General features: G+C 43.0%; 2 protein-coding genes across 8 annotated transcripts in view; one reads left to right on the forward strand and one right to left on the reverse strand.

Moving 5' to 3' along the window:
- Positions 1–1,536: 1,536 nt before the first annotated feature.
- Positions 1,537–77,837, reverse strand: Cd99l2 (CD99 molecule like 2). 3 transcript variants are annotated; one of them, XM_051178232.1, is made up of 10 exons: positions 77,641–77,836; positions 27,645–27,719; positions 18,640–18,711; positions 18,058–18,144; positions 15,130–15,195; positions 7,964–8,002; positions 7,001–7,120; positions 4,330–4,347; positions 3,044–3,109; positions 1,538–1,757 (listed from the first exon to the last, which is right to left on the reverse strand). In XM_051178232.1, the coding sequence occupies exons 1-10, from the start codon at positions 77,705–77,707 to the stop codon at positions 1,693–1,695; spliced, it is 675 nt and encodes a 224-aa protein (XP_051034189.1). In that variant the 5' UTR covers positions 77,708–77,836; the 3' UTR covers positions 1,538–1,692. The 3 variants fall into 3 exon arrangements, with proteins under 3 accessions (XP_051034192.1, XP_051034189.1, XP_051034190.1); XM_051178233.1 differs by lacking the exon at positions 4,330–4,347 and having other exon boundaries at positions 1,542–1,757; positions 77,641–77,825; XM_051178235.1 differs by lacking the exons at positions 3,044–3,109; positions 4,330–4,347 and having other exon boundaries at positions 1,537–1,757; positions 77,641–77,837.
- Positions 77,838–141,177: 63,340 nt separating this feature from the next.
- Positions 141,178–144,179, forward strand: part of Hmgb3 (high mobility group box 3) — a 4,665-nt gene continuing 1,663 nt past the window's right edge. Inside the window, exons 1-3 of one of the 5 annotated variants that reach the window (XM_051178238.1) lie at positions 141,178–141,296; positions 143,401–143,555; positions 143,735–143,874. In XM_051178238.1, coding sequence (XP_051034195.1) covers positions 143,406–143,555; positions 143,735–143,874 — 290 coding nt within the window. In that variant the 5' untranslated portion in view covers positions 141,178–141,296; positions 143,401–143,405. Of the gene's footprint in view, positions 141,297–141,439; positions 141,499–141,611; positions 141,823–142,335; positions 142,434–143,400; positions 143,556–143,734; positions 143,875–144,179 lie in introns of those variants that run through there. The other 4 variants (XM_051178241.1, XM_051178240.1, XM_051178236.1 and 1 more) reach the window with 4 other exon arrangements.

Genomic DNA, 144,179 nt, shown 5'->3' on the forward strand with positions numbered 1-144,179 from the left:
CTGCTGAAGAATAAAGGGGGCTTCCTGAGGCCATGGTTTTTCCATCTTGGTGCCATTTTCCCAGTGCTCCAGCTTCCATATCAGATCCACAGACCTAGTTTGCCTGCGATCAAAGGCCAATCAAGAGGGGCATCTCACAGCCCACAGGTACACACGGGGAATGGGTGTTCAGGCTACCTGGACACATGACACCACCACCAGCCCTCCACCATGAATAGTCTTTAAACAACAAACACACTCAAGGCATGCATTAGACAGCACAAGATTTCAGTGGTTTCTTAATGTAGGCGTTGCCTCATCCCAGCTCAGCGGATGTGAAGGAGCCAATTCCCAGCCTGTGGAATATATGGGACCATCATGTCGTCCAGAGGAGCTGTGAGTTTTGTAAGTAGGATCTTGCCCTCCCAGTGACGCACTCTGCTTTCGGAAGTGTTTTTGGACATGGCATACTATTAGTTCCCGTTACATTAGCTTCATTTTCAACTGCAGGGTTCACTGCCCAGCACACTGGAGCAAAGGGGCAAAAGACAAAGGGACAGTCCAGGAAGTAGCCAGCTCTGGGCATCTCTGCACCAGTGGAAGCCCTAGTGCTTGGTTTCCTGTATTAAGCACTGTGAACATGGCCAGAGCTCTCTTCATCGTAGCAGGCAGGGAGGGCAGCTACACAACTCCATGGGCGGCAGCGGCACTCCACTCAGCTAAGCCAAGCTTCCCTTGCCCTGGCTCTCCCCTCCCCACCTGCTTCTCCTGAAGCAGCCATCCTGCTTCTGGCTTCCATGTTCCTTTTCAGGGTGTGTAGTTCTTGCTACTCAAATAAGATTATGTACAGGGTAGAAAAGTCGTTTCCAGTGCAGAAGTTACCAGGTCAGCCAGTGACCCTTGTGGAATCTGAAGGGAATCAAGCCTACAAGTCACAGCTCCCACGTTCTCCAAATTTCTGAACTCAGGGCGAGACTACTATGAGACAGGTGTTTGCACTGAAATAACTGAAGAGCTCTCACCTGGACAAGCTCTCTGGAAGCTGAGCAATAGGAAACCAGAATCTGGAAAGAACAATACAAACTTTTTAAATGCATAGGTGGTGTGTGCGTGTGTGCCTGTGGTGTGTGTGTGCGTGGGTGCATGGGTGCATGCGTGCGTGCGTGCGTGTGTGTGTGTGTGTTGCAGCTTGGTGCTTGCTGATTACTTCTTGCAAAGGTCCCAAATGAACCAGATGCTAGCTGAGCATCCTTCCCACAGCTCTTAGTGGTCAGTGCCAGAGCATCCCCTCTAGCATACAGGTTTGTGTTTCATAGTACCTAGGGATTGCATAAGCACAAATACTTCCTCTGGCACCATGCCCACTATCCTCTTGTTTACCCACACCTTGGTCTCCCTCCTTTTTCTCATGCTAATGCTGGAACAGGTTGTCTTTATGACCTAGAAACTTCCAATGTTGGTGATCTTCTCAAGGTGGGTCTCAAGTCTCAGCACCAAGCTCTTCAGAGGACCCTGTGGCAGAGCAGTCACCATACTCTGCAGAATAGGGCACAGAAACTACACTCATAAACCCCTAAGGCTTGTCCAGAAAACTCGGTACAATAAGAAGCCGGTGGCATGGGAAGAAACTTGAAGAAAGGGTCAGCAAATGAAATCTGGAGCTGGGTCACAAACAGTGGCACCCTTCCTGTGCACCTGCCACTGAACAGGGCCTCAGATCCGGGGTGGCTCAGATGGTGGTGGCTCTGCAGACTGTGTTTCTTGTATTGAGTATGTCACTAGGGAGAGAAGACATGTGTTAAGATGGGTTCAACCTCTGCTCTACGAAAGTTCTGTTAGAAATTTAGTTCCATGTTGTGTGGGCAATTCAGCAAATCCCAGGCCTGCTCACTGTGCCCCGGATGAAAAGTTCAGCGTGGGTCAAAGGGAATAAAAGCCAATTCCTATCAGGCTGCACAAGAGTTCTGCCTCCATTTTCTCAGCTAGAAAATGAGCATGTTTCTGTGAAAACTTATGGATTACTGGATCTAAAGCATTCATCATAGCATTCTATCCTTGGGTGTTCACTCGGTGCTGATTATAGTATTAAAATTGTGATAGGATGCTCCTATAGAATCCACAACTCTGCATCTGCATCCGGGACTATTTCCACACATCTAGTTCTGCAGTACCAGACAACTTCTATAAGTAGTGACCTGGGGAGCTCATTCTCCATTATAACACATGTATGGCCACATCCTTCCTCAGCACACCTGCTGTCCTGCAGCTCTGGTCTCTTCTCCTTGTCTGTGTCACCACAGGTTCAGCCAAAGAACAGCAGGCGGACCTCACTGCCTCATGAAACCCTACCTCCCCATCAGCATTCTTGGGCCATAGGGATGTCTGTCTCCCTCGCCTTTGGCCTTACCCTATGTAGCCTCTAATTTCTGCTAGCTACTGAACCCCCAAAGTGCTCAATGACTCCAGAGAGGGTAATAGAACACTAGCTTTTAACTATGTGTCTCCTTGTCTTTAGCCATTTCTTTTTTCTAACTGAAAAGTCGAGAGACAGATGTGGACCCATGCCTATAATCCCAGCACTCAGAAGTAAGAAGCACAAGATCAGGAATACAAGGCTACTCCCAGGTATAAAGCAAGTTTGAATCCAATCTTGGCTACTTGAGATCCTGTCACAAACATATAAAAGTTAAAAATAAATAGGCTATAGGTTAGGTTAGAAGCAAAACCTTCCAGAGCTCAGGATGAGCATGCCCAGGATGTATGTGTGTCTTCTGGCAAAGAGGTAAATTATCCCAGGCTCACATTCAGATGATTCAATAGTTGGGGCTGAGCAACAAAAATACCTAGAGATCATCACCATGGCACCAGTGTCCCCATTCTCAAGAAACAGGGAGTCCAGTGGACCAGTCAGGATGCAGGCAGACCTGGGCCCCTGAAGCTTTTGTGATGAGCACACATTTCAGAAACAGATTCTTCTGGGCCTTCCTAATCGAGTTCTATTCAGTGCTGGAGCCACTGAATTTGGAAAGCCTTCGGAATGGGACAGTGGTGGAGAAGTCCTCACCTTGGGGTTCCTCACACACAACAGCTTCCAGGTTCTCCCCCTTCACGTAGTCTGCATTGAGACCTTCTGCAAAGAGCAAGAGCAAAGAAAAGGTGGCACAAGGAAACAAAGGAACCCTCACGACTGAGAATTCCTGACCGACCGAGCCCTTTATGACAGTAAACCCTGTCAGAATCAGCCCCTGGCCCTGGATCACCAGCACATCATCTTCTAGATAAAGACTGGCCATCAAGGAACACATTGCCCAGGACTTCTCATCATCATCCTTGCAAACAGCATCATGCATTAAAGGCCCAACCTCCCCTTCCATAAAGGGCCACTGCCACTATGTCAAGACAACTGCTCTATCCAGCAAAGAGCGTATCAGATGACAGGGCTCTGGACCATCCACAGGACTACATTAGGCCAGAGTCCAGGGAGGTGGAGAGGAAGCAAAGAGCTAAGGGAATGACTGGTGGATGCAGGCTAAGGGAGGAAGGGCAGATATGAATGTTCATGGCTCATTTTGGAAATGCCAGCGTATGACCTTCCCAGCAGGACCTGCATGTACAAGGAAGCCAACTAGCTTCTCCTGACTTCTGTCCCCACCCATGCTTGGAGGGCTCAGTGTTTACAAACAGTTGCTCCAGTCTAGTATGTAGTGTGGGTCTCTCCATCCCCACATTACCCTCAAGGGCAATGAAGCAGCTCAATAAAGGGTCAGAGTCTTCTGTGTCTTCCCTCTCAATAACTGAGGGCCTGCAGGGAAAATGGGTTTTGAGTCTAACTAACCAACTCAATGGACACAAGTCATTTTCCTGGCTTTTACCTGACTTAACTGTTGGGCTCAAAGTGAAATCCAGATGGGCCTATGAAAATGTAGGTAGTGTTCTCCAGCAGAGGTGGTTAAATACCATGCAAAGCCAGGCAGGTGATGGTCCCAGTGCCAATGGGTAGGAGCTGGAAGACATGCCCTGGGGTTCCAGACCACTGCCCATGTTCTCAGTTGGCAAGCAGAAGACAGCGTTTTACTTCTAGTAGCTTCTAGGATATGTTCACCCATGGGTATCTGAATGACCCCTCCCCACCCCATGAACATCCCTGACTCCAGCTATCTTGGGCCTAGGAATAGATGATGCGGCAGGTAATGTCCTCACAACATATCCAGAAAAGCTACAAATGGTATGGTCACAGGCAAGTTGGTGAATGCCAGGGAGAGAGGTGAGGTAGAGAGCAGGGAGAAGGGGGTAATGAGGTTTCCAGGGTCAAAGCACAGGAAACATGAGAAAGTCAAAGCACATTGTTACCTTGCCCTTCTGCTGCATCTGAAGGCAAGACATGAAGCTTAGAATCCTGGAGTAAGAACTCAGCTTCAGGCAATAAACCCTCTGGTATTTACGTGACATTCACTGACACTTGGTACTGAGAGTGGGCAGGGAATCTGGGTGTTCCCAAAATTGTAACCCCTTTGTAGCAACAAAGGTTGGAGGCCAAAGAGGCGAGGGCAAGTCCTCCTAGAAGCCACCTACCCCTCCCTGGGGCTTTCCAGCTGCACTTGCAGATCCCCGATCATGGGAGGCCATGGTGGGCTTTAATCAGCAGCCCAGCAGGACAGTGGAGAAGAGAAGCAAACACCCCTGATTCTTACAAAGTTAGCTACACACGCGCGCGTCCTCACAACCCTTCCTCATCGTGCACCATCATGGTTGCAAGTGGCAGTCATATTGCCTCACAGACATGGAAAATACAGGCTAATTCAGGCTCGAACACGGTCAGCAGGGGGCGCTGTGGCAACACAATGAAGCACAGCTGATGCAGCCACAGACTGGCCAGAGATGGCTCCTTGGGAAAGGACACCCCAGGCCTGAACAATAAGAATAGAGGAGCAATGCAGAGAGGAAACAGCAAAGGCTGTGCCCTGGACAAGGCAGAGCATATAGAAAGGGAAAATGGCTCCCACATTGGGGCAGGAAGAGGGGCTTTGGGGCTTATAACCTCTTCATTGCTAAAGCCTGCACTGGCTTCCTTAACCACATAAGAGGAGAAATGATTAGAAAATGATGGCACAAATGGACTTGATATACTACTTCCAACAAATGGATCTGATGTTGTGCTGCCAACAAAATTAGACTTTCTGCACTTATGAAGTCAGAACCAGGGCTCTAGCTGTCCCCAGACCCCTCCCTGCCCATCACTGTCTAAGAGCATCACTGAACAGGAGAATGGCTGGAAAATCATTTTAAAAAAAGTATTTCCTAAATGACATTAATGACTTTGGCGAGACATACAGAGTAGCACATTTCTTTTAGTTAATTCCCAACTTGCCATAGCTCAGATTCAAATTGTTATCTTTTTATCTTCTTCACAAGACTATCTTAAGAATGCTTATCCGGACTACTGCTTTCCCCCTCTGGCCAGCAAGAAACTGAGTTGTTCTTCGCACATCTCCTTAGACCGAGGCCATTATGTCCTCCCTGAGAAGTGTACACAGACATGGCAGCCTCACACTCCTTCTCATTGCCTCCGATCTGCTGGAGGACAGGCTGGGAGGAGAGCTGCCAGGCCTCTGGGACAGATGCTTCCTGATGCTCCCTCTGTCTCCAAAGGCACCAAGAATGAGGCCGGAGGAGATGAGGACAATGGCCATCTTCCCATTTCCTTGTTCCAGGCACAGTCCAGGATGGTGACGCAAACAGCTGCCTCCACATGCTACGTACAACCTGGGCCCCTTGCCTGACATGTCTAAAAGTTCTCCCTCAAAATCATCTACCAGATCCAGGGTCATCCTTGGCCTCGTGTAAGCCATCCTTTTAGCCAACTAGAAATTCCCTTTGCTTTATAGGTGAGGGGAAAAATCTAGTCTTCACCCCCAATATTTCCTTGTTCCTAACGACCCTACCACCAAGTTTGTGGAACCATGTGCATATGGTATCTTTGATGAAAAATGTTCTACAAAGGCAAAAGAAAAGGGAGACACTGTGGTAAGATGATGAAACACTCAAAGCATCCCAGGAGCAAGGTTAGTTTCCTGGTAATCTCTGGTCCAGGTGCCACCAAGAACAGAGGCCCATAGAGACACATAGAGACCAAAGAAGTTGGCTCTGAGATTCCCAGAAAAAGCAAAGAATCTGAGGAAGGTGAAGAAAGGGGGAAAGTATGGCCGAGTCATGTACCCTCCCTTGAACTAAAATTTGCCATCCCTGAACTACAGACATTTTATTTGACATATTGATGTTGTGGTACTAAAACCAACAAATCTGGTCCTTTTGTTCTCCTTCAATAGCATCCTCAGAGGCTCTGTGCCATGGAGACCCTCTATGACTATTTGATTGACCCACAGGTGCTGCTCTTGTGGCTACAGCCTACAACAAAAGGCATCTGTCCCCTAAAATCCCAGCACATAGGATTAAACAATCACACAGATTTCTCTTTCACTACTACTCCTTCAAACAACTTATGAGTTCATACATTTTAACTAATCTGACTTGAGGAGTAGCAGAGGGCATCCAGGTAGTGACATATCAAGAAAGTAAGAGCAGAAAGGGGTACTCCCAGTATCATAAGAGGACTGAACTGTCCATAGCCATGTTGAAGAGATTCTTGGAAGCCATGGTATTATGGTTAGAAGTAGAGGGGGCTGTGACATTGGGCCTCTGAAGGCTCAGCATTCCCTTGGGTGAGATCTGAGGTCATAAGGACCTCTTGGGGTTCCTCCCATTCTTTGGAAAATAAAACATCACAGTGTTCACAAAGCATTGAAATATGACCTGTTCTAGCTGAGATGCCGGGAAAGTCAAGATCACATCTTCTGGTCCATGTGTTATATTCTTCCAGACCAGGATAACCTTTAATTTGGACTGAATTTGTCTCTAAGGATGTACAAAGTATACCTGCTAGGAAGCCTACTGCTATTGAACAGGCGGGGGGAAATGATGTGAACTTGCCTGGGCTCCTTTCCCTGCTTGGATATATACTTACGCTGAATGCTGAAGCAAAACTTCTTTTGCTGGTAGGAGATGTAGCTGGATACAGCTCCAATCAGGGCCATGGCCAGGGCACTGGCCACACCTGCTATGGTCCCAGTTTCTGTTGACATGCCTGGACATGGAAAAAATAGACAGAACTGAGTAGAAAAGACCTGAAACTCCAAGTGCCAACAGTTCATTCAGGACTCTGCTGCTCTGATAGCCGTAAGTTATGCTGGCTCAGATGTCCAAGTCCTTATAGAAGAGCTATGGCACAGATACCCAAGGCATGACAATGACAAGGTACCCCATGGATTTACCAAGTGTTTTTGGTCTTCTCATCTTGAGAAACATGCTAGGCAGCTTGCAGTGTATGACACCAAGCCAGTGATCTGAGCCTCAAGTTAGCAGGGTTCCCATTGGGTCGCCTATCCCAGGACCTGTGTCTTCATGTTACTTCCACTGAATGGCTGTTCTCTGCTATTTTCCTTGTGATTCTGTGGTAACTGTGGTGATTTAGATGTGAACTTTCCCTCCACAAGCCCCTGACTTAAAGATTGTGCTTTACGCAGTAGTGAGGAGCAGTAGAACCTTTGAGAAGTAATTGGATCACGAGGCTCCACCTTCAACAAGAGATGGAGTTGTGGTGGAATGGATTTCAGGGCTATCAGTTTTTAGGAAGTCATTAGGTTAGGTAAGCAGCCTTCTCCATCATGTGTATCTGCCATGATAGTTCACTTCCCCACAGGCCTAAAGACAACAGGGTCAAGTGACCCGCACTGGAATCTCTAAAGCCATGGGCAATATACATTCTATCTTCTTTTAAATATCTTTGGTATTTTTCATGGTGATGGAAATCTGACTAACAGAAACATTCAGGGAAGGACAGGGAAGAGCAAGCAACTCTAAGATCAGAGTGGGCCAGTACTATTTTTCCTTGTGGTTCCAACAGAGACCTTGGGCCATAGATACCCACCAGATCCAGGGTCATTGTTGCTGCCATAACCACCATCACCTGGGGAAAGGATAAAAATACTTAGTGTCTGCTATGATGCCTAAGACTCCCAGACCAGTAGGCTCAGGCCTCAAGAAATTAATGCTAATAGAGGTTGAGGATTGGGTAAGGACATTAGCCCTGCTTATAAAGGTAATAGAATAGAGATCCTTGTGACAAAATTATTTATCTGATTATGGCAATACTATATGACAAAACTGTAAGGTTAACATGTGTGTGCTTGTGTGCATGCACGCACGCACGCGCGCGTGCGTGCGCACACGCACACACACACACACACACTTCCTGAGTGAGAGACTCCCCTCCCCCATTCTTGAAGGACAACTCCATACAGAACATCAAGTACCATCCAGAATGTCAACTGGCCCTGGATTCATCCTAGGGACTAATGCTCACTGACAGAAGATGATGTTCTCGTGACTTATTGGGAATTGGTGAGGGTACTATTTTAGGAGAGTCTCCTCTAGGGTGTTGGAAGCAACAAGTACTGACATTTTCTTCACCAATCAAAGAGTCTAGATTTGTAAGTATTAAAATATTTCACTGTAGTGAAGGGAGGTTATGGGGATGAGCAGGTAGGATGTGAGAACTCTGTACTTTCCACTCAGTTTTGCTATGAGCCTAAAATTACTCTAAAAATGGCCTAGTTTTGAAGAGTCTTGGGAGAGAAAAAAAAAGTTTGTTATGTTACTATGTGGAACTAAGTCTTCCAGTTAAAAACACTTTATAACGGCCTCTGGTTGCCTGTTTGCTAAGAGGTGGGGTTTAAGAGAACTGGCTGCTCTTGCAGAGCACCTGGGTTCAATTTTCAGCACCCACAGGTGGCTCACAACCATGGGTAACTCCAGTTCCAGGGGATCTGGCACTCTTTGTTTGGCCTCCGTAGGCACCAGGCATGTAAGTGGTACATAGACATACATGCAGACAAAACACCCAAACACATAAATAACTAAATAATTAAATAAAATATACAAACAACAACAGCATTTTTGCTTTGTTTTGCTTTTCAGGCAGGGTATATAGCCCAGGCCAACATGAAACTCCAGAATCTTCCTGCCTTACCCTCTGGCCCAGTGGCTCTCAACCTTTCTAAAGCTGTGACACTTTAATACAGTTTCTCATGTTCTGGTGACCCCAGCCACAAAATTATTTTATTGCCATTGCATAACTATAATTTTACTATTATGAACCATAATGTAAATATCTGATATGCAGGATATATGATATGTGACCCCCCCAAAAGGTTGTGACCCAAAGGCTGAGAACCACTGCTCTAGAGTGATTTGCAGGTATGCATCACCACACCACACCCAGCTCAGCACCAACATTTATGTCACATTATTGCTACTGGAGAAAGCATTCCAGGAATAGGGCCGATCAACATGCACTGACATTCCAGCAGTAAATGCTTAGAGTCCAATGTTGCCTGTCACCAACTCCCTCTGTTGTTCTAAAAGTGGTCATTGTCCAGGGTAAAAGTTAAGCATCCACACGGGCAACCCTTTGCGGAGGTGTTCAAGTCACTAGCTTCCTGAAGTTCAGACTTAGCAATTCAACATTTTCTTCCTTTCTTCTCAAGACAGAGCATGGAGAGGCAGCCTAGCCAAATCAGTGAACTGCATTCTCAGCGAGACCCTGTCTCAGAAACTAGGGTGGAAAGTCATTGATAATGACACTTGACATTGACATCTAGCTTCCACATATGTGCACAATACACAGAGAGAGGGGGAGGGGGAGGAGGAGAGGGAAAGACACAGAGAGAGAGAGAGAGAGAGAGACGTTACTCAGTTTAAATCCTTCTGTCCATCCAGTCACATGAACCGGAACCAAAACGAACCACCTGGGCTCTCTCACTGCAATTACTCAGGCCAAAGTCATCTCTCATTGCTTCTGAGATCCACTCATTTTCTCTGAGCAAAGTCCGAAGAAAGCTGCTCTACAAAATGCATGTGCAAAAGAAAATAGCAGACCAAGTGACAAATTCAACTGGCATTAAACAACTCAATACAGTACATGAAAGTGAATTTCCAATAAAAAAAAAAAAAACAACAGACAACAACTGTAAAACCACAAGGCATTTCAGGACAGCATTTATAGTATCTTAAGAGCAAGGGGTATCTTTTAAACATGATCATGAAGTCAGCAATGCAAAGTAGAAAAGATTCTGTCAAAAGTAAGAACTTCAGTAGTAAAAGCAAAAGCAAGGTTGAGCAACAAGAGCAGACCAGACAGACAAAGAGGGACAGAGACACTCCTGTGCCTCAAAGAGCCTTATAAAGGGGTGCAGTGAACTGTGGGGGCACACACTTGAATTCCTGCATAAAGGAGACTAAAACAGTAGGCATATGTCTTCAAGGTCAGCCTGGGCTCTATGAGGAGACAGTCTCAAAAACAAAACAAAAAGGCGAGATGGGGAGAAAAGGGAGAGACCTAGGAAGTGAAAATTGGCTGTAGTGGCATATGCCTGTTATCCCCACACTTATTACACTGAAGTAGTAGAATTAAGAGGCAGAGGCCCTGTCTCAAACAAACAAAGTATAACGATAACTCCCAAAATATTGGCAAAAGTGTATCTGCGAAGGGACCAACTTACTTAGCAGAAAAGTGGAAAGCAAGCTCGGCGTGTCATAGCCATCCCCATGCTTTAGGGGGAAGTAATGAAGAGAAGGGGAGTTTAACAAGCATGTGCAGAAACTAGAGCCCTTACACACTGGTGGGAAGGATGAGGACCCCAGAATTCATATTTGCCAGAAGCTTGATGTCAATGGAATTTGAAGGTGAGGCCTTTGGGAGAAAATTATGATTAAATGAAGTCATGAGGGTGGAGCTCTCAGTTTGACCTCTGGGGCTTTATCAAGAGAGGAAGAGAGACACAAGCCAGCGCGCTTGCTCTCTCTTACAAGTGATCCTCCCACCACATCTGGACCCAGAACAGAGGCCCTAGCAGATGCTAAGCATATTCCAGTGCCCAGACATCCTTGAGACAGTTGAAAATTGTGCCCATGGAAAATTTCTATGTTCATATGAACACACTTCTTTAGTATGACCTTTGGCCCAGTGGTCCACAACTGTCAAATAACTAAATACAATGTTAGGTCATATACGAAAAGGGGCTCCATAATATAAAAGAATTATTACAAAACAATGAGGAAAAATGGGTCAAGGACATTAACAGGAGATCACAACATATATTGAGTTCCTCATATCACACAGATTCAAGAAAATGAAAATATGACTAGGACAAATGCTTTGTTCTTTGAATTCACAAAGATTACAAAATCATAATGATTGGTGGATTGAGGTTACTATTGAAGAAAATGGATACCTGTTTACTTCCTAGCAGGGCAAAGGGAGGTTGGTGCCACCTTAATGGGAAATCATTTGGTAATGCCATTTAAAGTCACATTTTTTAAAATGTATGCATCTTATGACCCAGAAATTTTAGTGCTAGGAATTTGTCTGACAGAAACAACTATGGCTCAATAGTGTTGAAACACTGAGTATAGTTGAAAATCTAGAGGTACAACTATACAAAATTGGTTACAGGATAAACAAAGTGTGGTGTAACATAGATTAAGTAGTCACTGATGATGTTTCAAAATCTACATAATAGAGAAACATATCCTGAGTATACTGAATAGACACTGGTTTTAAAAAGATAGCAAATGCTGGGTTTAGGGAAACATACCTGTAATCCCAGCACATAATCAAGCCTCCTAGGAGGCTAGGACAAGAGGAAAGCCCTGAGTTCAAGGACAGCCCCAAATTACCTTCTATGGTGTACATTATACTGTAATTTGCTTTCAAGATACACACCCCCTCACACAAATAACTACACAGGATATCTAGCTCTAGGGACCCGGGCTGTAAGTATAGTGACTGCCATTGCTACAGAGACTGCCACTGCAATGGTAGTAAGTGCTGCTATAGCATGTCCCATAGAGATAGGGACAACAACCACGTAACTATAGCAACCACCATCACTTGGATGGATCCTGTAGAATAAGAGGCACTACCTCAGTAAGGAAGTTGTGTGCAGTTGTTTTACTAAATATTGTCCCCATGGAAACCTGTGGTGAAAGTTGATTGCCACTGTGGCAGTATAACGCTTTTGTCCTGGGACTGGGTTAATTGCCACAAGATTGGGTTGTTACAAAGAGAGCCTGCCCTTATGTTTTGTCTCATGGGTATGCCTTCATTTACCCTTTTGCTTTTCTGCCATGTTAGGGTGCAACATGAAGCCTTCAATGATGTAGCCACGAATCTCAGGCTTCCAGCTTCCAGAACTGTGAGGCAAATAAACTTCTTTCCTTTATTACTTACTGTGCCTTGGACATTCTATTACAGTGAAAGAGAATGGATTAACACGTTGTGAATAAGCTCTATTGTCAACAGAGGTGTCAGACTCCCAGCATCTCAAATACAAAGACAACAATGCACATATAGACGTCAGCCTTGAGTCCTACAGAGCCACTTACTAAGAGAAACAGGGACACAAGGCATGTGCTTGCCCTTCTCTGACGGCAGCCCAGCTCGTGGCTCAAAGTGAATGCCTGACGCATCTGGTCGTCAAGGACACACAGACTCACAGAACAGTAGAGTGATTATGCCTACAACTGTTAGGGAGGTATTCAAGTGCTTAAGGACATTATGAGTGTCCCAGTCTTCCAACAAGACACAGCTAGGGCTTTTAGATTTTTCAAAAATGTACTTTTATTGTCTCAAAAAGAAGTAGCCAGAGAAGTATAATTTTTTAAAGCTGTGCACATGGTGGTGCCTCCCTTGAACCTAGTATCTAGAAGGATAAGGCAGGAAGCTCATGACGTCCACACAAGCTGGGGCTAGAAAATAAGACCCTGCCAAGAAAAAGGGAAAAAAAGGAAAAAGAGGGAAAAGACATTGCTGCAAATGACTTACAGTTACCAAATCAAGTCAGGTGGAGAAACCATGCTTAAACATACTGAGTGCAGACACTCTCCCACTCCTCACAGCACAACTGAGACTCTTCTGTACATAACCTGGTACTGTTCTGTCCCCATCTGATATGGGACATTAGAACTCCCAAAGTTATATATTAAGGATAGCTCAGCAAAAATCCCGCTGTTCACACTGCACACTGTAGGGACTGGGAGCGTCTGTCACATCTCTACCCCACAGAAGGAAGTACCTGCCATGTATTTACATGCTAAAGCCAGAAAGATGGTGGAAACAAGTCCAAGGAAACCTCTCTGGAACTTCTACCCGTGAGAGCAAAAGAAGGAGGCTGATTGCAAACAAGGCTGCGTCCAGGAAGGGCAGGAAAGGAACAAGAGTTTCAGAAAGGGTTACAAGCAACTCGATTCAAGAGATGCCGGCGGACCTAGTAACTAACGCATTTTGAGCCAGACACAGTCTGCCAAAACGTTGTCTTGAGGAAACAACGCACAACACATAATGTATTACTTCAGAAACCCATTCTAGAACAACAAGTAAAGCTATGTCTTGAAGACTCAAGTCTGAGAAGTGCACTGACTGAGTTCTAATTTATGGAGATGCGGTGCTTCCCTTAAACCCCTCATCATGAGCTTGTTTTAGGGGAAGGGACGGTGTCAGTGATTCTCTCCCCTGTCCCAGTTTCATCCTTTGATCTTCTTTCCTGACACCTGTGATGACAGAGGGGATAACCGAAGCTAACAATTGATTATTCTTCACAAGACAAGCTCCAATATGAGCCTAATTAAAGACTTCCCTAACACTTAGTGCTTGCTAAGACAAGTACTTTTAATGAAGGAAAGCCCCTGGCATGTCACTCAGACTTTCAACCCTGTGTATGCTTACATACTCGACTACCACTGTCACCTCCCTTCTGCAAATAGCAATTGTCACCCAGGAGTAATTGGCTCATTTGCTGGGTTTGCCCTTTAAATACTCCATGTTCTCCTGACACCTGGAAGTTTCATTTAGAGGCTTTTAGGACTTTTTCCTAGAGACGACACCATCCGGAAAGGTGTTTCTGGGGACAAATTGACTATGGTACATTTTAAGCAAAGAAAGAGAATACTGTTCCCATATGAAAGGCACAGTGCTTGCAAGAAAGAAGCAATGCTATTACTTCAGCCAGGGCTTGGGGGGGCCTTGAAGAGTTATACCCACATAATTTCATAACTTGCAGCCTTCGGACCCTGCTACAATTTTTCATCACAACAGGGAATAATAAGGAAAGAGTTCCAAACACCACACCTTATCATTCTAACATCTTATCACAAGTGATTGTGCTTAAGAGGTCACAGCTGTAGTGTTTTACACCTACAGGTCCCAACATAAACACACCCACAAGCCTGCTCATACCTCACACCCCATGCTTAAGATTCAATCTGGCACACGCTACAGTGAAAGGTTTCAATTATTAACAGCTTGGGGGACTAAACACATGTGACTTTGGGAAGGACGTGACTATTCAGGGGCAGCATGAAGAAAATAATAATGTTTTCCCAGTTGTGGTGATGGCTACTGAAATCACATGTATGATAAAATTTCACACACACACACACCACACCAATGCATATTAAGATGAGATTTGACAAAATCCCCAGAAGGTCAGTGGGTGGCTTTATTGTCAGCTTCCTATTTTAGATAACCTATGGATGTGCAGTAGAGAATCCTTGGGAGAAGCTGGAAAAAGAGTATACAGGATCCTTCCTGAACCATTTTAAAACTTCTACTGGTCCAACATTATTTTTAATACAAAGATATTATTAAAAGATCTGATTGCGTCTTTAAAATATTTGTCATGTTCTGTCTGAACCCTCCACTGCATGGAAGACTGGCTCTGTAAATAGGGCGGGCTGTCGTCTTCTTGATACCGTGATGCCTTCTGTGACTGTCCTCCCATAGGTTCTTGTCACTGCCTCACAAACAGGCTTCTCTGCTAATGTGGGGACATCAGCTCAAGCAGGGCAAAAGGGCAGTTTCTCTGCGTCGGCTTATAAATGGGCCCCCACTCCCAAGAGTGACAAGCCACCCCAAGTACTAAGTGCAAATGTCTAAGGCTTGTTTTCCAGAGGCTGAGCAATAATGGTGGGCTTTACCTGGAGACTGAATGGTCAACATTTGAATGACAATTAGGTCAGACAAAGAAACATCCCTACCTTTATTCTTATCAGGTTTGTATTCCCCACCTCCTAGTATGTCCTCAAGATCCTTGTCTGAAAAACCTAGGAAAAATACATTTCAGTGTCAAAACTATTTCAGCAGCAAGAAATTTGTACTAACAAATGTTGTCAATGACACTTGCATGTTCTTCATGGTACCGAGAGTGTGGCTCAGTGATACAGCACATATAAGGCCCTGAGAACCATGCCTAGTGCCACAACTCAGGAGAAATGGGGGAGAAGGAGGAGGAAGGGAAGGAAGCTGAGAGAGAAGAAAGAGAATGGAGATGATAAGCAAAAGTCCAAGAGGCCCCTCAAATTGCCAGCATATGTGTTCTGTGTATTTGGGTGACACACAAAAAATGAATATAATCCTAGTGATAAAGTTGCATTTTTTGTCAAAGATGTTGAGATTTTCGTCAAAGTCATTAAGAGCCTGACTTAACAAAGTGATCTCTTTCAAAACTTCTTCTGGGCTTCCCTGAGCTCAGATACAGGAGGCTGAAGTCTGTCCTCTTTCTCCTGATTGTCTTAAAAAGGACTTTCTCTATAGCTGAAGGGAAATCTACTCTATCAACAAACCACATGGCCTTATCTTGAATAGAACTGTATCTCAGATAAGACCTCCATCCCAGTATCTGGAGTGCAGCTATCTGAGACTCTGAATAGAAAACTCAGCTTTTTAACTGAACAAAGAATATCTTAACTCATTTTGTTTTAGATTATTGGACTTTATTCCAATAAAACTTTATGTATAAAATAGTCATTGGGCTGGAATCAAACTATGGGCAGTAGTTCATGTTGCTCTCCAGACAACATAGGTTTATTCAGAGTGGTACAGCTGTAGATTTCATGTTGCTCTCCAAATTTTCAGGACCTATTTACAAAAGCATCACTTTTATCAAATTTTCCTGTATTGTGGGTACATTATTTATACATTCTTCAATTATACATTCTTCAAGTGATTAAAAAATTTAAATTGTCTTGGTATAATGCATCCCATGGTATGTTCTTTTTTTTATTTTATTTTACATGTCGATCCCAGTTCCCTCTCTCTCCCTCCCTCCCTCTTACCCACTCTGCCCTCTCACATGCATCCTGACCACCCTCCCCTCCCATTCCCCCACCCCATCTTAACTCATTTCTTTAATAAAAAAAAAGGTTCCCTAACTTTCTCGTGATTTGTGACACAGCCATAGATAACTAATAGAAGAAGCAGAATTCTTATTAATTATACTTAAACTGTTAAGTACATGTCTTCCTGAAGGTCCTATGTGCTGAAATGAAAAGTGTGCTTAGCTCCTTTCTGCTATATTCCAAAGTAGTAGAAGTAACTACGGAAAGTCACTTGCATGATTGTTTCAGTTAGAGTTGCTTTTATCTGCTTTGTGTCATAAGAGGCCACTCTTTTGAAGCATTTCTTAAATCTGAATGAAATAAGACCATCAGTTCAGGATAGCCACTGATGGCACTTGTCAATAAGATTTCAAATGAAGCCTGTATCAGTTACTGTGAGTGTAACAGCATCCCACAACATGAAGACTTTTTTTCCCAATGACATTGGTGATATCAGTAGCAGATCTGGCTTTAGGTTTTTCATAATAAAGTGTAACATTACACTGAAGTTTGAGAAACTTCAAGACAACACGGTTTTCCAAACAATTTACGTGCAATGTCACAAAACAACAAATGCACAAAAGTTCAATCAATGGGTCCTGTGGCTCAAATGTGAAGTGACCCTATAGACCCAGCTCTTGGAAATATGTCACTGGGAACTGACCTTGGAGCTTCATCAGCCCACTTCCTGTCTCTTTCTCTGCTCTTGCTGAATGTGGACACAATGTGACCAGCTGAGTTTTGTAGAGACCCTATCACTTCTGAAACCATAAGCCAGCCCAATGGATGAATGAATCCTTCCTTGCTTTGCTTGTCAGGTACTTGGTCAGGGCAACTAGAAAAGTAACTAAAGGGTGACTGAGTAAGGAAAAGTTATTAAACACTTCTGTTTATTCATTTATATATTTGTTCTAAAACTCTTAATTTTAATTGTAGTGTGTGTGTGTGTGTGTGTGTGTGTGTGTGTGTGTGTGTGTAGGCATGCATGTGCCATAGTCACATGTGCAGGTCAGAAGACAGCTTTCAAGCTGTATATCTCAATATGAGAATCCAGGTATCTTCTAGCAAGATGAGCAGTCTAGAAATTTCTGAGAAATTTAAAATAATGGCAGTCTTCTCACTAAATTGTTTTTACCTTGCCACACATAGTAATTTCTCATAAACTCTACACATATTATGTTAATATGTTTATCTTTAGTATTAATCATTTTGGACTGGTAATACTGTTTTTTAATCATAAATACACTGATGGTAAACACTGAGGGATATGAACCACATAGACAAAAGTTATTGAGATTTCCAGTAATTTGCGGAATCCCAAGATGAATAAATTTCAGCATGACTATTGTAGGGTCCTGCTGCAGCTTTAAGTGGCCTACATCTACAGTATTCTAAATGGCTCTGAATGATATTACAGGTGTTTTCTTGGAATTCAATTCAATTGTACTGGGGAGGTGTGGCCCAATGGGCATGCTCTTTTCTGGGGATATGTGACTCGATAAGAACTGGGGGGAAGGTCACTTGATCAATTGGACTGAGGAGGGCTTGCTGAGGCCAGGTTTGGTGACCTTACCCAGACTTTCCGGATCACAATTGGGAACTAGAGGAGTGGCAGCTCAGCACTGGTGTTTATTTATTATTCAATTACATATTTGTTCTGTGTTGTGAGTGTGCTTTATTGATTGGCACCTGCTAACAAATCGGACTTGATCACATTGATCCCAGAGTCCCTCCCTCATTACAGGTAACAAGACAGACCCTACCAATAACTGAAGCAATGCTCCATGATTTCAAGCAGCTAGGACTTACCTCCTCCTTCTCCTGTGTTTGGTTTTTTGCGGCCATCTAGATCATTTTGATCATCCAAGGCATCAGCCAAGTTAAAATCACCTGTTTCTGGGGACCATGAAAACAAAAGAAATAATCACCAATTGTTCTGGCTAGTTTAGAGTCATCTTAGAGGGAAAGCGCCATGTGAGAAAATGTCTCCATAAGATCAAGGTGTAGGCATGGCTATAGGGCAGTTTCTTAATTAGTGATGGGGGGAGTAGTCCACTGTGAGTGGTGCCATCCCCGGGATGATGGTCCTGTGTTCCATAAGAAAGCAGGTTGATTAAGGCATGGTAAGCAAGCCAGTAAGTAGCAGCTCTCCATGTCCTCTGCATTAGCTTCTGCCTCCAGGTTCCTGCCCTGTTTGAGTTCCTATCCTGATTTCATTTAATGATGAACAGCAATGCTGAAGTGTAAGTTGAATAAACCCTTTCCTCCCCAACTTGCTTTTGGTCATGGTATTTCATCACAGCAATAGTGATCCTAACTAATATACTCACTTAAACAAGTAGCTGAAGTAGAAATCCTTCCTTACTTCTCTCCTCAGAGAGGTTATCTTACCCATAGGATTTGATGGTGCTCTAGTTGTTCCTGGCCTTCTAGTTGTGGTAGTGGTGGCATGACTCCATCTCTCTGAAAATGGGAGGGAAGACAGCAAGAGTCATATGTTTAATATAGAAAGTCACACCATGAATAGAGCATTTGAAGTCCCCATATGACCTCATAGTCACTTGGAAAAGATGCCAAAGAGATAAATAGAAAAGATTTAAGTGAGGGATATTCTTTATAGGATGGGAATTGAGAAGAATGCACCATTTGGTGAGTAGAGCTAGAACATGAGCCCAGAACTCCTGACCACATGGACTAGGGAGTTCTAGAGCTTAAGCAGGATTCCAAAGACCTTCAAACCATGGTTTCCTCCATTATTAGTCCAGCAACTGAACTGCAGGTATGCCTGGAGATGAACGGACTGCCATTTTCTATGATGTATAGACAATTGCCTCATAAACTGAAACTGGTTCACACACACACAAATACACACACACACACAAATACACACACACACACACACACTTTGTAAATGGCCTTTGACTGTAAGCAGGTTATTTTAGAAACATGGGTTCCTTTTACATTTATTACTTGGCACTCATGAGTTTTTCAACATTTTCTTCTATTAAACTTTAGAATTTGCCATAATTCTTCCTAAACTGAAGACATTCCAAGGGGAAAGTAATAACAATGCTGTAGCAAATCACACAAGAGAAAATGTCATGAACATAGTTGCAAAGAAGTGAAGTTGACCATCATGTTATACCATTTGCAAAAATCAACTAAAAGTGGCTCAAAGATCTAAAGATACGGACTAATTTTTAAAATATTTTGGAAAATATTTGTGATGTTGATTTGGAGATATTTCCTGTATATGGAAGTATAACTATCAAAAGAAATAACGGAAATGAGCTCAAGAGATGACTGAATGATTAATAACACTAGCTACTTAGATCCAGGTTCAGTTTCCAGAACTCACATGGCTGCTCACAAGTGAAGATGAAATTTCTTGTCCTGCCTGGTCCCACAGCCATTTTTTTCCCAAGTAAATACATAAAGACTTACATTAAGTATAAAATGTATGGCCAATGGCTCAGGCTCCCTACTGGCAAGCTCTCTCTTAATTATTAACCTATGTCTATTAAATTATGTATTGCCACAAGGCTGTGGCTTACCCATAATCTGGCAAGTTACTCCTTCAGCAACTACATGGCTTAAATAAACACAGAGACATATTAAGTGTTAAACTATTTGGCCAATGGCTTATGGTTTTTATTGGCTTTTTCTCTCTTAACACAATTGTATGTAACTTTAGTCCCATTGAATATGACACCTTCTTCTGTCCTCTTTAGGCACAAGGTGAACAGAAGGAAAAAAACCAAACAAATAAAAAAGAGGAGGTAGGAGAGAGCAGGGACATCAAAACAAAGTATAGTGATACATAATGCATTATATGTGAGATATATATAATATATACAGTAAATGACAGGCAAGACAGACAGCTTAGGGTTTCAATTTCCAAGGAATAGGAACAAGTGGCGGGTTGTTCAGATCAATGAAAATATGAGACTTCAGCTAGATAAGACCTGAAAATAAATCAATGTACCAGTTAAAGAAGAAAAACCACATAAGTATACCACTGACATGAAAAGATCTACAACATTTTATTTAAAAGGCCTTTTTCACCAATTTTGGAATAAAGGAGAACTCCCTCAGTTTCAGGACTGTTCTATAGAAAACAGTTAAAGAATAAATTGTATTCCTGTAAGATCAGGAGTGAACCAACCTTCCCATCACACAGTACTGCACGATCTACAACTAAAAGAAGAGAAAATATGCAGATTTTAAAGGAATCAATCTGTCCATATTTTCAAATGACTATGTGATCATCGTCACAGAAAACCAAAACCACAGAGAATGTAAACATGGGGAACTAGTGAACAAATTCATTAACATCTTGAAGAAGAAATCAATAGCATCAACATGCAATAGTGATGTATATATGAAATCCAAAACGTACCATTAAAAAGTAAATGAAAACAAAATATTGAAATATATACCTTTAAAACAATGTGGAAAGCAATTATATTCAGATAAAGTAAACTTAGAAGCAGAAAATTATAAAATAAAGGCAATCTAAATAAACAGAGATAGAGACATACTTAGATACATAGTGAGTTCACAGATGGAGAGCTCAACAGAGTAAAGATGTCAGCTCCCACACTGGTGTGTGTGTGTGTGTGTGTGTGTGTGTGTGTGTGTGTGTGTGTGTGTGTGTGTTCAAAGCAAGCTTATAAAAGTGCCACTGATTGTTTCTAGAATTAGACAAATTTGATGTAAAATTTTGATGTAAAGGCAGAAACCTTGAAAAGAATTTAAGTGGGATGAATGACTCTACCTAATATTAAGGCTCATTTTATAGTTGCAGTTGTCAAGATGTGGTGGATGGATAGATATACAGGGCAACAGAGTAGAATGGAGAGCTTAAAAAATCTCGATCTGCTCAACTGATTTTTATACATATGCAAAGCAACTCAAGGGAGGAAAGAACCTTTTCAGCAAAAGGTGCTGGAATAATTAGACTTCCAAATAAAAGGCAACGTGTTTCATTTTCTAGAAAACTAACTGCAAATGGATGGGTTATGTTTGCTTAAATATAAAATCAAAAAACTTCAGAAGGAAGTATTTCACAATTGAATGCTTGGTAAAGAGTTCACACACTTCACAACAGAACCATGACCGGTAAGAGAAAAAATGTTTACAAAGTTGGATAGGCCTGGCAAAGTGGCACATGCCCAGCACGCAAGGAGCTGAGGTAGGAGGACCTTGCATTGGAGACCAGCCAGGACTACTTACCAAGACAGTAAAACTTAGTTTCAAAAGAGGAGGGGGGGAAAGGAGAAGGAAGATGTGGAGAGAGCAGGAAAGACAAAGAATTATAGAAAAGAAAAAACAGCAAGAAGTTTTCATGGCGATGAAGTTCCCTGGGCTGGAGATGCAGCTCAGAGGTAAGTATACATAGAATAAAAGGAAACAAAAAAGTGGGGAGAGCAAGAAAAGGAAAGCTGAAGTTGGCTTTAAAAAAATAAAAAATTTGAAATCTTTATTTCTGCTATAATCATTCAAAATTATAAATGGGAGAAGAGACGTTACAACTAATACTAAATAAATACAATGGAAAATATATTCCAACAAATTAACTAGAATTCTAGAAGCATACAAATTATTGAGACTTGATTACGAAAAATGTAAACAGATGAATAATCATTTAAAAACTGAATAATCAAAGACCTTCCAACAAAGAAAAATACATGGAACAGATGGCTATAAAAATGAACTCTTGGAAGAATTCAAAGAAAAATTGAAGCTAATGCTTCTGAAATTCTTGCATATTTGAAGAGGAGGGAATAATACCAAATACACTTCATGAGATCAGCATGACCCTCATGACAAAGCCAGATAAGAATGCCACAAACACGCAAACCTTCATGAACAGAGGCAAAAACCATCAGGGAAACATTAGTAGAATTAATAGAATTGAATTAACAGAATTCAACAGCACACTTAAAAGATTACACACTGCCGGGCAGTGGAGGTGCATGCCTTTAATCTCAGAACTTAGGAGGCAGAGGCAGTCTGATCTCTATGAGTTTGAGACCAGCCTCGTGTACAGAGGTATTTCCAGGACAGCCTCCAAAGCCACAGAGAAACCCTGTCTTGAAAAACCAACCAACCAACCAACCAACCAACCAACCAACCAAACAAACAAAAAAGATCACACACCATGATCAAAGATCAAAACTGGATTTATGCCTGGGATACAAGGATTGTTCAACAGAAGTTAAATCAATAAACATTGAAAGTATGAAGCATAAAAATCATGTAATCTGTGGTGATATAATATTTATGACTTTTGAAAGCATGCCTGAGGATTTAGAAAAGCAAAGTCAGCCTCAAGCTATAGAAACCAGGCACACACATTTAATCCCAGCAGCCAGAATGTAGGAGGTGTTGGTACACACCTGTAATCCTAGGTAGGACTCAGGATTAAAAGAGAGCTGGAGCTCTGTGAGTCCAAGGCCACTCAGATCTACACAAGAGTGAATCAGTCTGAAAGAGAATTACAGCTCACACCTTTAATCCTGGTACTAAAGGGGTATAAAAGACAAGAGCAAGTAGTCAGTAAGAGGCATTCGTTCTCAGCCACACTGAGGAGAGGCAGCAGTTTGAGACTTGGTGAAGAGCTCATGAGTGGATCAGCCCTTTCAGCCAGAGCTAGAGGTGAGATCTACTGACTTGGCTCCTTTGCTTCTCTGATCTTCATCTTGAAGTTTGAGCCCCACTATCAGTCTCTGGGTCATTTAGTTTTCATGTTACAGTAATCACCTCAATTGGTATAGAAAGATAATTTGACGAAATTAAAGAGCTTTTCTGGTTACTCTTAGTTGTTAACGTTCGCTCTAGAATCACCTGAGAGACAGGCCTCTGCCCATAAGCTATGGGATTGTCTTGACTAGGTTAATTGTGTTGAAGAGAACCAGCCTTTGGATGGCACTGTTTTAGAATGAGACCCTGAACTGCACAAATAGTACACAGTGAGCAGAGCACAAGCGGTCTTCCCTCTCTGCTTCTTGGCTGTGAATACGATGTGGGCCACCTCACACTCCTGCTGCTTTGTCTTCCCCACCACAACTGCTATATTCTCTCAAACTGAGTGAAAGAGAGAGAAAGACAGAGGCAGAGAGAGAGAACATAAAAGAGGGAGCCAATATTGGTTTGAAGATAAAGTTGAACACAAAGAAAGGTTGAGAGAACTACAAGACTGCTCCCAACTAACAATCTCAGCTTCCGTGGAAAGGCTATCATAAATGCCCTTCCCAGAGAGTGAGATCAACAACTAACTTCTCCATGGAGCCCTCAACTAATGCCTGTTGAAAACAGGAGCAAACACCCATACATAAACACTGAGTCGAACTAGAACCCAGAAGCAGATGGAGAGGACAAGACCATGCGGCAGAAGCACATAGAGACAGCTTACCTGAACAAGGAGGAGCTAAGGGCCCCAGACTGATAGCTGGGAAGCCAGCAGGGGACTGACTCGGACCCCCCTGAATATGAGTCTCAGCTAGAAGGACTGAGCAGTCTAAGAGACCTCAGACTGTATCCCTGGTGCTCAAAAGAACTTTGCGAACATATCCCCCATGGAGGGATAACTGCCTTAATCTAGAGACAGGAGAGAAGCCCTAGTCCCTACTTCACAGGACCTGTCACATCTACATGACCCCAACCGGATGGCATTCCCCTACATATGGAATTGTGGTGGGGGAATGGGAGGGGAGGGTGTTTAGAGTGCATGTGAGAGGGCAGAGAGGGTAAAAGGGAGGGAAGGAGGGAGGAAGGAATGGGGGGAGGGAGGGAGAGGGAACTGGGATCGACATGTAAAATAATAAATTAAATTTAAAAAAAATGCTTTGACTCCAAAATTTAAGTTCAAGGACAAGTTACTGGGGAAAATGAAAAGATGTGGATTCCTTCCAGACTAATGTGGTTTGATCACGCCAGACCGCCTGAAACAGAGTACAAGCTGATCCTACATTCAAAACAGCTGGACAAAACAGCCCTACAGACTACAGCTAGGATATCTGAATCTTCTTCGAATCCCCCAAGACAGCGCCCCTTACCAGCAGGAAGTAGTTTGGAAAGAACGACGCCCAAATTCCCAAATATTGTGTATAAATGTTTGTTTTCATTTAATTGGACTTTGTTATATAAAATTAAATAAAAAAAATAAACCTAAAAAAAAAAAAGTAGAAGACACCAAAAGTTAAGACATACTACATACTTTGACATGAATGAAACAAAACCAGCACTAGCTAAAACTAATAAGATACTGTCACAGTCATGCCTAGGAGGAAATTCATTGCCACAAATGTTTTAATTACAAAGAAGAAAGATCTACAATCAATACACCTTATTAACCTTTCGCCTGGGAAATGGAGGGAATACACTGAATACAGAGTTAGCAGAAGGAAGAGCATGAAAAGCAGACATAAAGGGAGTAAAGATCAGAAACACAGCAGATCTGAAACAAAGATGGCCTTTTCAAAGATCTACAAAGTGGACTGGTAAGATTTTTTTCTTAAAAAAGAGATATCAATGGTTATACAAACCATACTTTAGGGCAAGCTCGTTGCTCAGCAGTAGTATGTTTTGTTCTGTTCTGTTTTTGTCTCATATTGCTTTGTTTGGCCATTTTTTATGGCTTCCGATTTGATTTTTTTGGGGGGTTTATTTCCGTGTGTGTGTGTGTGTGTGTGTGTGTGTGTGTGTGTGTGTGTGTGTTGTACTTTTTCTATTTTGGGGGAAGGGGTTGTTTTGTTTTCTACTGGTTTGCTTGTTTCTTTTAATTTGTCAGTTTTCTAAAGAAAGCAAGATGGAAGTTAAATGGATGGGGATTGGGGAGGATTTGGAAGTAGATAGGTCAGAGGAAACTGTGATGAAAATATATTGTATGGGAATTTTTTTTTAATTTTCAATAAAAAGACATGGTTTGTTATTAAAATGAGAAATGGGATTGTATAGAGGCCATAGTGGTTAAGAGCATGTACCACTCTTGAAGAAAAACTGAGTTGGGTTCCCAGCACCTACATGAAGCAGCTCATAACCACCTGTAACTCCATAGGTGATCCTATGCCCTCTTCTGTCCTCTACGTTCATGTACACACACACACACACACACACACACACACACACACACACACACACTTTAAAATAAAAACAAACTCTCTTTAAAAAATTACAAGTAAAAGAAATGATATTACTACTGACCTAACAGAAATATCAATGATTTTAAGGGAATGAATTTAGTCAAAGTATAAACTATATTGTTTGAAAATGGACAGATTCCAGAAAAGACACAAATTACTAAAACTGATTCAGGAAGAAACAAAAATATGAATAGATATAAAACAAAAACAAAAAAATCAGACAAAACCTCCAAGGGCCTGAGGGAATTCCCTATGTAAGCATGGAGAAATGAATTTGGGTCACCATAATCCCCATAAAACCTGGACATACTGGTATGTAAGTATAAACTTGGTGCTGAGTAAGAAAATATAGGAAGACCCCTGAAGTTTTAACAGTATAACCCAATCAGCAATCTTAAAGTTCAGAGAAAACTATGTCTCAGAAATAGAAGGTGGAAAGTAAATAAAAAGACACCTGGCATTGTCCTCTGACCTTCACACATATGCATGTGAACTCACACCCATGTGTGCATTCACACTCATTTGCACCACCATATACATGAACACACGCACACGCACACACACACACACACACACACACACACACACACACACACACACACCAATTAAAATTAAAACAACTTCCCATGAAGAAAAATCAAGGATCATATATCTTCATTGGTGGATTCTATAAAACACTTAAAGAATAAAGACTAATCCTTCAAAAAGTCACCCACTACCACATCTGAGAGAGTATTGGCCATTGACGGCTGTTTTGAGAGGGAGGTGCATTTTCCTTTGGAAGTGCGGCTGTTGGTAGGGTGCCCAGTGGATGGCCCCATACCCATGTGCATATAGGTAGCACTAATTAGATAAACTTGGGAGTTGGGAAGAAATGTGTTATTATTTAGGAGAGGGTATAATCAAGGTACAACCTTTGTATGTATATAATTTTCAAATAGTAATTTTAAAATATTTAGTAGAAGTGTGGGAAGCCATCCAGAAAATAAAAGAAGATAATACTTTCAAATCCATTCATAGAGACCATTATTATTCAGTATTACTTTGATGCCAAACCTGACAAAGGCACCATAAGAAAATGGAGATTTATGTCTATTATGGACATGTGTGCAAGATCCTCAACAAAACACAAGAACACAAAATATAACTCAAAAGCTCTGATGGATTTATAATCTCAACCCTGGAGATGCTGAGGCAGTAGATCTCTATGATTCTGAGGCCACACTGGGTTATATAACAAGTGCCAGGTCAACCAGAGCTACACAGCAAGACTCTGTGTCAAAATACACTAAACAAACAAAATTGAGTCATATTTCAATTGATTTTTTTTTCAAAATTTCTAAAGCAATTCAATAGAAAGATAGCCTTGTGCACAAATGAGCAATTTGGAGCAATTTGACATTCACAGAAAATAAAAAGCATTTTAAGGAAAAAAGATAGGAAAATTCTAGCTCTCAAACCTGGCAGCAAAAGCATAATCAATCAAACTTAAAACTGTTTGCTCCAGAGAAGACTTTGTTAATGGAACAAAAACCACATACCTAAGATTTAATGTCTACAATATATAAAGACTTCTTAAAAGTCAACAGTAAGAAAGTACAAAGTATGACAATTTGAAGTTTTGGGAAAGTGTCTCACTATGTGTCTCATCTGTCCTGGCACTCACTGTGTAAACCACAGTGGTCTTGAACCCACAAAGATCCACCTGCCTCTGCTTCGATTAAAGGTGTGTGCCATCATAGCCAACATGCACACTTCTTTAACTTTCAATCAATTAACGAAGTCTTTTCAGTTTTTAAACTCTTACATAATGAATATCAATAGATAGAGTCTACAAAAAATCTCTTGAGATCCTCAATAATTAGGGAAGCATTGAGACAAAAATGCTTAAATGTTTTTGTCTGAAAGTTTTGTGTTATGCTAATAAAACAGACACAGGGCTGGAGAGGTGATTCCATGGTTAAGAGCACTGACTTCACATTCAGGGGCCTGGATTTGATTCCAAGCAGCCACATGACAGCTCACAACCATCTGTAACTGCAGTTCCAGAAGATCCAATGACTTCTTCTGGCGTCTGCAGGCACTTCATTCATGTAGTGCTCAGACGTGCATATAGGTAAAAATACCTATATACATGAAAAATAAATGCCCAAAAATAAAATGGACCAATAAAATAAACATGAACATTTATGGAGAGAGACACCAGAGAGCTACAGAGACAGCCTGTAGTTTCAGAAAGTTAGGACTTACCTCTTCCTCCTGCACCTGGTTTCTGACGGCCATCATCTCCATCGCCTAATTCACCAGTGAAGTCAAAATTACTTCCTTCAGAGGGCCCCAAAACACAAAGGAAAAAACAAATGTATTAACAAATGGGTACAAGATAAAAAAAAACAAAAACAAAAACAAAAACAACAACAACAACAAAAAAAAACAAGCCAGACATAATTTACTGTTGAGACAGACTCTTCCTGTGTCCTGGAACTCACTATGTAGGCCAGACTGTCCTAGAAGTCATAGAAACCTACCTTCCTCTGCCTCCTGAGTGCTAGAATTAAAGGTAATGGTTTGCACCAGCAGTCCCAGCTCAAAAACAAATTGAAACAATACCCATGTTTCATTTCATCATTTAAAATAATGAACTAAACTGGAAAATGCAACAAACATCCCACTTAAATACACTGGACAAATAAGCATGTGAATCACAGGTTAAAGCTACAATACAATTCCACCACACCTCAACCAAAATGGTTAAAATAACAAATAGTGAAAATACCAAATGTGGCTAATATGTAGAGACACTGGTCCCTCACAGAATGTTAGAGGGAATAGAGACTAATATAACCTTCCTTGAAGAATCAACTCCCTCTTTAAAATCAAAAATATGTATGCAAATTCCACCTGACCTGGTCTAGCCAGATAACACATATCATGTGTTAATACACAAAGTATATCCCAACAGTGATTGCAGAAGACTAGAATCATAACAAATATCTTTGATGACTACAATAGCATGACACTAAAACTGAATAGTAAGAAAAAGCTAGGGGAACACACACACACATGCAGAAATTATACAACACTCTTCTCAAAAAGTCAAAGAAAAAAAAATCAAGAGGGAAACCGAACAGTATCTTGAGACAAAAGAAAACAGAAGTACAATACACTCAAACTAAAAGTAATCGTAACAGGAAAGACTCCACCAAAATGGGCAAAGTTCTCACATGGTCTCATGTTACTCCTCAGAAAATTAGAAAGTAAGAGAAAGGAAAAGCCAAACATAGCAAAGGGTTTTTTTGTTTGTTTGTTTGTTAAATGAGTACAGAATGGAAATAAACAAACAGAAGGCTGGGAAAGATGTTTCAGCAGATGAAGTGCCTGCTGTGTACAGGATAGACAGGACTGTTGACCTGGGAAACTCTATCTCCAAATCCACCCAAAAATATATGTATGTACTCTTGGAGGCCAGGAGTGTCAGATCCCCTGGAGATAGGTTACAGATGGTTGTTAGCTGCCCACCATAGATGCTGGGAACCAAACTCTTAACGACTGAGCCACCTCTCAAGTCTGAATCTAGATTTTAAACAAATACCTGAGGAACAGAAAAAAAAAATCACAAATCACAGAACCTGGGACAGAGTTCAGAGAAAGCCCTGTGAGGCCTGTATGGAAAGTGAGAAAGCCAGACATTCACAACATAAAGGCACCATACCCCTGACTTCAAACTACAGTTTGAGATACTTAATCTGTATGCAACAAAGCTGTCAGAATTAAAAGCAGAATAATGGTGGCAAAAAAAATGGACAACCCATAAATATACCGAAATGCAACCCTTGAAGACAGTTGCTTTTGAGAATGTACAAAGGGTTAAGGATAGTGTTTTCAGAAGCTGCTGGTGGGAAAACACAAAATAATAAAATTAGACCTTTATTCCAGTACAGTTACCAAGTAAAGATTAACTTTAAATCTATTAAATGCAATACCCAAACCTGTACACCTATTAAAAGAAATAGTGGGCATTGATCCAATTGATAGTTTCCTGAACAGCATTAAGTAGAAAATCAAAATGCAAGGGTTGGTGTAGCTTAAAGGTCAAGTACTCGATTAGCATGCATGAAGCCCTGAGTTCAATATCTGGCACCACACAAACGAATACAAACAAAGGTAGAATAATAGGCTTGCATCAAAATAAAACACTTCAGCATAGCTAAGGAAACAATCAGTGCAAAAGGGAAAACCCTAATCTCACAATAGCTAGTTTCCAAAATGTACAAAATGTACATACTGACTCAGAAGTCAGTATGAAGAGTTAAAAATTGATAAGAGACATTGCCCCAAAGAAATTATATTTATGGTCAATAGACAGGAAAAAAAGATAATGTACAACAACTCTAATCATTGGGAAAATGCAAACTAAAAGGACAATGAAGCTAGCTATGGTAGTGTACACTTTAATCCTTGCACTCAGGAGGTAGAAGCATGAAGATCCCCATCCAGAGGCTGTCTGTGCTACATACTAAGACTATCAACAAAAGGGAAAGAAAGGAGATGGAAGAGAAGGATGAAGAAATGGGGAGGGAGGGAAAAATCATAAAAACAACTCATAGAGTTTTTCCACCTTATGCCTAATAAATAGCTGCTATCAGAAAGATGAATGACAATAGGTATTGGAGAGGATATAGACAAAAGGGAATCTGTGCATACTGTTGGAAGGAATATAAATTAATATAGCCATTATGAAAAATATAATGGAAGCTCTTAACAAAATGAACATAGAATTATCATATAATCTGGTTATACTGTGCTTGGGAACTGAAAATGGTATGTCAGAAGGATCTGCATTCTCATGCACATTGCAGCATTTTTCACGGCCAAGATATGGAAACAACCTAAAGGTTTATCAGTGGGTTAAATGAATAAAGAAAATATGGATTATTAGACTAGGATATAACTTGGTGGTCGCATGATTACTTAGCATGTGCAAAGCCCTACCGCAATCCCTAGCATCGAAAAGAAAAAGAAGAAGAAAGTTCTATGTATAATATGTCATTTTTGAAAATAAAATAAAAAGGAAATTTCAACACACTCAACAACACAGATGGACAAGTGCCTCCTAATCTTACTTCTATGGAATCTAGAAATGCAGAGCTTCGAGGGTTTATAGCCTTGCCTCACTACCAGTTCACTCTCTTCGCTTTCTATTTTTGCTTGTTGCTCCAAAGAGAGTCCACAAGCTTCCCTGGTGGTTTGAAATCTACGTGAGCCTTTATTTTATTCAGTTTTGTAAATAGGAGACCAAGAAAGTACAAACACCTGGCCTGAACCTTGACCATCAATCAGTAACAGGACTGGTAGAGCATGCCTGTAATCCCAGCACAAGGAGGATTCCCCAGTCTCACTGACAATGAGCTAACCATTCTCACACTATCCCGGATCCCATGAAGTATTTTGTCAGTTCATGGTACTTTGCTCTTCATCCAGGCCCTTGGGAGGTAAACTGTCCACTCTAACTATATTCAACTGAAAAGACTTGAGGGCAAAAGGTTATTGCTAAGAGAAGCTTTCCTCTGAAATGGACCCATACATCTGGCCCAGTGTCCTATTGAGTATGATAGTTACTGAGTATCATAAGTTCTATCTAGGCCTGTTTGGGCTACATAGTGAGTTAGAGGCCAACCTGGACTAAATGCTCAGACCACTTTTTTTGAGACAGGTTCTCACTATACAGTTGTGCCTGGCCTTTTACTAATTATTGATGGAAGATGTCATTTGGTAAATATGTTTCTCTTATTGGTTAATGAATAAATCCTTGTTGGCCAATGGGAAAACAAAATAGGCAGGACTAGGAGACAAGGAGGATTCTGGGAGACATAGTAGAGGAGAGTAAAGATGTAGGGACTTGAGAGAAGAGATCCGGACCCTCTCTCTACTAAGACAGGACCACATGGAAATACTTAGATTGATAGAATTTGGTTAAATTTAAGACAGAGCTAGCCAATAAGAAACGTTAGTAACAGGCCAACAGCTTTATGATGGGAGATGTCATTCTGTAAATATGTTTCTCATACTGGTTAATGAATAAAGCACTGTTGGCCAATAGGAAAGGAAGATAGGGGGGACTAGGAGACAAGGAGGAAAGAGGAAGGAGTAAGGAGGAGTCAACATGGAGAGACTGGGGAGAGCACAATGCCAGCCCCTCTCCGGTAAGACAAGACCACGTGGAAATACTTAGATTAACAGAAATGGGTTAATACTTAAGACAGAGCTAGACAATAAGAAACTAGTAACAGGCCAACAGCATTATATCAATACTGAGTCTCAGTGTGTTAATTGGGACTGGTGCCACTGTGGGACCGGCAGCAGGGGAAAAACTACTTGTAACAGCTTTGTATCTAATACAGCATCTCTGTGTGTTATTGGGGGCTGATGCAGCTCTGAGACCAGGCTGGTGGGAAAAAATGCTCATAACAAATTATGTACAATTATGTGTACTTATACAGAATTTCCTGCCTTTGCCTCACAAGTGCTGGGCCTAAAAGGTGTGTGCCACCATGCCTGGTGTGGTGAAACCATTTTAAAAGCAACCAAGCCATCAGAAACAAAACAGTACTTTACTTCTAATAGTCCTCTCACACTCACATATTCTCAAATAAAAATAAGAAAGAAAAAAAAAAAAAAACCAGGCAAATCCCAATCCGGAGCTATTATACAAAACATTCAGTTGGGTCCCATTTTCAACTGTTAAGATCATGGAGATCAGGGGAAAGTCTGAGAAATTGTTCCTGCCTGTGGAGCCTATGGGGATGATACTGCATATAAAATGTATGAGCTATGCAGCACAATGGGCAGCTTATTGGGCTCCTACACAGAAACTAAGGAAAGCAGATAACATATGAATACTGGTTACTAATAGAGTATTAACACAGGTTCTTTCCTTGAAGCAAAGCTAATGTAAATGGTACTGACATAAAGGAATTCTCTGCTGCTTTATAATTTTTTTTTCAAATCTAATTGTTCCAAAAGTAAATTTTATTTAAAAAAATCATTTTCCTACACCAAAAAAATTGAATAATTATCAAATAAAGACATATAGGATATATAACCTCAAAATTGTTAAAGACCAAAAAAAAAAAAAACTGAAAAACAACATAAACAATGAAAGTCAATCAAACCCATAAGAAACATCACAGGGGAAAGGGCAGGGAACATGTTAAGAAAATTATGAACTTTGGTTTAGCTATGTATACAATCAGTGAAAAGCATTCATAAAGAAGACAAAATCCCCAAAAGCAAGTGCTGTCAGAGATTTATGTCATGAGGTTAGGGAAATGATGACACTATATCTAATAAGTACTCTTTGAATGGATTCTAGCCTGCAAAGGCCATTATTGGAACAATCAAAGACAGTGAATGAGGTCTGGGGACCAGATGGGAATGCTGGTTCTAATCCAACTGCTTGATCTTAATGGAAATACTGCTGTTGTCAGAAAGAGGGTGTCCTTGTTTATTACAGATGCATGTTGATGTATGAAGGGATCATAGGTACAATATCTGAAACTAATCTAGAAACAAGTCAGGAAAAATATTTGGAGGAACTACATGTATGCGAGTAAAACACACAGAATTTGTAACAGAACTGAGAAATGGAGGTTGGGTGATAAACGTTAACTTGTACCCCAGACATTATTTGGGCACCTATTGAAACTTGAATAGGGTTCTGATTATTAGGCATTAGTATTGTGACCAAGGTTAGTCTGCATTTCTGACTTAGATGCTCTGGCTTGCAGGAAATATACCCCAGTGTGCTGAATTGGAGAAGCTAATGCATCAGGTAACCAATGAACACTGAAGAGATTTGAGTTGGAGGACCAAACTCTCTTCATATTGTACTTGCAAATGTTCTGAAAAATCTGTAGTTACTTCAACGTCTAAACATTTTATACATGCATTTTCCAAGTTAATAATGTCACTGCTGAGTGTGTGTTAAAGAAAAACACTTGTAACATGGACATAAAGAAGGCTGTACAAAGACACACATTTCCACCCTGCTTACAACAGAAAACACGAATGGAGGCAAAATAGCAGTCAGCAGAGAGGGACAGCTGTGGGAATTCAGCTCTTGCATACAATGCATTACTGCACTGCTGCGTTAGAAAAGAATGGGGAATCCCTGTCTACTAACATGAGATAGATTCTGAGGTACAGCAAAAGGCAGAGAAATGTTCTTCCATTTGTGTGCATATCTAAACCCACAACCATAAAAATGTTTTAGAAGTTCACACAGGGAAGCTGCTGATACAGATAATGTCTATTGAAAACAGGAGTCAAGAAGAAGGAACTATTTCCTATCAAGGTTACTACCTCCTTGATTTTGTTTTAATTTTCATTACGTCTGTGTAGTTTCCTTGTGCTAATTCAAGGTTCTGTGTCAGTAGCTCCCAAAGCATAAGCTAATCATTCCATTGGATTTTCTTTTGACACTCTTCCCCTACTTTCCCACATAAGAACAACAAAAGCACACATTACACAATAGCATATTGAGCCAATAATATGTAGAAGTGGCCATTCCCGTGTTAGCTCCTGACATATCTGGCCATATGTCATTAGGTAAAGGGTTATGAACAATATGACACAACTTTGTAGTATTTATTAATTAATTCTCTATTGACTTTGAACTCAATAGACCCAACTCATCTATGGAAAAACACTCACTCTCAAGCTCTGATATGGTAAACTCTCCGGAAAGAAGATGGGGCCCCACATCATCGTTTCCACTTGACTCAACCTGATGCATCTGAACTACAAACATCACCCTAAAACCGGTTTGAGACTGTTTTGCTCGAGACAACTCATGACTAGCTAGCTGTAATGGTGCACCTTTTTATTACACCCTGACCAGAGTTTCAAATAGAACTACAGTCAAGAATTTTCTGCCACACAGTGACTAGCTACATATGTCACAGCCAGTTCTGTTGAGAAATTTGGTTGCTAAAAATTTTCTTCCTACAGGATCCATTGGAGCAATCATCGTCCCATTTCAGCAGGAAGTAATCTTAAAATAATGACGCCCCCTTTCCCTACCCTTGAAATTTTGGGATAATAGTCATCGTCTTTGGGTTGGTTTTAGTTATTTGGGATTGGGTGATGCTTACACTCGGGTTTATCTTTTAGACAGGAATAGGGAATGGTTGGGAAATGTATGGTTTATATGGGATATAGGTAGATTAGCCTATTTTCTTGAGAATTTGAGTAAGAATGAGATAGTATTTTACAGCTTACATTGTTATGTATTCTTATGTGGTAAGCTATGTAAAATTAAGTTTATATTTTGTTATATTGTGTTAAATCTTTCCACTTACAATGTTTTATGCACATTATTTTTTACCATATTCTATGTATGTATACTTTTCTTGTATTCAAGACATTTTGTATATTGATACAATTTGGGATATTTATCTTGCTGCCCTTTATAGTTCTACCTCTTGTCTTGACACTTATACTCTACCTCTATTTTAGGGATTTACATGTATGTATATGTAAATAGTTATATTGTTTAAGTTTTGTTCCTGCTTTACTCAGGGAAATTTTAATCAGTCTTTTTAGCTAAGTTCTTGAGTATTACAGATTATCTTCACTCATATTTCCTGTATCTATGAGATTAGTCAGATATAGATGCTTAATCTTCAATCACTTCATAGACATGCAGAACATGGCATTTAAATGTTTTAATATTAGTACTCCATTGACATGAGACACTGTTGCTCCTGACAGCACCGTGCACTTTCCCGAAAATATGTTGGACACTGTTGTTGCTCCTGCTGAAGTTCAATCTCGCCTCAGCTAATGGCCTGTTGGGCAAAGAATTGCCCCCACCTTGACCACTGATTTGGACATGCAGTCCTATGTGCTTACAGGAGACAAATATAGAAGACTGCTTGACCTTGCCAAGTCAGGGTAAGACAGCCATTCTACCTCCCTGCTGTTGTTGTGGTCTGTCAAGTTCTCTTGGCCTTAGCCAAATCTGGGTGTACCAACATTGCTGTGAGACCTAGGGTGACTGTTCAGGTGGCTTGCTGTTTCTGTCCTTGCTGCACCTTTTGGAAGTGGTCCATCTGCATTTTCTGTCTACTTTAGTATTGTTAATTTCCTTCTCAGGTCTTGATGAGGTTGAAGATTAAACTATCACAACTATTATTCTCTCTTCCTAGTTAGATATATTAGGTACTAGACTTACGTTTTCCAGCTTAGGACAACTCTATTGTAAACTCCATTATGCCCTCACCCTAGGACTAGATATGTAGGTCATTTTGTTCTCGATTTTCCTTTTCTTAGAGCACACTTGTTATTCACTGTTTTGCATATAGTTTTGTATTAAGCCTAAATCTTTTCTTTAGACTAAAAGGGGAATTATAGTGAGATAGTCCGTCTGTGGCACTGACCATGCCCATTGGGGGGTGGAGCCATGGGCGGAGTGACCTGTGGAAGGAGGTCGGAGGGGAGCCAGGAAAGACTTTCTTGCTGGAGTGACTCGGACAGGAGAGGATCGGGTTGAATTTCCTGGTGTTCATCTGTCTAGGTTGTAAGTTATTTCTCCCTGAATAAACATCTATTCTGCCTATTTGTTTATCCTGATCCTTATTTAACCACGATACAAAGAGGCACAGATGTCCTCACAATAGGCCACACATTGCAAAGGTTGTCACACAGATGCTGCTTTTCCACACTTTGAACTCTGAGATGCTGTCAGGTATCCTATAGGCTCTTCCTTTGGCACAAACCCACCTTAGGAGTGGCTGATTCATGTCAAACCCAGTTTACAACTCCCAAGCCCTGGAATCTGAGGAGCCAGTGTCCCAGCATTCAGAAAAAAAAGTTACCTCATCCACTGCAGAAGGCCACTATGAATTTTAATGGGAAAATCACGCCATGAGCTTCTGACACCTGTCTACAGCTGTCTTCTTTGATAGAGGAGAAATTTTGCAAATGTTCCCTGTGAACCTGTCCTTGAGAGGATCTACTGAACAAAATGCTGGTTCTATTCAAATACACGTAGATAGCCAGGTTCAGTCCTCTAGAAGTTTCCGTTGGGGATAGAACACAAACTTGACCTGTATCACAACCTGACTTACAGGAGTGGTGTGGGAAGTCAAGGCTGCAACTTAATGAAGCCTGTAAAACAAGGCAAAGTAGGACCTTGTTAGGCAGTGATGTCATGAGCTGGCTGTATACCAGCACCTGCCAAAGACGTGGTGGAAATATATGATCCTAGAGAGACTTCTGATGGGCCCTTAAGAAGCCTTTCATATGGGTTTTATTAATTATCATTCCTGCTTCAGTTTTTATGCTTACTTCACTTTGTTCATCCTGAGCACCCTCTTCCAGGTAAGAACTTATGAACATCTTCTACAGGCATGCCCTGTCCAACATGGAAGCCACTCACTATATACAATAAGTGAAAACCCAACAAAACAAATGTTTAAGTAAGTGCTTTCTACAATTCCAGTCTGCCCCCTCCCCAATTACCGACACCTAGTGCTGGCTATGATTTGGTGACAGTACATTTGAGGTTTAGACCCAAGGCAAATTCACCACCACAGAAGGATGTGTCTCCTGTCTGCTGGTTGGTTAAGAATGTCAGCAGAGATGAGTTTCTCTCAAGTAGCCTTGCTGTCTAAGGATGACTTCTATTCTGCCTCACTGTTCTGTATGTGTAAGCAATTTCTGGTTTTCTGAAATAGAGCCAGTATAAATCATAACTGAATAAATATCTGAACTGCTTCTGTTTTTAACATTTTGAAATCATGACCATTTTCAAATAAAAAAGAACACCAGAGACAGCTTACTCTGATAAAGCATAGATGTGACATCTCAACTTTTTCATTTGTCTGCCTTAGTGGAGGTTCCATAAAATCTACTCTATACTTAAATGTGCCACTCATGTGCCAGTCATCTGGGATAGTATCTGCATCTACACAACTCCAAGGGTGCCAAGCTATGTATCAAAAGAAACATCCAACTAAAATAAAAAGAATAAACTTGGCCCCAATACATGTGGCCAACTTGATTAACCCTGAAATGAACTATATAAAATGGATGCTGACCATCAGACAATAAAGGCTTCACCTGTACTGCTACTAGTAAAGGCTTGTGTCCCCAGCTCCATGGGCAAAGGGTCACTAGGGCCATGACTAACAAAATTAAAGGCTGTAGGTCATTAAACAAATTCAGATTTCCATGGGAAGATTCCTGAAAACTGCTCATGGGAAATCCATATGACAAACCTACTAGTACATATGATCAAATTCCCAAATGTCTCTGGTGAAAATAATTCACCGCCTTTAGTGCAAACAAGTATCCTATCCAGACCCCATGCTACAGAAGGCCAGAAGAAACCAAGAATGCCAGTATCCAATCTACCTGAAATGTCTGCAGCATTTTAACTCATGTTACTCAATCCAGATCTGAACACATTGTCTTGATAAATGTTGTGTTTCTCCACCTCAAAGCATGCTGAGCAATTAATATCCTCTGGGTTAGTTAGACACTGCAGCATCGCAAACAAATGTGAAAGTAGCTTGTCTCTTATTCTGATTACTAAATGCATTTTGCCATCAACACCTGAGCTCCAAGTAGTTTCATGAATAAATTTAAACCACTCTCAGTGAGGACAATAATGACAGGAAGCCAGTGGTTCACTAGAAGTCAGGAGTCAGCACCTGACAGTCCAACCCAACCACAGTGGCCACTGAGGATTGGCGCTACCAGCTGATTTCAAGTATGCACAGAGCATGTTCCAGTTACTGCTAGGGAAGGGTAAACATGGCATCCTTCAATCGCAGGCACCACATCTGAAAGTCTTTTTGTATATTGCCAGGAAGCATCCAAGTGTCCTATGTAGCAGGCGGTTTGATTTCCAATGTCAGAGAATGATTTGCACAAATTGTAATTGTCACTTCACTGGTGAGTGTGTAATTAAAAGGAGAGTCTCATTCTTCCTTTCTACACAGAAAACAAAATGTCTACGATGGATGTTCAGCGGGGAGATCACAAATGTGCAGTGAATGCCCACAAAGAGAATCTCTTTCACTGTAAGTCAGAGCTCAAAAGACAAGTGGAGTGGGTGCCTGGGGCTGGAGGCGACAGCACTAGACTGCTAATGGACATGAGGCTTCATTTTAGGGCAGCAGAACTATTCTGGCACCAGACTATGACTGTGCAGCATAGTCTATTGAAAACACTGAAGTCTAGATATTGAAATGGTGGATTTTATGGTTTGTAATTTACATCTCAACAAATACTAGAGGGGTAGCTGTCTCCAGGCACTCTGAGCCTCAGAGACCACATTCCCTTTCTTACAAGTGAAAGCCCACTGGCCACAATGGTTCGTAATTAGGCAGCATGGGGACTGGAGAGAAGGCTGCTCAGCAGCCTGTATGTCAAACAATGGAGTCCTACCAGATTGAGTGTCCCTTCGCAGAAGGTGGAATACAATGATGGAAATAAAACCACAAGCTCAAGCAGCCCCTGCCGTGACATGCCAGGACACTTGAGGTGTTGTCACATCCTATGGTGTGAGGCATGCTGCTCTTGGGGCTGCAGTACCAACTCCCCAGTGCTTTGCTGAAGGTGAAATCACTGCTGAGAGCTGGACACAAGACTGTCCTGAGGCAACAACTGAACTTGGTGGTTCTGACGGTCTGCTTTGGAGCATCTCCAGATGCAGATCCAGCTCTCCTACTCACCACCATGGACAGCTAGCTGTGTGGTCATGAAGACCTGAGTTCAGCATCCATAAAAAGCCAAGAATGGCAGCATGTACCTGTAATCCCAGAGCTGGAGAGTGGAAGAAAGGAAGATCCATGGGGCTTGCTCACTAGCCAGTCTAGCCAACCAGCAAACTCCCTTCAGTGAGAGACTCTGTGTCAAATAAGGAAGACAACTATTGAGAAACACATCACCACCAATCTGACATATACACTCACACATATACTCGCACATACATACACATATATATGAGCACACATACACACCCACAAAATACTAACAAAGATTTAAGGGCTCAAGGCCTCAGTTTTCTCATCTGTAAAATGGATATGACAGCAGATAGCCTACTCCAGTGGGCTGGCATGAGGATTAACCTGTCATTGTACATAAATAATTTATTAAACAACCTGACATACAGGAATCTCAGATATTAACTACCTTTCTTATAATATCTGGTATTATTCAAGTAAACTAAATAAAAATAGAAGGTCCACAGACATAAAGGAGTAAACTTACAAGCAAGCTGTGCTCAAATGTTCAAAAGCTTAGTACATTAAGAGACAACAAAGTCATGTTCTCATCTAAACTCATTCTTGCCTGATGAACATTTAGATTCTGCTGTTCTGATATAAGCCTGGGAAATCAATGCACAAGAATGGCAGGGTTTCACACAAGGCCATCTTCAAGCTCTCCTAAACCATAGACTTTAATAACAATGTGTGTGGCATTTCTTTCTCCCGCACCTGACATAAACAGTAGTGGCTTTTTTTCTAATTTCTTAGAGGTAGTGGGAAGTTGTGTCTGGTCTATGATTTTTACATGAAGACTTCTAAATCAGAGTCTGGCAGAGAAAACAGAAACCTCAGAGATCACTAAGTCCAGGTTGCAGCTGGGAATATGTCTCAGTCATCAGCAATAACCAGGGGATGGGGACATTTCCGGGACTCAGTGTACAACCTGTCTAATGTACTTGGGTTAATTTCAGGCCAGCTAGAGATCCTGGCTCAAAGCAGCAGTGTGGATGGTTCCTGAGAAATGAAAGTCAAGGTTGACCATCGGCCTTCACATACGTTGGCTGTAGTGAGATAGTTACTTTGTCCCCTTCTGTGGCACTGACCACGCCCATTGGGGGGTGGAGCCAGGGGCGGAAGTGACCTGTGGAAGGAGGTCTGAGGAAGAGCAGGGGAAAGCTCTCTTGCTGGCTGGTGGGTAGCGGAGAGGAGAGCATCCGGTGGAACTTGCTGATGTTCATCTGTCTAGGTTGTAAGTTATTTCTCCCTGAATTAGCATCTATTCGGCCTATTTGTATATCCTAATCCTTATTTAACCACAATAACTGGCATTTCACATACATGTGCGTTGGGTCCCTGCACATACAAACATTGCCCCACATACTAAATAAATGAATAGTTGTTTTACTTCATTGTGCCTCAAGCTAGTAGCAGGAAACTCTCACTTTAAGACAGCCCATTAAGCAGTAAAAATGTGCTTACAAGAAGCCTGGGTTACATTACAGCCCCCATGAGCCAGCCTGGACAGAACCCAATGCAGCCCACACAGACAGGGAGCCTAATGGAACCCACACAGCCTCAGAGGCAAGATAAAGCAAAGCAATCCCTCCACGAGGTCCAGTGTTATCCACAGTCATCCCTTCTGAGTGCATAAGCAGGTCTGCACTAGAATCCCAGTCTGCATTTGCCACAAGCCATCAAGATTTCCATCTTTCCACCTGGTCAAACACTGCAGAGGGAGAAAGGCAATGGCAGTGGCACAGTTTGTCCCTGGCCCATACCTTTCTCCAGGATCCTAATCCTATACATTCTATTCCTACCGAAAGGGATTCTGTCTTCATTACTCTTATAGTAAGTTTTGAAACAAGGAACTTAGAATCCACTAACTTCTCTCTTGCTTGGCAAGTCTGCATCCCTATTTTGGGTCCCTTGAGTTTCCATGTGAATTTTAAGAGCATCCCGCACATTTCTACAAAAGAAGACTGCTGAGATTTTAATAGGATTGAGTGGAATCTGCAGATCGGTCTGGGAAGTATTCCATCTATTTTTAACATCTTCCACTTTGAAACTAGAAAGTCCTCTTTTGACTTCACTTCTCCATCTCAGTCCTGCTGTATTTCGTCCCTTGTATTCATGACCAAACTTATTAAATGGATGCCTAGACTCTGCTCTCTCATTTTCGAGTCACTCCCCAATGTCTCACAGCCAGATGCCAGACCTGAGTTCCACATCAGCTTTATTGATTGGCACAGTTGCCCACACTACCTATTATCCAAGTCCATGTCCTTCAAACTACCTAGAATCTCTCTCTCATGTTCTAAGTCAAGCCATCACCAAGAACTGTAAACTCCTTTCTATGGCATGACTAAGGGCCACCTGCTTCTCTGAATCTAGCTCAGGCAGGAAGTATCTTTCCCTTGAGCCACACTACACGTTACTTCCTAGGACTTTGCTGTAGAAAGTAGGCTCCCAGACATTCTCCAGACCACAGGTAGGTAGACACCCTTCTTCCTCTCTAAAAACGTTCTGGAGCATTGCCTTTCCCACTTAGAAGCTTGAAGACATTTTCATTACATTGACTATAAATTCCACAAACTTAAACATGGTCTTCAAAGCCATGTGATCTGATGTGGCCCTATCTTATAGCCCTCTCAGTGTTTCGTGTGCATTTGAAGACTATTTTCAACTTGTGTGTGCTAGCTGTAGAAATTTTAGAAAATATAAGAAAAAAATTAGAAATAAATTGACAGCAAGAAGGTAAGTCAGTGGTAGAGCTGCTTATTAGCAGCCATGAGAGCCATGTTTCAAAATCTAGCTATTAATTAATTAATAAGCAAAAGATTATAATATGAATGAACCTCTAAATACATACTAAATGAATTAAGCCTGCCAAAAAATAAAAATACTACATGATAGCACTTACTCAAGGTCTCTGGGGTAATGATGTTTGTAAAGACAGAAAACAGAATAGGAGTTACTTGCCAGGGACTAAGGGTAAAAATACAGGAAGTTGCTTAATAGGAAAAAGGTTTTGATTCTACATGTTAAAAGTGATCTAGAGACTGATTGCATAAATGTGGATATAAGAATTAAGGAAGGCTGGAGAAATTACATGGTTAGGAGCACTTGTTGCTCTTTCAGTGGACCTGAACTCAGGTCCCAGCACTCATGGCAAGCAGTTCACAACTGTCTCTAGTCCAGAGAGGGACCTGATATCATCTGACACCCACATGGCCATGACATACACACACATACACACATATATTCATACAATAAAACTAACATCTAAAAACAAAACAACTGGGGAGATGGCTAAGTGGATAAAGTACTCACACAAGCACAAAGACCTCCGTTTACACCTTCAGAATTCATGCAAAGCCATACATGCTAATGTGACTCTGTAAATCACAATGGTCCTCAGTGGGATGGGAGGCAGAGGGAAAAAAATCCCTGTTAGCTCAAGGGCTAGCCTGGTATATAGAAAGGTGAACAAAAGAAAATCCTTCGACAAGGTCGAATGCAACACTTGAGTTTGTCCTCTGATTTCCACACACGAGCCATTTCATGTATGCACTCATGCAAACAGATATACTTGTGCGCACGCACACACACACACACACACACACACACACACACACACACACACACACACACACAAACCCACAGGCAGCTGCATCACCCAAAAGCCCTCACAAGAACACAAGAATTATCTTCCTGAGCCTTGTGTGTTTTGCGAGCTTAAGCTTGCTATGTCTTATAAGTTTCAAGACCTTCCTGAGCCTTGTAAGTTTTATGACATTCCTGAGTTTTTAAACTTTTGTTGGCCACTGAGAGGGAATGTTTGTTTCAATTAGAAAAGAGTGGCTAAGCACCGCTAACTTTAGGACAAGAGCAAAGATTAATTCTCGCAAAAACATAGTGTTTTTGGACAGGTGACACTTCATTTGGAGCTAACTGCTGAGTAGAAAATGGAGTTCATGTAGGAAAAGGAAAGGAGTATATGCTCACCTGAATCAAACTTCCGCTGCCATCCAAGCATTATCTTGTGGTGGCCAGAGTGTAGGCTGTATGGGAAAGGACTGGGTACCACAATAGGAATCCCATTTACTTAGCTACACCCTATTGAGGACCAAGTTCTTCCAGAAATTATTGTTTCTGGTTGCAAAGTAGTAGACACCCAAGCCAGTCTCTCACATTGTCAAGATATTTTGATGTTTAATTTGTCCAACAGACAGTAATTATTATGACCCCATGAAAAACCACCTTTTAGCGCTGGATAGATTCACAGAGCTCACCATATATATCAATGCCATCAGAGTGCAAAATCCTGGTATGGATACATTTAAAACCACTAACCACACACTTAAAGATACGCCACTAACCATACACTTAAAAATGGCCAAAGAGCCAGGTGTGGTGAGTCTCAGCACTTTGGATGCCAAGGCATGAGAATTAGCATGAACTTGAGGCCAATCAGAGGTACACAGTAAGTTGCAGGGCAGCCTGGACTACAGGGTGAGTTCTTAACGCAAGGTAAAAATCATAAAGGAAGACAAAGAAGAAAAAATGAAACGATTAAGGACAGTAAGGTTGACCAGCTACGGTGGTTCCTGCACTGCTGACATCAGGCTGTGCCTATGCTAAGTTACTCCACAGCAGCTTTTCAGGTTGTGTGCTCTATCCTGAGACTCCATTATGAGGAGGGCAGTTAACTGTGCACAGGGGTGGAAAGGTCATGGGCACTATCTGTCCAGTACCACCCACACAGTATAGACTAATAAATGACTGGGAGTCAAATGGGGTGTCACCCAATAAATTTATCAGGGTTCATTGCAACTATAGGGATAAACTGACATAGCAAAATCATATCAGAGAAACCAGGCCTGAGGACCAAGTGTAAAGTACAACTCTCTCACCTGCACCCATAAAAGGGCAGACACCTAGTAATCTGATGAGGACAGTCCCCCTGACCACAAGGAACCTGCAGGCAGAGAATTCCTGACTGTGTCAGAGGCTTCTGCTCAGTTCGGTTGATAGAGCCTTCTTGACTTGCTGCTTGCCGATCACCCTCGGGTTTCCCAATCTGGATCTGCAGTGGATCTGATGCTCATTCATCCTGTGCAGCTGAACTTCTGATCCAGAACCCACAGCCTTGGCCAGCAGCCAGCAGCCCCAGTGCCTCTCCAAAGAAGCCCCAGCTAGTTCATTATCTCACCCCAAAGAGATTACTTTGCATTTTTGTCAGTTTCCCAGCTCTAGTTGCTCCTGCCTCTGAAACTCTGCCTCTTTAACCCTTCACAATCTCTCTCTCTCTCTCTCTCTCTCTCTCTCTCTATCTATCTATCTATCTATCTCTCTGTGTGTGTGTGTGTGTGTAGAAAGCGAGATCTTTACTGTATAATGCGTGATTTGAAAATTAATATTAGAAGTTATGATTGAAATAAAAGAACCCACATTTGCCCAGCCAGGCCTATGAAGGAAAGGAGGAGAATCTGGCAAACTCTATGTTGTGTGAATTTATTGTTGGTCAGTAAATTCTGACATTGTGGAAATACACAAACGCTTTCCTCTTTGTTTCTGGGGTAGCACACTCACAATTTATCCACAATCCCAGCACTCAGGAGGCTGAAACAAGAGAATTAGTACAAGTTGAATGCCAAATTAAGCTACACAGTAAACACCAGACCAGTGTCACCTCCTGAGTGAGACTCTATCTCAAAGAAAGAAAAGAAAAGAAAGCGAAGGGGATTAAGGGCAGGATGGTCAGATACAGTTAAGTACACCTGTTATCTTTAACACTCAAGAGAATGAAGTAAGGGGATTTGAGTTCTAATCTAACCTGGACTACATAGCTCATATTCCTACACACACACGCGCACACACACGCACACACGCACACGCACAGTTGAGAGTTGAGGATTTAGAAACTCTGTGTTTGTGTGTGTTCACTCCAGAACTGTTCAAACCTATCAAATCTGTCCTTATGCTCTGTGTTCATTCGTCTCTCAGTTACTGTGTTAAGGACCACTACCTGCTATCACTAAAACAGATATCCCCACCATAACCCCCAGTTCTCCCATTCCCTTCTCAATTCAACTTCAGCTTTTCTCCATAAACTTATTCATAGTTATCAAGCTGCCGGAGAGTGGCTTGCTCAAATCCCCTTGCCAAGACATTCAGTAACAGACTGGGGCATCTGTTGCACCCACTCAAATTCAATACTAGTGTACACACTGAGGAGTGAAGAACTTACAGTGCTGAGTGCTGGTGTGGAACTCTGCAAACAGTGACTAAAGCAGTCTGAGGACTAGGATTAATGACAGAACGAGCCAGTCCTTGGTCATAAATACATGCTTCACCTTAACCTCCTGAGAATCGTGTGTCATCCAGCCAACTGTAAGCCTGGATCTTCTCACAATACAAATCCTTAGGAGGAAGACACCATGGTTTGTGCTTCTGCAGAATACAGGAGATTTCTGTCTTGGGCTACATGGCAATTTCAAGTAATACTACCAGGTCCAGGTATGCTTGACTTTGTCAACTTAACCTCTAACTCATCCAGTTCTGTAAGGGAAACAAATAAAATAAAAACATAGCTCTTTACTCAGTCTTTCCCCTTGTTACCACTCTGTACTTGGTTCTGAACACACAACACACACCCTTGGATTGTATGGGGAAGCTAAGGATATACATGTTTTGAGGCCACAAGGCAAGAACTATGCCACTAAAAAATTGGGGAGGAAGGGAAAGAGCCCAAAGAAAGTTTCAATGGGCTGAAGATGTTGCTCAGTTGGCAAAGAGGTTATCTGGCCTGAACAAAGACCTGGGTTTGAACCATAACACAGCACACACCTGTGTTAGTTCTTAGGATGTTAGTGCATATCTATAATCTCAGCCTCTTCAGAGGTAGAGACAGCCTTTAGGAGTTGGCGAGGTCATCCTTAGCTATATAGTGAGATTAAAGCTAACCCTGATGTTCAAAAGACTGTCTGAAAAAGGGAAAAAAATCTGTCTGTTTTGTCTTAAAGTAGACTTGTAGAATCAAACTTGTCAACTTCCTATACCTCTTTTCAGCTCAGCTGTGTCCCTTGAGACAGGAACCAAGCCAGGCTCAAGTAACAGGCACCTCATCATTAAAGCTGGCTCAGCAACTAAGCATAGTATGCTTATCTCCAAGCACACAGGACTCTCTTCATTAACAAACTGAAGAAATCCACACAGACACAAATGCACTGGCTCAGACATTACTCGCACTGTGATCTCAGGATTCTAGAGGCCACAAGTCTGAAGTGAGCTAAAAATCTGGGTACCAGCAAGTCACATACAGTCTTTCTGGCGGATCCTCTGAAGAAAGGTCTGTTTTATCGCCTCTTCCAGGTTTTAAAGGCTACCTGCATCCCTTGGCTTATGGTATTTTATCCTCAACGTTCATCACTCTGCCCTCTGCTCCTATCATTGCATGCTTTTGCAGACCGATCATCCCCTAGTGATATCACTAGCAACCTGGATAATTCAGGGAATCTTCTCATTTCAAGACCTATAAATTAAGTTTGTTTGAAAGACCCCCTTCACCAGGTTGCAGAAATTTGTATTCGACCATGTTTGCTGGGAAGGAGAAACATTATTTTGCTAACTGCAACAATCAATAAGCACCAGGTAGTTTCCCATTTCAACCATTTAACTATTCACTTGTGCTTGGATGAAAGCACTCCTCCTCACATCATTTTCTCTAATTAAAAGCCTCCTTTGTGTGGTGAGGAAGGTGTCAGTAAGGTGAACTTTTACTCTAAGGGGCCAACTCTGCACACTGAGTCAAGGAAGAATATTTGACAAAATTGACACTTTTGAAAGAATCCCTCTGTTGTGTGGAGATTTGTTGGTTGGAAGCCAGTTGGGGAGCTATGGCTGTTAGCCAAATCTGTGGGGACTATATCTAATTATGTGGTTACAGGATTCTAGCTTGCCCAAGACTTGTAGAATTCATTTAATCACTAGTCCTCAGAGGGCTCTTACCCCATTCAGGGCTCCCGTGAGTCCCTCTACCTAAAAATTCTTCTCACTTCTTCCCATCAAAAGTCTTGCCTGTAGTACCTCAGACTCACTCTTTAAAGACATTTATTAAAAGAATGAAACCCTGGATTGAGAGATGGCTTAGTGATTAAGAGTACCTGCTGCACCTCTAGAGAACCCAGAGTTCAATTCCCAGCACCCACATGGTGACTCAGTTCCAGGGAATCTGCAAGCCTCTTCTGACCTCCATGAGCACAAGGTATGCACATAAAAACACTCATATACATAAGTAAAATAAAATTCTAAAGCATAACATTCGGTGGGTTCTGCTGTATCACATAGTGTGTAAGCATCACAGATATCACCTTCCACTGACCCAAAAGGAAATCCTGAACTCACTAAGCATTTAAGACATTACTTCTCTCACCCAGCCCTGGACAACTATCTATTTTCTTTCTGTGGATTTGCTTGCTCCAGGTATCTTAATAAATGGAATCATACATCCTGTATTTTTGTGACTATTTTATTCAATATCATGTCTTCAAAGTTTCATCCTTTTGTGGCTGAATAATTCATTGATAGATAAAGCACACTTTGTCCACTCCACAAGGGCCTGTCATTTTGTATGATTCTTTTTTGTTTGAATGTTTGTTGTTTGTTTTTGTTTGCAGTGCTGGGCCTAGAATCCAGGACTCCTTGCATTCTAAGCAAGTATTCTCTCACTGAGCTGCATCCCAGCTCTGTTTCTACTTTTTGACATTATAAATAATGATGTCATGTATGCCCATGTACAAATTTTTATGGACATTTCAATTATCCTAGTTATACACCAGAGATGACTTTTTAGATTATTTTCTCATGCAATATATCTTGATTATATTTTCCCTTCCTTCTAACCCTCTCAAGTCATCCACCCTCCCCTTTCCTTCATATCCCCTCTATTTCTGTCTCTCACTAGAAAAGAATAGGCTTCTAAGAGATAACAATCAGACATGACAAAATAAAATATAATAATATGAAGCAAAAACTATCATATTGAAGTTTGACATAACAACCCAACAAGAGGAAAAGAGACTTGATAGCAGGCACAACAGTCAGAGACCCACTCATTCTCATAGTCAGGGGTCCGATAAAATACTAAAGACCCACTCATTCTCATAGTCAGGGGTCCGATAAAATACTAAAGACCCACTCATTCTCATAGTCAGGGGTCCGATAAAATACTAAAGACCCACTCATTCTCATAGTCAGGGGTCCGATAAAATACTAAAGACCCACTCATTCTCATAGTCAGGGGTCCAATAAAATACTAAAGACCCACTCATTCTCATAGTCAGGGGTCCGATAAAATACTAAAGACCCACTCATTCTCATAGTCAGGGTCCGATAAAATACTAAAGACCCACTCATTCTCATAGTCAGGGGTCTGATAAAATACTAAACTGCTGTAATGTACATGCAGAGGACCAGGGTAGATCCATGTAAGCCCTGAGGAGACGGAGGACACCAGAACAATCAACTGAGCAAGGCACATATGAGCTCAAAGAGAAAGAAACATAGAGAGTGATGGGAGATGTCATTCTGTAGAGATATCTGCATAGGCACAATTAACTAAAAGCAACATTTAAATGATGAGGGCGAAAACTAAAACTTTCACCTCTCTCAACTCTTTAGGGGGACTTTGTGTTAGAGTAGTGCCTCTGTCCCCACACTTCCTTACTAGTCACCTCAGTTTCCACAGCTGCAGTGTAGGAATGATGAAACAATGCCTTCCACACACAGATCTACAAAGAGTTAATTAAGAAAGCCTAGGTAACACATAAACCACCTCAGCACCAGGGAGATGGCTCACTCACCAGGAAAGCAAAGGGACCTAAATTAGATACCCAGCACTCATGTGAAAAACAAAGTCAAGCATGGTAGCACATTTTTATAACTCCAGCACTAGAAAGGTAGAGCAAGAAGGGATGCCCAGGGCTCACTAACAGGCTCCCTACCCTAATTATTGGTCCCTGGGTCCCGGTAAGAGATTCTGTTTCAAAAAGAAATAGAGGATGACTCTTGAGGAATGGAATCCAATGCTGATGTCTGGCCTCTATGTACATATGCACAGAGAGGAACTTGAACACACATAAACATGTGGACCCACAAAATAAGTTGTCATATCCCCTCTCTGTCCCTGAGATCATCAAGGGCCTTGAGAGGTTAAAGACAGACAGCTCTCAGTGCACAGCTCTGCAAGGGTGCATTCAATTGGAAAGGGCTTCCTCCAAGTATCTCAGATGTTTGGACCTTCGCACTCTGTGATTTCTTTAATAATATGTAATAAGGACAATGAAATGACTTCAGGCCTTTTAGTTATTAATATATAGTTTTAAATTTTAATTTTTTTTCTTGCATGTGGCACCGGGCACAGGGCCTTGCTTACACATGTCAGCCAATTGCTCTATCACTTACTTATACCCTAGGCCCTGAATGAGCCTATTACTTTATTTTGGAGATTATAATTACATTTCACTCCCCTTTCCTCCTTCTAAACACTTCCATACACCCCTCCAAGCAACACTGTCAGCCACCCTTAATTGGAACAGCTCAGTGTACCATACTAAACCTGTACAAACCTACCAAGTCATGTGGGCACTGCCTACCTTGCAATTACTGCTAGTTCCAAGCTTGCCAATGCACCTGCAGAGTCTATGAACCCAAAGCCGAATAGACAAGGTGCACTTCTTCTTCAGTGCCCTATGTACTTCTTCCAGTATTAGCAATTAGAACTCTAGTAGTCTTCCTTCCTTAGTGACACAGGGGAAATCTAGGTCCCCTTTGGGGCCTCCAGTCATACTAATAAAATAATGCATTGTAAAATAATTTAAGAATGGACTCAAAGGAAAGCACAAGGACAATTTTATTAGAGTTCAAAAGAAAAATCATAGGGTTGGCAAGCTGCAAATCCTAGCAGCTCCCCAGAGAAAGAGAATGGGAAAAGCCATGAACTTTAAGCTGGCATGGAGGTCAGGTATGTGGGCACCAAGCAGCCACATATGGGAGAAAGGGTAGGAAAGCCCAAAATGCTAAGAGCACACGTATGAGAGCACACATAGAAAAGATACAGAAAGAAGTGAAAGAAAATCGAGGCTTTTTTGAGTAATTCAGAAAAGCAAGCAGACTTATGACCTTTATATGGCTATGGTGCATAAGCTTCTGAAATAAGATCAGGGATCCTTGAAGGTAAAAGTATGGTGTCTCATAAAAAAAAAAAAAAGTCTGCCTCTCTTTAGTAAAGCATAAGGTGAGCCAATCCTCCTAGGGGTGGTCCCTTAGCCAAAGTGACTGAACCAGCCTCCACTCAGGCCTGAGATTCTATCCTCTTGATCTACACTAACAATACCAGGAACCTATGGAGGTAGCCAGCTCTCCCTAGCCCTAAGCCCAAAGCAGTGCCCAAGAGATACCAACTTGAATGCTCACCCAACTTAGAGAAGAAGCAGTCCATTGGTAAGTTCCCCCATGACACACCGCTCTGGAAATAAAGCAAAATTACTTTGCCTGTTCTATCATTCCACTCCCCTTGTCACATTTTGGTTCACATTATTGCTCCTCATAACAAGAAACAATGCTCTCTGGCAATCCCCAGTGTGTAAGTTCCATGCTGACTCAGGGACAGCTAATTTGAAAGAGAAAACCTTCCCTCAGCAAAGGCAAAGAGGGACAGTCCATACTTAGGTAACAGGATGAACTGTGCTCATCCTCTCATTCCTATGCTGAGGTCTAGTTCCTCAGAAGGGGACTCTATTTGAGCAATATATTTTTAATATATTTTTCTATTTGTTTTTTGTTTGTCTGTTTATTTATTTATTTGGTTGTGGTTATGCCCACAATATGCATGCAGGTATCGTTGGAGATCAGAAGAGGACATCAGATTCCCTGGAAGTGGAGTAATAGGCATTTGTGAGCCATCATGTGGATGCTGGGAACTGAATCCAGGTCTCAGCCTAGACAGAGGGGTGTGGGGGTAGGTGCCTTGGTCCTGCCTCCAAAAGATGACGGGACAGACAGTATACTTCCTAGGGGAGGCCTTACTCTCCCCAAGGAGCAGATGGGAGGGGCAAGTGAAAACAGCAGGAGGAGAGGAGGGAAGGCAAACTGGGATTGGAATGTAATAAATTGTTTTTTAAGTGAAGAAGCTTTGGGGTTGATGTTTGGAACCTTGACTGCAGTGATAGTTACACAGGTGAAATGCGTCAGACTACATTGACAGACTATCCATTTTAGAACTTAAGTAGTTTAGTGTATGCTCATTAACTATAACTTAGAGGAAGAAAAATTACTTAAACCCTTGCCATAAAAGTCTGTGTCACTTCAGGTGACCTGTCACTTTACCCAAATATTTTAGGATTTTGGTGGTGGTGGTGGTGGTGATTTTTCTAGACAGGGTTTCTCTGTGTAGCTTTGGAACCTGTCTTGAAACTCACTATGTAGACCAGACTGGCCTTGAACTCACAAAGATACACCTGCCTCTGCCTACTGAATGCTGGAATTAAAGGCATGCACCACCACTGCCTGACTATATTTTAGGATTTTCATTTCTGTTTTTTCATAAGAGCTTAAGAAATATTTATCAAAATGTATGTGGTAGTTGAGTGATATATCTTCTAGGCATCTATTGTGTTTATATGTAAAATAAAAACTATGTTTTAAATAAAGGCAATGTGACATCAAGGTACAATGGCAATGATATAACAGCCAATACCCCTGTGGTGGGTGGTATCATTTAGGGATGTTCTCATTTCGAGTGCTACTTTATGCAGCAGAAATCACTATAAAATATGGTCTTAGAGCAAGGGTTATTATCCTACATTACTTGGGTGGGTTCGAGACAAAGGCTGGGGTCACTATAAAGAAAGAAGTCTGCTGGCTGCTAGACTGCATGTCATCAGTGGCTAAGTGGAGGGAACCATGAACTATGACATAACGACGACAGACACACACACACACACACACACACACACACACACACACACACACACACACACTGGAAAAGGCAAAGAAATTGATACACCACTAGATCCTTCAAATGACCACAATCTTGCTGAACCTGAACTTCAATATAGTGAGGTTCTTTCAGCCACCCAATACCCCAAATTTAAAGGGATCAATTTGTCCTGCTTTAGGCATCTAAGCTTGTGGTAATCAGTTATAGCAGAAACAGGAGACTATTTGCCCCTTTTTACTACATATATAACAATCCAGACACCATCCCAGGCCAGAAGAATAGTAAGAACATTGCATTATTTGTTCCAGTGAAGTTTCCAAAGCAGGTGACATCTGTTTCAAATAAACCAAGTGCTCACCCTTGTTCTTCAGAGGTCTGCAGTATTCATTTGGAAATCTTTCCAGATCCTATTCTGCTAACTCTTTAATGTCACACTTTCAACAAGCAATTATTCAGCTTTTTAAAATTGAGTCCTACTTACAATTATGTATATTCTAATTGGGCAATATGACTGGCAAAGGCCTTAATTATGGTCCATAATTCACACCTAGTGTATTATTAGGCCTTTGCTACACATTGGCATTTGTGAACATTGTACCGTGGCCCTGTCATTTGCACAGCTTCTTCCAATTATTGTGCTTGCAGATGACTTGTGAGAGGTAAGGTGACAAATGATGGCATTCCACCCACCCAAGGGAAACATCTTTTCATACTAACCAAAAGCCCTGAGCAGGAGCTTCCAACAGCTCACATCTATTCACTATTAGCTGATCTTACATCTTAGTGAGATACATTTAGTGATCAAGAGCAGCAAGTCTGGAAGGAGAACACAATGGGCTCCTGGCCTGCTTTTCCACATGACTCTCTCAGCACTGGGTCATGATTAGGCAGCTGTGTTCTTTGGTGGGTTACTGGAAGATGTGGAGATAGTTTTCTATTTACTCGAGTGAAATTTTCACCCCGTAAAACCCATGTTCAACTAGAAACTAAGTAGGCGACCATAATTTGAAAAAGGGTCTTTAGGTATTAAACTCAAGTTAAAATGCAATCACTCTGGATTGGAGTGATACATACCTACTAACCCTAGCATTCAAGACAGTAAAACATAATGATCAGAAGTTCAAGGCCAGCCTAGAATATAGAAAACCCTGTCTCAAAAAATGTGGGTCCTAATTCAGTGTGTTCTTATACCAAGAGAGAAATGTGGAATTCAGAAGGGGACTCCAGGTGAAGAGGTGGCTACACACTAAGAGGTGGTAAACAACTGATGACCACTACCAGAAGCTAGGAAAAGGCAAGGAGAGATTCCATCCAGTAGCCAAGAGAGCAAGGGACTCTGCTTACAGCTTGAACTCTGGAGAATTCAACTTTCCAGAATTGTGCAAAAATTGTTTCTTTCCAAATTTTAAGTTGTCCAGTTTGCTATACAAGCATCTCCTACTTACAGAAAAGGAATAGCTGGGAACAAGATTCAATGCGTAAAGTATATGCTGTGAAAGCCTGACAACCTGACTTCTGTCCCTTGAACCCACATAAAGTAGAAGAAGATAACCAACTTCATGGTTTTCCTCTAACTTCCACACATGTGCCATGTTACATAATACACCCACATCCATGCGCGTGCACGCGCGCACACACACACACACACACACACACACACACACACACTGATCAAAAGGAAATGCCTGAAACTAAAGCCAACATTAATTGGGCTGGATAAGTGGATAAAGGCATCTGCTGCCAAAACTGACTGTATGAGTTTAATCCCTGGGGCTCACAGGATGGAGAGAGTCACTTCCTGAAAGTTGTCCTCTGACTTCCACACAGGTGTTGTGGTATGCATGCATATGTACATAAATTCAAATGCAAAAAAAAAACTTGTTGAAGGGAATTGACAAGTTCTGTTATTACCATGCCTAATACTCTTTTTGCAGTGCTCTAAATACATGTGTTTTCTTTCTAGTCTGAAAAAATATAGAAAAATAAGTTAAATTAGGTGATGGCTCTGAGAAATGTGTTGTCAGGCAATTTTGTCACTGTGACAACATCCCAAGGCATACTTACAGAAATCTAGATGGTTCTACCTACCCTATGCCTAACTCTGCATTACATACTGTGTGGTGGCTTAAATGAAAATGCCACCCATAGGCTCATATGCTTGTATGCTTGGTCTGCAGTTGGCAGAGCTCTTTGCAAAGGGTTAGGAGGTGTGCGCTTGTTAGAGGAGGTTGTCACTGGGAGCAGGCTTTGAGGGTTCCCTCTCTGCCTCTTACTTATAGATCAAAATGTAAGCTTTCACCTGTTCCTGCCCCCATGGACTCTAATCCTCTGGAACCATAGTCCCAATTAAGTGCTTTTTAAAAATTTGCCTTGATCATGATGTCTTATGACAGAAGTAGAAAAATCCTAATATATATTGTTATTTATGCAGTCTATTATTGGTCAAAATGCTGCTATATGGCCAGTTATTAATATAGTATTTTAACTACACTTTGTTACAATAGCACTAGAAAAGTATTATAACACACATTACCTGTAGTGTTCACACATAATCATAAGAAAGAAATAGCCAGAGTTAATCTGGAAAGAGTTCCTGAAAGCTGTGTTTATTAGAAAGTTTTCTACAAGCAGGAAGAATAGAGATTGGCAAGGACAAGGAACAAATGGCATCTATATTTGGTCAGAATACTGAATGTCTCTTAAGGTAGGAGATAATTAAGGCATATCACTTTACATCTAACCTGTGAACAGAAATCACACAGATGAATAAGGAAACAACACAGAAACTCACAGGTGGGACATGAACCCAGTCCCACTCCCCGGTCACCAAATGAAAATATTCCTGTGTGAATAATCATCTTCCATCATCTTAAGGAAAACAATATTACTGAATCCATGGTCATTTGGCTTTATCACCTTGGCTTGTGGTTGGACAATCATGGCAGAAAGGCTGGTAGAGGAAAGCTACTCACCTTATGGTAGCCAGGAAGCAAAGAGAGAGAGGGATTCAAGGATCAGACATAGATGTATTCTTCAAGGGAATGACCCTAGCACATACTTCATTGATAGAGTGCCTGTCTAATATGCACAAAGTCCTGGTTCCCAGCCTCAGCATTCAATAGAAAAAAAGGAGTGGAGGAAGGAGGGAGGGGGTACATTTGGAATACATCCCAAGATAAATTCAGGAAATCTGGAATTTCCAAATAACTATCTTTCCAGCTTAATTTTCTCCCTCAATGACCTGCTCCTACCCACACTACAGTACGAATGAACACTTATGAACAGATTGTAAGCACACAAGCATAGGTCAAACTGTGCTTTGAGGACAAAGCCATTATAATGGGGGTCTGAATATGTTTGCTTTCTGAAAACAAAGATAAATCACCTCCAACTACTCCTCACTTCCAACCAGGCCTCACCTCTCAGAGTAGCTACCATTTGCCAGCAATACCATTAGGTGAGGCCAACACACGAGCCCAAGGGGACACCTCAGATCAAAATCCTAACACTCACTGAACTCCAGTCATGGGTGGGGAATTGCAGATAGTTGGGTAGGGTGTTAAGAAAATAAACCAAGAGAAATATGAATAAAGCAGGGATTTTAATAGCAATCTATCAATATGGCTTTTTTTTGACAAGGTATATATTAATATGAAATGTCAACAATAGGCATAGTGAGGGGATTATAGAACTCTGTACCATACCCATGTTTCTATGAATGTGAAATGTTTCATCTTTAGCAATGAGTGAGACTCTCCAGGACATGAGACTGAGGTCCCTTGGTCAGGTGGATGCTCCCTGTGAAACACCTCTCCTTGTAGTGTGCTATGTGAAAGTTTCCAGCCTAAGCCACTTCCTGTCTTCCACCAACCACTCCCAACCTGTCAAAGACAACCAGACACGGTGTCACACCTATAGCCACCACTTGGCACCTCTGCCTAAGCATTATGGAGTTCCTCCCTCTCTATTCATTTCCCTTTTGTTCTTACCCCACAGCTGTCTGTAATTTTAATGTCCTCCTTACTTGAGTGTCTCATCTTCTTCAGCAGGTTTCTTCGGGATCTTTCCAGCATACTCTGCTGCTATAAGAGAGTGCCTAGAACACCTTATAGTTCACGGTGAGGCTGTCAGGAGAGGGTGTGTGCTCCCAGCACCATGACCAACCAAGGCAGGCTGGCGGCTCTCTTTCTCTCTCTGCCTTCACGCTCAAGAGAGAGGAGAATGGGCTCCGTCTTTGGAGTGTTTGCTTTAAAATGACTCCCTTTCAAACAAATGGACTCTTCAAACCCCTTTCAAGCACATTTGGACCTGTGGCCTTTGGAGGAAGGGGAGGGAAGGAGGAAAAGGACCGCTGACTGAGAAGGTTGTTCTCATCCCCACTGCTGCTCAGGCGCTCCATTTCCTACGTATTAATCAAAACCACTCTTGATTATAGCAAAAACAACCTTTGCTATCACTTTAATGCAATTAACAAGAATATATGGTAATTCTGAGCAATCTTGCTCTTGAGATTAAAGAACAGCCTGCCAGGAAACATACGAATAGAGCTTTAAGATCAAAATTTGCATAATTAGGTTTCTTCCCTGTGCTGCCCACCCCACCCCCAGCTTTTCTGGCTATGATAAGTTCTACTGAAATAGATGTTTAAACTCAAGTAAGCAAGCCTCTAGCCTGGGCTTCCCCCTGAGCTGCAACATCCTTTTTCAATAACATCTTCATGGCTTTACAACTCATGCCTGCCAGACTAACAGCCAATGATGGCTGACTGCATTACAGAGTTCAGATGTCTTGAGCCCTACTCTCGGATGCAGGAGCAAAAAAACCAGCAAGACCTTCTACCTTGTGAAACTGCTTCCTGCCACTTTGGTACCATACAAATCTGCGTGTCCTGCTTTATGGAAGTATCACATCTGCTGTTGAAAAGATAGCCTTAGGAACACAACCAGAGTCACTGCCTCCCCACATGCCCACTCTACCACAACCAGTCCAGTCCTTTCAGGGCAGACAAAGCACTAGCTAGTCATTTCCTGAGGATGTAAGAAGCAAAGCAGTGCACTCAATACAGGGGCCACTCTCCTGGGAAGAAAGAATGATGCACAAGGTGATTATGTCACCTGCACCCACGCGGCTGAGCACTGGAGGACCCAGCCAAACAATTCTCATCATCTGCCTCCATCCTGTGGCTCAAATAGATGTTTGTTTGTTTGTTTTGCATTCATCCTCACCCTCAAAGAGATCTTTAATATTTCACATCCTGTAAAATGTCAACAGGCCCTCTTCCCCTTCAATGAGCTGTTATTGGGTGTGTGGTAAGGCTATCGCCGAAAGGTTAACAGTCTTTGATCAGAGACTTGGAGGAAAGAGGAACCATCATTTTTGCTATCTGCTTCTTTGGAAAGAAAAACAAAGAGGAAGAAGTCAGAGAACTTCAAGCTGGACCACACACATCTGTATACTTCAAACATTGTATCCTTGGCATTCATATATGTATCTTCAGTCTCTCCAACTCCCAGGGAAACAGCAGAAAGGAGCACATGGGTGCTTCTGCCATTTTAGGTCCCTAGCAGCAGTGCATGGCAAACCCATCCTTCCGTATTTTATCCAACATTTAGTGGTTCACAGCTCCTCTGTTGGTTTCTCTTATTCTCATTTCAGCCACTTCTGTTTCTCTGGAAGTTCATCTTAACCTTAAGAAGAATGCTGTGAGTCTAAAATGATAGACACACTTAAAAAGCCCCAGAAGTTTCTTAACACATTAAACATGTGTGTTCAATAAGTCAGGAATGCCCCTCCTTGATTCCTCGGGTATGTTTCAGTTGTGATACTAATAAAAAGAGAACAATCTTCAGGAGAAACACATGGGCTGTAGACTAACAATGGGAAATTCCCCAACAGCAACAAAGGAGTTGTAATGGCCAATCATATTTCACTTGTGACATATAAAATAGAGACAACCCAAACATCCATCTTCAGCACATGAAAGGCAGAAGCAGTAGTATCCATCCGTGATATAAATCTAGTCTGCTGAAAGAAAGGCAAAAAGAAACAAGGAAGAAGAGAAGAGAAAGGAAGACCGAGGGGGAGGAGGGAGGGAGGAAGAGAATAGGGTGGAAAGGGACACAAGAACAGAAGAAAGGAGATGAGGAGAGGATAGGAGAGGGGTGGAGAGGAAAGGAGAAGAGAGGAGAGGAGAGGGAGGGAGGGAGGGAGGAAGAGTGAACTGGACTGGAGTAGACTGGAGTGGAGTGGAGAAAAGAAGAGGCGATCTAGCTACTAAGGAGCTAGTAGCCTCAACAGACATGGCATCTAGAAGAGATGCTCTTCACTTGCTACCCACAGCCCCAGTTTATAGCTGTATTCCTTATATCACACCCACTCTCATCTTCCCATCCTTCAATCCGCCTCCCAGATGATTCTCCATTGGGAAATGACACTTAAAATTACCAGACACTGCAAAACCAGCAACCTGCTTTCATTCATATAACAACTGTTATCTATCAACATAACTATGTGCAGCTTTGATCTCAGTCCTGAAAAGCATCCTCAACAAGGTGACTACAACAGCTTTTTTCCTATGGAGCAGAATGCTATACAATGGGATCTCACTGAGCTGTGAAAGGGAATGAAGTATTTACTGATCCATGCTCCAGCTGGAATGTATCTAGGTAATATGATGCAAATGTGTGTGTGTGTGTGTGTGTGTGTGTGTGTGTATGGATTTATGTGATACTAGAGGTTAAAGAGGAGGCTTTCTGCAAGTACCTCAAACATGCTAAAAAGCAAGAGCTGACACATGAGGCTGTCCTCCAGGCTCCAATATGCATGCTCGCCCTCTCTCTCTCTCTCTCTCTCTCTCTCTCTCTCTCTCTCTCTCTCTGCTGAATTTAGCCTGGTGTGCTGGTACGTGCCTATAATTCCAGCATTCAAGAGGTAGAAGCAAAGGTTCAAGATGAGCGTGGTCTACATAGAGAATTCCAGACCAGTCTTAGCTATAACTATCTCAAAAAAAGAAAGAGGGGAGGGGAGTATAAAGGAAGAGAGAGAGGGAGGGAAAAAGAAAAAAAAAGTTCAAAACCAAAACAAGGTGAATATATACATGATCGTTTTCATTTTGGGCACAATCTCATGTACCCCAGGCTTACCCTTCTGCTACCATCCCCTGGTTTAAGCTCCACGGCAGGCTTTTATGTTATGCTAGGGGGAGAACAGGGGTCTTTTTGGAGGTACTGTACCAAAAAAAAATCTATATCCCAGTCCCATCTCTCCATTTTTAAGAGCCATTTTTAATTTATATTCCCATAGCTTTGACAAATACATAACAGAAGCAACTTTAGGTAGAAAGGCCTTCGAATGACTCATGCTCTTAGGGAATACAGTAGATCATTGTTCGGGAAGCGTAATAGAGTGGCTGGACCCAGAAACAGCAAGAGCTTGTCTCATACCTTGGTGGATCAGGAAGCACAGTTCAGACTAGAACCAGAAATGGTTATCACCTCCAGGCCGGCCTCTAGTAATCCATTTCTGCTAACTAGGTTACATGGCCTAAGAGGCCACAATATCCTGCAATGGCACCACCTGTCTGAAACTAAATGTTCTAACACAAAAACCTATAAGGAACATTAACAAGCAAAGCACAACACCATATTAAACAGAAGAAAACTTCGGTACTGCAAAGATGACTTGGTGATTAAGAGTACTGGCTACTCTTGCCGAGGACCTGGGTTTGGCTCCCCAAATCCACATAGCAGTTCATAAGCATCAGTAAATCTTTCCAGGGGACTTGACTCCCTCTTCTGGTTTCTAAGAGCACCAAGCACACATGTGCTGCACAGACATGTATGCAGGCAAAACACTCATCCACATAAATATAAAATATTTAATTACATTTCAAGGTCCTACACTCACAAGGAAAACAAAATAAAAATAAAGACTAGAAAGTCAGGGAACTGTCTGAATCAGTGTTGGCCTGAATAATATATGTTGAGAAGAGGGAAGGAAAATAGCCAAATGTTCAGGGTGTGAGATGGAAGAGGGGAAGGTCATATGTCTTATGAACCATAAATATACCTGGCTTGCAAACAAAGCCTGAGCCTGAGACCCAAACATGAAATTAAGTAGCCTTCCATCTGCTACCACATAAGCGAACTGCCCCTGATGCTATGATTCCAATTTCAGAAAACCCTATTCTATTTAAAACAGTCTAAATGGGGTTGGGGAGATGGCTTGGTCAGTAAAGTTCCTACTGCACAAGCATAAAGGCCTGAGTTCAGATCAGCAGCACCCACATAAAAGCTGGGTGTGGTGACACACATATGCAAATCTAGCACTGGATGAGGATATATGAAGACAGGTGGTCCCTGGAACTCATTAGTCACTCCACCCCTGTTAATTGGTAAACTCTCAGTTCAGTGATACAGTGTCAAAAACAAAGGTGGCTGGGACTAGAGAGGACTCAGAAGTTAAGAGCACTCACTGTTCTTGCAGAAGATCCAAGTTCAGTTCCCACAACCCCATATTAGGTGGCTTACAATCACCAGTAAGTGAATTTCCAGGAGATCTGGGGCAGTCTTCTGGTCTGTGCAGGCATTGCTATCATGGGATACACTTGCACAGAGGGCAACTGAAGGTATATGATGCTGCCCTCTAGCCATGACATGCATACAAACCACACACACACACACACACACACACACACACACACACACACACACACAATCTAAGGAGCTTTTGGTTAACAGAAAACCTGTGGGTAATGCCCTTCGTGGAATTCTTGAGCCAGAATATCAGCAAGGGATGAATTAAACACCAGAACCTAATGGCTTAATGGTAACCAAGTACTAAGGGAGAAAAGATTAGAAAGTGCGAGTTTGGAAGAGGCACTGGAACAAAGGAGGCCGTCCTCTGACTTGCATGCAAACGAACAGAAGAGAGTTTGAGAGCACAGGAAAACTCCTGAGTCAGGCAAGAGTTCTGCAGGAGCCCACACACAGCCTCCAGGGAGCCTATGGAGACAGAGTATGTGGCAGGGAATGGTCAGAGAAAGACAAGAAGGCAGAGGAGGAAGGCCACATTGGGGAGGGGTAGGAGGATATGTATGAGGGTTACAGGATGACATCATCATGATAAGGGTGAGTCTTGGCATTTTTGGACTAGATGGTAACACCATACACTAAGCCAGGGATATAGTAGAGGCCAGCTTGAGGAAGAATGCACATGGAAAGATAGAAACTTTATCCTCTTGGCCACTTTAGTGAATTTGAGACCACTGAACAAGATTCTCTGTGTACTGTGTCTTGATAATAAATACTTTCTCTTGTCTGACTCTTATCCTGTGTCACTTATCAACACTTAGTGACCTTCATGGATGTGATGACCTTGTCAAAGTGAGTCCCCCTAGCACTATGGTTTCATGTTCTCATGCTCCTCCAAATCTTTGTCATCACATTCACACAGGCTTCTGAGCTCCGCACAGGGGGCTTCCTGTCATCTCTCTTGATCCAGTTGATGTCCTGAGAACTGTTTAAGTACCACAGAGTTCATGGCCAACTCTTTCCTCCCTTTCCCTTGGGTGCCTCCTTTCTGGACACATTATTTTTGAACTGCCTCTTGCTTTCTATATCAAGTAAACGCCTCCAGGAATCCTGAATGTCATGTTCTCAAACTTTACCTAGTTAAGTATAGACTCACAGAATTATGAGTAAAATGTACTTTATATAAGAAGCAACATAAAGAGGTTTCTTATGCTTTTCTCAGTTTCCTCCAAAATACAGTATATTATCACAATAACAATACTGAAATCTACACTGGATTTGGACTTCCCTGTTTTACTTGCATTCAATTTGAGAGTGTTTTTTTTTTCACTTCCATACAGTTTTGTCCCATGTCTAGAGTGATGTGATTACCCCCACAGTCCAGATGAAGAACAGTTCCATCACCATAATGATCCCTTCTCAACACCTTTGACAACACATCTACTTGTCTCCACCTCTCCTATGCCTCCATCCCACACCCATCTTAAACCCCAAATAATCACTAATTTGTTCTTTGCCTTCATAGTGATGGAATTCAAAGAGTCATATACATAGAATCATGCTGTTAGTAGTGTTCACCACTGCCTGCTTCCATTCACTACAACACAATAAACCAAGCATACTGGCATTTGCCTGTAACTCTAGTGCTTAAGAAGTTGGGGCAGAAGGATTGCTGCAAGGTTGGGAGTCAGGCTACATAGCAAAACAGACTATGAGTCTGGAGATGTAACTCAGTCAAGTGTTCTCTCTCCTCTTTCCCTCCTCTCTCTCTCCTATCCTCCCTCCTCTCTCTCTCTCTCTCTCTCTCTCTCTCTCTCTCTCTCTCTCTCTCTGTGTGTGTGTGTGTGTGTGTGTGTGTGTGTGTGTGTGTGTGTGTGTGTGTAGGCCAGAAACTGTCCATGTTACGCATGCACACACAAAACAGAAGATTGTTAAGCGCATTGCTGCTAATTTCAGATGTACAAGGAAACATTAGCTTTCTCATGTTAACACTATGATATCGTGGTTAAATAAGGATCAGGATAAACAAATAGGCCAAATAGATGTTTATGCCGGCATTCTGCTTTCTCCAGACTCTCCATATTGACTCCTCCTTACTACTTACTCTTTCCTCCTTGTCTCCTAGTCCCTCCTATCTTCCTTTCCTATTGGCCAACAGTGCTTTATTATTACCCAGTATGAGAAACATATATACATAATGGCATCTCCCATCACTATAAAATGCTTGGCAGTGTGAAGAATGAAGATGAATAAGATTATGAAAACAAACAGAAAGATAAAAGAACTACATAGACCAAGTTTGGATGAGAAATATCAGTAACGTAAAATGTTAAATCAAAAAGAATTTTTATGATTCTTTTAAATATGTTTATGGGGCCTGAGGGGTTGTGTACACGTATTAGTGTAGTGCCTGCAGAGAGGGCATCAGATCCTCTGGAGCTGAAGCTGCAAGTGTTCATATGCCACTTGACCTGGATGCTGAGAACCAAACTGAGGTCCTCTGCAAGGGCACTAAATGCTCTTAACTACTTCCATCTCACCAGTCCCCTAAACTAAGAATTTTAAAGCTGATTCTCCTCAGACTTATCTATGTAGTAAATTTAACTCCAATCAAAATCCCAATGTTGGCTCAGCAGTTAGGATGATTACAAGCAGCCACGTAGTTGCTGGAAATCAAACTCAGGTCCTCTGCAAGAGCAAAAAAATGCCCTATATATACACAGAAAAATGATAACGAAAATTTTTAGGCCAAGTGGAGGTCATGCAAAGTGATATATACCTCCAGTCCAGCATTGAAGATGGTGAGGCAGGATTAAGCACCCACATCAGGCATCTGTCTGCTTGTAACCCCTAGGGATCTGATGTCTTTCTAAAAAGAAAACCCTAAATCTCTCTCTCTCTCTCTCTCTCTCTCTCTCTCTCTCTCTCTCTCTCACACACACACACACACACACGTATACATACATATACATATTCATATATGTATATGAATATGAGAGAGAGATGTGACAAGAAATAAAGACAATGAATTTGAGCAATAACGGGAGGGGAGGGGGCAAACAATAGTTATATTTTAATTTCAAAATTTAAAAAACTACTGTCAGGATCTGCTGTGGAAAATTAAACTGATCAATAATAATGTCTTCAATGAATCACTGAAATAACAATATAAACCAACAACAACACCAAAAGAAAGAAAGGAAAAGAAAAGAAGAAAAACTAAGCCAAGTCTAGTGGCACACTCCTTTAATCCCAGCACTCAGGAGGCAGAGACAGGCAGATCTCTCTGAGTTCAAGGCCAGCCTGGTCTACAGCGCAAGTTCTAGGACAGCCAGGGCTACACAGAGGAACCCCGTCTTGAAAAAAAGAAACAAAATCCTAAACTACAACAAATATGTAAGGTTAGTTTCCTTTATCCGAAGTTCTTGGGGACAGAAGCAGGTCAGACTTCAGTGTTTTCAGATTTTGGAATATGTGCACGGACTTTGAAAATTGAGCTTCCATTATTCAAAAACCTGAGTTCAGAATTTCAGAGCATCACAAACTTCAGGCTTTTGGATTAGGGATGCATGTACCCTGTACAGGACAAGTAAGAAAAGTCATACTCCAGCTTGAGAAACTAAAGGATGATTCAAAGAATGCTAAAGGTGGACTATTAGAGGAAAGGGAACGTATGGTGAACGGAAACTTGAGCATCACAGGTGAATGAGAAGAATCTAGAATGGGGAGGAGGATGAAAATGGCAGGAGCAGGTTCCATGAGTCTCTGCTCTTGAGAGGAAGAACAGGCAGGAAAGGTGCAATCACAGAGGAGCAATTCACAGTGAAATGCCTAGCAATGGTAAACTTCGCTAACACAAAAGGCAAAGGGCATCTGTGAGGCAGGGTAGAGCCAGGGCCTTCTGTTCCTGCTCAGGTTTTCACTCCTCAACACAGGATCTAACACTTCACCCCTTCGGGAATGGTCAGAATCAGGAAGCAAACAAAAACGTATATGTATTGGTGAGGCTGTGGGGAAGCAAATGCCTGTCTACTGCTGGTGGACTCAACAGTCTGGCTCTTACTGACAAGGCTAAACATAGTGATATCACATGATTTGGTAATTACTAAATAAAACCTAAGTCAGCAGAAAGTCCACACAAACCTAAGCCACAGAGAACCTGTACTGAATGTTTATAGCCATGTTAGTCATAAGAGCCACAAGGGAGAAATAAACCAGGTGAAGAGCAGATAGAGAACACATAAGAGTCTATCTGTGCAGTGGAAAGACATTCGGTAAGGAAGAGCTTTAGCACCAATCCACTGAACTACACTGAAAACTGGATACTAAAGAAAAAGCCAAACACAAACAAGCCCAGAATATATCATTATACCTATAATGTGATATGTTCGCAACAGGGAGTCCACAGAGACTGCTAGTGGCTGGAGGGACATGGGTGGTGAAGAGAGTTAGGAGTTTCATTTGGAGGTGACAATGTTATAATGTTAGATGGTTAGATAGCTAGGCAGCTGTGTGAATATGTGGAAAATCAAAACACTGTGTGATGGGAGATGTCATTCTGTAAATATGTTTCTCATACTGGTTAATGAATAAAGCACTGTTGGCCAATAGGAAAGGAAGATAGGAGGGACTAGGAGACAAGGAGGAAAGAGGAAGTAGTAAGGAGGGGTCAAGATGGAGAGTCTGGAGAAAGCAGAATGCCGGCCGGCTCCCCGGTAAGAGAAATACATAGATCAGCAGAAATGGGTTAATACTTAAGACAGAGCTAGCCGATAAGAAACTAGTACCTGGCCAACAGAATTATATCTAATACAGAATCTCAGTGTGTTATTTGGGGCTGGCGGGACAAGACTGGCGGTGGGAGGAAAAACCATACTCATTACAACTGTGCACTGTAGATGAGTGAATTCTGTGATATGTGGAAATGGAAGTGTTTTTTACAAGTAAGATGGGAACAGAAATCCTTTAATCCCTGGGGCATCCAGGGCTACATGAAGAGACCCTGTCTCAAAAAATTAAAAATTCTGGGCAGGGGCAGGGGTGGTGCACACCTTTCATCCCAGCACTTGGCAGGCAGAGTGGTGGATTTCTGAGTTCGAGGCCAGCCTGATCTACAAAGTGAGTTCCAGGATAGTGAGGGTTACACAGAGAAACCCTGTCTGGGAAAAACAACAATAAAAAGAAAATCAAAACATATACTTAGGAGAGAGCTGAGGAAATAATTCAGTGGCTCAAGTACTTGTCACAGAAGCATAAGGACCTGAGTTTACTAAGCATGGGAGCATTCATCGACAAGCCCAGCAATGTACAATGGAAAAAGGCAAATTGTAATGGTTTGCTAGTTAAACATCTATCTACAACTGTCCAGGTTCAGCAAGAGACAATCTCAATAAAGGTAGAGGGTAATAAAGGAAGACACCTCTGATCGCTCACATGCACTGGTGCGCGCGCGCGTGCGCACACACACACACACACACACACACACACACACACAAAGCCTACATATATGCATACATAAGCTCAACTGACAAAACAGGCTAGATGTTGTAATGCCCACTTATAGGCTAGATACTGTAGTGCACACTTATAATCCTAGCACTTTGGTGGCACAGTGAGTTTGAGACCAGCCTAGGCTGCGTGAAACTTTTAGAGAAGGTATCAGCATGCTGATGTCTACTGAGGTGCACTTTACTTTGTGGGTGTAGATGGCTACTGGTAGGATGCTCACACCTCAGAGCATGGCCACACATTCATGTGCATATGTGCAGCACTAATTGTGTTTATGAGATTATTAATAACAACAAAAAAAGATCAAATTGGGAGGGAAGTAAGGTGGAGAATGGGGAGAATTGGAGGGAGGGAGTAATACATGGATACATTCAATACGCATTGTATAAATTTTACGAAACTTTCAAAGGATAAAAATATTTTAAAAAAAATAAGCAAGCAAACAAAAAATCCAGAGAGATGTGAGCCCACAGACATGCAGAATCTGTCTAAGGCAGGCAAAAGCACCTCATCTAAGCATCTGCAAGGAATGTAATAGAAAATTCTTCCCAAATTAAATTGGGAACCCAAAATGTTAGAGCCAATGGAAAAGAATGACTCAGAAACAAAGCTGCTTTTTCCTAAATTAAGCCCCTAGAGACTGAAAGGTGATCAGAATCTTGTTTCAGGTGTACCCAAGCTCATCACACAAGGCAACTGACAAAAACCAAAAGAAAGCTCTGGAAGAAGGCACATGTATTCTAGACTCTGAAGGGTGTGTGTGCGTGTGTGTGTGTGTGTGTGTGTGTGTGTGTGTGTGCATGTGCGTGTATGTGTGTGTATGAGTATGCCAGAAGAAAAACACAGCCAAGAACACGGGAAAACAAAGTATTATGCATGGGAACCAGAAGAAAATAATAAACAGGGAACTGAGCCAAAGACTTGACCAGGCAATTCATTAAGGAAGAAATCAACTTGAACAAGCCACATAGTAATGGGAGACATGTAAATTAAAGCAGAGTAATGTAAACGTGTAAATCCTGTAGACGTATATCATGATAAAATTGATAAGGCCAAGTGCTGGCAAGGCTATTTTAATGAGGCTATTACACAATGGCTATTTCAATGTGCTGCTGGTAGCGAGAACCAACACAGCCACTCTATGAGACAGCTAGGTACCACTTCCTCACAATGAAGTGACAAGTATTGTGCACCCCAGAAACTCTACTCTTGAGTATAATTTTGCAACAAGAAGCATCAAACTTTTTGTTCTTTTGCAACTCTAGATACTAAAATGTTTAAAGACCCCCAAGCACTTTTCATTATATGAGTTCTAGTTGTAGATATTTATCAGATTAGAGGTTGAAATAGATTTTTAAGGCATACGACATAGCACATACTCTACTATCCATCTAAATGTGATTTTTGTTAGCTATTTTTTTATAAAGGACTTACAAATTAAGAACATGTGGTTGAGTAGTGGTGGCGCACACCTTCAATCCCATTACTCTGGAGTCAGAGACAGGTGGATCTCTGAGTTTGAGGTCACAGTGGTAAACAAGGCAAGTTCCAGGACAGCCAGGACTACACAGAGAAACTATTTCACAAAATCAAAAATGAAAATGAAAAGGAAGGGAGTGAGGGAGGGATAGAAAGGAAGGGATGGAGGAATAGCCATTGTAAAGGTGTGGAGCTCCACATTGGATTTTACACATTGATATCAAATATATTTTATGCCTTTATCCACTACTAAAAACAAAAAAATCATCAACAGAATTAAACCCCCCCCAAAAAGAACTAGCTTCACATCCTCTCTCCTAATTTATGTCCATCTATATTTATACAGTACTATTCACAACAGACAAGAAATGTGACCAGCCTGGCTCTCCATCACCACTATGCTGACAAAGAAAAGATGCTAGATAAACACATTAGAATTTTATTCCACCATAAGGAAAAATAACATCATGACATTTTCAGGAAAATGGGTACAATTGCAAATCATCAGATTAAGCAAAAAAGGCAAATTCAAAAACATCATGTTGTCATCCACTATACGCATAACTTAGATTTTAATTTTTACATATATGGATTTACATGTGAGGGTAAGTGTCTTGAAAGCAAAAAGGAAAACACATGAAGTGGGAAGGAGCTCTTCAGGTAGGGAAAAGAAGATGGTAGGAAAAGCCATGTGACATGAAAGCAGAAGCTGCACGCGGTGGCGAAGGAAAGGACCAGCATGGAGGATAGGACCAGAGAAAGGATCCTCAAAAGAAATCATGAAAATGCCATAACGTAATTCACTACTTTCTATGATGTTCTAGCTTGCTTGCCATTGCTGTGATAATCACCATGACCAAAAGCAACTTGAGGAGGAAAGGGTTTATTTTATCTAATAGTTCCACACCACACTCCATCACTGAGGGAAGTCAGGGCAGCAACTCAAGGCAGGAACCTGGAGGCAGGGAATGATGCAGAAGCCATGAAGGAACACTGGCTTGTTCAGCTATCTTTCTTATACAGTCTATGATCACCTTCTCGTGGTAGTATTGCCCACAGTGTACAATTTGGCAAGGAAACAATTGGCATCCTGGGTTGATGGGGTCTGTGCTTTCTCTATACATTTTCAAAGTTTATAAAAATACCATCTATTATACCTGTAACCATGTAAATATTTGATATTGTCAGATTGTAGCCAACTGAGAGATAGTTGGTTTTTATCTTACTATAGTTTATTTATTTTCTGGCTAATAAAGAAGTCAATCATCTTGCTATATTTATTGTCCACTTTGAGTTATTATTTTCTGTAACGTGTACGGTTTTTCTGCCTGCCGCCGCCCGGTCTTGTTCCACCACCAAGCCAGCCCCAAATAACACACAGAGACTCTGTATTTGATACAATGCTATTGGCCAGGTACTAGTTTCTTATTGGCTAGCTCTGCCTTAGTTATTAACCCATTTGTGTTAATCTATGTATGTCCACGCGTTCTTCTTACCGGGAGCCTGCAGCTGCATACTGCTCTCTCCAGACTCTCCATCTTGACTCCTCCTTACTACTTCCTATTTCCTCCTCGTCTCCTAGTCCCTCCTATCTTCCTTTCCTATTGGCCAACAGTGCTTTATTATTAACCAGTATGAGAAACATATACAGAATGACATCTCCCATCAATTTTCCCAATTGTCTGAACAAGTTTTTGGCTCATTTTCCTGTTTATCATTTTTCATTGGTTCCCAAAATATCAAATATATTCAGAAGGATCAGTCTTCATCTTTTCATCTTCTAACATGAAAGGTATTAGTCCTCTTTGACTATGTAAACAAAACGAAGAAAGAAAGGAAGAAAGAAAGAGAGAGAGATTTGCCTAAAGAGTTTAATGACTGCTGACCTAACCAGCAGGAGCTCAAAGCTCATCAAAGAGTTCAGGATGGATTCTGAGATCAGCAGAGCTGACACCAACCCAGAAAGATAGTCCAAGATCTCATTTCTTTCAACAAATCTATCCTGAGGCAGTGATGAAGATAGAAATCTTCAGTGACTCATGAATATACTGAAGTCAGAAAGGGGAAGTCCAAAGTATATATCTGCAAGCCATGTGTGCTGCCTCAAACCTTTACTCAGCATTTGGGAGCAGAAGCAAAAATATGGAAGCTCAAGGCAAGTCTGAGCTATATAGAGAGACCCTGTCTCTAAAGAAAAATAGCTGTTCAGGACTGGAGTGAGGCTTGGCAGTATGGCATTTGAGTAGCATATACAAGGCTCTCCTCCATCTCTAAAACCACTCACATACAAAGCCATCCTGCAAAGGTATGGTGTGTGTGTGTGTGTGTGTGTGTGTGTGTGTGTGTGTGTGTGTGTGTATACATACATACATCATGGTGCTTGATCAGTAGAGAGTCTTCGCCCCCCCAGCACACACTAGGCACTCAGCAGTCATCTTTAGGTGGCAAGATAGGTGAGCAGGATGCTACCTGTATCTGCTGGGTAAAGTTAAAAGATGGTGCCAGACATCTTACAGTGCATAGAACAGCACCCACATTCCCCTTGTCCAAACTGTCCATAACCAACCAAACAACTTTCCTTTCTCTGTTATTGCTCACCACCATTTCATGGAACCAAGAGTCCCATATATGCTAGACAAATTTCCTAACAATAGGCAACACTCCCTCCAACTTCCAGACCTAATTTCAAAGGCATATGGGTAAGGAACAGCTCTGTAATTGAAAACTAGGAACAGTTAAACCTCAGTAACCCTTCTTTGATGTAAAAGGGCCCTAAGCTGCCCCAGATCATGAGCTACTCTAGACTCTGCCAATTCCAAGGAAGCTGTCCTGCTAGACATTTTACTCTCTGTTGGAAACCTCCCTCACAGAGAAAATCCTAGAAAAACCTTCAGAGCCAAATAGTTCAGCTCTCTCATTGGAAAGAAAATGTGACAGTTGACAAGTGACACAGCATGGCAACAGTCAACGGGGTAGAAATAAAGAAATGAGTCATGGGAGATGTCATTCTGTAAATATGTTTCTCGTATTGGTTAATGAATAAAGCACTGTTGGCCAATAGGAAAGCAAGATAGGTGGGTCTAGGAGACAAGGAGGAGAGAGGAAGGAGTAGGGAGGAGATGCAAGATGGTGGACTGAGAGAGAAGAACACCGGGGCCTCTTTCCAGTAAGATAAGCCCATGTGGAAATACTTAGATTAATAGAAATGGGTTAATATTTAAGACAGAGGTAGCCAATAAGAAATGCTAGGAACAGGCTAACAGCTTTATATAAAATACAATGCCTCTATGTGTTATTTGGGGCTAGCGAGGCTCTGGGTCCAGGCTGGTGGAAAAATCTTCTCTTAACAGATGGGCATGACACCAAAGACGTGGAATGATCATTACTACTTAAAGAACCAAAGGGACAAGCCTTATACTTAAGCTATACACATTTACTGCCACTAGGAGTACTGGGGAAAGCTTGAGAGGGTGCAGAATTTTAGCTGGACCTTGACATCTCAGTAAGTTTGTGCCAGTTTTGAAATTGAGGCTAAAATAATTATTGGACACACCTCCCCTTGGAAGGCAGAATATGTAATTGTCACCTAATATTTTAACTATCCTATGTGAGTCATAGCACATAGAAAGCAACACTTTGTGACTTCCAAGGCTAGTTAATTAAAACAATACACCGTGTATATGCCCAAAAGTACTGAAGAATGGTGTCAGGATATCATATAACCCAGGCTGGCCTCAAATTTGCTGTGTAGCTGAGGATAGCCTTGAAATCCTGATTCTCCTGCTTCTACTTCCTGACTGCTTGGATTATAGACATTCACCATCACATCGAATGGTGATCAAATGACCAGTCAATGGGCCTCTGAGTAGGCTTCTGGAAGGGTTGAGTCTAGATGAGAGGTTCAAGAGCCTCTGAGCCAGGCTTCCCAGGCACCCAAGAGCAGCAGAGGAATGGCATTCAAAATGTACAAAGTGCAGTGAATACAAAGCTGGAAAAGCAAAACCATCACGTGAGACAGGAAAAGTATATAGAAAGTATATTCCCTGAACTCAATGGTCCTTAGGCCCTTTGAGCAGCCAGAACAGGCCTTTTCATTGTCATCTCACTAGAGAAACTCCAGGCCCTTCCCTGGTACCCACAAATGCCCATTCAAATGGCTTCTGTGAATTTGTTACAGTAGCCTGTTGTCTACCTTGTGAGGAGGGACAAAGACAGGGCCTATAACATCAAAGAAGGGGCTGAAAACTTATCAAAGCTCTCAAGACTTTCTGTTGTTTTTAACAAAATCTCAATCATTTGATTTTACCAATAAAGACTTGGGAGCAGATGCTGAGGTAAAAGCCTGCTAGTTCAGAGAGGCAGAGATAGCACCCAGCTGACCTTCCTCCTCCACTGATGTCCCAAAATGTTCCTTCTCCTACATCATCTCCAACTACCCTCCCTTCTACTTCCCCTGCCCCCCTCTCTCTCTCCATCCCCCTGTCCCTCTTATTCTCTGTGGGTTTTTCTTAATAATCCTTTGTTCATTTCCTCTCAAGTGGTTGACATTATTTAATCCTGTTTACAATATTCAAGCATAAAGCTCTAGGGTTAAAGGGTGGCTGGGGCTGAGCCACACCACAATGAAAAATAGTTTTCCGATAAATAACACAATTTTGGGATTCACAGTGTGTTAACATATCCTGCAACATTGAAAGAGTCCCCAGACCCTGCAGAGGACTAACTGCAATAATGGTAACCCCAGAACCATTCAGGAAATGAAAATTATCCGTTTTCATGATGTCCAATTCCCAAGACTGAGGCAGGCAGGGTTAAGTAGTTAGAAGCCAATCCTGCATCCCTCAGTCCACAGGTTCTTATTAGAATCCTAGCCTGCCCACTCAACCCTGCAGCACAGCACCTAGGATTGCTATGCTCATACCCAACCCTTGACAATCAGTCCTAACCCACAATCATGTGCACCTACTTCTGGTTGTTTGCTGAGGTAGAAGGCTGGCCCCAAACTCAAGATCCTCCTGCCTCAGCTTCTGGAACACTGAGATTAATAGGCATGTGCCACCATACCTGGCATAATTAGAAGATCATTTGTTTTCTCTTAGTGTGGTGTTGTGTTTTGGTTTGCATTGACTTTGGTTGGCTATAACCCAGGCTAGCCTGGAACTCACATGTAGTCCAGACTGCTCTCAAACTTACAGCAATCTTCCTATTTCATCCTCTCAAATGCTGGGATTACAGACATGGGCCACCACATCCATCTTATTTTTAAGACTTTTTAAAATTTTTTATTTAGCCATTCTTTCATTTTGAGGTACTGAGAATGGAACCTAGGGCCTTGCACATGTTAAACACGTGCTCTACCAATGAGCTACACCTCCAGCCCTTGTGAATTATTTTAAATGAATACATAAGTCACATACTACACAGTCACAGTGGTTTTTATAGTATTTTTTAGCTTGTACATGTATCACTTTTCTCTATTTCTAGAACATGTTCATCACTCCCCAAAGCCTTTATCCTTTAAGCAGTCATTTCCCATCTCCTTGTCCTAATCCCTAGTAACCACAGATCTAGTATTTTGTTTGTACAGATGTGCAATCTCTGAATATGTCATATTAACAATGCTGTCAATATTTGCAAGGTGTATATTTCAAGTGTGGCTTAAAACATCTAAGAAGTAGGATTAATATGTACGAACCAGAAAGGGACTCCCTGGAAGGCAGGTCCTATTCTGAGCACTTTAGACACTTAAACACATTTAATCCTAATAACTGCCACACCAGGAGGAAAGGACCATTATCCCCATGATACAATTGAAGAAACTCACCAAAAGGTTCCTAAACCCTCTGGAGCTTCACAATTTCCATGTAGGAAGTGGTTATTGCTACTTGTATTTCATCTTTTAAATTAACATACAAAGTTGTGGCTTTCCTTATAGCATTTTCATACATATACTGTTGTACTTCCGTCGTGTGCACTCTCCCCGATCCCCATTACCTTCTCTTCTTTTCCCTTCGGCCTCCTTCTTGCTTTGAGGTCATATAGACCACATCCGAGAAAAATGTGATTTATCTTTTCCCCATTACCTTCTCTTCTTCTTGCCACATTACTATTCCCCTACCTCTTCCCAACAGTCGTAGTTTATCTTCACGCGATATAAATATAAATATGTGCATGCATCCATATGTAGACTCAGCATATGAGAGAAAACATTTGGGTACTTGTCTTTCTCAGTGGCTTATTTTGCTTAACATGATGATCACCAGTTCTACCCATTTTCCAGCAAGGAATATAAATTTTTCTTGTTCATGGATAAATAAAACTCCATTGTGGGGCTGATAAGATGTTTCACTAGGTAGAAACACTTACCTACCATCAAGCCTGATGATCTGAATTTTATCCCTGGAACCTACATAGTGGAAGAAGAGAATCAACTAAAGAAAGTTGTCCTCTAACTTCCACATGTGCACTGTGGCATGTGTGCCCCCTCATCCCCACATACACACAACAATGAAAACAATAATGATGATGATGATAATAATAATAGTTTTAAATTGTTTTAAAACTTCATTGTGCACATATACCACATTTTCATTAGACTCTTGTAAGTTGCTGGACATCTAAGCTGGTTCCATATTCTGGCTATTGGGAGTAGTATAGCAACAACCATGGCTATGAAGATATCTTTGTGGTCTGTTAACTTAAGGTTCTTTGGTTATATGCCCAGGAGTGGCAGAACTGAATCATATTGGAATTCTATTTGCAGATTTCGAGGAACCTCATACTGATTTTCACAGTGGATGCACCAGTGCACATCCCCATCAGTGGTGACTAAGGCCTTAGTGCGCATCCTCATCAGCACCATTGCAACCTCAAGTAATTTTAATTCACACTTCCCTTAAGACTCAGGATATTGAAAAGTTCCTCAAGTACTTATTAACCATTTATACTTCTTCCTTTGTGAGCTGTCTATTTATTGATTGGATGATCCTGACAGCAGTGATATGGAATTGCAAAGCAGTATGAGTTGCATATTGTCCTCACTTGTCCATTGTCTTTCAAGACTGCAACAGGTCACTATGTATGTCTAGGGGCAGAGAAGGTCACAGTGTCTACCTTCCTGGGTTGGTACATGAATGTGTTTGACTCTTACCTACACACACAGCTGAGGTCCTTCTTCCTGGTGCCCAGAAAAACAGCTTCCCACTCTCTGGGCACCTTCAGATGATACACCTGTCCTCAGAAGATGTTTCAGAAGCAGTAAGAAACACATTTAAGTTAATTGTCCTTTTCTCTAGAGAATGTGACTGTTTTGTGTGTCCGGGGTGGTATTTTCCAGACAAGGTTTCTCTGTGTAGCCCTGGCTGTCTTGGAAATCACTCTGTAAACCAGGCTGGTCTTGAACTCTCAGAGATCCGCCTGCCTCTATCTCCTGAGTGCTGGGATTAAAGATGTGTGCCACCACAACCCAGCAGATAGTGACTTCTTAAACGCCCTTTCAACTCTGGGGAGCTAAAACCTGTGTCTACTTTCTAGAGCATGGAGGGAATTTGCACCTTGTCCCCAGATATGCTTCTGGGACCTTTTGCAGGCCTGCAGAGTTTGCTCAGGCACAATCCATTACTGATGACCAGGACCAAGAATAAAGGGACATTCGCAAAGCTCTGTGGACCCCACTACAGAAAAAAGTGAGTCCCTACCACCAAAACAAAGCTACTTCCTATTCAGTATTCTTAGGACAAACAAAACAAAAGGATCACAGGATGGCACTCTTATCTGGGTTAAACCATGGCTATTTCTTCTGATACCTGACCACAGTCCCCTTACTTGAAGGATAATACTTAACCTAAACAATTGTGGCGATTTGAAACAAGATACATGCTAGGTATTATGGCATATAAGTGTCAGCCCAGGTTTCAGGAAATAGAGCCAAAAGAATCAGAAATGTAAGCCTGAATCTCAGGAAGCAGAGGCAGGAAGATCAGGAGTTCAGGACCACTTTTCGATACATAGCAAACTTGAAGTAGTCAAATTGGGTTATATGAGTCCCCATCTTTAAAAAAAAAAAAAGGGAGACAGGAAGAAATATTTTATACATGACTCACAGAAAGCACCCAGGAAATTATAGCTGATCTAAGGGACACATTCCTGGGTCAAAGACACCTTTGTGGTTGTTAGTCATTATATGGACTGACTGAACAGGTTTAGAAAACTTGTTTACAGGAAGCCATTGAAGGTTAGAAGTGGGCATCTTCCAGGTCTAAATGAATTATGCCCAGTGTTTTAAGATGGCTACTGTAGAGTAATAGAAGCCTGGGAGCAAACCCTAGCTGCCAATTAATCACTGTATGACTTCACCTCTACCAGCTTCCTCAATCTCTGAACTCAAAGCAGGAAAACCTAAGACTTGGCCATTTATAAGTCCAGTTTCAAAACCTCCATGCCATAAATTGCAATTATCTAGCATGCACATGCTTTCTTGTTCCAATTCCAGCAAGGGGAAAAAAAAAAACGTATTTATAGTCTCAAGCATCTCCTACAGTGTTTGGAACACAACCCTTAAGGATACAGTGGGATCCTGGATACTTTTCTCTACAAAAGCCCAATAGACAATAAAAATTTTACCCCCTGTGACTGTTTGCTTTCTTCTCTCCATAGCAGTTTATCACATAGGTCTGATGCTTGTGTTGGTTTTTCTCCCTCTATTGCGAGTCTTGGCTTTCTTCACCCTCTACATCACCAGTTCCTAGAACCCAGACTGGTCATGCCTTTGTACAAGATTCTTCTTGTAGCAACTACTGTAGTGTTGTCCTTAACCATTTCTGCATCTTTTGCATAAGTTCTGGGCTAGGAGTTCTCCTCTTTGCCAGTGTTTCTTATATGTGACATAAACCTCACTAGAAGGCAGTGCTACAACCAACTTTTGTCTGCTGAAGCTTATGTTTTCCATGGTTAGATTTGCCTTCATTTTCAGAAAACTCCAGGCACAATTCCTGCTCAGTTACAATTACTGTGTTTTCGTGAAGCCAGTTTGGTGATTTGTTTGTTTGTTTTGGTTTTGTTTTGGTTTTGTTTGTTTCTTTGTTTATGTGATGTAGAGATGGGACATAAATAATTGTAGGAAGACTCTGCTGGCACATGTTTAAGATCTTATTTCCAAGCACAGACTGTATTTATCATAAGAATATGCTACTCAGCCTTGAATGTGCCTGCAAATTACCCTAGGATCTGGTTATTACGCTAAATAAAACACTGAATCTGACTCAGTATGTCAGGGGCACGGTGTGAGATACTGCATTTTTAACAAGACCCCAGGTGATGCCCAGGTGTCTGGGCCTGGTGCACAAATTGAGTTGCATAAGGTGAAAGAAACTTGTTCCCTTGATTCAGCACAATTTCTGTGTCCATCTCTACCAGAAGATACGACCTAATTCTCTACCAGTGTAGGGACACCAAAAGCATGTAGGGAGCTAATAAGACCTATAAGTTGCACCCCTCCCCACGCACCCCATTTTTGCTTTGTCCCTGCTCCAACCCCACCGAGATCCTGATGAAACTGGCCAGGAAGTCGCCTGGGAAGCTCTCCAGATGCTTTTGCTGCAGGTGGCCCCATAGCCAATTTTCAAAATGACTGCTTTTTCCAAGGTTTTCCCAAGGTATACTGCTGGGGACAGCTGTTGTCACCAATGGTGGCATCTGCTTGGTCAGGATTTTAACATCCTAGTGTTTCAAGACCAGCATTATAAGGGTCCCATCACACATCTTTGACTATACAATTCACTGTGGGTTCAGTCCTTGAAGCCTCAGACCCTCACCCCTAGGCCTCAGACCAGCTAGATTGCCTGAAACCCCCACTTCAGGCCGGCCAGGCGGGGGCAGGGCCGCTCATGCGCAGAGCAACCCCCAGGCCACAGGGCGGGGTCCCTGGGTGCCCCAACACGCGCCCACCTTACCTCTCTGGACCAGGGTGGCCAAGGAGAAAACGAAGCAAACGAGGAAAGCGGTGTGCCAGGCCACCATGGCTGGGAGAAGGCGCAGGGGCCCGGAGGAGCACAGTTAGTGCATGAGGGCCCGCCCGGGGGTGGGGGGAGGAGCTAGGGAGGAGGAGCCTGTCACAACCGCAGGGCCCCGCCCAGAGCTGGCGCCCGAGCCAGGCTGGGAAGGACAGATGACAGGCGCGCCGCCCTAATACCCGCACTGGGGGAGGGGACGACCTCTCAGGGCCCACGGCAGGAGACTGGGCGACACTGCCCTGTCTGGGACTCAGCCGCAGTCTGGAGGCGGGGCATGGGGAGAGGGCGCGGGCGGGGCTCACAGACACCATTAGGTCGCACGATCTGGATTGGGTGGCATGCCTAATCGCTGCCGCAGACCCCTTACCACCCTATCCTTGCTAGGAAAATGTCAGAAGTGGCCTGTGAGCCCCTAATTGTGCGTCAGCGTAGGCCAGGGGGTGGGTAGCAGCAGTGGAGACGGTGCTCAGGAATGGTCTCCCGCGAGGCCACTACAGACTCTGGCCCAGAGCTTGGGTGCTGCCAGCCCGTAACCTTGGTCCGCAACTGCCTCTCTAGTTCAGTGCTCCCAGCCATAAGGCTCTCCAGTGCCTTGGCCTCGCTCGCAGCTCGCTGCTTTGACTGCTGCAGCAAAATCCGTTGCCCCAGACTAAAGAACTGCACTGTTTGTGTAGCTGCTGGGAACCAGGTGGAAGCCAGAGACACCACCACTGCGGGAACAAGGAAGGTGGGCTCAATCCAGAGCCAACGCTCTAAGGAATAGTTGCCGAGGTTTGGGTTAGAGACAGGGTTAGTACCGCGAAAGGTCACAGCCGCTCGATCGATCAGAAAAAAATATGCCCCGGAACCAACAAACGCGCTGCAGTATTTTCCCATGAATCTCCGCAAATGGAGTCCACCTCCCTGGTGGCAAGAATGCAGGCACCCTCACTGCTGCGACAACCAAAATCTTACTGCAGCCTGGCAGAGAAAGCTCCCAAGAAGAGCCTGGCTACAGCCAGCTCTCAGAACAAAGAATGAGTTAGTTACTGTTCACTGTGTCAGCTTGGAGCCTGCCCATGCCTCTGTCTTCAGTCACTTCTAAGGATGGCTCCTAATGCCATTCCTAGTGTTCCTGGGCAGAAGCAACACATGTGCTCTCTCTCTCTCTCTCTCTCTCTCTCTCTCTCTCTCTCTCTCTCTCTCTCTCTCTCTCTCTCTCTCTCTCTCTCTCTCCTTCTCCCTGTGTCTCCCTCTCTCTCACTCGCTCTCTCTGTCTCTCTCCCTCTCCCTCCCTCCCTCCCTCCCTCTCTCTTCCTCTCTCTCCCTCTGTCTCCCTCTCCCTCTCCCTCTCCCTCCTTCTCCCTCTGTCTCCCTCTCCCTTTCCCTCTCTCACTTGCTCTCTCTCTCCCTCTCCCTCCCTCCCTCTCTCTCCCTCTCCCTGTCTTTCACTCACTCTTCCTTTCTCTCTCTCTCTCTCTCTCCCTCCCTCCCCACTTCTATCCACTGCACCAAATAAAATATGGGACTTAGAAACACAAACACACAAAGTGGTATGAGCAAGAACCAAGTGCAAAGAATGTTGTTATAATACATCAAATGACACCGAATAAACAAAAAACCTTGTCCATCAAAATGCCTGAATAAGGCTACGAGATAACTCTACCTTTGTAAGATGATGGATCTGGGGCCTACTGTGTATCTCAGTCTCTTATAAGTGGGGTTAATGTGAATCTGAGAGGCCTGGTGAATCGTTCAGTTGGGATTGAACATGAAACTGATTTACATACAGCAAGTCCAACACTTACAAGTCATGATACTTGTCCTGTCTTCTACACACAATCTCCTTATTACCAATGCATCTGAATTCTGGGACAATGTCTGACTCCCTTCTTCTCACCCTGAACATCTAGCTCCTCCCTAAACTTCTCATGCCCTGAATATTGCCACTAAGTGGAAAAAGCAATTAGCTCTTCAAGCTCCACTCCTAAAATGCCGACCTTTTCTCACAAGACAGAAAAGTTTGTCATTATCCACAAGAGCCAGCAGGCCATCCTAGGTGCACAGCCTTTGTCCTGAATATGCTGAGAACATTGTTAGTGACCCTAGTGACTTTCCGGAGGGGGTCAGTCTGATGTTCAGTCACGGCCCAGCTTTAGGCTCCTGGGGGAAAGAAGTGAACAGCGATGTCCTGGGAGCCCTGAGCTTCAGCATTTTGCCAAGACTGTGACGTTCTATTGCTTCCCAAATAAACAGCTGCAAAACCCTCCTCAGAAAATATTCAGCCTTGGGTCTATATGTCAGCCACTTTTTCACGGCAGCTGCCTTCACCCATGGCCAAAAGTAGCCTTAGTGGGTGGCATCTACCAACCAGGACTCTGACACCACTGATTCTGTGCCTTCTTGCCCACTCCCCCAACAGGCTACCCACTTTGACTCATCCTCTGCAACAAAGCACTACTGTCCATGTTGAAATCTCATTTTCCTGACAGTTGTGGCTCATCCCTTAAATTTCAGCACTCAGGAGGCTGAGGCAGGAGAATTGCCATAATATTAAAGCCAACTAGTGCTATATAGGAAAACATACTAACTTGTCCACCATCATGGAGCCCTCATTTAGTAGCTGATGGAAACAGAAGCAGACAGCCACAGCTAAACACTGAGCCCAACTGGAATCCATATGCAGAGAGGGAGGACAAGACCAGGTTACAGAAACACACAGAGACAGCTGACCTGAACAAGGAAGAGCTAATGGACCTTCAGACCGATAGCTGGGAAACCAGAATTGGACCGACTCAGATTCTCTGAACATGGGTCTCAGTTAGAAGGCCTGGGCAGTCTAAGGGACCTCTGACAGTGGAACCAGGATGTATCCCTGGTGCATAAAGGACTTTTGGGGCACATTCTCCATGGAGGGATAACTGCCTTAGCCTAGAGGCAGGAGGGAGGGCCTAGTCCCTACTCCAAATGACTTGACAGATTTAGATGATCCTTCCTGGAAGGCATCACCCTACATGTGGAGTGGGGGGGATGGGAGGGGAGGGTGGTCAGGGACATGAGAGGGTGGGTAAGAGGGAAAGAAGGAGGGAGAGGGAAGTGGGATGGATATGTAAAATAAAAAGAAAACAAACAAAAAAAAAACAAAGTAAAGCAAGACAAACAACACAATAGTAAAATCTTGTCCTTCCGTGATGTCTCGCCCCTGCCACTAGTAACACTTGGAAACTAGCAGAAGGTCAGCAAAATGAAGGCTTCCTAGTCCAACTTGGGGTTACCCTTTATCTCCAGGAAACCAAACGGACTCAGTCAGTGCTCAAGGCTTTAGCTGCCTCCCATGAGTTTCTGCTATCCTCCCTCAGCCTTGAGCCCTAATGCCTATAGGGGCCTTACTGAACACACACACACACACAGGGGAGAGAGAGAGAGAGAGAGAGAGAGAGAGAGAGAGAGAGAGAGAGAGAGAGAGAGAGAGAGAGAGAGCACAAGAAAAAGGAGCCTTAGGAAAGGAAGGTCCTGTCCATCAACCTAGCTTCCCATTGAGTCCCCTCCTCCATGGCTCAAGGTTCTGTCCAGTTCTGTGCAGAGAAGGAAAAAGAAGCCCCAAACCCCAGGGGACTGACCTTTATTCTGCAATTGTGAACTTTCTTGCTGTACAAAAGTCCTTTATTTCATGGGACATAGTAGTGTTTTGTTTAAAGTGCTTGCTACACAAAATTAAAAATTCAAAAGCCTACTGCTCCACAAATTGAAAAAGAAATAGAAAACTACCAGGCAAAATTGACACATATTTGAGCCTTTAGCCCATGAGGACCCCGATATATGGGAACTGGCAGAGCATACCCCATAAATGAACAGAGGCTCTGAAAATGGAGCCTGCACCCTCTATTTTCCGCTTGCAAGCAAATTGTCCTCAGAGTCTCCACAACACACTTCATCTCGCCTCTTGTCCTATGGCAAGGTCAGGCAAGGTCTTGAATGCCATGACAATGGCAAAGGTTTGATCCTGAGAACAAAGGGAAGCCATTGAAGATTGTGGTTCATGGAAGAATGACCAGCATCATGTAGGAGGAAAGGATAAGGCTGGATTCTTCCTGGCCACACAGGGGGGTTGAAAGAGTTGTTTGGGTCTGTTACAGGGCAGGGGAAATGAGGAAAGTCAAGAACATGGGGAATTGAGCCAGGAGATGGAAGCTGTTAGAATCAAGGCCCTGTGTAGATAGTGGAGCAATCCTGCCCGTGGAAGATTGTTCTATAGAATTGATATAAAGGGAAAGTAAGAGTTCACCCAGCTGAGAAAAAATAGTTCCCAAAGAAAGGCTGGGAGAATGCAGGAAGGACCAGAGATGAGAAGGGACACATGGCATAGGAGTTGCCAGCACTACCTCATGCAAGGCTTGTGGACCAGATGAAGTTTATAGTCTCCTAAGACATGTGAACCCTGAAGAGGGCTAAGCATGGATGAGATAACACTACAAAGGGGTCAAGATCAGATTACTGATATGTTAGAAATCAGTTTCTCCAAGGACCCTCAGAACCCTACTGTATAAAAGCTAGACTTTGCCTTAGAAAACCCTGTTCTACTAGTAAGGTAGGGGCCCTGGTTGGCTCCCTAGCAAAAGAAAAAGAGGGACGGGAGGGGAGAGGAATTATGAGGAGGGGAGAGATGAGAAGAGGAAGGAGGGAAGAGGGGGTTAAAGGGAAGGAGGGAGAGGGAAGAGGAAAAGAGAGGGAGGAGGGAGAGGAGAAGAGGGATTGAGTCTAGAGCCTCACACATGCTAGGCATGTACTCAAACACAGAGCTACATGGCCTCCCCTTGGGGCTTGAGGGACTTTCTTAACACCTCAGGGCCTACACACTGGTGAAGACAAAGGCAATACTAGTCATGTGGCAGTGGTCCAGAAGGAAAACAAGGTGCAAAAGGCCTCCTGGTCTTTACTCCTTCCCAAGGCTCATTATGATGAGAAGGAGTCCTCCTCCTCTCTATCTATATGCAGAATACACGGTGGCTTCACGAATCCTGCAAGCTAAGTCAGGCAGGGCAAAACCTTCCGCCTGCATATTTTCCTAATGTGAGAGGCCCCTCTGCATTGTTCTTTTTAGAGCCCCGTTAAGTTAATGTGGAATTTGCATAAGCACTTGACAAGGAATAACTAATATCTCCGTAATATTTCCAAGGCAGCATTTTCCACCCTGAATCCTGACCTCAGTTGGAGCAAGAATTAATATTGTTTGGACTTAGCTGGTGAAATCTCTCTTTGTAACCACTTGAGAGATTCAAATCACAGTACAAGCATCTGGGCTCATTCTGTTGTCTTTTCCTATCAGTGAAGCTGCTCAATAAACCTCACAGGAAAGTCATAAGACATCAATGTGAATAGAGCTCTAATTAACAGCTTTGCCATTTTGTTCAAATAGGACGTACTAGAGGCATTGCAATATCTGAAACACGTGTCCGCCTATGTCACCAGAGTCACAGCTCCTCTTTCATCAAGTATTCTATCTTAGCAAATGGCATCACTGGTCTCCCAATTGCTGGGGCTCTGTTGTGAAATTTAAGTACTTGTCCCTCATAGCTCTCTTCCTCCCCACCCAGCTGTAGAACTTCCGTGCAAACAAGGTTGAGCAAACAAGGTTGTTTTCAGAACTCTCCTGTAGGCAGTGCCAGTACCTTTACCCCAGGTGTGGGTGGCGCATGACTTCCTCCTATGCTTAGCCCATCCCCTGGCTTGGGTATATAAGCCCATTACTCTCTGTAATAAACAGTGGTGATGGCAGCAGCTTCTTCTTAACCTCTCATGGTGGTCTGTTAAGTGTTTCAATCCCGACACCCTCCACCAAGCTTAGTACTCTGGCTGTGAGGGCGCAGCAGGGTTCCAAATCCTAAAGAAAGCTATGAGCATCACTTGGTCACCTGTATCCATCCCTGCATATACAGCAGACTCCCTGGCGCATTCTGTACCCGGCAGCTAGAGGGAGCCTGACAGTTCCAACAGCAGCCTGCTAGCCTCATGTTAGAGGCTCATCGTCTCACCTGGAATAAATCTAAATGCCTGTCCCTGACCAACATATCCCTCAGAGGCCTAAACGTCCCTCTGAGATCTGCTTCAACTTCTGCCTCCCTGCAGAACTGATCAGCTCACCAGTCATTTGCTAGCATCTATACCTGTGTAGCACCTTGCTTGCCTTTGTTCATCACTGCTTCCCCTTTAATCCTAGAAAAAGAACTAATGTGGATAGCACAATCCCACAAGTTGGTGGCTCAAAGGGAATAAAAGTATAGAAAAAAGAGATATTCTTTCTTTGTGTGTGTGTGTGTTTCCGTTCTTAACTTTTTTTTATTTAAATTAGGAACAATCTTGCCTTCTCTCTCCTTTTGCCCCTTCTCTCTCCACCTTCTCCGATTCTTTTCCCCTTTTCCCTTCGTGTCTCCCCCTCCCCCAATAAACTCCACAAGGATTTGTTGAGTCTCATGATTCGTGTTTCCATCTACTCATAACTGAAACATGGTTTGTGTTTCATCTTGTATGAAACTGAAACAAAAGAACAACCTTTTGGTGCCAGAATATGGTATTTAAAATGTATTATTAAAAAGCTTTTATAACAAAGAGATAGGCCAACTGCTGACCCCACCCCATTTCCTCCAAAGAAGACTGATGGACACTGAAGAAGCTCCACCCACAAAAGTGGTAACACTAGCCACTGAGCAATCCTGCCTTTCATCTCAACTGCTGCAAAGGGCTTTAAGGACCATGGACAAGAGGGGAGTGGATTTGACTTTCTTCACGTTGCTTAGGCCAATGGTAGGTAAAGTCTTCCAAAAGCTCCTAATCCACAGGTCTCGTGCCATCAGCAGAAGGCAGGTGCACTTGGGGCCTCTGACCTCAAGAACTGTGGAGGACCTGGGGGTGGCTGTCCATGCTGCCAGCTAGTAAGTCCTTGTTACTCTCTAATCATTAACTCAGGTAAAATTTTGTCCTTCTCAAGAACTCTGATGCTTTTGAAGACTGGTAGCTTTGCCAGCTTAAAACAGCAGCCAAAGCTCTGTCACAAAACAGATTTCAGAAACAGGTGTTACAGGGTTTATCTATGTAAAGATAGGAGAGTGTAAGTGTATGAAGGACTGAGAGTGTATGTTATAAAGATCTGAGGATGGAAAGGTCTAACATAAGATGGATAAATGCAAGTTATGAATGTCTGAGGAAGGGAAGATCTAAGATGGTAAAATAAGGTATATGAATTCAAGTTATGAAGGTCTGAGGATAAAAAGGTTTAAGTGATGGTTTAAAAAAAAGTTATTTGAGACATTTAAATGCATAAAACACATTCCAGATTTCTCTCTCATCATGCTACTGTTTATACTCTTAAGATTAATTAATAAAGTTTTAATAAGTTATTAATCCAACTCTGACAGGGTACTAAACAACATGCTATACCACTATATGATAATAACTACAAGCTCAAAATTAAGGTATTTTTAATTGTGTTAAAGATATCTGCTAGTTTTTAAAAGTGTTAATGCTTTCAAACAATCATTTCCAACATGAGTATACTGTTAATGTGTCTAATATTTATATTTATATTTATATTATTTTATATTTATTTATTTATGTTTTCACAAACTCAAAGGATTCTTGTAAGTTCAAGGGAGCAGAATTAGACCCACCCAAACAGGTCAGAGTCACATCAGATAAATATTATTCAACCTATTTCTGGTCCCAGGACTGCTTTCCCTCATTTTGGAAACCCCTCAGGAACCCCTGCCTCATCTTACAATCCTCCCCTCAAGTACCAGGACCTAAGAAAAATTAATTTTTTTTCCTAAACTTAACCTTGTCCTCCTCTCTGCCAGCATGTTGCCAGGTCTAAGAGGCACCAGATAGTTCCATACAGCTAGGACTGTGATGAAACAACCAGCTACCCCAGGATGAGACAGCACCACAGTTTTCTCAGGTCCCCCAAAGATGGTCAATGCCCCCCCCAGGTCACTAGGAAGTACTCTTGAGAATTTGACATCCTTATTCCCTAACCTGCCACGCCTAACTTCCCACATTTTAAATATTAAGAGATGGGATTTTTGGAATCCAACATTATGCTGACCCCGCACCCTGACAATGGGCAGGACATGCATACCTTGCATTCAGGCAGATACTTAGACAGCTCAAAGGGGCTCTGTGATGTGTGGCCAAGTCATGACTATGTCACACATTAGCGAGGCTGTGTAGGCACTCAGTACACATGTGCAAGCTTCTCCTTTTAAGGGAGCACCTCCTACATGTTCTCCCCCTCTCTCTCCCGCTTCTCTGCTTCTTTCCCCCTTTCCCGTCGTGTCCCCTCCCACTCTCCCCCAATAAACTCCACCTGGGTTTGTTGAAAAAAGAAACAATCTACCAAAGTGCCAGGACTGCAGACATGTGATACCATATTCTGTGTGTTAATTACTTTTCTTGTTGCTCTGACAGAAGTATATGGGCAATTTAAGGAAGGAAGGACTTACTTGAGTCCACAGTTTGAATGGATAGTTTATTATGGTCCCGAAGGCACAGTGGTAGTATTGTTACATGGCTGATTACATTTCATCTGTGCTTAGAAAGCCAGGAGAAATTAATGCTGGTACTCAGCTCACTTTCTCGATCTCTCTTTTTTTTTTATAAAGTCCAGGACCCCAGCCCATGGTATACTGCTGAGCACATTCAGGGCTATTTTCCTCTCCTCAAACAAATCACCCTGAAAACTCCCTCATAGAAACAAAAGAGGTGTGTCTCCTAGATGATTCAAAATCCAACCCATTTGAGAATGAAGATAGCCATAACATCTGACAAATCCTGCTCTTTTGAAAAAAAATTCCTCTAGAAAGAAACTGGAGTCCCACAAGAGTTATGCTTTACTCTTCTGAGAACAGTGTTCCAATGACCTATGCTAAATTCCAAGTTGGGAACTAAGTTTTTTAGTACATAAATCCTTGGAGATACACTCAAATCATATCTGTAAATTCATACAATATATTAGAATTTCATTTCTACTATGGCTGAAGAACATTCTCTGATATAGTTATAGATTTCGTTTACTCAATGGCTTGTTTGTAGTTTGAGACTATTGTAAATAAAGCTGCTATACACATGCTTGGACAAGTCCTTATGTATACATGTGTTTTCATTTCTCTTTGCTACATACATGAACTTCTTGGGGTCAGAGAAACTATTGAAATTACTGTGTTGGGGATAAACTCATTTGCAATGAACTTGGCCTGGAGAAGATTAGGCATGTGTGTTTAGCTAATGGATGTAACTGTGATTTAGACAACTGTGGCCAGTGGACTAAGCTCCATCCTGTTTTCACTTGGTATACAGGCTACGGATAATCAAGACAAATTATACACACTATTTTTTGACATGAAAAATGGTATATCAGGTAAGTTCAGTGTTGATAAACTTTTCTTGGCACACAGCAACAGAGTATAACTTTAAAATTCTCACACTCTTTAAAATTTTCAACACTTTGTGACTTTGGATAGGTCATTCTCCTTTCTCTGGGCTTTGTTCTTTTGTAAAATGCTTCATATAATCTGATTTTTAAGATCCCTCATAGGAAAGGCACAGCAGTTTATGTTTTAGTTGATTGAAGATTCAGTGAAGTTGACAAGATTACCTAGCATAGAAGTGTTAAGCGATGTGCCCAACACTTGATAATGAACTTGCTACCTTGTCTTAACAATTTGGTACTCCCAAGGGTCCCACATTAATTGTCTGTGGAAAACTTGGTGCCTTGGAACAGTAGCAATTTTCTTTTTATACTTCTGGAGACCAGAAGTCTGCAGTCAGTGCGTAGTGAGGCCTGAAGACTCAAGGAGGAAACCCCCCCCCCTTGCTCCTTGAGTGATCATTAGGCAGTCCTTGGCATTTTCTTCTAATATGTGTCACCTTCCAACCTTTGCCTCTGTCTTTGCATGACCTCCATGGCAGCACAGCAGAGCTTGGTTTTTAAATTAGAGCCTGTGCTATTCCAGCACAATTTCATGTTAAGGTAATGAATTAGATCCACAAAGATTCTATTTACAAACAAAGACACACTTTGATGTTTCCAGCAAATGTGAATTTTAGAAGCCAGTATCCAGCTTACCTTGGGTGACAATTACCAACAATATTGTCTGTATAAATACTGAAAAGAAATAAAAGCAAGGAGGCCACACAGTAATGTGGAATGTCCTTCTGCATACTGTGAATATGTGTTGCTTTTATTGGTTGATGAATAAAGCTGTTTTGGCCAAGGGCCAGGCAGAATATAGGTGGGAAGTCCAAACAGAGTTATGGAGAGAAAGAAGGTGGTGGAGTAGGAGAGATGCTATGTAGCCACTGGGGAAGCAAGATGTGAGGTAACAAGCCATGAGCTATGTGGTAAAATATAGAACAATAGAAATGGGTCAATTTAATTGTGAGAGCTAGTCAGTAATGTGCCTGAACCATTGGCCAAACAATTGTAATTAATATTAAGCCTCAGAGTGTTATTTTATAAGTGGCTACAGGACTGGGTGAAATGCATAAAAGCTACCAACTACAACACATGCTACCACATAACTGTTATCTCAGCTGCTTGGAAACTGAAGCAGGAGCACCATGAATTCAATTAGCCTGGACTACATAGCAAAATTCTGTATGGATGAGGAAGATAAAGAGGCGGTAGTGACATTGCTGACAAAATCTGGGAACAATGATGCATTCCTGCCTCTAATACCAGCACTCCAGAGATAGAGGCAAGAGAATCAGGAATCCAAGGTCATCTCCATCTACTTAGCAAGTTCAAAGCCAACCTAGGTGTCTCAACAAAGTAGAAGGAAAATTAGAGGTATAGATAAAGGGAAGGAAGAGAGGGGAAGACAGGAAAGAAGGGGGAAGGAGATGGGGAGGGAGGGAAAGAAAAGGAAGCAAAGATTGGAACTCACATTGTTGTATGACCATGTTCATAGCAGCATTATTCATAACAGCTACAATAAGGAAACTATACACATAGACACAATAGCATACTAATGAAACATAAAATGAATAAAATTTTAATATATACTGCAACATAGACAGCCCTGAAACCATTATGCTTTGGACACACTGGAGGATAAATATTGTATAATAACACTTCAGTAGATAAATGTTTAAAGACTGCAAGTGCTTGAGAGGTCACTGTGAGATGGGGAGGGAATGTTATGTTTGGCATATGAAATTTCTCCTCAAAAGGCTCATGAATTGAAGGCACGGTCTTCAACTGGTAACACTATCTTGACATGATCTGATCATTATCACAGATTAACCCAATGATAATTTCTAAGGTGAATGAGCTATTAAGAGGTAGGGCTAAGTTGGAGGAAATAGGTCACTGATGACTTGCCTTCAAATAGTATATGTCTTACCTTGGCCATTTCCCTTTCATTCTCTGTGCCCTCAGGACACCTTTAATTGAACACTGTTGTTCTACTCTATCCTCTCATTCATGGTGTTGAATGTCACCATTGGTCCAGAAGCAATAGAGTAAGCCTATGATGAACTGAATCTTCTTAAACCATGGACAAAAACAGACCATTCCTCCTTAAGTTATCATCTCAAGCTAACCCATATGGAGATAATTATAAAACAAACAGAGAGTTCATGTTGGGTTTGCTTCCAGAGACTTGGATACACACACCAGTTATGAGCACAAAACCCTGGGAGTGCCAATCAATGTGAGCTTTACCACAGTGAAAATTTTCTGTTAAAATGTGATTCAGGGCTGGTAAGATGGTTCAACAGATAGAGGTGCTTGCCACCTATCTTAGTTAGGGTAACTATTGAGGAGGAAAAGGTTTATTTGGCTTATACTTCTACAGTGTAGTCCATCACTGAAGAAAGTCAAGACAGGAACTCAAACAGGGAAGGAACATGAAGGCAGGAGCTGAAGCAGAGGTCTTGGAAGAGTGCTGCTTACTCCATATGGCTTGCTCAGCCTTTCTTATAGAAGCCAAGAACACCAGCCCAGGGATGGCACCAAGCACAGTGGGTAGAACTCTCCCTGTCAATCACTAAGTAAAAGATTTTCTGGTTTGCCGACAGCCTGATCTTATGGAGGCATTTTCTCAGTTGAAGCTGCCTCCTCTCTAATGAGTCTAACTTAGGTCAAGTTGACATAAAAGTAGCCAGAACCCCACCAAAACTGGTGAATGGAGTTCAATCTCCTTCTACTTACATAGTAGAAGAAGAGAACCAATTCTTTTAATGTGTTCTTTGGCTTCTATTATCAAGCAAATGTGGTGCATGCCCTCCCCAAAATTAAAGTGAACAAAAAAGTGTAATTAGAAAATAAAAACAACCTGTGGTGGTGGCATATACCTTTAATGCCAGCACTAGGGAGACAGAAACAGATGGATCTCTGAGTTCAAGACCAGCTTAGTCTACTGAACAAGTTCCAGGACCGCTAGGGATACACAGAGAAGCCCTATCTCTAACACAAGCAAACCAAAAACAAACAAAATTAAAAACAATGTGACTCAAGAACTTAGGCAGCAAAATTCTACACAAGCTCAACATGTAGGATGGTGGTGGTGCATGCCTTTAATCCCAGCACTCAGGAGGCAGAGGCAGGCAAATATCTGTGAGTTCAAGGCCACCTGTCTACAAAATGAGTTCTGGGACAGATTCCAAAGCTACACAGAGAAACCCTGTCTTGAAAAACCAAACCTGCCCCCCCCAACAAAAAGGAGGAGAAGGAGGGGAGGAAGAGGAAGAGGAAGAGGAAGAGGAAGAAGGAGGATGAGGAGAATAGAAGGAAGGAAAGGAAGGAAGGAAGAAAGGAAGGAAGGAAGGAAGGAAGGAAGGAAGGAAGGAAGGAAAGAAGTGCTGAACACAGTGGTTCATATCTAAAATCCCAATGCTGAGAAGGTCAAGGCAGGAAACCTGGAGGGTATGTTGCTCAGCAAAACTGTCTGAACCAGTGAGGTCCAGGTTTGATGAGAGACCTTGTTTAAAAAACTAAGATGGCTGGGGAAAAGGATTTCTATTTTTGTTTCCACAGAAAATGAAAAGCTGTGGATTCCTTCCAGACTAGTGTGGTTTGATCAAGCCAGACCACCTGAAACAGACTACCAGGTGATCCTACATTCAAAACAGCTGGACAAAGCAGCCTTGCAGACTACAGCCAGGATTTCTGCATCTTCTTAGAATCCCCCATGACAGCGCCCCTTACCAGCAGGAAATAGTTTGGAAAGAACGACGCCCAAATTCCCAAATATTGTCTATAAATGTTTGTTTTCATTTAAATGGACTTGGTTATATAAAATAAATAAATTAATTAATTAAAAACAAACCTAAGGTGGCAAGATTGGGAAGCCATCTCAGGGAGCAAAGTGCCTCTCCTTTAAGTTGCTTTTTTTCTGGGTACTTTATCACAGCAATGAGACAAGTTGCTAATCCATCTTTTTCTTTGATTGCTGCATAGCTAGCCGGGCTCTTAGGCTTCACTGCCTACTCCGTGTATTGCATCTTTCCTTTATCACAACTTGCCTGTGGTGAATGCCTATAGAATCTACTAAAATCACTTCAGGGGCCAGCCTACTAGCAGCAGGATCTCTGGAGCTTCTCTTGCAGTGACATTTTCCATTTTGCAGCTGTATGTATCCAATAGCAGGTTTCTGACAGAACAAAAAAGATTACTGATTGATTTCTGTCAAAGACCTCTGAACTCGGGTTGATTTCCATGGTAGTGAAGCTCATATAATGTCCCAAACTACAATTACTTCTTGATTTAGATAGACTGTCTCCCTGCCTCCCCGCTACTTACAGGACTGAACCACATGCCTTGATCTGGCATTCTATGGCCAGGCCAGCTTCTTCTGTCTCAGACCATCCAAGTGACCTTATTGTAAGCTAACCAGGTCTTTGCTGATATAGCCTCTCCTGCCTAGGTAGCCTTCACTTAGTCTTTCCATCCTAGTATCCAAATGTTATGTGTCTTGAGACCCAGCTCAACATGCGTTACATTGTAGAGTATTGAGTAGCAAAATGATTGTTTCTATAAATTGACACATATAAGGATGACATATGGGAGACTTTTCACAAGATTGGGTTTCAACTTTTGTATACAACTACCTGTGATAATATCTTGCTTGTACAAATAAAACCTGTCTGAATGTCAGAGAATGGAGTTTACTTTCTTTGTGGCAAAGGTAAGCCACTGTGCAAGAAAGTTCCCTTGCCTCAGCTGCTAACAGTATGCTGTCCAAATTAGACAAACGGGACTTCAAAAAGAGTGACTGCAACCCTTGCCAAGAAAAGGTGGATTAGTCCTTCAGAATATCCTGCTTCACAGAAATGTCTGTCAGATGTGCTAGCCCTGTAGGCCAAAAATGAATGCCCCAATGTTGCAGAGTAATATTGGGTGACTGTCTAGGCAGCCAGCTGTTTCTGTTATTTCTCACATTTTTGGGGAAGTTGCTTATTCACAGTTTCTGTTTACTTGATTAATATTATTTCCTTTTCAAGTATCTGAGGGAGTTGAAAACTAAATAGTATAGTGATAGTGTTTCTTGTTTACAAAAATCAGTAAAGAAGCTCACTAAATAAGTAAACCAAAAGCAGAAAGACAATATAGTATGTACTCACTCATAAGTGGATACAAGACATAAAGCAAAAGATACCCAGCCATAATCCCAGAGAAGCTTGAATCCTCTTCCAGAAACAGATGGAAGCAGATGCAGAAATCCACAACTAACCAATAGGCCAAACTCCTGGAGTACAATCAAAGTGAGGGAGGAGCAAAAATATGAACAAAGTAGTCAAGACCATGATGGGGAAACCCACAGAATCAGCTGACCCCAGCTAGTGAGAGATCACTGACTCAGGTCTGACAAAAGGGGAACCTGCGTAAGACAGAACTAGGCTCCCTTAATATATGTGGCAATGGTGTGACTGGGGTATTATATGAGGCCACCGGCAGTGGGTCCAAGATCTAACTCTAATGCCCAAACTGACTTAGTGGAGCCCATTCTACATGGAGAGATACCTTGCCCAGCCTACACTCAGGGGTAGGGGGGATGGAGAGGTGCCTTGGTCCTGCTCAATAAGATGATGGGACAGACTTAGTAGACTTCCTAGGGGAGACCCCTCTGTGGAGGGGAAGGAGAGGAGGCAGAGGGAACTGGGATTAGAATATAAAAAATAAATTAATAAAAATAAAAAACAATAAAAACTCACTAAGATGTGTTAAATGTAATAGGTTTAAAAGACATTAAAAGATAATTTGATAATGCAAAATAGAATAGAAAGTAAATTAAGTACAAGACTTTGGACTCATCAAGAAAGAATAGATAATTGAGTATTTTCTCTGAATTTGTCTAATGCTAATGGACTAGAAACTGTTCATGTACTTGCTGCCTGTATATATTGCATATACTTATTGTACATAGTTTCTTTCTTCTTTTACTATTATTATTATTTTCTTATTTTACATATTCATCCCAATTCCCTCTCACTCCCATCCGCCCATGTTCCCCAACCCCTCTCCAATCCCATTCCCCACCCACTCCACAGTGAGGGTGATGCCTTCCAGGAGGGATCATCAAAATCTGTCAAGTCATTTGGAGTAGGGTCTAGGTCCTCCCTCTTGTCTCTAGGTTAAGGGAGTATCCCTCCATGGGGAATATGCCCCCCAAATCTTTTCGTGCACCAGGGATCCATACCTGGTTCCACTGTCAGAGGTCCCATAGACTGTCCAGGCCTTCTAACTGAGACCCATGTTCTGGGTTGGTCCTATGCTGGTTTCCCTGATATCAGTCTGGGGGTCCATGAGCTCCCCCTTGTTCAGGTCAGCTGATTCTGTGGGTTTCTGTAGCCTGGTCTTGACCCATTTTCTTATCACTCCTCTGCAACTGGATTCCAGGAGTTTAGCTGTGTTTACCTGTGGGTGTTTGCTTCTGTTTCCAACAGCTAATAGATAAAGGTTCTTGGATGGCATATAAGTTAGTTATCAATCTCATTATCAGGGAAGGGCATTTAAGGTACCCTTTCCACTGTTGTTCAGATTGTTAATTGGGGGTCATCCTTGTAGGTATCTGGACATTTCTGTAGTGTCAATTTTCTCTTCAAACCTATAATGGCTCCCTCTATTAAGGTATCTCTTTTCTTGCTTCCATCTATTCTCTTCTCCTCACCCTGTCTTTCTCCAAAATATACAAAGAACTCAAGACATTAGTCACCAAATAATCCAGTTAAAAAGTGGGGTACAGAACTGAATAGAGAATTCTCAATAGAAGAATCTAAAATGGCTGAAAGACACTTAAGACAGTGCTCACATCCTTAGCCATCAGGGAAATGCAAATCAAAACAACTCTGAGAAACCATGTAACTCATGTCTGAATAGCCAAAATCAAAAACACTAATGACAACTTATGCTGGAGAGGATGTGGAGAAAGGGGAACACTCCTCCACTGCTGGTGGGAGTGCAAACTCATACAGCCATTTGGAGATCAGTATGACATTTCCTCAGGAAAATGGGAATTAGTCTATGACAAGATCCAGCAATTCCACTCTTATGCATATACCTAAATGATCCACATCCATGCAACAAAGAAATCTGTTAAACTATGTTCATAGCAACATTATTTGTAATAGCAAGAGCCTGGAAGTAACCTAGATGTCCCTCAACTGAAGAATGGATAAAGAAGTTGTGGTACATTCTCACAATGGAATACTACTCAACAGAAAAAAACAAAAACAAAACAAAACAAAAAAACAATGGAATCTTGAAATTCACAGAAAAATGCATGGAATTTGAATAAACCATCCTGAGTAAGATAACCCAGTCACAAAAAGAGAAACGTGGCATATATTCACTCACATATGGATTTTAGACATAGAGCAAAGGATCAACAGCTTACAATTCACACCACGAGAGAAACTAGGATAGAAGGAGGAACCTAAGAGATTCATACAAGGTCTCTCACAGAAGGGGGAAGGGACAAGTTCTCCTGAGCATATTGAGAGTGGGGGAGGGGAGCATTGCGTGAAGAGGTAGTTTATTTTTGTTTTTGTTTAATATTTTTCTTATTTTACATAACTATCCCAGTTCCCTCTCCCATGCTCCCACAGATGTCCCCATCTCATCCCCCATCCACTCCCTAGGGAGGGTGAGGCCTTCCATGAATGTTCATCAAAGTCTGTCAAATCACTTGATGTAGGGCCTAGGCCCTTACCCATGTCTCTAGGTTTAGAGAGTATCCCTCCATGGAGAATGGGCTCCTGAGGCCTATTCCTGCACTAGGGATAAATCCTGGTCCCATTGTCAGAGGTACCATACACTTCTCAGTCCTCCTAACAGAGATCTATGTTCAGGGAGACTGGGTCTGTCTTTTGCTGGTTTCCAAGCTATCAGTCTGGAGTTCATGAGCTCCCTTTGTTCAGGTCAGCTGTTTCCGTGGTTTTTCCCAGCCTGGTCTTGATCCCTTTGCTCATCACTTCTCCTTCTCTGCAACTGGATTCTAGGAGTTTGCCTCAGTGTTTAGCTGTGGCTCTCTGCTTCTGCTCCCATCAGCTACTGGATGAAGGCTCTAGGATGGCATATAAGGTAGTCATCAATCTCATTATCAGGGAAGGGCATTTAAGGTAGCCTCTCCACTACTGCTTAGATTGTTAGTTGGGGTCATCCTTGTAGGTCTCTGGACATTTCCCTAGTATGAAATTTCTCTTTAAACCTATAATGACTCCCTCTACTATGGCATCTCTTTTCTTGTTCTTTTCTATTCTTCCCCTAACTCAATTTTCCTGCTCCCTCATGTCCTCCTCTTTCAGCCTCTTCTCCCCTTCTCTTTCTTCTCCCCCCTCTATTGCCTGCTCTCAATATGCTCAGGAGACCTTGTTCCTTTCCCCTTCTGTGAGGGGACCATGGTTGTCTCTCTTAGGGTCTTCCTTGTTTCCTAGTTTCTCTGGTGGCATGGATTGTAGGCTGGTGATCCTTTGCTCTATGTCTAAAATCCATATATGAGTGAGTACATACTATGTCTGTCTTTTTGTGACTTGGATACCTCATTTGGGATGGTTTCTTCAAGTTTCATCCATTTGTCTGTGAATTTCAAGATTCTGTTGGTTTTTTTTTTTTTTTTTTTTTTTTTTTTTTTTTTTTTTACTGCTTAGTAGTACTCTATTGTGAAAATGTACATTTTCTCTATCCATTCTTCAGTTTAAGGGCATCTAGGTTGTTTCCAGGTTCTGGCTATTACAAGTAATGTTGCTATGAACATAGCTCAACAGATGTCCTTGTTGTATGAATGTGCATCTTTTAGGTGCATGCCTAAAAATGGAATTGCTGGATCTTGAGGTAGACTGATTCCTATCTTCCTAAGGAACTGTCATACTGATTTCCAAAGTGGCTGTACAAGTTTGCACTCCCTCCAGCAGTGGAGGAGTGTTCCCCTTTCTCCACATCCTCTCCAGCATAAGCTATCACTGGTATTTTTTATTTTAGCCATTCTGGCAGGAGTAAGATGGTTTCTCAAGAGTTGTTTTGATTTGCACTTCCCTGATGGCTAATGATGTTGAGCATTTTCCTAAGTGTCTTTCACACATTTTAGATTCTTCTATTGAAAATTTTCTATTTAGTTCTGTACACTGCTTTTTAATTGGAGTATTTAGTGTTTTGGTGAGTAGTGTCTTGAGTTCTTTGTATATTTTGGAGATCAGCCCTCTGTCAGGTATGGGGTTGGTGAAGATCTTTTCCTATTCAGTGGGCTGCTGTTTTGTTTTGTTGACTGTGTCCTTTGCCTTACAGAAGCATCTCAGTTTCAGGAGGTCCCATCTATTAATTGTCAATTTTAGTGTCTGTGCTACTGATGTTATGTTCAGAAAGTATGACCTGAAGAGTCTCTGTACTTCCTGTGTCCATTTTTTGTCCCCCTTTTCATTTCTAATTTTGCTAATTTGCATGTTCTCTCTCTACTTTTTGGTTAGTTTGGATAAAGTTTTGTCTATCTTGTTGATTTTTATCAAAGAACCAACTTTTTGTTACATTGATTCTTTGTACTGTTTTCTTTGTTCCTACTTTATTGATTTCAGCCCTCACTTTGATTATTTTCTGGCATCTACTCATTTGGGGTGAGTTTGCTAGAGTTTTCAGTTGTACTGTTAATTCTCTAGCGTGACTATTCTCCAGTTTCTTTATGTGAACAGTTAGTGCAATGAACTTTCCTCTTAGCTCTGCTTTCAAAGTTACTCATTAGTTTGAATATGTTGTGTCTTCATTGTTGTCGAATTCTAGGAAGTCTTTAATTTCTTTCTTTATTTCTTCCTTGACACAGGTATGGTGCAATTGCACATTGTTCAGTTTCCATGAGTTTGTAGGGTTTCTGCACTTTGTGTTGTTGCTGAATTCCAACTTTAAAGCTTGGTGGTCTGATAAGATACAGTGTACTATTCCAATTTTTTTAAAAATCTGTTGCCTAGTATGTGGTTGATTTTAGAAAATGTTCCATGTGGAGCAGAGAAGAAGATATATTCTTTTGTGTTTGGATGGAATGTTCTATAGATGTCTGTTAAAACCAATTGGGACATAAGTTCTGTTAGTTCTTTTTTTGGGGGGGTTAAGTTTCTGACTGGTGGTCCTGCCTAGTGGTGTGAGAGAGTGGGGTATTGTAGTCTCCCCCTATAAGTGTATGAGGTTTTATGTGACATTTGAGTTTTAGTAGTGTTTCTTTTAAGAATGTGAGTGCCTTTGTATTTGGGACATACATGTTCAAAATTGAGACTTTCTACTGATGGATTTTCCCTGTGATGAATACGAAATGACCTTCTTCATCTCTTTTGATTGATTTTTGTGTGAAGTCTAACTTGTTAGATATTAGGATAGCCACGCCTGCTTGCTTCTTGTGTCCATTTGATTGGAAGATCTTTTCCCAGCCCTTTACCCTGAGGTAATGTCTGTCTTTGAAGTTTAGATGTCTTTCTTGTACACAACAGAAGGATGGACTCTGTCTTTGTATTCATATCGTTAGCTCAGGTTATTTTCTACTTCACTGTATGTTTTTGTGGATTGAACTTCTCTAAGCTCCTCCTAGAAGTTGGTTTACCTAGTGTCTTTTTCTGTTTAGCTAATTTTACTGAACAGAATGCCTTCAAGGGTCACCCAGTGTCATAAAATGAAAGGCTACATTTTTCTTATGCAAGGTTTACCTCAATTTTAAAAACTGCTTTTTGATGCATGCATTGTGTTTATGATTTCACTTTTTAGCATTGGTTTATGGAAATAAGAACCAATGAAGCTCCTAGAACCTGCAAACTGGAAGTGGCTATCCAAATATACATGCCTCTGCATATGCTAGGAACACAGATATGCACACAACCCAGTGTCCATGTAGAAGTGGATTCTGATGGCATGAATCACACAGGCCTTCATAGTGATTGGAAGGTACTTAAATATATAAAAAAGAAAAATATTTGCATTTTGAGGGGGAATTACTCTAAATGAAATGGATCATTGCAAGCTCCACAGAAGCATGCATGTGTTCTGAAGCCTGGAGAATCTTGAGTTTACAGTCTGCTTTTGTATTAGTATTATATGGCTTATAAAAAAATTGCCCAAACCCAAGGCTTAAAATACACATATTCATTCTGTTACTCAGTGGTTAAGAACATTAGCTGCTCTTCCAGAGGACCCAGATTTGATTCTCAGGAACCACATGGTGGCACACAAAGGCCAACATGTGTGTCATTGGGCTAGAACTATGGTGTCTGGTGAATTTAGAAGAGAAACTGTGGTGATATTGTGTTCATGATCTAATAAAGCTTGCCTGAAGATTAGAAAAGCAAAGCAGCCAACCATTAGAAAGTTTTTACCTCTACTAAGGATGGGGCAATCCTATCTTCAGTGTGACTGAAGACTAAATACCAACTGAGACCCTGAGCTCCTGATATATATATAAAGACTTGCACCACTCCATCCCCAGCTTTTATGGCTAACTAGTGTGGCTGCTGGGATTAAAGGTGTGTACCAACACTGCCTGGCCTCTATTGCTGTGGCTTGCTTTGAATAATGATCTTCAGACAAGCTTTATGTGTTATATAATAAACAAAATATCACCACAAGAAACTGTTTCCTGCCTTTTCCAGTCCCAAGAGGCTCATGCACACCTTGTCCCACAGATCTCCCTTACATTATTTCAATCACTAATCCACCCCACCTCCTTCAATTCTTTATGATCTAATTCCTCTTTGCCTCCTTTTTATGAAGACTTTGGGATTTGATGTAGTTAATCCAGGTTAACCTTCCATCTCAGTACCTTTCACATAATGACATCTGATGATCATGTTTCCTATATAAGGCAATATTCATAGGTTCATCGAACTAGAACATGGACTGGGGGTGGGTAAACATTATATGGCTTGACATATGTGTCATTACTTGTCAGCTAAGTGACCCTGAGCAATTCACTTCCAATATTAGTGCTTTTGTTTTAATATCTGGGGGGATGGATGTAGCCTTTCCTACCTTGTGAGTTGTCATAGTGACTTGAAATAGTTGCTGCAGTGATATAGTAAAACTAAACTTCCAAAAGGCATGGTCTTCCTCCTCACTGCTTTCCAGTAAGTTGAGCCTTGTATGCTGTGTTCACAGAATTTGAAAAGACCTTTCAGACTTTCCAGGTTGAGCAGATGGCATCAATAAAGACACAAAAGTAGTCATTGCAAGACTGGTTCTGGAGACAAAAATGGCCAAGCAAATGAGAGTCACAGCTTTAAGTAGGAAAAGATGTTAGTGGAGATGGTGCCAACACCTGATCATCATTGAATGTCTTAACCCCAAGTGAAAACATAGAACTTGGTCCTGTTCTAGGTGTTGAGGAGACATGACAGAGTTTATAATGATAGAGGTCTTAGATTATGAACATTAATAAGTTCATGGGAGCTAGAGAGAGATTGATCAGTGGTTAAGAACACTGGTTGCTCTTCCAAAGGATCCTGGTTCAATTCCCAGAAACCACATGCTAGTTCCAGGGGATCTGATGTCCTTTTCTGGCATTCAGGCATGCTTGTAGTGCATATTCATACATTTAGGGGGAAAATGCCCATACGCAAAACCAAAATAATTTAAAAATCAGTTTATTATGTTGCTTGGAAGCTGGCTCAGTCATTAAAGTACTTGCTATGCAGGCATGAGCATGTGAGTTTAGATCCTTAGAACCCATGTAAAAAGCCAAGCATGATAGTGTGTACCATTAACCTCAGCAATTAGGGGAGGGAGATAGGTAGATCCCTAAACGTCATTGAACAGCCAGCCTTGCAAAATTGGGGAACTTTCTCTCAAATAATAAATATTGAAGATTTGGTGTGGTGACACATACCTTTAATCCCAACACTGGGAGGTAGAGGCAGAGGCAGACAGAGCTCTCTGAGTTCCAGGACAGCCAGATCTATGTAGAGAAACTTTGTCTCAAACAAATAACAACAACAACAAAAAATGAAGGCATTTGAGAAAATACATGCATGCTCTTGGCTCAGTGACACAAGTTTTGGATTTCTGATTTCTGACAACAAAGAACAAATACCCACCTCCACCCCATCTCTCTCTCTCTCTCTCTCTCTCTCTCTCTCTCTCTCTCTCTCTCTCTCTCTCTGTGTGTGTGTGTGTGTGTGTGTGTGTGTGTGTGTGTGCTAGAGAACAGACAATCATCCTGGGTATTGTGCCTCAGGTGTTGCCAACCTTTTTTGAGACAAGGTTTTTCAACAGCCTTGAACTCACCAATTAGGCTATACAGGCGGGCCAGCAAGAAACAGAGACCCTCCTGTGTCCCCCTCTCTAGTGCTGGCATTCCAAATGAATTCCACCATACTGAGCACTTGTTTGTGAGTTCTGGAGATTTGAGCCTAGGTTGTTATGCTCAACTGATAAGTTTTTTAAGGTGTTAAGTTTTGGGGAACTCTGTGGAGTTTAGTAGTGCAATCTTAAGATGCCAATACAACTTTCCTAGTGTGAGATGCTTGGAAAAGTTACTGCAGTCAGAGATGGGGACTTGAGCATTGGTGTCCAATGCTTCTTGTCAAAGAGTGTATATTGATATGAGTTCTGTGAAACATAATTTCCTAAATGTTCTTTAATTGCTAGATCATTACATGTACTAACAGGAAACTTCCAACCTGTCATGCCAACTTGCCCAGGACACCAAATTATGCCTGTTTTGACTAGATTTATAGGCAGAACTTGTCTTATTCATCTATTCTCAGACAATCTGACATTCCATCTGCTGTTCGTGGCATAGAAGAATGTGGTGAAAAGAGGGATTCATTTATTGTTTGAGATAGAGTCTCACTATGTAGCTGAGCTACTTCATGAGCCTCTTGAGTTCTCTAGAATTAAATGTGTGTGGTGTCATATGAGGCTAAAGTTATGTATTTTCATTTTCTAAATATCCCATCTCTGAGCTGGGTATGGTGATGCAAGCCTTCAACCCCACTCCTGAAGAGGTTTATATAGAAGACTCATGATTTCAAGGCTAGCCTCAGATACATAGTGAGACTCTGTGCTAAGTATGACATTCTCTCTCTCTCTCTCTCTCTCTCTCTCTCTCTCTCACACACACACACACACACACACACACACACACACACACGTCATCTCTTCAGGGTCTTCTCCCCAAAATGACACACACACACTGATTTGATTCTCATGTTTCTCTTTTCTTCTGTTTCTTCCACATAAGGTAATTTGTACTGTCTGGGAAATCCTCATAGCCTTGAATGAAACATAAAGTGAGGATCCAGAGAACGCAGAATCATGTGAAATGAAAAGAACATAAGAAAACACCCTTAGTTCTGACTTCACTCTGATCTGGACCATCCTGTAGCCTCAGAGGGTCATTGCTAGATTCAAAAAGGAAGAATGAAAAGAAAAGGGGCCTATGGACCTTAGAAATCTTGTGTCATGGTCTGATAACGTACACTTTCCCAGACTTTCTGTCTATTGACCTTGGTAGGGGCCATGTTAGCTCTTTCCCAGGAACCTCATCATGTCTGTGTGGGCTTCCCTCCATTTCTCTCCTTCAGCTGTGCTTGGCTTAGGATATGAACCAAATTTGCTTATTCATTCACCAAACATTCATCAGGGGCCATTCTCCACATAAAGTCTCTAGGAAAGGATCTGTCCCAAGGTTTTCTGCTGGACTATGGTTGCTGCCAGAAATTCTTGGAATCCCTTGGATCATAGGTTAATCACTCCATTATCCACCTCTGTACATATATACCATTCTTCTTGAGGGTTCTGTGTCCCTATACCATTCTCATAAGGACAGCAATCGCTGAATTTATGGCCCACCCTATTCTGGCATCACCTTATCTTATACTGATTCCACCTTCAAAGATCCCATTTTCAAATAAGGGAACATTCCCAGGTATCATAAGCTTGGATCTCATTGTGGATTCTTTAGAGACATGAGGCAATCTCACAGCACACCACAAAATGAAATATCTTGGCAACGTCTTGTTGCTTAAAGGTAAAGCTGACAGTTCCTTCTATCCAAGGTCTACTACTTCTCACCTTCTACTTTCTCGGACATGAAGATGTGAAATAACCATCTCTATAGTCAGAGTATTGGAGACTGTGAGATCAATGGAAACTAGCATAGCTGGGAGGGACTGTCTTCAATGGTGAGCATTGCTCTGCTCTAAGCTTTGACTGAGTGAAACTAATTCTCTCTCAATTATCTATATTAGACCTCTCAAACAGAACAATAGAACTAGAGTAATATTTGGTTTGGAGATCTTAAAATGAAGTTAGAAAGCCATTGTCACTTACATCTAAAACAGATCATCAATAACATTTGAACAGGGCTACAGACTAGTCTGTCATAGATTTGACCAGATCTTTGAAAGACTATTCGTTATTAGATTCTATTTATCTATAATTCCAGTCCAGGGAACTCTACAGAGACTGAGAGTAGATTAGTGGTTGCTTAAGGCCAGGTGATAGGCTAGACTAAAGGTCATGGAGGGAGATGACTGTTGGTGAGTGTGGTTAATAATCAGATGCTTGAAAATGTTCTAAGATTGTCATGGGATTGGGGACTTGGCACAGTGGCAAACATACAACAAGTCCTAGAATCAGTCTTTATTACTGAAAAAAAAAATCACATAAAGATCAAGTGAATCAAAGGCAATGAAAATTGTCTACTGTGGTTGTGCGGCTCTGAGTAAAAGAGGCATCACTGAATTATAAACCTTAAATGAGTGAGTTGTATGTAAAATGAATTACATCTTCAGAAAGCTTTTCTCTGGCCCTGGGGTTGAACCACCATTGTTAGATTGCTTAAATAGCCCCAGATTCCATTCACAGAATCGAGAATTCATCATTCAAAAGGTACAGGTAGAAGGACCAAAAATTGAAGGTCATTTTCAGCTACGTAGTACATCTGAGGCCACTCTGGGATATATGAGGCTCTCTGTCTCAAAATGAAAGGAAGAGAGGGAGGGAGGGAGGGAGGAAGGGCTGGCCTGTGAGATGGCTCAACTGGTAAAGGTCCTTGTCATCAAGATTGATGTCCTGAATTTGGGTCCCAAAACCATAGTGGAAGGAGATAACTGATACCTACCTGAAAGTTGTTCTTTGACCTCCATAGGTACAGCATGGTAGATATGTGCCCTTCTACCGCTCTCACAAATATATAATACTAAAGTTAAAGTTTTTATCATTTATTGTATGTGTATGGGTGTTTTACCTACATGTATGTCTGCGAACCATTTGAATGGCTGGTGCTCATGGAGGCCAAAAGATGGAACTGGAGTTAATGGGCAGTTGTGGGCCACTATGTATGTGCTAGGAATGAAATCTGTGTTGTCTTCAAGAACAGCCAGAGTTCTTAACCAAAGAGCCATCTCTCCAGCTCTAAGTTAATTTTGTTTTCAAACAGGCTGGAGAGACAGCTCTACAGTTAAGAGAACTAACTGCTTTTCCAGAGGACCTTATGTTAGATTTCCACGACCCACAAGGCACCTCCCAACATGCATAACTCCAGTTCCAAGAAATCCACCACTCTCTTCTAGCCTCTGACAGTACTGCACATACATGGTATATGCACATACATATGTGTAAGGAGTATGGTTTTTCTTCCCGCCGCTGGTGTTGTCCCGCCACCGTGCCAGCCCCAATTAACACACTGAGAGTCTGTATTTGATATTATGCTGTTGGCCAGTTACTTGTTTTTTATCGGCTAGCTCTGTCTTAGTTATTAACCCATTTCTATGTATTTCCACGTGGTCTTACCAGCAAGAGGTGGATGGCGGTTCTGCCTTCTCCATTCTCTCCATGCTGACTCCTCTTTACTTCTTCCTCTTTCCTCCTTGTCTCCTAGGCCCTCCTATCTCCCTTTCCTATTGGCCAACAGTGCTTTATTCATTAACCAGTATGAGAAACATATACAGAATGACATCTATGCCAAAACACTCACACACATAAAATAAGTAAATCTTAAAAACAAACGATTTAAGCAAAGAGAGAAGGAGAGAAAAGAATGACTATGTTCCTTCTTCAAATCTACAAGTATGATATCTTCAAATCTCTTTCTCTAGCCAGGTGGTGGTGGTGCACACCTTTAATCCCAGCACTCAGGAAGCAGAGGCAGGTGGATCTCTGTGACTTCAAGGCCAGCCTGGTCTACAGAGTGAGTTCCATGACAGCCAGTGCTGCTACAAAGAGAAACGGTGTCTTGAAAAAGAGGATGAAAAAAGTCTTTCTCTAACTGTAACTGACTTTCAAAGACTCATGATGATACTGGTCCTACCTGAAAAACCAGAATTATCTCTCCACTTGAGACCCTATGTTCAATCACATCTACAAAAGTCTGACCATTTGAGGCAAGTCATGTAGATCCAGAGATTAGGAAAGGGTTATCTTTGTTGCTCTGTTATCCAGCCCAATATGTACTGTTACTTTTTATATAGTATCTCAGAGACTGCAGTGAAATTACAACTTATTCTTTATGTCTTCTGTATGTGAGCCTCCCACTAGGACGTGCCATGTGGTAAAAGTTCCTGCTTCTCTGTGTGTGTGCATCTCCACCACTGGCAACTAGAAGGAGTAATTCCTTCAGCCCCAGAGACAGTGTTTTGCACAACCTGTGTTTGTAACCAGTAGCCTAAGGCTGGCTTGTTCGCCAGCCCAAAGAAAGAATGAAGGTCATTGTAAAGGGATCCCTATGCTTGGACAGTTTCAAGGTCATCACTAGGAATCTTCTTAATTAACATCTCCTCCCCCCTCCCCAAACACTTGTTTGGAGCTAATTTAAATCTCATCTACCATGACTGAAGCCTGTTTCATTTGCTCTTGTTTGGTTCTCAGGGCGTACAAATAGCTTCTGAACAGCAGAGCCACAGCTTGGAAAAGCACGATTAATTTACTTTTGGACTTTTTGGGCAGGTGAACCATCTCAGTTCCTTTTCAATTTACTCCCATGTCCCCCCCCCCATCTCAGGGAGTTCCCCACACAATGAGAACTGTTTTTCTAAAAGACATCAATTTCTCCCATGCCCAGCCAGCCCCTTACTGCAAATACATGCTAATCAGTACCCAAACACATGCTAACCAGCCCCTAGCTGATTTTGTTTGTTTTGAAACAGGATCTCAGGCTGGCAGCGAACTCTTTAAGAAGCAAGGTTTCAGCTTCCCCAAAGTCAAGATTACAGGCATGGAGAAACTTGAATAATTCGGAATTGTTTTTAAAAATTCATTTGTTCGTTTGTGCATTCATTTGTTGTATATGTGTACCTGCATGAGCTTATGTTCACTGTGTGTGCAGGTGCCTGCAGCAGACAGTGGGCATTTGGTCACCTAGAACTAGAGTTAAAAGAGATTGGGAATTGCCTGATGTAGGAGCTGGGAGCCAAACCCAGGTAGGTCCTCTGAAAGAGCAGAAAGCACCCTTAACCACTTGGACATCTCTCCAGTCCCTACTACTGAATTCCTAATTCATTTCAATCCAATTGATCTATATATTGATCTACATATGGGTCTATCATTATACCAGAATCATGCATTTTATTTATTTATCCTTATTTTTGCAATGGAGTCTGTGGACTTTTTAGCCAGGGCTACACAGTTAGACCAGGATGTCCCTCAATTTGCAGTAATCCTTCTGTCTTTGCCTGCAGAGTGCTGGGACCTAGCTGATTCCTTCTTGTTTATTTCATTGTAGGTGGTGGTCATGAAAAAACAGGACCCTTGGATTAGAATGAAAAAATACTGATTGTCATTCAACTGGGTACTTACTTGCTGGCACTGGGGGCTTTGGCCAGACTCCTCCCCTGCAGAAGCTGAATCTCTTCGAAAGGGCTACAGCTGTGGCTAGTGTGGGAATAATTAAAAAAATCTGTGTGCAGCCCTTCCCATCCAAACATGTGGGTGTGGGAGGCTTAGGTTTCTCAGGATCCACCAGTAGGACCCTGTTTTTCTCAGAGTTCTTCATCAACTTGTTACAAAATGAACACTGACTGAACTTCACCTCCAGAAACTCAAAATGAAACAACAGCCTTAGTGTCTGAGACTTTAGCACAACAATGTAAATCAAAGCAGCTATCCTTGCCATTAACTAAAATGGATCAAAGACTTAACTATGAGAGTTAAACTGCAAAATTATTAAAGTCTTACAAGAAATCTTAAGAGTAAATCTTCACTATTGTAGCAATGATGTACTTATGATTAAAATGAGTAATAAAGGAGAAATAATTTGTACTTAACAAATTTAAAAAAAGCATTTATAGATATGTTGGCACACACCCTAGTCTCAGCTACTGAAGAGACTAAGGCAGGGGGGGTCATTTGAACCCAGGAGTCTGAGACTAGCATAGATAATATAGTGAAACCCCAATCTCAAGAAAAAAAGTCTATTTCAAAGAATTTGTCCTTAAAGGGATAATTTGTTGTCAATCTGTCATTGCACTTGCTCAAAATTACAATGACTGAAGTGCCTCACATATGTAATTCCAACACTCAGAAAGCAGAGGCAGAAGGTCACTGAAAATTTGAGACTACAAAGTAAGGCCCAGGGCATCTAGGGTTACATAATAAAACACTATGTCAAAGAACAAAAAATGCAAGCTAATGAAACAGAGTTCTCAAAAGAAGAAACACAAATGCCCCATATGTGTGTTTTAATGTTCAGTATCTTTATTCATCAAGGAAAAGCATCCTAAACTTTGAGATTCCATATCATCCCTGTCAGAACAGCTACAGACAAGAAACCAAATCATAACAAATGCTGGAGAGGATGTGGGTAAAGGAGGAACTGTCATTCACTGTTGCTGAGAGGTAAACTAGTACAGCTACTATGGAAATGCCTGCTGAAGTTTCTCAAAAGCCTAAAAACAGATACTATATGACTGAGCAATGCTGGCCCTTGACAAATACCCAAAGGATATACACCCACAGACACTAATGTATCTATGTTTGTTGCTATTCTATTCACAATACCAAGGAGATAGAATCAACCTATATGTTTATCAACTGATGAATGGATAATGACAATGTGGTATGTATACCCAATGGAATTTTATTCACCTGTAAAGAAAACTTTAAAAATACAGGAAACTGGATGATTCTGGAAAGTGTCATATTAAGTGAACTCACTCAAATGCAGAAAAAAAACTTTTATATACAGATTGTAACTTACAATGTAACACATGCTTCTGGATTAGTTATTATTCATTGCTGAGATAAAGCACCATAAGGAAGAAAGAGTTTATGTTACTGTTCCAGAGGGAGAGTCCATAATGGTAGGATAAGAATGGCAGCAAGTGGCAGGTATGATGGCCAGAGCTGGAAGCTGAAAAATCATCTATTCAACCACAAACAAGAGACCATATCTTCATCTGCAAACATGAAGCAGAAAGCAAACTACATTCTTACGTATTTCTTCTAGCAAAGTTCCACTTCCTAAAGGTTCCACATTAATGACACCATGTGTCCACTACCACTCACACAGTATAGACTCCTCCGTGGTTTATTCCTGGGAGTAGAAAGTGTTACACTCTATAAATTTATTGAGGTAAGTTGAGACTATAAGGGAACATGCAGGTATTACAATCTTATCAAGGAAACATGGTTCAAGAATGTATCAGACGCACCAGAGGGAAGAGTATAACTGCTTTCCCTATTCCCATTTTTTTTTAAAGTGAGCACCTAGTTCTGACAGCCCCCAACGTATTTATCTGCCATTTGACCACCTAGTGTATTCATAAAGAAACCAATGAAGAGATAACTCCCAGCTTTCTCTGGGACTATATAACACATGTGGATCCAATGTGGATGCAGTCCACTCAATTACTGTCCTTTAGCCCCCTGTTCACCCTCTGAACCTGCCATCCATCTACCTTTTGTCGGGGCTCAGTCCTGCCCTCTTGCATGTGTAATTGCATTCATCACTGAAGCCCCACTTTCTAATCTCTGACAGCAACTTCTTTTCTGGCTTACATACAGCTTGGTTGGTTTGCTTCTTTATCTTATCAAAATGGGTTGTATTGGCATTTCGACCAGCCCATTTCTAACACCTCTTGAACTCTGCTGTGACCTCTTAAACCTATCAGGCATGTGTAACTTACATATATAGATAGGTGGTGCTGGGTGCTGTGTGATCTGAGAGTTTATAGTACTAATTAAGATTGGAATAAAAGAATTTGTGTTCACCTTGGCAGGGTTATCAAGGAAAGCAGGGCTATCTGGCATATGTCTGGCACTTAAACAACTACACCTTGTGAACTTATTGTTATTCAATAAATCCTGACAGTGTGGAAAGACACACACATGTTTGTGTATGTTTCTGACACAGTCAGTACATTCATGACAGCCTGTCTCAAGCCAATAACAACCAAAACAAAAATTAAGTATCCAGATATGGTGGCTTATGCTGTAAATCCTTGCATTTAGGAGGCTCGGCTGAAGTATTGTCTCAATGCTAGTCTGAGTTACATAATGAATTTCAGGCCAGCCTGGGCTACTAGAGTGATCCTGTGTCTCATAACCTTCATGTCCTAGCTAAAAGTAGCTTGACACAACCTAAAATCATTTTGAGAGGAGAGTCTGTATTGAAGAATTGCCTAGGTCAGCCTGGCCTGTAGGCATGCCATCGAGGGCACTGTCTTGATTATCAATTGATGAAGGGGGTCCACTCAACTAGGGATAATGCTCTCCCGAGGAAGGTGTTCTTGAGTTATATAAGAAAACTAGCTAAGTGTAAGCCTGGGAGTGGGCCGGAGACGGAGGGAGTGAGCAGCATTCCTCATGCGTTCTGCTTCATGTTCCTGCTTCATTCAGCTCCTGCTGACTTCCCTCAGTGCTGGACTGGGGCCTGGAGGGATGAGCTAAAGCAACTCTTTCCTTCACATTGCTTTTGGCTAGAGCGTTTTATTGTTTTATTACATCAACACCAAGGAAACTAGAGTATGTTTGCCCCCAAATTTAGAAATAAATTTTCATATTTATGGTTTATTATACACAAGTGAGTCACAATGTCTTTTCTTTTCTTTCTTTTATTTATTTTTTTATTTTTTGTTTGTTTGTTTTAAGACAGGGTTTCTCTGTATATACCTGGTTGTCCTGAACTCACTCTGTATGCCATGCTGGCCTCGAACTCACAGCTCCCTCTGCTTCTGCCTCCTGAATTCTGGGATTAAAAATGTGGGCCACCACTGCCTGGCTCAAATGTCTTTTTAACAAATGTCTGGATTGGCACAAGTAAAAATAATGTATTTGGGCGTCTGGGGCTCAGAGGTTAAGAGCTTTGACTGCTCTTCCAGAAGTCCTGAGTTCAATTCCCAGCAACCATGTGGTGGCTCACAACCACCTATCATGAGATCTGGTGCCCTCTTCTGGCGTGTGGGCAGGCATACATGCAAGCAGAACACTGTATACAATAAATACATCTTAAAAAAAATGTATTTGAAGTCTCATCTTCATACAAACATCACAAATATCAATGCAAAGGAAATGAGAAACATTTTTTCATTTTTTATTTAAATTAGAAACAATCTTATTTTACGTATCAATCCCAGTTCCCTCTCCCTCTCATTCTCACATGCCCCCACTGATCCCATCCCATCCCTCTTCTGCTCCATAGAAAGAATGGGGCCTTCTATGGGGGGGTCATCAAAATCTGTCACATCATTTGGGGCAGGGCCTAAGCCCATCCCGTGTGTCTAGGCGGAGAGAGTATCTCTCTATGGGGAGTAGGCTCCCAAAGTCCATTTGTACCTAGGTATAAATGGTGTTCCAGCACTAGAGGCCCCACAGACTGCCCAGTCCTCCTAACTAATGCCCATGTTCAGGGGGTCTGAGTCAGTCCCATTCTGGTTTCCCAGCTGTCAGTCTGGGGTCCATGAGCTCCCCCCTTGTTCAGGTCAGCTGTCTCTGTGGGTTTCTCCAGCCTGGTCTTGATCCCTTTGCTCATCACTTCTCCCTCTCTGCAATGGATTCCAGGAGTTCAGCTCAGTGTTTATCTTTGGCTCTCTGCTTCTGCTTCCATCAGCTACTGGATGAAGGCTCTAGGATGGCATATAAGGTAGTTATCAATCTCATTATCAGGGAAGGGCATTTAAGGTTGCCTCTCCACTATTGCTTAGACTGTTAGGGTCATCCTTGTAGGTCTGTGGACATTTCCCTAGTATGAGATTTCTTTTCAAACCTATAATGGCTCCCTCTATTATGGTATCTCTTTTCTTGTTCTTTCTATTCTTCCCCTGATTCAATCTTCCTGCTCCCTCGTTCTCCTCTCCCCTCCTCTTCTTCCCTTCTCTTTCTCCTGACCCCCTCCCATCTGTCCTCTAGCTCCCAATTTGCTCAGGAGATCTTGTCCCTTTCCTTTTCTCCGTGGGACTATGTATGTCTCTCAGGGTCCTCAATGTTTATGCTTACCAGCCAACAATCCACACCTCCAGAGAAGCATAAACATTTTCAGAACTCAAAGATAAAGGAAAGGTATCTTCCTTTTCTATGTTCTACTACCGATAGGAGACATCTGTGCTCCAGGAACCGGGGACTTTGGAAGTCGTCAGGCATACAGCAGTCAAGAAGCTTCTTAGCATTCAGAACAGAAGAAACAACTCCTTTTAGATAGGTGACAGATAGATGGCAGAATAGATGATAGATAGATAGATAGATAGATAGAGAGAGAGAGAGAGAGAGAGAGAGATATGGACAGATGGTTTATAGAAAGATAGAGTGAGTATGTTCAAATGTAGACAGCGACAATATAATCATAGTTAGGTTCGGTTGTTATTCTTATGTAAACAGGACTCAAGATGGAGTAACATTGGTCCTCAAATCTCTTCGGGACTACAAGGAGAGATATTTTCCTTGAGGTTTGGGCAGCAAAACTTGAGGCCCGGCAGTTTTACCTAGGGAAGCAATTTCTTCTGTAGCTGCTGAGAATGAAAACCAGGCGTTGAACCTGCTATATAAATGCTTTACCTCTGAGCTGCAGTTGCAAAAGCAGTGGGGGCAGGGGGTTGGAGAGGGATGGACAGGCAGGGCATTGCAGGACAATCAAAGCTTGAAAGAATCCTTGGAGGAGTTGCTGGGGGCTGGTCAGCTGCCCATTTGTATTTAGGTCAGATAACCTCTAACTCTTCAACCTTGAGAAGTTCTGCTTTTCTGGGTTGCACAGAGAGTCCAGTTATATGGGAAGTCTGCTTCCATTTTCTGTGAGTCTCCCACAAATCGGGTGTGGGGGAGGTCAAATCACTTCAAGAAGACAAGGAAGGAGGCTGACAGGAGACAGCAGACACCATTCAAAACTGGGCCCTGTGTACTGGAGGAATAGGACTTCAAAAAGCAAGCCACCTACCATTGAAGGCAGCAGTGGATTTGTCTTGGGTTGACAAACAGAAAAAAAACTCCCTCTAGCCTCCTCCTGAGAAGCAAACAGGGAGCACTCCTCTAATCCTTTGGGGACAATAGTCCAGGGAGAAGCAGCAAAGGCAAGGCAGAGCAGGTCTCCTAGGGCACAAGACCCTCAGATTAGGAAGAGGTTAGGGCTCTGGGACTGCTTCCATTTAGAAAACACTTGATCACCTCTACCTTTTCTGATTACCATCCTCACAATATGGATGGACCTGCCACCAATCCTGAAAATAGGATCCAGCTGTTTGACAATTTTCCTTTTGAGATGCTGACCAATAAATCTGTCATATGATCCCATTCAACTAATATCCACACTCTGGGACTCTATAGATCATCAGCTGCCAGAGGCCAGGGGAGGGGCCAGCAGGTGAACAATACCTTAAAGTGTACCAGGTTTCTTTTAGGGGTGACAAAAATGTTCCAAAATTGACTGGAAATTATAGAATGTACCAGTGAATATACTTAAAAAAAAACAACAGTGAATTTTACACCTTAAATGAGTGGTATATGAAATAGATGACAATAAGGTTGCTTTTCAAAAAAGGAAAGGTAGTTATTGCGGGTCCTTTTGTAGCAGATCTATCTCTTTCAATTGCTAAATAAAGCCTGAGGTCTGTGGGCCACGAGGCAGGCTGGCCTGCTCCAGCACCATCTAAGAGACTGGTGGTGCCCCTGCATTGAGCTAGGCGGCTCATTGTGATTACAGATGGCTAGCCAAACACGCTGTGTGTATGCAGCAATGAGAACTATCTGGAAGGCATTTAATATAGTGACTCACAGGGTCATGCTTGGAAAATTAATTCAAATTGGCTTGGCATCAAGCCAAGGAAAACTGTCTGAAGAGGCAGTAAACAGAAGGTAATGGATTGGGTTGAAGGAAAGCTAGAGGGAGGTGGCAGGGGGAGGCCCAGCCATAGCGTCGCCAAAGCAGCTGAGGCCAGGGGCTCCCATGGTGGCTGGCACTGAGTACTCAGCTGGGCACACTTCCTGTCTACACAACGGAGTCCCTGGTACCTGCTCTGATTCTTCTGCCAGTCCCTGGTATTCTTTCCATATGTTTACATTGCTACCATACATCCCTACCGTGAGTGCCTTCAGAGTAGAGGGGCATAGCTCTAGACAAACAAATACACTTAGCTGTGTGCTTCTAGAACAGCCTCTGCTCCCAGGAAGTCCTTGGTGGGTTACATACCGGCCTTGCCTTTGAAAACTCTGTATTTCATTGGACAAAACAATATTTTTTTTTTTTGCGGCACCACGAGTGGAGCCTTGGGTCTCATGCATGCTAAGTAAGTGTTCTATTGCTGAGCTACCCCCAGCCCTAGACAAAAACACTAATGCAAGCATTATTTCTATTTTTGCTGGATAAACACGGGTTCCAAAGAGATGTTATAATACCTTTTTGTGCCATTTTGTTGAAGGATAATGCATAAATTATAGTCATCTATAACATTGGATTTTGAGAAATTTCTGGAGTTGAGCAAATACCACCATAATCACAATAGCATTCAGAACACTTCAGTTACTACACAGGCTGTTTCAACCATACATTGCCCCCACTTTCTGATATTCTCAAGATGTCCTCTTCCTTCTTATTTCTTAGTATGGGAAGCAGCTGGAAGCTCAGCCACCTCTATTCTCATTCCAGCTCTATCACTTAGATCTCAGGCAATTCTTTCCCCCTTTGGGGCCTTCTTTTACCGCTTGGGAAATAAAGAGGTTGGTACTGAACCAGGGGCTTAGGTATTGTGTGAGTTTCCTTGCCTTCAAAGGAAGCAAAAGATCTCTGGGACCCTGAAGGTCTAGAGTCCAACATGTCCTGGGAAGGGCTCATGGCTGTTATACTCTTCTGCCTTCAGTGCTCCTCTCTGCGGATGAGCAAATGTTTCCTAAATATTACAAGTCAGGTGACAAGTCTCTTCAAGGCATGATGGGTCAAGATGTGAAAAAGACACAACTCAGGCCCCACATTCTCCACAGCAGGGGAAGTAAGGTATATACTTAGTTCCTGTGACTTTTAACAGGTTATCCAAATTTCAGTGGCCTTAGCACAACACAAATTGACTCTGTTACCTAAAGGTTATACACCCCAAATGGGTCTCATGAGAGAATCAGTTTCCTTGACTCTCCCACCTCATAGAGACAGACTACAACTTTGGGTTCTCACCTATGAGCCTTCACCTTTTTTCCCCCATAGTGTCTGCGCCTCTCATCTTCCTGTCACCCTCCTAAGTAATTGTGCTTAACCCATCCAACTAAAGCAGATTAATAGTCCCATTTCACACCTACAGAGTCTCTTCTGCCATGAATATGTGCACTGGGGACTTCGACATAGATAACTTTAAGGGAGTCAGAAAGAATTTGGACAATTTCTGAGTGACTTAAGAGAATCACTATCTTTTGTAGGGAAAACAAGAAGAAGTAAACAATAAAGTTTTTACATATTGCAAGTATGTATTGTGGTACATGTGCATGTTCACACATCTGTGTGAAGGACAGAAGTCAACCTTGCCTATCATTCCTCAGGAGCCATCCACAAGGGTCTCACACTGGGTCCTGGATTCATCATATTAGGCTGTGCTGCCCAGCTATTGAGCCCCAGGGATCTACTTGTCTCCTTTTCTCTCACTAGTGCTGGGAATACAAGGGTATTTCACTATGGCTGACTTTCGACATGGATGCTGGGGCTCAAATTCAGATCATCATACTTTTAGGCAAGCATCTTACTGAGTACTATTCATAGTCCAAACTACCTTATGTATTTATTTATCATTTTTCTTTAAAGCTTTAGTCATTTTTCAGTGCTCTAGACAGAATAGCAGTGGTATGACTTCTCCTGAGGAGATAATATATGAATGTCTATTTACCCTAGATAAGAAGGCTGTTCTAAAGGAAATATTCAATCCAATCCCAGCTTTGTGAATGGAGTTTATTTGGGTTACATACAGGAACAGCGGTGAGTCAAAGGCAGCTACACTACTAGGAAGCTCCCCTGAACAACTAAAGTCTCACTGCAGCAATGGTTTATACCACTTACTTAACTTCGGGGTAGAGAGGGGCCTCTGGAGGATTCCCATATGTCTGAGGAGCATCTTATCCTCCCATAATGGAATATAAATAGGCCTGTCCTCCTGAAATCACAGCTGCTTTACATGAAGATGCTAGTGGTCATGCCCAACCTCGAGGAAACAACTAAACGCCAGGGCGTCATACCTGCTAGGCAAGTGCTCTATCACCAGCCAGTACCTACCCCACTGTGATGGTTGACTGAAAAAACACCCTCCATAGCCTCATTGAACACTTGTTTCCCAGTTGGAGGTCCTATTTGAGGAGATACAAAAATTTTCAGGTGGTACAGCCTCACTGGAGGAATTCCATCACTGGGTGTAGGCTTTGAGGGTTTGTAGTCTAACCCTACATTTTGTGCTTATGTCTCCCTCCCTCCCTCTCTCTTTCTCTTTCTCTCTCTCTCTTCCTCTCTCTCTCTCTTTCTCTCTCTCTCTCTCTCTGCTTTCTCTATGCAGAGGAACTGTAACCCAACTTCCCACTCCTGCCACCTGGTGCCGTGCATTCCCTACAGTTATGGGCTTCTCCTCTACAACTGCAAGCCAAAAGAATCTCTTCTACTAAGTAGTTTTTGGTCATGGCATTTGTCACATCATCCAAAGGGTTAACTAATACACTGTGGTGGTTTGAATAAGAATGGTCTCCATAGGCTCACAAATTTGAATATTTGGTCACTAGGGAGTAGCACTATTTGAAAGGATTAGAGGTGTGGCCTTGTTGGAGTAGCTGTGTTTTTTTGGAGGAGGTGAGTCACTGTGTGGAAGCTGTAGCTAATCTGGATATAGAACTCTCAGCTCCTTCTCCAGCACCATGTCTACTTGGATGCCACCATGCTTCTTGCCATGATGATAATGCACTAAACCTCTGAAACTGTAAGCCAGCCCCAATTAGATGCTGTGCTCTTTAAGAGCTGTCATGGTCATGGTGTATCTTCAGAGCAATAGAACCCTGACTAAGGCATACACCTACCAACAACTTTCTTTTTCCATTTTCTTTTCTTGTTCTGACTCCAATCTTGGGCCATATGCTACATGCAGCTGTTATTCAACCTGGAAATTCACTTTCTTTGTTTTGCATGACCTCTATAGTTTTCTTGCTGTTTGGCTTTGATGCATGGCCTCACTATGCATGCAAGGCTGGAATTCTCAATCCTCCTTTCTCATCTTCCTGAGTGTTTGGATCACAGGTAGCACAATTGTCACTAGGTTGGACCTGTAGCTCTTGTGCTACAATCTGTTCTACGAATCAGGTGAAGGCCTAGAGATTGAAATAAGAGACAAGACAGAGGGTCATTCGTTCAACAGCAACGCCAGAATGCCAAATGCTGAATTCCATTTATTGAGGGTAAGGAGCGGGCTTATATACGGACTCACAGCACAGTGGAAAACAACAGGGTTTTCAGGCTTAGCTCCTCACCAGCAGATGTGTGTTAGCAAAACAGGAAGAGTACCAATAACAACTCAGGGGGCAAGATGTTCCAGCCACCAGCTTCAGGCTTGCTTAAGGTGCCTTGGAGGTCCATGCAGGGCCCTACATGAAACCTGAAAGTTTGGAAGAGTATAGTCTAGTTATTTGTTGTGTATTCAATGTCCCCTCAGGAACATCTTAGGTGTGATTTATAGAAGAAAGGCTCACTGTCTGGTACATGTTGAAGCCAATACTACAACACTGTTTTTTTTCCAAGAAGAAAATGCTTTATCATAGGTAGCTGAAAGGAAAGAGGAGGTACTCTTAGATCTCTCTCTCTATGAGGGTTGGTTGGAAAAGAACTTAAGTAGCCCGGGTCATTGTGAAACAGAAGGCTTGCCACAGTAAGGAGGTAGCTTCAAACCCTCAAAAATCGGATTAGTAACCTTAGTTTCAGAAAGTGCCACTGCCCCTTATGTGGACACAGCAAAGAAACAGCCAACTCTCTAAACTGGGGTCTCACACTACTTCTTGTTGGTTGGTTCCAAAGATTCTCGCATGCAGTTCCCTTTACCTACCGTGAGAAATCTGGCTCATCTAATCCTCCTTGTGCTTACTTTTATCGCTAAATTCCTAAGTATGGTTCTAATCTCCTGACCACAAAGGCTGACTCAGATATGGCCCTGCTGAACCTGCGTGCTATAGCTTTTGAAGCATCCTTCCCTGGCACTGCTGAAAGCTGGCCTTGCCAGCCAGCTTGCCTGGACCTGACATCAACCCAACACAAACCTGGGAGATTTTGGCCAGCTCCCTTTGTCTACTTTGAAAGGGAGTGGCTGGGGAAAAGTTTGTACTTCTGTGCCCAGGTACAGAGCTGTGTGTGACTAGAGCTTAAGATGAAGGTGGTAGAGATTGGAATACCTTATGGACAAGAACTCTTGTTTCCTCTCCTAGCACAGACTGAGGAGTCAGCGCCTCCTTACTGTTTTGTGACAGAGTCTCTAGTAGCTTAGTTTGGCCCCGAACTCTCTAAATAGCCAAACTCCTGATATTCTTACCTCCATCTCCTAAGTAGTAGTATTATAGGTACACCACAACACCCATCTATATTGATGTTTCTTGACGTGGGGTTCACAGAGACCTAAGGTATGCTGCTGACAGTAGAGACATGGGCAGACATTGGAGATGTAGAATAAACATGAGGCCAGTCCCTTAGTAACTAGAAGTCTGAAGGTTGAAAGCTAAAGATAAAAAAGTAACATTTGTATTTTCTTCTTGATTGATGCAAGGTATACATAGCCCAGGCCACTACCCAATTATGTATTCAAGGATGACTTTTAACTTCTTATTCTCCCAAGTGCTGGAATCCTGGTATTTGCCACTATACCAGGTTAATAGGATACTGGGAATGGAAACCATGTCTTCCTGCATGCATGCTAGGCCAAAACTCCACCAACTCAGCTATATCAAACTACCCAACTGTGGTGGTTTTAATAAATATCCTTCAAAGTTTCAGGCATTTGAATATTTGGGGCCCTGTTGGTGGCGATGTTTGGATAGGTTTAGGAGGTGTGGCCTTGCTAAAGCAAGTACATCAATGCGGGTGGGCTTTGTGGCTTCAAAACCATGTCCCAGTTCCCAGATAGGTTTCTCTGCTTCCAGCTTGAGGTATGCAATGTGGGCTCTCAGCTATGCCTGCTGCCATGAGTCTCTGCCATTACAGACTCTGATAGCTCCATGCATAAGTTAGTTGCCGTGGTCATGGGCTATTGTAGTGAGATATTCACTTTGTCTGCACCTGTGGCATTGACCACGCCCATTATGGGTGGCGACAGTTGCAGATTATGGGTGGGGACTAGGTCTGCGGAAGGAGCCTCAGAGCTCTCTTTTGCTTGTAGCACAGGGACATGAGAGCATCCGGAGGCATCCTTGGGACCAGGAACCTGCTGGTGCTCATCGGTCTCTGTTGTAAGTTATTTCTCCCTGAATAAACATCTATTCGGCCTATTTGTTTTTCCTGATCTTTATTAAACCACAATAGTATATCACAACAATAGAAAAGTAACTAAGACACTGATATTTGCATTTTTATGTGTATGGGTATCTTGACTGCCTGAGTTTCTGTATACCGCTTGCATGCTTATGGTACCCATAAGGGCCAGAGGAGGACTTCAGATGGCTTAACATCTAAGCCATCTCTCAAATTCCCATTTGCATTTTCATTAGTGGCTCTGGCAGCTAGTGATAGTTTAAGTATGATGCAAGAAGGATAATGGTTGAGGCTGAATCTACTTAGAAGGGTGTTGCCAGCAGGCAGATGGGGATATAGAATACAGGAGGTTCAGTCTATAGAAGAAAGCCATCAAGGCCATAGGAAGGGGGAACTCTTCAAGAGACAGAGATATGACCGCCAAGGTCAAGACTGGTCAGTTGGGATAGTGGACAGAAATGGCAGAAAGAGAAGATCCAGGGAAGTGGGGAACAGATGAGGGAGGCAAGAATCCAGACTTCCTGGACAGTGGATCCTCACTCTAGCTAAGTGGGATCCTTGGTAGAGGTATGACCTGTGACCCTCTAAGCAGGAACCCAACCATGTCTTTCTAGATCTCTGGAGTAATCCTTGTGCTTAAACTCCAAAGAATATTTGAGCCACTTGGAAGATCAACCAGTCCGGTGTGGTTGTCAGCTTATCCACGTGGGCTATACTGAAATTGCTGAATTCTTCAAGTGTCATTAAATATCCTCTCTTCCAGGCAGATGATCTAGATTAGCAGGAGGCTTTGAGGAGTCCAATGGTCCTGCTTAGTCACATGTCAACACAGTCTTAAACCTTACTTTTGCATCACACAGCCCATGGAAAATGTTCCCGTTTTTCCAACGGGGGCACCCTACAATACCTTGGCATCTGTGAATTCGGATGGGGCTTGTATTAGTCAGAATTCTCCAGAGGAACAGATCTGACAGTGAACATATATTAAAAAAGGAATTTATTAGATTGACTTACTTGATACAGGATGGATAGTACAACAATGACTGTCTTCATACCGGAGAGATTGTGAGCCTGTCAGTCCATGATACTGATGCCTCAGCAGTTCCAATCTGGTACTGAAGACTTGGAGGGTTCTTAGAGAGACACTACTCTTCAATCCATGTTGAAAGGCTGAAGAAACTGGGTCCTATGCTAGCAAAGGATGGCAGTGGCTCCTACAGCAACAGGATGGATGCAACTTATCAGACAGGCAAGATAAAGAAGCTTTTCCCTCAGACTTCTTCAGACAGATCTGGGCCACCTCTGGAAGGTGCTGCCCACTGTGAGGGAGGATCTTTCTATGCCGATCAATCCTTTCTGTAAATATCTTCATAAGTCCACCTAGAGGCATGCCACTTAGTTGATGTCATTTCAATCGAGTTGACAACCATGGATAGTCATGACAGGGCTCCTTGAAAGACTGCCGATCAAAAGCACCCAGAGCACTGTTTTCCTCTCAACCTAGGCCATCTGCTGTAAGGGAGAGAAGCTGCCAAGGCAAAGCCCACAAGCCGGCATCTTCAGCAACACACCACCTTGGGTGAATCCAGCTTTGCACTGAGTAGACTGGCTGCAGTCAGCAAGTATGTGTTGCCACCCCTGAGTGCCATCTCAACACACTTAGCTGACTTGGGACACTGAATTCATTAATCGAGAGACAGGCAGGCTCTCAAGCTGATGCTGAGCCATGGGAATAGCCAGGGCAGGCCTAGCTGGCAAGACAAATTCACACTGTGCCTTCTTGAGGCTAAAAGCCATAATTCAATTCAATTCCACCTGCATTACCTGGCAGACCTCCAATGAGAGGCCCTGGGCAGGTATCATGGGGACACAAGTTGAAGAAGCAGCCCCAGTCCCACTCTCAGCTGCTTTGCTCTTCCAGGACCAGATGAGTAAGCAACCCAGAGGCCCATAGTTTTGCAGGGACACACTTTGCCAATATGGCTAGAAGAGTCTCCTCCCTGAATCAGATGCTAAATAATCCATCCCTGTGCATTTTTCTCTGCAGCACAGGCCCATCTCACCTGAAACCTCTGACTCCACACTCTTAAGATATCACAAGCTCATGTGCTTCCATGGAGACACACGTCTCCTCTCATAACTGCCTCCATATGTACATACTCACATACAGAAGCCCTCGCATTCACAATGCTCATACGTACTGTCATTCGCATGTACATATGTGCTCACACAAGCCCATATACATATCTCCGCACAGACTAAAAAATGCATGCATGCACATCCATTCTGATGCACATACCCCAACTCCCAGTCTTCATTCCAGCTGTCGGAGTCTCCACAGTTCCCTGTGACTAGCCATCTAGCCATCAGCATGTGGCCATCATCCTAATCTGAGTAATCTGACAGATCCCCAGGACTGGCTGGAGAATAATTTTCCTAAAGTCATGAGAGAGAGAGAGAGAGAGAGAGAGAGAGAGAGAGAGAGAGAGAGAGAGAGAGAGAGGTCCCTAGGTTGAAAGAGCAGGAAGATATTGTTTTCCTTAACACTCAGAGACTGTTTAAAAACCATGCATACCTGTGACCAAGTCTCTACTTCCCACTGCCAGGTGGCAGGAAATGCGCTTTTCTCTCAGACAGAAGGAAACACATCCATTCATCCAGTTAGTGACTTACATGTCTGTTGTGGAATTGATGAATTTAATGTACTGGACACACCTAAAGGCAGCCTTCCTTGTTCTTGCAACTGCTGTAACAAATTACCACACACTTAGTGTCTTAAATGACAAAAATTGATTCTCTCTCAGTTCTGAGACCAGAAGTTCCAAATCAAGGTAATAAAACACATTTCCTTTGGATGCTCAAGAGGACACACTTCTTTCTCCCTGCCCCCAGCTGCTGGTGGCTATACCATACCAGTCTCTGCCTTGGTCTTTATGCAGCCTTCTCTTCTGTGGACATGTTGTGAAATCTCCCTTTTGTGAAGGGCCATGTGATTGCATTTACAACCCATGTGGATACCAGGACAACTTCACAACTGTGAACTTAATCCCGTTTGCAAAATCTCCTTCCATATGTAAAGTGACATTCATAACAGGTTGCAGGGATTTAGACCTGTAGATCTCAGAGAGCCATTATCAACCTGACATACCTCAACTACCCACCCTGGGGTCAGGCTCACAAAGCAATGTTAGTATGCTGGCTGAGAGAACCTGAGTTTCAACTCTAAGCTCTAAACCCACTTGCTTCCCTGTGAATTTATTTTAGAGCCGTTTTCTTGTCCATAAAGGAAAACAATATTAAAAATTGGGTATAAACTGTAAGGGTAGACAGACGAAACCAATGTCAAAGAGTACTGGGGTAGTTGGGCTTTTAGAGCTCTTTTTGGAACTTAATGTCTGCAGATTTCTGATCATTGCCCTGCTTGTCTCCAAGGTAGAATTGCTATGTGAAGGAGAATGTCTAATGTTATACATATGGCCAGCATTTTTAAGAAATAGTCTTACATACCTTAAGGGGAGAGAAAAGAGGGTAACCACAGTTCAAAGGACTGTGTCTAATGCTGGAATCCACATCTGTGCCAGCCCTGCAGAATCCTTACTAGCCAGTGGGCTCCTCTGGCTGCCATTCAAGCGGCCTTGACATTTCAGCCACATTCCTTCAAAGTACTCAAGCTGCCCTGGGTATTGCATATAGAGTCAGAAGCCACCCTGAAGACACACGGTAGCTCTGCTCTGCCAATGACCCACCTTCTTCCGTCCACCAACCATGTACAGTAAACCATGAGAAACCATACCAACTCCCTCCTGGTGCAGAGATGAGGAAGACCTTTCTTTCTGTAGAACTTAGAAGCCCAATTCCAAGACCAGGGCTTCTTCATGTACAATAGGAGAAATACGACAGTGAAGCTGTCAGCTTTACAAAATGGTAGACAGACTTGTTCTTGGCATCTCAAGGAATGTGTCTTTTCCTTGTTGTCCCTCTGCCTGTCCCATAAAGAGAACTAGAAGGCTTTGAGAATTTCAGGATGACTCATCTACTCCAACATTGAACTTTGGCCTCTGGTCCTGCCCAGGCCCACTTGCCTTCAGGCCCCTGCCACTACCATCACCACCATCCAAACAACACCCCACTTGCACTACCCCTTACTCCTCACCCTGGCCAACTAGGGAGCAAATTGCCTCACAGTGTGTCTATTCCTAGTTGAGCTATAGGAACTTTGCAAACAACAGGGAAGCTTTGGCTGCTGCCATCTTCCCAGTGGCGGGTGGAACAGCACACTTTACTCCAACATCAGCACTAGGCAACCACCCCCACACCTCTTCCCAGCAGTGCCCTCAGATTGCCACTGGTGCCAGGGCCGGTCCTTGGTTGCCTTTTGGTCCTGCAACTTTTCTTTTGCATGTAATCATTAGGAGTAAGTTACTCCTAGACTTTGTGCCCGCCAAGATGTCCACTGGTCATCCGGAACAGCCCTGACAGGAGATGAGACCCCATGAGGTGAGACTGGCAAGAAGCCATCTGTTTATCTCATACCTGACCATGAAGACAGACCAAAGATTATCCCACTCAAATCTAGCTTAAGTTAGTGGAGTTACTTATAATAGCATGGATGATGGATTGCATGATTCCACTGAATGATCTCTCCTCCCCTATAGTTTACTGTCCTTGTAGCATCAGGGGCATGGTTTCCTAAGAGTAACTTTTGTGGATTTCCTGTGCCTTCTTAGTCTCCTTAGCTTCCTGAGTCTTTTGTGCCTCCTGCCCTCAGACAAGAGGGGATGCAACAATTAGGAAGAAACAGGAAATGACTTCACAACAAATTCCATTCACTTATTGACTAAGGATGCATTAGGCACCTATAGTGTTGCAAGCCTACGCCCCATAATGGAATGTAAAAGTGAAACAGACAGGGAGGGGTTGTGGCTAGGTAGGAGACTATATACCTGGAGCTCTACACCCAGCACTAAAGAAAAAGAAGGAAAACAAAACCAGCCATTGAACTGAAGATCAAATGAGGATCAAAAGCTTCTGGGGTAAAGAAACCGACATGGCAGAGGCTAGAGGCAAGGTTGCAAAGGCATCACTAAGAGCTGACTGTAGAGCTGGTCTTAGAGGGCAGAGTGAGAGTGGGGAGGGAGGAAAGGACCAAGTCCAAAGGGGATGTGGATTTTTGTGTCTTGCTGAACTATAAAGTATATAGAACACAAACATTAGTAGTTCAGTCATTTTAAAGTGTGTAATTCACTGGTACTTATTCTATCCATAGTGTGTGCCACCATCACCTATGCCCACTTTCAGAATCTGCCCATCAGCCCCAATGGAAACCCTGCCCCTCAATGTAGCCTTCCCCAGCCATGGCAACTCTCTGTTGCTTCTTCATCTCCATGAATGTGGCTCTTGTAAATATTACATCAAAATAGAATCATGTAACATGTGGCCTCTTGTGTCTGGCTTCTACTCACTATTGTTTTCAAGCTCATCTAAGCCATATTATTAATATGGCTAGATAATAATGCACTGTGAATGGGTCATAAATTGCTTATGCATTCAACTGGTAAATGAGATGTTTTTTATGGAATTGAGGCCTTGGTTTTGTTTTCTTTTGTTTTGAGACTGGGTCTCGTGAAGCCCAGGCTAGCCTCAAATGTGCTGTATAGGCAAGACTGGCCTTAGTCTTCCCATTATCCCATCTTTATCTCCCTGGTTCTGGGATTATGTACCTTCATACTAGGCTGATGTACAGGCTATTTATGTCTATTTTTCTTCTATTGTTTTTTGGTGTGTGTGTGTGTGTGTGTGTGTGTGTGTGTGTTTTCAAGACAGGGTTTCTCTGTAGAATAGATAAGGCTGTCCTGGAACTCACTCTGTAAACCAGGCTGGCCTCAGATATCTGCCTATTTCTGCTTCTTGAGTGCTGGGATTAAAGGCATGCACCACCACCACCCAGTTATTATGTTGATTCTATATTACATGGTGTTTATTTATTTCTATGTGAGTGTGGGGGGTATATATCTGTGTGTCACAGTTTTCTCTGCCTACCACCCATGTGAGTCCTGGAGATTGAACCCAAATTATCAGGCTTGGTAGCAAAAGCCTTTACCCACTAATCCATTTTACCAATCCCAGTGTTTATGGACAGGATCTCATGCTAGTCTTGGCTAGCCTACAACTCTCTACATACACCAGGCTTGCCTCAAACACACAGGAATCCTCCTGTCTTAACGTTTTCTAGTTCTGGTATTTCAGGTATACAGTATGGCAGCTGTTTTGACTTAGTTTCTAAATAGTACTATAATGATATTAATGTGCAACCTTTGTTTGGGTGTGGGATCCCAGAGTCTCAGTACATTGCTGTTGGGTCTTTACTTAATTGGGAAGATATTATTGGCAAGTCTATAGTGAAGTTGCACAGGAACTGGAAGTTTCCCCCAAGATCACGTATGAGGTTCAAGTTTCCTTCCTGCTCTCTTACCACTTACCTGTAAATAGCACACCATAAAGGATGCTATGGAGGGAAACCGGGAGGAGAATCCCGGCAGCATGTACTCCAGAAGAAGGGATGGGCTAGCAGCACCAATGACAGTATTCTCAATGAAGACAGTTGCTTTTGCAGTGGCCACATAGGCAAGGGTGGCCCCAGCACTTGAGGCATGGTGTGAAGATGAGGAATTAGAGAGGAAAGGGAACCAGTGTGGTACAGAAAATGGTGGTGGTGGGAAGGGCGGTAGAAAATATACAGAAAACCTGCATTCTATAATTTTAGTTCCCCCTTATTCTGGCAGAGGGGAAAAGGACTCTCCCTCATTGCTGCGAGTTTGGAATCTATGCTGAAGGACCAAGGCACTGCTGGCCTGACTATTAATTGAGGAAGAGGCTATCTAGAACCAGCCCCAGGCAAACTAAACAAGTAAACTGGGAAAGAGAGAAAACAAGGATTGGGGGACCAATGAGACAGGTAAGTTCCCATCTGCCTCTATGGCAGAGTGTCGGGTCTGTGTAGGAATCGTCCTAAAATCCTTTGTCCAGCTCAATGCGAGTGAGTGAGAGAATAGGTAGATGGATGGATGGTTGAAAACTTGTTTAAAGGCTTCCAAGACTCCATTTGCATGAGATCCTATAAGCTCAATGAAAGGTGATGGTGGCAGCTAGTAGGCGCTAGAAAGTCAGGGCAGCCTATCAAACCAGAAGCTAAGCAGGCCAAGTGACTTAAGGGTCACTCTAGGCCATGTCCTCCAGACCCTTCTTGGCCTGTTTTCCACTATGTGATGCAAGGTCCTCAGAAAGATCCAGAGTAAGGATAAAGTCCCAAAGCAGCCCTTGGGCAGTGGCCAAGTGCCAAGCCCTCAGCTCTGTTGGCAGGGCCTACGCTTGACTCCATTCTGCAGCTCCACTATCAGCACGATTGGTGGAGGCACATGGTCAATGTCACTACTAGTAGTAAAAGGTTGGCTTGGCATGGTGGGAACACCCAGTCATTACATTTCTGAATGCCCTGTCAGTTTTGTCAGCCTGGGTTACTGTTTCCAGAGCCAGAAAGAAGCCTTAGAATATGGAGGGAAGGGCCCATGAGAACTTCAGAGGAGCAGGCACTCAGGAGGGGAAGTTCAGTTCAGAAAGCAGGACTACCCCACTGTGATGCTTCTTTACCAGCAAGCTTGTCACCCTCCCAAAAGCCTGTCCTACCTACCCTCCTCTCCTCTCCCCCTGCCCTCATTTAAATAAAGCCCGAGCCTATGAAAAGACTCTGGAGAGTCACTTGCAGTTCAAAGGAGGACGTTCTAGGTGGTTCCCTCCCCTCTACCCTTGCCCCTTCCTTTTGACATACCCCCTTTTCCCTCCCCTTCCCAGTATCCTCCTCCCCTCTATTGTGCTTCATTTAATTTGGAGATGATGAGGCTAGCACCCAGTGAGCTGAAGCCTCATGGAGCTTCTTCCCTTTCTGTCTCCTTCCCTCCTTCTTTTCCCCAGATAGCTGCATGCTTTTTTTTTCAGTACCTCTTCTGTTTCCCCTCGTTCACCCTGCTCTGCATGTCCTCTAGCAGATTCAGGAAATCAATTCCTTTAACTCTATGCCACAGGCCAGGAAATGTTCTTTCCCCTTGTCAAGTGAAGGAATGTTATGGAAATGTGAGGGCCACTATCCACAGCTTTCTCAACAGAAAATCAGAGAACAGAAACTGCTAAAGGGAAATGTGTTGATTTACATTTCCCACCAGAAATGAAGAGAGAAAAAGATGTTCTTCTCTTCACCTTTCCTAGAGTCATGTTATAATTCTATAGTAAAGATGAAATGTGCATCAGGAAATATACAAACATTTATGTAGCTAAGATGGGGGATTCTCAGAATTTCAACATCTATTCATGGTGGCACATATCTTTGATCTCACGGAGGCAGGCAGGAGGATCAATGTGAATTCAAGGCCAACATGGTCCACATATCAAGTCCAGTCCAGCCAGGGTTACACCTGTCTCCCCTGCCCCCCACATATTATTATTAATTTTTTTGAGATCTGAAACTTCTTCTTCTAGAAAGGAATCCCCTACAGGTGCCAAGGCTTGGATTATCCTCATTCCCAGTAGAGATTTCCTGGAGTTTTCATTCCTTAGGGATCTTCTCAAGATCTGTGTTTTTCTTTTGTTGGATGAGACAGAAGACCCTAAGCAGAACAAGAAGCATGGACCTCCTATCTTGGCCACGGGACACCTAGTATCAGCTGGGAGAGGCAACAGAGCTTTGGTCATGCCCATTCCCCTCCTTCCCTGCGCACATCCAGCATCCTGTTGCTCAAGAGGAATCACATGTGGCAGCTTCACTACTGCACACACATGCCCTCTTGGCTTTGCTTTCAGCAGGACACGCCACAATATGGTCACAGTACCAGGAAACATGAATGTGGAGGAGAACTTGTGGCCATTCCAAAGCACATATCCCACAGGACAATGGGAGTGGAAGGTATGAACAAGAAAGAATATTCACCAAGAAGGCTGCATTTGGCCTCTAATGGTATGATCCACTCCCAACATGGGCCTCATTTCTCTCCTCTCTCAAATATCTTGACTGTTCTAAGTCCTTGGGTTCTTTTTGATAATTATACATCTTTCTATCTTTTCCACATTCTTCAGAGCACTGGCAAGGTGGGATGCCCTTTTAATCAATGTGCTGGTCTTCACTGTACATCTGAACATGGCTCTTTAAGCATCCTCAGACCAGGGATAAGCACTACACTGAACTCATCAGAAAGTGGCCTAGATGTACTGTTGCTAAAATTTTAGGTGTGGTCAGCTGTGTAACATTCCATTCTGCAGGAAGCTCCTTAAACAGGAAGGTAAGCAATTCAAAACAGTTTCAGGAAGTCTCTGAAACTCACCAAATTCACGGTGCTCCTCCCTGCCAGTATAAGCAATAAAAGCTGTGTGTTCTCCTCAGAAAGAAGAGAGCCAAGCTGCCTGGAAAAAGCAGAGACAAGTCGAGCTGTCTGGAAGGAATTTAGACCAACTGAGTCATGTTACGAGTAGTTTTCTCCCACCGGTCTGGTCCCACAGCCGAGCCAGCCACAAATAACACATAGAGACTTTGTATTGGATATACAGATGTTGGCCTGATCTAGTGTTTCTCATTGGTTAGCTCTATCTTAACTATTAACCCATTTCTATTTATCTAAGTATATCCATGAAGTCTAGAGGTTTGTCTTACCGGAGAGAGGATCCGGAGTTGTTCTCTCTCGGTCCTACATGTTGAACCTCTTCCTCCCTCTTCCCAAAACCTCCTTGTGTCCTAGTCCCACCTATCTTGCTTTCCTATTGGCCAACAGGGCTTTATTCATTAACCAATAAGAGAAACATATTTACAGAATGACATCTCCCATCATCTCCTCTTTTCTGTCTAAAATAAAAAGAAGGATTTTAACCTTAGCATAGCAAAATATATCACACAACAGTGATAAAATAAGAACCATAGTTAACAATATTTAGTCCATTAACATTTAGCACGGTACTGAACTGCTTGGACTAGCAGGGAGAACAGAGGAGCACTGTAGACAAGGGACACAAGCTGAAGTGGCACATGCTCTTGCAGAACCTGATTGTATTTGTGTACAGCTCACACACACTTTTGCTTTCCCAGACACAGTGCCCTCTGCTTTCCCAAAGACCCTGCCCAGCCCACCCTTCTACTGGAAGCTTTCAATTAGGTAGATAGGATAACTACAAAACTAAGGATTTCCTTTCATCAAGGACAGCACAGATAGAGTTAAAAGAGAAATGACAGATGGAGAAAAGATATTTGCTGTTGAAAACCAACAAGGGATTAATGGAGGGAAAATACACAAGGAAATTCTGCAAACCAACAAGAAAAAGACCCAAGAGGAAAATGAGCAAAGCACGTGAATAGGCAATTACCAGAAGGAGACACCCAAAAGGCTATCGAGTGACTACGGAGGAGAGGCTCACATTCCAGATTCTTGAGGAATCCGAGAGATGCAAATGAAAACAAAAAGACAGGATTTGCACATGTCAGATTGGCAATAATCAGCTGCCTGATGCCAAGCCTTGGCTGGCATAAGAAAAAAAAAAAAGAGGAACCACTGTGTGTGACTGGTGGCAGCTGCTGTAAGAAGTCACCTGGTGGCATTTAACTGGCCCCAGGGTTCATGCCCACACTGCCGTGGCTGGTCCAGTCCTGGGTATACCACAATATAGTCTCCCATGGGCCCACAAAAGAGTTACTGGACCAACTGCTGCCTGTTGCATAGCTTAAAACAGCATGAATCAGCTGGATTCGGTGACAGACACCTGTGGTCTTAGCATTTGGATCATGAGCTTGAGGCCAGCCTGGGCTTCACCAACATTAGTAATAATGAAACAGGTAATGAAAAACATAAACAGAAATGTATTATCTCAAATTTCTGGACTGGAAGCTGGAAGTCCAAACTTGGGATCTCTGGGCTGAAACCAAGATAGCAGCAGGACTCGGCTCCGCCAAGAGGCTCCAGGGGACAATGATTTCCTTGTCTTTGCCAGCCTCTGGTGGCTGCCAAAGGTTTGTGGGCTGTATCACCCTTATCTTCAAGGCCAGGATCTTCAACCACTTATCTGCTCTGCTGTCCAAAATTTATTTTCACGCAGAACCCAAGAAAAGGAACAGTCTTTGCAGATGCCAATAGTTAAAGAAGAGTTAAGAGGAGCTCCTAATCCAAGGGCCGGTGGGCTTATGAATAGGAAAGTACACATAGAGACACAAAGAAATCCATGTGAAAGTGGAAGCAGTTGGCAGAAGGGGACAGGGCTCAGTAGTACCATGCTGGCTTAGCTTTAGTGGCACACTGGATTCAATCCCCAGCACCACAAAAGTGTTGAAAGAGGAAGAATTTGGAACTATTTTGCCACAAATCAAGGCATATCTAGGCCTACTCCAATATGGAAGTAGTGGGGAAGTATCTGCCCCCCCCAGAGTCTCTGAAGGAAGCATGGCCCTGCTTATACCTTGATTTCACACTTCCAGCCTCTGGAGCTGCAATGTTAGGCTGCTGTTTTTTTATGCCATCACATATAGGTACACACAGTGTATTATCAGTCACACTAAGTAAACATGGGACTGCATTTGTTACCTATCCTGACAATCAAGAATAATTTGTGCAAGCTTACTATGCTTATTTTAATCATATTTGTAAAGACCCTTTCATGCAAGGTTCCAGGGATATGATGACTTTGAGCATCATCATCCAGCCTATTATAGGGCTCTAGGTCAGGAAACTGAGCACACAGTACTTGTACTAACAGAGGCAACCCAAGTGCTGACCACTGGGAAAAAGAAGAAGAAGAAGAAGAAGAAGAAGAAGAAGAAGAAGAAGAAGAAGAAGAAGAAGAAGAAGAAGAAGAAGAAGAAGAAGAAGAAGTAATTAAGTGGGTACAGATGTCCAATTGTGGAACATACAATAACACAGGGAAAACACACAGGATGAGTAGTCAAGTGTTCAGTAAGAAACTGGATACCTTCTCTATCACAATCTTTCAGATATTCTTTGAAGATGAACATGCAGCCTAGAATGTCATGCCACTGGTCGTTGCCTAGTATGTACAAGGACCTGGGTTCCATCCCTCCCATGCCATAAAAAAACGTATTGTGGTCACTGTAAGTTCAAGGTTACGCCGGCTTACATTGCAAGGTCTAGGCCAATCAGGGCTACATACCAAGACTGGAGACCACACACACACACACACACACACATACACAGAGAGATAGAGATAGAGAGAGAGATAGAGATAGAGAGAGAGAGAGAGAGAGAGAGAGAGAGAGACAGAGAGAGAGAGGAAATAATGGAAATCCTAAACCAAGACTACCAGGCAAGTCAACAACATCAGCTGCCCACTCAAGGTGTTTAGGAAGGATCTCTCAGCACAGCAAATGATAGACAACTGTTAGGTCATAGCAAATGGCATTAGTGTGTGACTCCTTCAATCCTTAGTATAGCTATAGAAGATGTGCTCCCTTCACTCTAGAGCCCACAAAGTTCTTCTCTCCTCAAGCAGAAGCTTACTGGCTCCCACCATGGGCTGCAGCCAATGGAGCAATCTTTTGGCATGCTTGGAAAGAACCCTGCACACTTCACTCTCGTGTTTATTTTGGTGAAAACGAAGTAACGCACACTCCTCTGCTCATAGCACCACTGCCAATGAATCTATCTCGTTCTTATAGTCACTCTTGTCTCCTCTAACTTTGCTCCCCTCAGTGGCAGCCAATTGGGTGTATATATGTGCCTAAGCAAAATGTCTCCCCCCCACCCATGTGTGCACATCAAGTTATTTTTTCTGGTTTGTTTTGTTTCATATTGCCCAGGCTAATCTTAAACTCGCTATGCAGCTGAGGATGACCTTGACTTCCTGGTCCTCCTGCCTCTATTTCCCAAATGCTGGGACTACAGGAGCGAGCCACCATGCTACTCGTTTTGTTGCTATTCGTTTTGTTCGTTCTCAAAACATACCATTACCCCCATCTCCAGAAACAAGTTTCTGGGTTGTGTGCTCTGTCTGTCTCTTTCTCCTCCTCCTTCCCTCCTTCTTCTCTTTCCTCCTCTTCCCTCCTAACCCTTCTTTTGGGTTTTGAGACATAGTCTGTCTCTGTAGCCCATGCTTGCCATTATTTCAGGTCAGGATTGTTTCAAACCTGTAGAAATCCTCCATACTCAACCCCTTGAGTGTTGTGATTACCAGTCTGAGTCATTATACCCATCTTGCCATACACTTTCAATATTAATTGACAAAGTAGCAGAAATACAAAGGGCAAAGATGCCTGTAGTCCTGTAAATAGTCATACACATTGCCCTGATTCGGAGTCAGTTTGGAAAGTGGTTCACCACTCTGACCCTGGAGACAAGGCTTTGATCTTGTTTGTTTAATTTCCCAGGGGTTCCTAGGGTTCCTTGTAAAGTTCCCTTTGAAAATGACATCCTATGTTGACTATGCTTGGGGAGGAAAGAGAACCTGACTTTTAATGTTTTGTCTGTTAGTATCAAGGCCAGAGGGAAAAGGGGAGTAATATTTCATTGTAACCTTTTATTTATCCACCACAAAGGCCTCTTGGTAGAACTGACCTTCAAAACTTTTGAATCTAACAACAACAAGGAAAAATATGATTGTGGTATTCTGCTGTGTTCTTGTCTGGGCTCTCCTCTATCCACCTGAGGGTTCGTGTTCGTGGGTACACCAATAGCTATTCATTCTTGACCACCCCCTTACCTTACCCCCACTATTATGGTTATATCCAGGGACCAAGTGTCCAAATGTGGTGAGGAATGAAGCTGTGGTGTCTCGTCTCCAGGAATGCTTTAACAGCCTGCTCAAGGTCTGCACTTGTGAGCAAGTATTTCACTTAGCAGTCTTTGTTCCAAACAGAAACGGGTACTAAAAACAACATTCATCTAGAGACACCAATGCATTCTTAATTGTTTGTTTGGAATCCGGGGATAAGGCTCAGTCAAGCTTGCACTCAGGCAAGAGGACTTCAGCTAATTGTCCCAGGCCCACCCAGTTCCAACTCTCATCTGTACAGTGAGGTGGTTGCAATGTGTGGTTTTACATTGTGTTGGCAGAAGAAGGTGCCTCAGGAGTCACCACAGGGATAGCTCCCACAAGGTGAGGGTCCTAGCGTTCTTTTTCAACCATCTTCCTTTACTTTCTTTACTTGTTGACTCTAGAGACAATGATTTCATCAGTGGGAGGGGTGGATTTTGATGCTTAAAATGTGTGGAAACCATTAGACTAGATAGGCTCAGAAAACCTTGTGATAATTTTCTGGGAATTGCTATGACAAAGAACCACGAACTGGAAGGAGCAGGTAGCAGGAATTTAATCTCTCACTGTGTCTAGGGACCAGCAGTCCAAAATAAATATTGTTGGGGTGAAACCAAGGTGTTGACAGGACCCCACTCATTTCTGGGGCTCTGAGAACAAACTCATTACTTGTTTGTTCCAGCTTTCTGGTGGCTGCCTGCATCCCTTGGTGCTCCAAATTTAAGACTAGCATCTTCAAATCTCTCTGCTTTTGCATTACATTCTCCTGAGTATATGCCAATTCTTCCTTTGTGTCCCTCATTCATGTATACATGTATTACACATGTGTATGTATGCATATATGACTTCATTTTGGACCCATGCAGATAATGCAGCATAACTTCCCTATCTTCGACTGTTTCATGATGTTATAACTAGTTTATGAAGAAAATTGTTTTATTTAGCGTATGATGTGGTAACTAGAAAGTGCTAACAGGTTGTCAATATCTGGCCTTGTCCAAACATGACAGAGAAGTGGAAACAGAAACTTCCATAAGCAGCGAAGGCTGAGTATGTGTGTGCTTTTGATTGGTAGTCTCCCATCCCCCACACCCCCTAACTAACTCAGTCCTATATGAACTACATTAATACCTTCCAAAGGTGACTGTGACTCCGTCACTCTCCTGATACTTTGCCTCTTAAAATGCTACCACCGTTCAATACTGTCATATTGGAGATAAGGCCTCTCTCTATATACTAACCCTTTTGAAGATAAACCATCAGCAAACCATAAAGTTTCCCATGTCGGGATCTTAAACTGCTGTTTTTATTTCTGCAAAAGTTAGATTGAGAGTTGGGAGTTGCTTTTGCTTTGTTTGTCCTTGTCACCAGATGATAACATGTGCCATGCATGTTCACAAGGAATGCAAAGAGGTAGAGCAAGTGCTTGTCCCAGGGTTGGGTTAGAACCATACTTTGGGGCCTTTCCTGTCAAGTGGGTTGCTAGCAACATCTGTCCCTCTTCTGAGCATGGGAGAATACTGACACAGCAGTTTCGGACTATGTTGTCGCAAGCATAGTGCTCTTTCTCCTTCTGTGAGATACTTTATTTCTGGTCATGAAAGTAAACCCTTCTTTGTGTCAAATAGTGTGAGGAATTGGAAGAAATGTTGACCTAAGACTTTCTGAACAATTACAATGTCTTACTAATCTTTATGTGTCTAGGACTAAGCACCCAGCATAGTTTGCTCTTTGCATTTCTCACAATCACACCTCCAGGTGAGGAGGTGAGTATTATGAGGCCATTTTACTGATGAAAGAACAGACATAGAGAGATTCAGCAACCAGGCTACAAAGGGATAGAGTTGAGACTTGAACCCTCATCCTGCTGACTTCAAAGCCCATGTGTTTGACTTCTCCACTTACCACATTTTGTGTTCATGACTTTCAAGACAGCATGATAGCTAGTGTGCATGCCCACCACGGCACAGCACCAGCAGGATGCATGTATCCTGCCTTGCCCAAGTCTCTTTTGCAAGGGTGTTATACCATGGAGGTGGAGTGTAGCTTGTGGAGTGCTCATACGGCTTTGAATTCATTCTGAGTCTAAGGAACCTTTGCGCCCACCTTCATCCATTTGGTACATTCCAAGAGAGCCAGTTCTCACACTTGGCACAGCAGGGATGGAAGTACCCTGGTGTAGTAGCTTTGTTGTCATGTGGGATGGTGGGGGATGACAGGTACACTGTGCAGTCTGTACCTAGCTATCTCGACATCTCGGTCGGTTTTCTTCATTGTCCTCAGAAAATGACCCTCCTTTTCCTTTGAAAGGAGCAGTATGATCCTCATCTGTTTACAAAGTATCAAAAGCTTTCTAGTCTCCACTCTTTGGGGGCAGGGTTTTGGTGTGGCACAATGGTCAGAGCCCTGGGAAATGATCCAGCATCTCTGCCACAAATGCTTATGTCACCTTAAGCCACCATTTGGCTCTCCCAGGGACCAAATTCTCCATACAGACAGCTAGGCGAGAAAAATTCCTGCTAGATACTAATGGCTCTTGCACCTGGGAAGTTACAGAATTTGTAGGGTGTCAACCTCTGGCATGCTAAGGAGTAATCTGAAAATCCACCATAAATATTTAAATTAGTTAGCAACATATGCTGGCTCATCACTTAATCAGGAGCCATGTTAGGGGAGCAAGATCAGAAGACAGAGGGTAATGCCTGATTTGGTGTACTCTTCCTTCTTTATTCCCACTCCCTCCAATCAAGTGTTCCAGAAGCTGGGCTGCAGTGCGTGCCCTCATTATCATTATCGTCACCCAGCTCTTAAGATGAAAGCCAAGAAGCTATTGGAAAGCCCTTCCAGGAGCCAGCTGTGGAACAAGGCAGCGACAGTGGCAGCAGCGGCAGCAGCCCGGGGCCACTGCAAATTTGCCCTCTTCTCTCCTTATCTTCACCCCAACTCCCAGCAGGGGTTTATGACACTGCACTTATCATCAAACTCTGGCCTGTCATCCCTAAACAGTTCCATCCCACTTTGACTCGTCTGTGTCTAGTTAGGCACAAATGGTTCATTTTGTAGTGGGAATAAGCAAGCAGTCCCACACAAGCCTAGTTGAGTAAATTTGTGAGTTCCCAGGGGTTACTTATAGGAGTATGATTGACTCAGTGGGAACTGCATTATGAGCGTTACTGGGTATATCAACCCCACTTCCGGGCAGGCCCCAAGCCCAAGAGTAACTGATCAACACAAAATGGTGTCTTTTCTTTTTTGTCTTACTGGTTTTGTTTGACTATCGTTGTTTGTTTCTTTTTTTGTTTTCCCCCCAGAGACAAGGGAGGTCTATTAAGTTATGTGTGTTAGGTGGGAGGTGGGCTTGGGTATACTTGGAAGGAGGGAAAGCATACGATGCAAACACATGGAATTTTTTAATAAGAAGAAAGAAGGGAAATTGCCTTATTGAAAAGCCCATACCAGCCCGGTGAAGGGGACTGGTGACAGCAGCAGCTTCTGTGTCCCCTTCACTGCTTCTAGCAGCTCTAGAGCCCGTCAGGAATCCCTCTGCCTCTTCCCCATTTTCTACAGCAGCTGGACTGTCTCAAACAGAGATTTAAATACACTTTTGAATGGGTGACTCCTCATTGCCTGACATGAATGTGGTATCTGTGGGTGACAACTGCTGCTGCCATGAGCAAGCTTGGCCTGCCACACCCGTGTCCCACTTCTGTGCCCACAATGCAGCTCTTCTTGTAAGCCTGACCTGAGCCTTCAGGTTCTCCACTGGCTATCAGGGCACTTTCACACTTGCATTTAAGGGGTTGTCTCCACCGCCAAAGCCTGTGGTAGTTTGCACTTTTACTGCCTATAGAAGCCTCACAAATACTTTTTGCCTGTCTTTAATCAGTCTGTACAATCTTTCCATACCCTCCTCTATCTATCTTTAGAAAGAAAACCTTCTTCTGCTATAATTCCCAGTACTTGGGCGGTGGAGACAGGAGGATTAAGATCTCCAAGTAACCCTAGGCTACATAGCCCCTTTGAGGTCACCCTGGGTTATACAAAACAGATCCTGTGCAAACCACACAGGCTGGGCAGTGGTGGCGCACACCTTTAATCCAAGCACTCAGGAGACAGAGACAGGGGTATTTCTGTGAGTTCAAGGCCAGCCTGGTTATAGAATGAGTTCCAGGCAGCCAGGGCTGTTTGTTACACAGAAAAATCTTGTCCTCACAAACCAAAAACCAAACAAACAAATAGAAATTAAGGAAGAGAAAGAAAAGAAGTGGCGGCGGCGCTTAATTTGTGGTGCTGGCTTTTAGGAACCCACAAGACTTGAAGGTGCCTGGTAAGCTCTCAAGCTCTCTACCACTGGGCCCCACCTCCTGTTCCAAGAACAGCAGCTTTAGTTCCTATGCACTTGATGTGGGGTCTATTTGCTGATGCTACAGTTCGAAAGTCAGAAGACATTTCTTGTGTTCATCCTCGTGTACCCCTCTCCGCCTTTTGTTATAGACAAGGTTTCTTGTTAGCCTGGAACTTGGCCAGACCACGTGGTTGGTGAACTTCCAGTGACAGGCACATGCAAGAGTCCCCAGTCTTTTATTGTTTTTTGTTTTTGTTATTTTATTGTTTGTTTTGTTTTTCTAGACAGGGTTTTCTGTGTAACACTCCATGCTGTCCTGGAATTCACTCTGTAGAACACGCTGGCCTGAAACTCACAGAGGTCCACCTGCCTCTGCTTCCCAAGTACAGGGATTAAAGGTGTGTGCAAGCTTAATACCCATTTTTATGTGGGTTCTGGGCTTCTCAATCAAGTCCTGCAGTTGAATGGCTTGGTCTGTTTCTGGAACCTCTGGCAGTGAGACCAGGATGTACCCCATGTGCAAGTGCTGGATTTTTAATCTCATTCCCTATGGTGGGATGCCTTTCTCAGCCTCGATGCAGGAGGAGGAGCTTTGTCCTGCCTCCACTGAACATGCCAGGCTTTGCTGACTTTCCATAGGAGACCTTACCCTTTCTGAGCAGTGCATGGTGAGTGGGAGGGAGGAATGGGTAGAGCAGGAGGAGAGGACAGAGGGAGCTGTGGTTGGTATATAAAATGAATAAATATTTAAAATAAAATATAAAAATAAATCAATTCCTGAATCTTGCCAAGGACTGACTAAGCAGGACCCAAGAGCAGTTTTTTTTATTTATTTTTTCTTATCTTACATATCAATCCCAGTTCCCTCTCTCTCCCTCCCTCCAATGCCCCCCACCCTCCCATCCCACCCTCCACAGGGAGGGTGATGCCTTCCAGGAGGTGTCAACAAAATCTGTCAATTCATTTGGAATAGGAACTAAGCCCTCCTTCCTGCCTCTAGGTTAAGGGAGTATCCCTCCATGGGGAACATGCCAAGAGCAGTTTTTTAAAGGTAACTCTTGAGCGGGATGTGGTGGTGTACACCTTTTGTCCTAGCATTTGGGACCAGAGCTATAGCTTGGTAGTAGAGTACTTAACTAACATTTGTGAGGTCATGAAATTAATCCTCAGTACCACAAAATAAAGTAGGCTGGGTGTAGTGATGAACAACTTTGATTCTAGCACTTAGGTGGCTAGGGTTAAATCCCAGCACTTGGGAGGCAGAGGTAGGAAGATCTCTGTGAATTCAAGGCTATCCTCGTCTACAGAGTGAGTTCCAGCACAGTAAGAACTATATAGCGGAACCATTTCAAAAACAAACAAACAAAAAATAATAACAACAAAATTAAAAAAAAAAAAACACCTTTAGGGGAAGCTGGTTTACCTGTTGCCAATTCAAGTACTCTGGAAAGAGGATTCAGGTCTGGGTGAGACAGTCTCAACTAGGTCACCTAGCAACATAGTGAAACAGTCCAGGCCTGGCAGGATAAGGTTGTGGTGGGATGAAGTAGGCAGTAGAGATACCCCGTGCCAGTGTCCCGTCTCTGTTCTCCTCCTCTGGGCTTCGAGTGTGGGAGAGCAAGGCCTTGCAAATTTTATCTTCTCCAGAGGTCTTACTGTCTCTGGCTTGTTATTAGCCTTCAGGCTTCTGTAGATGTAGGACTATGCTGATGGGAGGTGTCTTACTCATAACACTATGCCCCATCCAAAAGGTCCTGGTTTGGATAGTATGATGAGTGCTAATTTCTCATGTTGACCCATTTCTGGTTGGCCTTTCAGTCAACGTGAAAGGGGCTCTAGCAGGGCTCTTGTGACCCCTGTGCTGCTCAAGAGGGCTATGTCATTTGAAATGCCTGTGGCTTCCAGTGCTGTTTGCCAGTGGTTGAAGGAGAAGCAGCTGGAGTAAGGGCAATACTATAGCAAGGAACTTCTTCTGCCACCTTGGCTGAAGCCATGGGATGGGGATGAATTACACAGAGCCCTGGGACCCAAGGCTTGGTTTGGTGCTAGGCCAGTGAGTCTCTGGTGGCCAGAAGGCTTCAACTGTGCAACAGGGCAAAAGAGGCACAGTTCCATCCCACCTACCTGGTTACCAATGGACTTCTCTCAAGCTCCTTCTTGGAACTGGGAAGTCCTCTTTGAGGTTGCTGGCTGCAGCTCACCAAAGTCTGTTGTGTCTAGGACCAAGATCTCATGCTGACCCTTGCAGGGACTTGGGTCCATCTGTGGTTGTTTGGTGTTCCAGAAAGCTTGGCCATGCAGTCTTCACAAGTGTACACACTTTATGATAGTTCTTGTGCTGTCAACCACCTTTGAAAACGCCTCAGGGGTGAGAGGAGCAAATAGAAAGGCAGAGGCGCTAGGGGAGAGGTCCTGGACTCTATGCATAGGGGTGGGGATATTTGAGAGATGCAGAAGAGGCCCTAAGCCGTTCTTGGTCACGGGATCAGCAGGGTGGGTCAAGGACTGGAAGGTCTGAAAGCCAGCTAGCATGCAAAGATACCCTACTTGTCAAGATGTAGATTGATTTACAATGGCTTCTATTGAAGGTGTTGCTTCATTGGAGGGCTTCAGAGCCTTGACAGCTTTTAAGGGACTGAACAATCCCGGAGTAGCCTGGAAAAGGCATCCTGACGGTGCCTCCTTTGCTCTTGTCTATTTTCTTTAGGTAAGCCTTGGGATGGAATCAAGAGTCTAGCACACATGCATGGACATGAGCTTACTACTGAACCACAGCCTCCATCTTCCATTGATTCCACAGGTTCTCACTATGTAGACCAGGCTAGCCTAGAACTCACAGAGATCTGCCTACTCTAGTCCCCAGAATATTGCAGGTAAACATGAGTGCTACCGTGCTTGGCACTTGTGTTTGTTTTTCTGAAAGGTCTTGGTGTGAAGGCAGCTGGCCCTGAACTGCTGCTCCTTAGGTTTAGCCTCCCTTAAAAAATGTGATACCACATAGAGCTTCTATTGATCTTAAAAAGAAACTGACCTGCCTGGGCCTCTGGGGAGTCCCATTTAAGCCCTGGATACCTAAGTGAAGACTCCAGGGTCTGTGTGTGGAGGTTGGGTAGGAAGTGTGTCACAGTTCCTGGGGCTCATTTTTCTTGAATAATGAAGATTCTGTTTAATCTTTTGGGGGCCTTCAACTGACAGGGATTGAAAACCTCTTTAAATAACATTTGCCACACTATATCCCATTTCGTATTTACTTTTGATGTTTTCATAACTCCTCTCAGCAGTGAAGCAGCTTAAGAGATTCTGGTTAGTGGTTGTCTTTTGTGGATAGGCCTTGCCTGGTTCTGAGCCTTGGAACTGACTGATGGCTGGAAAGGTTTTCCCTAGAGGACCTTGGCTAACGACCGGAATGCCCTCCTGTTGCTCGGCCAGTTACTCACATGTTTAGTTGTTCTTGGCATCAAGCCAACAAGTACTAGCACCATTTGCTACACACTGGAAGCATACTACTTTGTAGTGTCCAAGACCAGACTAGACTGTGCCTCTGGGAAAAGTGATGTGACACGTCCAAGGGAATATCAGGAAGTTGATGGCAGAGCTCTAAACCACTGATTTTCCTGTTCTTCCCGTGTAGCCATACTCCCTCATCTCCATTCTGCTATTTATGCCTGACATTATTAGGTATTTAACACATACACATGGCTTTAAAGTTTGGGAGTTTTGTGAAATAGGAACACACTATTTTGAGTCCATTCTGACTGTCAGGCTTACAAATGCCTGGCAACCATGAGAGGCTTTGGTGCTTTGGTGGAGAGGTCAGATCTCACAGAAACAGTCTACTCTCTGGTGAATTACTCAATGATATACGGGTTGGAGGGGAAGGGGACCTATGTGAACAGGTTGTGAGTATTTAGAATCTGGTTAGAGCTGAGACTGTCTACATGGAACAGTCTGCCTGCTCATGAGATGTATAAAAAGTGAGGGATTAAATTGCGACACTAAGACTTTTTTGTCTTCAAGTTTTGATGACTTTGAAAATATTCTTTGCGCCCTTCCTTTTCCTCCCACCCTTTTCAATAAGTTGTAGTTACTAAGGATGCAAGGGTCTGAAGATATTTTCCAATACTTTTTAAGGGGGGCATTTTTGAACTCCTGTGCTAAACCATCCGTCTTCTCAGATGGCTTTTAAGCAGGGCTGATACTTTGTCTGATTCTCCAAGGCCATCCACACCACCAAGCCAGTGCCATTTAGTCTGTCATTGCAAGTACTTTTTGATTCTTTAGGGGACTTTCAGGAAAAGGAAGAAATGCATGTCTGCATAGGGCAGTGAAGGGGGAGGGGGCTGTGTTACTAACACTCCTTGCTCATCAAACTACCTTTTCTCACAATTTTCTGTTTTTGTCAGAGTCTGTTGTTTTCTTCTAGCTATCCTAGCCCACATTTCCTCAACTGCAGGTGCTTATATAGAGGCTCTGGCAATTACTGGAAAGAGCCACATTGAATGCCATTCACGAAGGCAGTCGGGCTTCTTTCGGGTAGTCGTCGAAAGCCGCTGCCTTCCCCTAGGATGCATCATCTGTTGGAGCTTGGCTGGACACCGAGTGCTGGGCTTGCAGTCAGGCCCCTGCTGCGTCACAGCTGGGCAGAGGTGGGCCTTCGACCCTAGCCAAACGACTCAGTGGGGTTTCCTGGGGCAGGGACCAGGGAGAGGGGCGACCAAAGTGTCGCGCTGGGGGAGCAGAGGGCAGAGCAGCTGAGCTTGATCTTGCTTTCTCACGCTAGAGGCCGAGGCCTGAGGGAACCACAGAGCCACCTCCCCAAAGTCACAGGAGATCGCGTCGCACCTCGACTCCGCGAGGGCGGTGCGGAAGGGGGGTTTGAGGGAATATCATTATTCTGTTTTGCCTTCGCAGCGGGCGACCGCGGGTTGTTATGTTTGAATGAATAAGCCCAGAGGCCGCGCCCAATGGGCGCGGGAGGCTGCTTAATATGCATGAGGCCTGCAGCCAATGGCTGGGCGAGGAGGTTGTTTTAAACGGCAGAGCCCGTTGGCCAATCAGGCGGCTCTCGTGAAGGCAGCTAGCGCGAGGCTGGGGAGCGCTGAGCCGCGCGTCGTGCCCTGCGCTGCCCAGACTAGCGAACAATACAGGTACGTCTCGCACCGCCCGCGCCCGCCGCCGCCGCCGCCGCCGCCGCCGCCGTCGCTTCTGCAGCCGCAGCGGCTCCCGCACAACTTTCCGGCCCGCGCTTCCGCGAGCGCGCCGCGCCTGCTCTCACCGTCGGCTCCGGCGCCCTTGCCGCCCCTTCTCCTCCTCTGCTGCTAGGTGGCCAGGAAGGAAGAAGCAATTCAGGTGTCTCAACTTTTCCCGTGCCTGCTCTCCAGCCTGCTGCCTCTCAGGTCTCGGCCTTGCAGGCAGAGCAGGCGCTCGGCGATCGCCCCCAGGGGCAGCATCCCGGCGTCTCCACAGCCTCTGGCCAGATGTTCCGTAGCTGCGGCAGCGCAGCGTGGGGAGCGAGAGGAGGCTGCGGGTTCTGGCGGCGCGCGTCCCGGCGGCGGCGGCGGGAAGGGTGCTGGGCGCGCCCCAGCCCGGGGAGCGACTCGGCAGGGAGCGGTCGGCCGTGCAGCCCGGGTCTCAGGCGCGGGCAAAGTTCGCGGGAAGGCCGAGCCGGACACGGTGCGGGTCCGCGGGCAGAGCCGGCGGCTCTGCATGAACATGGCCGTCGCGGAGCGCCCGGTGGCCGAGGCGGCGGGGGGGGGGCAGGTGTCGCTGGCGCGGTGGCGGGATGAGTACGGCTGGTGCGGAGCTCGGGCGAGGCTAGCGGGGAAGCCGGCTGCAGGCTCTGACCCTGACGCCCGACAGCGTGCGGGGCCGGGGGCGCTGCCGCGGGCCCCACTGCCTGGAGCGTCATGGCTGCACCGGCGCCTTTGTTATCCCGAGGAGTGCGGCCCGCGTCGGGGGCGGGGAGGCCGGGCTGGCGGCTCGGCGCCCTCGGGCGGCCCGCGTGGGGCGGGGCGGGGTGGGGTGGGGGCCGGCGAGCGGGCGACGGTGGCGGGGCCCGGGCCGCTTTGTTCGCCACCATCGCCGCCTGCGCCAGCCGCGCGCGGATCAGCCATTTTAGCGAGCGGGGCTCGGAGGCGCGGCGGCCGCGACTGTCGCCCGCCGGGCCCCACGGTCCCCCCACCCCCACCCCGCCGCCGCCCCCGGCACCGCGCTCGGCCCCGGGGTAGCAGCAGTGGATTTCACGGGCACTTTCTTTCATCCCGAGGCTTTTGACAAAATGGAAGGTGAATTATGGATGTCCGAAGCGATGGGGACGTGGCCCGACAGGGGCTGTCCGCTGCCGGCCTGGACACCTGGACGCCCCAGTGTTGGGGCGCGCCCCACACGGGGTGCCGCGCAGAGGCTTTAATGCGGCCCCGTGGGCCTTTGGTGCCTAGGGGAGTGCTTTAGTTTTACATGATGACCTTGGGTGTGGGAAAAGGAAAAGATGGCGGGAAGCAGACGCGGGGGGGTGTGGAGGTGGGGGGCACGGGGGACAGGGAGGATGACAAGCCACAGCTGCATTTTTATTTGGAAACTTTGGGGAAAGTGTATCTGGCTAGACCTGCATTTCTGCATTGCACAGGGGGAAGACTAGTCCTTTTGATGTCCCCTCCCCCTTTTCCTGGTGACGAAGTGACAGGTTTCAACTAATAGTATGAAGGATATCTGCTTGCTCTCCAGATCACAGTGCTGTAAAAAGCCACTTTTATAAGGCAAATAAATATATCAGCAACAATGGCATTTCACATCTGTTCCTATTTATGGTTTCACTTGATTTCCCATTTAAATGTAAGAATTAAAGAGACAACTACCTAGTCAGAAATGAAGTCTGTGTCACCTCCCCTCTGTAAAAATGTGTCTTTCCATCAGTTCTTAAGACCTTTCATTTCAGAAAGTAAATAGTAGCTGCTCTGTAATGTGGAGTGCTAAGCACCCTACTTTTAGGTCATCCCCATATGAAGAACTTGGTGGGAGGGAAGTGACTTGTAAACCAGCGCACTTCATGCTGGTCAAAAGTTAAATGACAAGCAACAGTGAAGCTGATCTCCTTCCCACTCTGCCTTCTACTGCCGCTGATGTCAGGAACTGGTGGGGAGGAGAGTTCTTACCAAGAGATGGAATTTGGCTTTGATTGTGCCTTTGGCTTCCCTTTGTACTTGATCATATGTCATTGTGTTTTCCTCTTTTTGTCTTTCATCCATCCATCAGTCAGAATGGCTAAAGGTGACCCCAAGAAACCAAAGGGCAAGATGTCTGCTTATGCCTTCTTCGTGCAGACATGCAGGGAAGAACATAAGAAGAAAAACCCAGAGGTCCCAGTCAATTTTGCAGAGTTTTCCAAGAAGTGCTCTGAGAGGTGGAAGGTATTTTGACAGTTGGATTTGTAGGCTACATTTGGGATTTGCTTTAAAAAATAAAGAACAAAGCCCTTTTTCTTTTTCTTTCTGCACCGGGTTGTACAGTTGCCATTTGAATTACAAAACCATTGGGCAAGTATGTGTTCATCTGCATCCAGGAGTTTAACAAGTTTTGTTCTTTGTAGACAATGTCCAGTAAGGAAAAATCGAAGTTTGATGAAATGGCAAAGGCGGATAAAGTCCGCTATGATCGGGAAATGAAAGATTATGGACCAGCTAAAGGAGGCAAGAAAAAGAAGGATCCCAATGCCCCCAAAAGACCACCGTAAGTGGCTATAGGCTATGTAATAACAGTTGAAGACTACTAATCTTATCTTTCAATCCAGTATCTGTCTATAGTTTACTCTGCCTCTGGTGTTGCAGAGGTTGACTGTTGGTTCTTAACCAGGAAGGAGGCATCCTACTTAAGCACGCCAGAGCCTTTTGTATTGCATTACTTTCCCCTTATCTAGCAATTGGAAGACAAAGACACCATACATTGCAGGATCACTAAACATTCTAAACTCTTCATGTTTTGTAGCATTGAATGTGGTAATTCTATGCCTGAGAGGAGAAAACATGGCCAGAAGT

The sequence above is a fragment of the Phodopus roborovskii genome, unplaced genomic scaffold (assembly GCF_943737965.1).
Source record: "Phodopus roborovskii unplaced genomic scaffold, PHOROB, whole genome shotgun sequence".
In the NCBI taxonomy this organism is placed as follows: domain Eukaryota; kingdom Metazoa; phylum Chordata; class Mammalia; order Rodentia; family Cricetidae; genus Phodopus; species Phodopus roborovskii.

Bases quoted from the DNA above. Each gene is read 5' to 3' on its own strand.
- Cd99l2 (XM_051178232.1), bottom strand. From the start codon at position 77,707: ATGGTGGCCTGGCACACCGCTTTCCTCGTTTGCTTCGTTTTCTCCTTG. The intron at 27,720-77,640 runs GTAAGGTGGGCG...GGCCCTCTGAAG, and splicing joins GGCCACCCTGGTCCAGAGAG to GAAGTAATTTTGACTTCACT. The intron at 8,003-15,129 runs GTAGGGATGTTT...TCCTTTCCCCAG, and splicing joins CAAACCTGATAAGAATAAAG to GTGATGGTGGTTATGGCAGC.